Source organism: Macaca mulatta, chromosome 3 (assembly GCF_049350105.2).
Source record: "Macaca mulatta isolate MMU2019108-1 chromosome 3, T2T-MMU8v2.0, whole genome shotgun sequence".
Lineage (NCBI taxonomy): Eukaryota > Metazoa > Chordata > Mammalia > Primates > Cercopithecidae > Macaca > Macaca mulatta.
In genome coordinates this window covers 6,186,672-6,330,102 of record NC_133408.1, presented here as the reverse complement: position 1 = coordinate 6,330,102, position 143,431 = coordinate 6,186,672, and the positions used below count along the sequence as shown (strand labels likewise).

General features: G+C 46.1%; 1 protein-coding gene and 3 long non-coding RNA genes across 6 annotated transcripts; 1 reads left to right on the top strand and 3 right to left on the bottom strand.

The window, feature by feature from the left end:
* Nucleotides 1-2,285: 2,285 nt before the first annotated feature.
* On the bottom strand, nucleotides 2,286-4,987 carry LOC144339650 (uncharacterized). Its single transcript, XR_013414906.1, has 2 exons — nucleotides 4,025-4,987; nucleotides 2,286-2,628 (listed from the first exon to the last, which is right to left on the bottom strand). It is a non-coding gene; the product is annotated as an uncharacterized LOC144339650 (long non-coding RNA).
* A 9,113-nt stretch (nucleotides 4,988-14,100) lies between these two features.
* On the bottom strand, nucleotides 14,101-19,356 carry LOC114676701 (uncharacterized). Its single transcript, XR_003727762.2, has 3 exons — nucleotides 18,399-19,356; nucleotides 17,492-17,702; nucleotides 14,101-14,348 (listed from the first exon to the last, which is right to left on the bottom strand). It is a non-coding gene; the product is annotated as an uncharacterized LOC114676701 (long non-coding RNA).
* A 10,514-nt stretch (nucleotides 19,357-29,870) lies between these two features.
* BACE2 (beta-secretase 2) lies at nucleotides 29,871-141,223 on the top strand. Of its 3 annotated transcripts, XM_015132851.3 has the most exons (9): nucleotides 29,871-30,656; nucleotides 90,955-91,043; nucleotides 101,957-102,173; nucleotides 105,796-105,924; nucleotides 107,354-107,488; nucleotides 109,983-110,084; nucleotides 114,677-114,826; nucleotides 121,477-121,645; nucleotides 138,957-141,223. In XM_015132851.3, exons 1-9 carry the CDS (start codon nucleotides 30,345-30,347, stop codon nucleotides 139,208-139,210), a joined length of 1,557 nt encoding a protein of 518 aa, XP_014988337.2. In that variant the 5' UTR covers nucleotides 29,871-30,344; the 3' UTR covers nucleotides 139,211-141,223. The 3 variants fall into 3 exon arrangements, with proteins under 3 accessions (XP_014988337.2, XP_014988338.2, XP_077851859.1); XM_015132852.3 differs by lacking the exon at nucleotides 114,677-114,826 and having other exon boundaries at nucleotides 29,872-30,656; XM_077995733.1 differs by lacking the exons at nucleotides 121,477-121,645; nucleotides 138,957-141,223 and adding an exon at nucleotides 117,244-120,255 and having other exon boundaries at nucleotides 29,872-30,656.
* Nucleotides 50,688-54,469, bottom strand: LOC144339648 (uncharacterized). Its single transcript, XR_013414904.1, has 2 exons — nucleotides 54,330-54,469; nucleotides 50,688-54,137 (listed from the first exon to the last, which is right to left on the bottom strand). It is a non-coding gene; the product is annotated as an uncharacterized LOC144339648 (long non-coding RNA).
* Nucleotides 141,224-143,431: the final 2,208 nt, after the last annotated feature.

The window sequence follows — 143,431 nt, the reverse complement described above, 5'->3', positions numbered from 1 at the left end:
AACAAGGATTTTTCCCTCTCTATATTTTGAAATTGGCTCAGAAAGGAGTTTGAGAAAATCTTGTCCATCTGCTGCCCAGCCTTCACTCTGCTGGGCATAGCTCAGTCAGGGTTTCATGAAGCTGAAGAAATAATGGAAAGGCACAGAAAACCTCATCCCAACCCACACCGCTAAGCATTTTCCAAAACAGCACTCTTGCCAAATGGGCTTTTGGCTTTATCCACTCGAACAACTTTCTTGCTCACTGCTCAGAGGAGGCGTTTTGGCAGGGAAAGGAATGCATGGTGCGAGTCTGACATTCCATTCCAGTGGAGACACAGGGTAAGAGACAGGTGACGTTACCTAGTGTCCTCTGTGCAGATTGTTCCTCCTGCCACACACTCATCCTCCTGTCAGCCGGTTCCGCCAGGCAGCTGCCCCTCTGCCCCACACCGCCAGCTGCTTACTGATGGATTCATTTCACAGATGTGTGTGTTTAGGGCGTGCGGTCTGCCAGGCACTGGGGTAAGTGCTTGATGTATATGAACTCTACACAACCTACAAAGTCGGTATTACTGTTCTGCCTATTTTACAGATGAGTAAGCTGAGGTCCAAGTCAGGGACCTTGCCCAAGACCACACGGCTGGGAGATGTCAGAGCCAGGATCCCTCCCAGGGCCTTTTGGCTGCAGCTGTGGGCTTCACCCACACATGGTGCTCTTCCTCCTGTGGCCCACACCTGCCTGTATCTCGCCCTTCCGGAGCCCAGGTGGCCACAGAGCTGACCTGACCAACCCTCCTCCTGAAAAGGAGTTGGAAGACGGTCTCCAGAACCCACCCCAGCCCACCTGGGGCCTTCCAGAACCCATTCCCTTCCATTTGTCATTTCAACTGGAGGGCAAGGGCTCTCAGAGATGCTTCTGGCTACTGGAGGCCAATACACATGTGTCAAAGAGCCAGTATGTGCCAGGTTCCACCACAGCAAGTGTTCTTGGCATGCTAGAAAATCTTGGATAACTCCCTCCCTGTCCCTTGCTTCAGTCCGAGGACTGTTGAAAGACGAAGCTGGGGGTGGGAACCACCGAGGATTTTCTGAGCACACTGGAAAACCTGAAGGTCGGCCTGGGGTCTCGTGGCGGACATTCAAGAAGGTGCAGGGTCCCGTGTCCCCAGTTTTACTGCTGTTGGTCACCACTAACATTTGCTTTGTGGGCCATTTCAATATTTGTTTGGTTATAAATGCCCACATAAGTAGCTCTCGGCCCCAGGGCATCATGACCTTGGAAGCACTTGGTGCTCAGTGTTGGAAAGCAAACCAGAGAAGATGGCCAGTGACATCTTCATGTGGAGAAAAGAGAAGGGGAGGATACATCTGGGGCATTTCTGGAAAGAAAGCAGCATGGGAAAAAGAGAGCTCCACTTCCCGATTATAAGCAGGGACTTGAGACTCGGCAGCATGACCTCTGCAGGTGACCTCACCTGGGAAAGAAAGGACGTGGCTTGAATCAGTTGTTTGCAACCTTGTCTCTCCCCCATAAAACTTCTCCATCCAAAGAAATCTTACTCAGAAAACTGTCTCAGACCTGCCTATGGGAGGATTCCCTCGCTGGCCAGAAAGTATAGGACCAATGCCCGCTGGAGATTGTACCATTTGTTTCTCCCTCTCACCCATGCCCAGATACCCATAGGGTGCCCAACCTCTGCCCTATGGGGATCCTTGCAGTCCCAGCAGCCCAGAAACCCCCATCCAGGTGCCAGGGTCAGAGGTGCAGGAATGTGTCACAGACACCTGGTGACGTGGCCGAGACAATGGCCAGGTTGCCTCTGCTATGAGGCAGTGTGGGCTCTTACATCATTATGCGTTCCCCAGGACAGAAATGAGGGGCTGGGGCTGACCCCCAGATACAATTGTCGTGTTTACTTCCTGGGTCAGCCATAACAAAGTACCACAAGCTGGGGGTGCTTAAATGACAGGAAGGTACTCTCCCAGCTGGGGGTCCAGCATCTAGGTGTGGGCAGGGCTGTCCCTCCTGAGGCTTCCAGGGAGAATCAGCTCCCGGCCCTCCAAGCTTCTGGTGGTTGCTGGCGATCAAAAAGCCTCATTGGGGTCCCTCAGGGGTGGAAGGTGCTGCTCAACAGATAGCAGGACCTGCCTCCCATGGTTCCCCTACTCTCCCCAGGAGGAAGAGGGGTCATGAAAGTGGGCTCCCATGAGTGGCCCCCCAAGTGCCAAGCCTTGGGCGCCATGCTTGTGCAGGACAGTGCATTTCCTCTTGTTGATCTATGAGGGAGGGATGACATGCCCAATTTACAAACTGAGGTCCCAAGAAGCCAAGAAATTTTACTCAAAGTCCCACAGTTAGGCAGAATTGCTCTAAGCTTATTTGACTTCCAAGTCCTTGTTCTTCCTGCAGGAATGTACTCTCTCAGCTGGAGGTCCAGCATCAAGGTGTGGGCAGGGCTGGTCCCTCCTGAGGCTTGGAGGGAGCACCAGCTCCTGGCCCCCCCAGCTTCTGGTGGTTGCTGGCAATCTCTGGTGTCCGTTGTCTTGTACAGGCATCCTTCTGGCTCTGCCATCATCTTCACACGGTTTTCTCCGTATGTGTGCATGTGTGTACGTCTGTGTCTATATCCAGATTTCTTCTTTTTCCTAAGGACACCAGTCATAATTGATTAGGGGCCTACTCTACTGAGCATGATCTCATCTTAATTAACTATATCTGCAATTACCCTATCCTTAAATCAGGTCACATATGGAGATTCTAGGAATTAGGACTTTAACATGGATTTGGGGGGGACACGATTCAATCCGTAACGATTCTTTTGTGTGTGTGCGTGTGTGTGTGTGTGTGTGTGTGTGAGACAGAGTCTCACTCTAGGCTGGAGTGCAGTGGTGTGATCTCGGCTCACTGCAACCTCCGCCTCCTGGGTTCAAGCAATTCTCCTGCCTCAGCCTCCCTAGTAGCTGGGATTACCGGCATGCGCCACCACGCCCAGCTAATTTTGGTATTTTTAGTAGAGATGGGGTTTCACTATGTCGGCCAGGATGGTCTCCATCTCTAGACCTTGTAATCCACCCGCCTAAGCCTCCCAAAGTGCTGGGATTACAGGCATGAGCCACTTCGCCCAGCCCACAACAATTCTTAATCAACAGGTAAGGCACGTGTAAGTGAGGCATGAGTCCCAACTTCGTTATCTCATTCGAGGAACGAAGGAGCTGGGCTGCTGCTTCTCTTCTTTCATATGTGTTGCAAAGCAAGAAGCTTCATTTCCAACTAAAGCAGGACTCCCACCATCTCTCCTGGCTGGGAATGGAGCATCCAGACTTTTGCTGCAGCTGATCTGAGAATAAAAGTGATACTCCTGGACTATGAACTCCACCCCTTTCCCAGGAGAAAGCAAAATGGTGTGTTGAGTGGAGTGTCAGGGGCTCTTCAAGCCTTCAGGGGAATTTGGCCATGCCTTTCTCTTTAGAAGCCCAATGTTGGAAACTGGTAGAAGGGGTGTTCCCTGGGGGAAAGGAGTGAGCACCTGAGCACCGCACTGGGCCGTAGCCCTGCGCCTCCCTCACTGTGCCTTGTAAACCTCTGCAGGCTCCTGGAGCACACAAGGTGCCATTGCCTCCAAGAGCACGTGCATGCCTTGGGGAAAGCACTTCTAAGCACCCATCACATAGAATACGGCCACCTGCCCCTGGAAGCTCAAAGGGCCTCACTGGGTTCCCTCAGGGGTAGAAGGTGATGCTCAACAGATAGCAGCACCTGCCTCCCAGGGCTCCCCCACACCCCCCAGTAGGAAGAGGGGTCATGAAAGTGGGCTCCCATGGATGGCCCCCCAAGTGCCAAGCCCTGGGTGCCATGCCTATGCGGGAGAGTGTATTTCCTCTTGTTTATCTGTGAGGGAAGGATGACATGCCCAGTTTACAGAAGAGGAAACTGAGGTCCCAAGAAGCCAAGAAATTTTGCTCAAAGTCCGAAAGCCAGACAGGATTGCTCTAAGCCTTATTTGACTTCCAAGTCCTTGTTCTTCCTATAGCGCCAACCTACCATGTATCATATGATGCTGAATGCATTTCCTCCTCCAGAGGTTGATCAAAACTAAATCAGGAAATCAGTGGTGCCTACAGAAACCGGTGTTTACGATTCACATCTTTCAAGGCAAGAATGGGAAGCAAATGCTTCTGGGGGATCGTGATGACATGGAGGTGAATTCCTCCAGCAACTGTGATTGTGGAGTTACTGCATGGTGAGATAAGTAAGGGAGGGCATCTGAGTTAAAAATAAACATTAAAAAATGCTCCCGAACACAGTTTGGAGATTGAAGGCATACAGGAAACTGGGACGCTGATCAAGCCCCAGTGGGACAGACTATTCCGAAGGAAGCCCCGAGGAGAAGCATGACTCCACCTGCCCCCTTCTGCCGGAGGAGTAGAGGCACCCTGGCAGCTTCACTCGTCCAGGCTGGATGGAGACATAAATGTTTCCTGCACCAAAGCATTCAGAGCTAGGTTAGCAAAGTACAGACAAGAAGAAAGGACAGCAGTCACAAAACTGATCTTTCTAGCTCTTCCTTAGATCTCAAAGTGAGCTCAGTAGCAACTGGGGTAAAGTACGCACTCCTACTTCAGCAAGGACGAATCATAAGATGACCCCATCCCATCACCGAGTCCCCTCATTTTCCGCTTTTCTCTCACTGGCTCCCCAATCCCAAGTGTACCTCTGCTTCAACATCCACCCCTCCTCGCTTCTGCCTTTAGCTCCTACCTGAGTGGATCCTGTCGGGCCTGTGAACCCCTCAGCCACAGGTGCTGTTTCTCCAGGGCCCTTCATGGGTTCCTGGGCTTTCCAGGGCTCCTCATGCCCTAAGCCTACTGAGGACAAGCCTCCAGGAGCTAACTGCAGACAGTGCTCCAGGCACTCCGGGTAGACAAGGTATTATGGTCTCTGTCCAGTACCACAGGTCATGAGGCTGAGACAGTTTCACCAAGTTCAAGGACAGGCACTGATGATTTGCTTCGGTTACCCTATGAGATTTAAATGACAGGTTCATGTGGCTACTCTCATTTTTTCCCTTCCCCTTCCCCTTCCCCTTTCCTTTCCTTTCCTTTCCTTTCCAAGACAGGGGTTTGCTCTGTCACCCAGGCTGGAGTGCAGCAGTGCCATCTTGACTCATTGAAGCCTCAATCTCCTAGGCTCAGGTGATCCTCCCACCACAGCCTCCCAAGTAGCTGGGATTATACGTGTGTACCACCAAGCCTGGCTACTTTTTTGTATTTTTCATAGAGCCAGGGTCTCACTATGTTGTCCAGGCTGGTCTCGAACTCCTGAACTCAAGCAATCCACCCACCTCAGGCTCACAAATTGCTGAGATTACAGGCATGAGCCACAGCTGATTTTTTTGTTTTCTTTTCTTTCTTTCTTTTTTTTTTTTTTTTTTTTTTTTTTTGAGTCTCACTGTGTTGCTCAGGCTGAGTGCATTGGTGTAATCATGGCTCACTGTAGCCTTGACCTCCGGGGCTCAGGTGACCCTCCTGCCTCAGCCTTCTGAGTAGATGGGATTACAGGCATGTGCCACCATGCCTGGCTTTATTATTATTATTATTATTTATATAGATCTTGAACTCCTGGACTCAAGCAAACTACCCACCTCAGCCTCCCAAAGTGCTGGTATTACAGGTGCGAACCACCGTGCCCAGCTCCCATCCTCATTTATTCTGCAAATATGAGGAATTGTCCAGGAAGCCCTCCCTGCCTACTCATGAGGTGAGGCCAGATTCTGCCACCTGCAAGACCCACTCAGCTCTGTGCACAGCGCCACACCAGGCACACTGGAGCTGCCCAAGACTGTTGTCAGCCTATCTGCTTCCATGGAAGCAACCGGAGAGAAGAGTGAGAAATGAAAGTCAAAAAGTTGTGTGGTGAGGTGGGGTGGGGGATCCTTTCCTGCAGGACATGAGAAAACTGGATGGTGAATGGCAGCGTTTGAGGAGGACCATATGTAGGCACTTGTCTTTTTGTATCTATGTCAAAAAAAAAAACGTAATTTTAAGAAAGAAATTGAGGTGTATCATTTTAAAAGTCAGAAACTTTCATCAAACTCTACCTCTGCTATCTACGAGGTATTTGCAACTCTGAACAAATTATTTCACTTATATAAACCTTTATTTCCTCCACCCATAAACTTGAGATAATAAGTCTTGTTTCCCTCACCTCAAAAGATTGCTGGATGAGCCTATTATATTGGGAATTAAATGTAGGTTTGGTTTTTTCTGGTGAAGTATAAAGCACTATAAAAATGCAGGGTATTTATTCTTGCCCTATGGTAAAGAGAAAATTAGAGTAATTAGTGCTATTATACTCATATTCTACTCCTAGCTTTTGTGAAAGATTTAGTGTAGATTATATAAACTCTTAAAAAGCTTTATTGTATATTGATCAACAAAATGTCTGTTTAAAATATGTGATTCCTGAGAAAGTAATATGTTTATTAAAACCAAATAAATGCATCCATTTATAAATGTAAAATACATTTTTACATAAATGTATAAAAGCATCCAAAGTCTACCATTTTCAAGGGACTATTGCAAGGATCCAAGGGCATCGTGAGGCTGGAAGCCTCCTTGAACTCTGAAAAGCAATTCACGTATTAGCTGTGGCTGCTATTATGATTAGTGCAAGCTGCAGGCAGCAGCATGGCCAGCCCTGAGTCCACCAGAGGGAGATGAATCACACCACCAGAGGCTCAGGGGAGAGATAGGCTGTGAAGGGACAGCGGGACAATTGCCGTGAAAGGGAGGACGATGGCAGAGAAGGGAGCAGATGGGCATGGGGTTGGGGGAGCCACAGGGACAGACAGCATGGAGGGACCCCAGCAGAGAGTGGCAGAGTGGCACTCAGAGAGACCCTCGCTGCCCGTAGTGGATACCGTTTCCCTCCCTCAAAAGACAAGGAGCACCCGAGCAGGGAAGGCGAGCCCCCAGGAGCACCCAGCCAAGCACTAGTCAGGAACTGGAACCAGCTGCTGAGGCTCCCGCTCTAGGGGCACTGACAAGCCATGAGGCTGTACATCCTAGGTATTTACCCACCTCACTTCCTGGTCTTCAAGACTGCAGCTGCCAAAACCTTGTCATCGTGCTATGAGTGTTTTCAAGGGATTCAGCTCTACTAGTTTAATGCAAAGACAGTGTCACATTTATATCCTGGAACCCATCCAGATGCTCCGGAGGCCAGAACACCCCGCCAGGAGAGGATAATGAAGCAGGTGACACCTACGAGGGTTGCAGGCCCAGCTGACAACCCCCAACCCCCAGCCTGAGTTGGCAATTTTTGGACATATTCCTCAGCTTGGGGGCAGAAGAGGCCGCTAGGGGCCCCCTGAGGTGCTGTTGTCTTCTGAAAGCTCCCTCGTTCTGGTTGTGCTGAGCAGGGAGGTCAAAGCCTCTTACTCCAAAAAGTCAGCAGATCATTAGTCTAATTAGCATAATAAAGCTGGCATTTTCACATGGCTCTGAGCCCAGAGTTAAAGTAGCCTACAGTTGTGCAGGTTGTGGACTGCACAATCCAAGGGTTCTCATTCCCATGGACTTGCTAGACATGGTACCCCCCCACGGGCTGTTTAGTGTCCAACTTATTTAACCCCGAGCAGGGTCTGGAAGTTAGGGACCTACAGGCTCTGGTGGTGTAGGGAGGAAAATGGGCACACCTGCTGGTGAAGACTGCGGGAAGTCAGTGTTTAGGGAGGAAAGAAAATCAACAGGAACCGTTGAATACGGGTTTATTCCACTTTGTTCTCCAGGATTTTCATTCCTTGGCCACTTGCTTCCGGGAATTTATTCCCTTGTCTGAAAACACCATATCTCCGTTGTTCCTTGAAAACAAAGAACAGAAACATAAGAGAAATCCTTTCATTACCTGGTACAGGGCTACCCATGGACACAACAAGGGGCTTGTAGGAGCAAACAATGGGGGATTCATTGACCCCACTGAAAGAAATGTGCACAAGCAGGCGAACCAACCCACATCTTTCTCTGTTTGTTTGTTTGTTTTGCTTTTGCAATATTCTAGCCAGGAAAAAAGCAAGTTTGATTCACAGGAGGAAAAAGCAGTTGGAGACTTAACTTATGCAAACTGATGTGATATTTGCACCAATATTCTAAAAAGCAGCCCCGTGCATGCTGACCCCTGCCCACACAAGAAAGGAGGCCTAGAAAAAGTGACCATTCGCCATGAAACGGGCAAGGAGAGTTTCTAAGATGATACCTGGTTACAAACCAGCCCAAGCTTCACCTCAATGTTCTTTTCAACTGTTTCCACCGTTCTGAAGGTGGATGGCAGACAAAACCCTGGCCAGTCTCTGCAGCCATGTAGACAAAAACTACAGGCTCAAGCAAAAGGGCTGGTGCTCAGTGAGAACTGCCCAACTGTCCCCAGCTCTCCCAAACCCCCTTGGTCCATTAAGCAACTGGGAAGTGGAGAAAAATATTTGCAGACACAATGTGGTCTGAGGTTGATACATTCTTATCTAGGGTAGATTCATCTTGGATAAACAGACACTGTTCATTTTCCTCAGACACAAGGCATTTCATGCAGCTTCAATGACAGAGCTGCTGCTGCTCCAAGTGGGGGTACGTGGAGAGGGACATGCAGAACAGTCACGTCCCCCCTTCTGCAAGCTAACTGGTGCTGCTTCTCAGAAAGGTTACCATCCCTGGGAGACACTGCAGCGTCCCCTGTGAAAAGCGACCTCACTCTCCCAACATGACTCCAAATGCTCAAAGACCGTGTGGGCGGATCAGGGCAGCCCCTCCCTGCCGCTGCTGCAGAGCGGAACGAGCTTCTCCTTCATTCTAAGATTCAACAACTACTCATTGAGCATTTAACCAGTTTCTGCCAGTAGCCAGTTGTGCCTCAGTTTCCTCATCTGTAAGGGGTGACAGTTGTTAGATCTGCCTTGCATGATGTTGCAAAGATTCAATGAGCTGATACTGTAGCTGCTTAGAGGAAGCCCAGTCAACATGGGGCTGTCACGGAGATTCAGTGAGCTGATACTGTAGCTGCTTAGAGGAAGCCCCACTCAACATGGGGCTGTGGTGAAGATTCAATGAACTGATACTCTAACTGCTTAGAAGAAGCCAGGTAAACGTGGGGCTGTCATAGAGATTCAATGAGCTGATACTGTAGCTGCTTAGAAGAAGCCTGGTCAACATGGGGCTGTCACGGAGATTCAGTGAGCTGATACTGTAGCTGCTTAGAGGAAGCCCCACTCAACATGGGGCTGTGGTGAAGATTCAATGAACTGATACTCTAACTGCTTAGAAGAAGCCAGGTAAACGTGGGGCTGTCATAGAGATTCAATGAGCTGATACTGTAGCTGCTTAGAAGAAGCCTGGTCAACATGGGGCTGTCATGGAGATTCAATGAGCTGATACTGTAGCTGCTTAGAGGAAGTCTGGCTCAACATGGGGCGCATGCACTGTCAGCCTCTATGACCACCTGCGGCGTCCAAAGGCCCTTGTGCCACAAGGTCAGAGCATGGGATGTCATGGGACAGAATTCCAAGGATTAATCCGTGAGTCTCCATTGCCCTCCATATGCTTTCCTTCATGGCATCCCAGTGGCTCCTCTTAGGAGGAAATGAGAAGCAAAGGCTACAGGTGCTCACATCGAGTGTTCTTGGAAAAGCTGTCAGCCTGAGCGCCAGGGAGATAATTCCAGATGTGGGCACCACTGGGATTGGTTTTCTCCTCCCTCCTGGTGGAGATGGAGAGCAGAGGATGCAGGTGGGGTGGTGGGGTGAGGACCAGGAGGACAGTGAGTGTTTGAGAAAAACCTGCCAGGGTTGATGAGCCCTCCCTCAGTCAAGTAGTCTTGGGGAAACTGAGTCAGTGTCCAGGGGTTCTGCTTCTGGCTGACTTCACGGGACCACCAGCCAAAAGCAGCCAGCCATTGTCTCAGAAAATGTCCAATGGCACTGGACGGTCACCCGCCCTCTAGAGCACAGGTCGGGGCTGGGGAACTTGACGAGCAGACTGGGACAGCCGGCGACCAGTCATACACCTCAGGGGTAGCAGCGTGACACAGCACCTGTCCTGGAGGTGCTTGGGGCAGGACCAAGTGAAAGCCTTCGTGAGCACAGTGGGGCTGGTGTGAGAGCAGATGCAATGCGGTTTATGGCTAACGAGCCATCAAGAGATACTGACGTGTATGGGTGTGCTGTATATGTGTCTGTATGTGATAGTATGTGATGTGTTTGTGTGATATGTAGTGTGTATTGTGTGTGTAGCATTGCATGTGCAATGTGTATGCCATGTGTGGTGTGCAAAGTGTGTGCCATATGTGTGGTGTGTGTGATGTGTGTGTGGTGTGTGGCATGTGTGTCCTGTGTGCTGTTTGCGTGTGTGATGTGTGGTATGTAGTGTTGCGTGGTGAGGGAGTATATATGATGTGTGTGTGGTGTGCGATGTGAGTGTGTGATGTGTGGTGTGTAGTGTGGTGTGGTGGAGTGTATATGGTGTGTGTGGTGTGCGATGTGTGTGTCTGGATGTGTGATGTGTGGTGTGTAGTGTTGTGTGGTGAGGGAGTGTACATGGTGTGTGTGATGTGCAATGTGTGTGTGTGTTTCTGGGTGTGTGATGTGTGGTGTGTAGTGTTGTGTGGTGAGGGAGTATATGTGTGTGTGGTGTGCGATGTGTGCGTCTGAGTGTGTGATGTATGGTGTTTAGTGTGGTGTGGTGAGGGAGTGTATATAATGTGTGTGTAGTGTGCGATGTGTATCTGAGTGTGTGATGTGTGGTGTGTAGTGTGGTGTGGTGAGGGAGTCTATACGATATGTGTGTGGTGTGCAATGTGTGTGTCTGGGTGTGTGACGTGTGGTGTGTAGTGTGGTGTGGTGGAGTGTATATGGTGTGTGTGGTGTGTGATGTATGTGTCTGGGTGTGTGATGTGTGGTATGTAGTGTCGCATGGTGAGGGAGTATATATGATGTGTGTGTGGTGTGCAATGTGTGTGTCTGAGTGTGTGATGTGTGGTGTGTAGTGTTGTGTGGTGAGGGAGTATACATGATGTGTGTGTGGTGTGCAATGTGTGTGTGTGTTTCTGGGTGTGTGATGTGTGGTATGTAGTGGTGTGTGGTGAGGGAGTATATGTGTGTGTGGTGTGCGATGTGTGTGCCTGAGTGTGTGATGTGTGGTGTTTAGTGTGATGTGGTGAGGGAGTGTATATGATGTGTGTGGTGTGCGATGTGTGTGTCTGAGAGTGTGATGTGTGCTGTGTAATGTTGTGTGGTAAGGGAGTGTATATGATGTGTGTGTCTGAGCGTATGATGTGTGCTGTGTGGTGCGGTATGGTGAGGGAGTGTATATGATGTGTGTGTCTGGGTGTGTGATGTGTGGTGTTTAGTGTGGTGTGGTGAGGGAATGTATATGATGTGTGTGTCTGGGTGTGTGATGTGTGGTGTTTAGTGTGGTATGGTGAGGGAGTGTATATGATGTGTGTGTCTGAGTGTGTGATGTGTGATGTGTGGTGTTTAGTGTGGTATGGTGAGGGAGTGTATATGATGTGTGTGTCTGAGTGTGTGATGTGTGATGTGTGGTGTTTAGTGTGGTATGGTGAGGGAGTGTATATGATGTGTGTGTCTGAGTGTGTGATGTGTGGTGTTTAGTGTGGTGTGGTGAGGGAGTGTATATGATGTGTGTGTCTGAGTGTGTGATGTGTGATGTGTGGTGTTTAGTGTGGTATGGTGAGGGAGTGTATATGATGTGTGTGTCTGAGTGTGTGATGTGTGGTGTTTAGTGTGGTGTGGTGAGGGAGTGTATATGATGTGTGTGTCTGAGTGTGTGATGTGTGATGTGTGGTGTTTAGTGTGGTATGGTGAGGGAGTGTATATGATGTGTGTGTCTGAGTGTGTGATGTGTGGTGTTTAGTGTGGTGTGGTGAGGGAGTGTATATGATGTGTGTGTGGTGTGCGATGTGTGTGTCTGAGTGTGTGATGTGTGGTGTGGTATGGTGAGGGAGTGTATATGATGTGTGTGTGGTGTGCGATGTGTGTCTCTGAGTGTGTGATGTGTGGTGTGTGGTGTGGTATGGTGAGGAAGTGTATATGATGTGTGTGTCTGAGTGTGTGATGTGTGGTGTGTGGTGTGTGGTGTGGTATGGTGAGGAAGTGTATATGATGTGTGTGTCTGGGTGTGTGATGTGTGGTGTGCGATGTGTGTGTCTGAGAGTGTGATGTGTGGTGTGTAGTGTTGTGTGGTGAGGGAGTGTATATGATGTGTGTGTGATGTGTGCTTGTGTGTGTGGAGGTTGAGTGTGTCTGCGTGTGTGTGTGTGATGGGGGAGAATGGGGTCTCTGGGCCTGGGGTGGTCAGGGAAGCCCTCCTGTGTGCACCAGGACCTGGTGAGGCTTCTCCAGCAGGAGGAGAAATGGAACCTGATATGAGCAGCTGCTGGGAAAAAAGCCCAAGACGACTTACAATGCATCTGTGGAGCACAAGTCAGGGCCTGGAAGAATGGAGGACGCCATTGCGTGAGTAACTGAGCCTGAGAGCCCGTTTCCTCATTTGTCGGGTGGTCACAATGAAGATAGCTTTGGGCTGTTGTGGGTTAGGAGAACCTGACTGCTGTAGCTGTCACATCTGCTACCCAGAAGAGCTCCGAAGAGTTGCTGTTGAAGCCCCTGATGATACTGTTCATCCATCGTACCCTGCAATATCATTATTTTAATATTGTAAGCTATGAATGCAGTAAAATATTTTATTCAAGTATTGAAATCATCTAAGCTTCCTATTCCCTAGAGATGCACGAATAACAGAGCTCTGATGCTTAAGTTTGTATAGGATTTTACATTTTGCAAAATACTCTCAAATACAAAATCATCTCATGTCAGTTACTTTCCCCTGCCACTGCCAGTTAGTCTCTGGCTAGTGATGTAACCCTTTTGTACCCCAGATTCTTTATCTGTTAAAATGAGGTTGATAGGAGGGTTAGATGACTTAGTAAAGGTAAGGCGTTGGCATTTGTATACAGTAAGTGCTCAATAAATGTTAGTCAGCAACAATAAATGTTGCTCTCTCTGGGTAAGTTCTCTGCTTTGCCTGAGATGCTTGGTCCTGGGGTTCCAGAGTCAGTCATCCTCATTGATAGAAGACAGATGTGAAAGTGGGCCTGAGAACATGCAAAGGACATAAAAAGGAAGAAAGGGGAGAGAAAGGGAGGGAGAGAAGGAGAGAAAGAAGGGAAGAGAGAAGGGAGAGAGAGAGATTGAGATTGAAGGCTAGCGAGGCCATGTGCAGAAAAGATAGCCAAGATCACCAAACCAGGCATGGCCCCATATACATGCAATTTCCATTTTCCTTTTCTGTTTTCTTTTCTGGCAGAATGTACAAGCATATGGAAGTCAAGACCTAAGCCCAGCATCTTCCTGTGTTCTCTCTGGCTGGAGTGACGATTGAAGATCATTTAACCTGAATGTCCACATTGAGATCTGCTCATACTAACAGCACTTTCAGAATTGTATATATTAATAACCCAATTTTTTATAGATATGGTAGCACAAAATACTAAATATGAAAAGTAGGTGTATTAGTCTGTTCTCATGCTGCTGTAAGGACATATCCGAGACTGAGTAATTTATAAAGGAAGGAGGCTTAATTGACTCACAGTTATGCAGGACTAGGGAGGCCTCAGGAAACTTAGAAGGGGAAGCAAACACTTCCTTCTTCACATGGCGCAGCAAGGAGAAGAATGGGTGCTCAGAGAAGGGGAAGTCCCTGATAAAACCATCAGCTCTCGTGAGAACTCACTCATGAGAGTGAGAACAGGATGGGGGAAACTGCCCCCATGATTCAGTTTTCTCTACCTGGTCCTTCCCATGACACGTGGGGATTATGGGAACTATAATTCCAGATGAGATTTGGGAGGGGACACAGCCAGACCATATCGGTCGTGGGGATTATGGGAACTATAATTCCAGATGAGGTTTGGGTGGGGACACAGCCAGACCATATCAGTAGGCATAGGAAGAAATAAGTGGACTTAAAAGAATTATGCCTTAGAAAAACAAAATACCCTGTGAATCAACTGGGTTTACATGAACAAATAAAAGAGGAGCTACACAAAATCCTATGTATTTAGTGACAAAAAGACAATGAAAAAAATTGTATTTTCAGTCTTCTGTCCCAAATCAGAAGTTTTAGTGCCTGTTCATTTGAAAATGACTTTTTAAAACCCATGAAGTTATTTTTAATGGGAGTCTTATTTATTAAAGATTCTTCTTGCTATCTGCAGATCCCAAACAAGATTCTTCGGTGTCCTCAGCTTGTTCGTCTCCCTTTCCTTGGTAGACTTTTCTCTTGGTCTGTACTTGAAGTGCCTCCTGCCAAGTAGGAAATGAAGAGTCAGTCCATGTGCCGGGCTCAGGCCCTGGCGTTTTAGTGGCTTAATGGATGGCTTGGCACAACTAGGGAGCAATGGTATCTCCCACCCCTGAGATGGACACTGTTGCACTCAGAGTGGCCAGCAGGGTGTGGGTTGACCCTAGTAGCACATTAAGCTCAGTTCAGAGTGGCAGGAACTTCAGCCACCAGGAGAATGTGCAAGGGCCACCCAAACTGTAGGACAAGCTAGGAATCCAGTAAAGAAGAGGTCCCTGGCAGTCCCTTTGGAATCCCTGTGACTCCTTCTTTCATTCATTCCTTCATTCATTCAACAAATAGCTGTTGAGCACTTGTGACATGCCAACTTCTGTTTTGGGCATTCAAGATACATCAGTAAACAAAACAGGCAAAGATTGATTGCTGCCTTCATGGAGCTTATGTGCTGGGGAGGGAGGTATGCAGGGAGACAGGGCACAGTGAGATCGTGAACGTCCACAGCAAACACAGTGAGTCATCCATTTGTGTGGTTTGTTATAAAATGATTACAGCTGTGGAAGGAAGGAAGCAGGGAAAGAGGAAGAGAGGGAGGGAGAGAGAAATGGAGAGAAAGAAGGGATGAAGGAGGGAAGAAAGGAAAGAGAAAGAAAGAAAGGAAGGAAGGAAGGAAGAAAAGAAAGAAAGAAAGAGAGGAAGGAAGGAAGGAGAAAAGAAAAGGAAAGGAAAGAAAGAAAACAGGGAGGGGGAAAGGAAGAGAAGAAAGGGAAAGAAAGGAAAGGAAAAAAGGAAGGCAGGCAGGCAAACAGGCAGGTAGAAAGAAGGAAGGGAAAAAGGAAAGAAGAAAATCAAAACTACAGGGGACAGTAAGAGTCAGGGAGTGCCTGGGCCAAGGTAGGGGGAAGGGGCCTGGCTGTGACTGGAAACGGGAAGTGCTCTCTGGGCAAGGACTTGAGGAAGTGTGAGAGTGTTCCTCCTGGAGCTGTCTAGCGTGTAAGCTTCCAGGTAGAAGTAACTGACTGCAAGGAGGCCTTAAGGGTAGAGGCATGTGAGCATTCCCCAGAGTCACAGTGAGGCTGGAGGCCTGAGGGGCTGGAGCAGAACAGGTTGCAGTGGGAGAGCAAGGGGGCTTGTGGACCACAGAGGGCCTCAAGGACCACTGTAACATGCAGTCCCATGAGAACCATTGCAGGCTTTTAAACAAAGGAGCGACACTCTGTGCCATATTTTAACAAGATCACTGGAGCCGCTGGGCAGAGAACAGACCATGAGGACAAGGGCAGAGGCCAGAGAACTGCTGGAGGTTGCAGCAGGTGAGGGAGGATGGGAGCTGGGGCCAGGTGGCCGTGGAGAGGTGAGGAACGGTTGGTCAGTTTCTGGTAAAGGTTGAAGGTAGATCCAGCATGACTCCTGATGGCTGGATGTGTGGTGTGAGAAAAAGAGTCAAGGGTGTCTCCAAACTGTGGTCTGAACAGCAAGAGGGACAGATGGGCTATGTGGCTGAGGTGAGGAGGATGGCAGGTAGGAATGAGAGGGGATGACAGAGCAGGAATTCCATGTGGATGCTGTAGAATCTGAGATGGATGTGAGGAAGCCCAGTGGACTATCAAACAGGCAGAGGGTAAAGAGTGGTGGGCATTCAGGAGAGGTCTGAGCTGGAACTAACACAGATGAGATACTTTGAGTCATGATTGAAATGTGGGTGAGATCCCCAGAGATCCCCAGAGATCAACAATGACGGGGCGCAGGAGAGAACCAGGGACTGCACCCTGGCATCTCCAGCACTAACAGGTGGAGGAGAAGAGGAGGAACCCATGAAAGAACCTGAGAAGGAGGGATTCAGAGGAAAGAGAAAAACCAAGAGAAAGACATTGCAGAAATCAAGAGAATGGAGTTTGAGTGGTCAGCACTGCATCAAATATTGCCAAGGGTTCAGGTCAGATGGGGACTAGGGTGTGAAGATTATTCCAAGTTTTATTTAAGAACTAATATAAAATATTCCATTCTGGAGTTTGCAGCCAACTTTTTTTTTTTTTTTTTTTTTTTTTTTTTTTTTTTTTGAGACAGTCTTGCTCTGTCGCCCAGGCTGGAGTGCAGTGGTGCGATCTCGGCTCACTACAACCTCTGCCTCCTGGGTTCAAACGATTCTCCTGCCTCAGCCTCCCGAGTAGCTGGGACTAGAGGTGCGCGGCACCATGCCCAGCTAATTTTTGTGTTTATAGTAGAGACAGGGTTTCACCATGTTGGCCAGGATGGTCTCGATATCTTGACCTCGTGATGCGCCTGCCTCGGCCTCTCAAAGTGCTGGGATTATAGGTGTGAGCCACCGCGCCCATCCCAAAGTCCTTCCTTGGGTTATGGAAGCTTATTCCCATCTTGGTTTCCATCAAGTTCGATGTCCAATGTGGTGGCAGCTGAGACTTGAGGATATGACCTTATGTGTTTACCTCTGAGCTTTGCGTACAAAATACCCCAGCTGAAGGTCCCTCACAGAGTTTGGAAAATGAAAACACTATGACCATCACATTCCCAAGCAGAAGGAAAGGCAAGTTCATGAGTCAAATCACCACATTCATAAACAGAAAGCCACCAGGCTTCAAGAAGAGAGAAGGCAGGGTTGTTCCCATTTCATGGGACATTGTTACTGTTCTACTGTTCATCTCTATAAAGTACAGATACATTCAAGTATTTTTTTCAACGCAAATAAAAGTTCTTTTCTTAAATGAAAATAATCTAAAAATAGCGATAAAGCATAAAAGAAACGTGCTGCCCTCAAATTCTTCCTGATGTTATACCATGGATCTGTTTCTCCAGGGCTGGAATCCAGTGTTTCCACCCAGCAGGGGCAAATTCCTTCACTTCCCTGGGTGTCGATGGTCTCACTTGTAGGTTGGGGATAACACCCACAGTCCTTAAGAATTTTGAGATTAAGTGGTTTGTGGCTGGTAAACAGTAATGAGGATAACAGTGATTACCTGGCTTTAAACAAACTTCCGCAGGAGGGAAGTTTTTACCAAGGTTCCTTCCCTTGTCAGAAAGCTCCAAAGGCTGAATGGTGGGCGTCCCAGCTCCCAATTCCCCACCCTGATAAAACCCTGGCGTGCCCACCCCGACTCTCCCAAGTGACTCCAAAGAGAATGTTACCCACAGGAAAGCAACTGGCTCCCAGATCTGTAGAAGGAGACCTTTCGACCTTTTCTCATCATCACGCAAGGGATTGAGGCTCTTTGCAGGATATGGATGACTCAAGGGAACTAATAGGAACAGTGTCGTTGTGTGGTTCCAGTCCCATGTCTGCAGTTCAAAAATGAATGGCTGCAATCGCATTGTGTACACAGGCCTACATCCTCTTCTCTGCTCTGGGGAGAATAATAAAGGCTTGTCAAGTGCTTTCTTCTCTACCCTGGAATCAGCCTCCACCCACCTGAAAGGGAGGGAAGAGGAGGAGCCCTAACCTTCCAGAAGAAAAAGCAAACAAATTTCACCCTCCAAACCCAACCCAACCCAACCCAGCCCTGGGAAGACAGGTTCCATTTGTGTGGCTCAGCACAGAGGGACACCACCCCAGCCTCCTCCGGTTTAAGTTTATGTAAAAAGAGTTTAAAAATATGTCTGAACCTATATTACATCACCATCAGGAATAGTAATTAGTATTAATTAAAATAATACCTAGTGACTAGGGCTTAAAACGTGCCAGCTTTATGTAAGGTGATTGACATGTATTCCCACTTAATTTCACAAGTATCTGATGAACTGGGCTCTATCTCCCATTTAACAGAGGAAGAAGCCAAGGTGTGAAGAGTGGATATGGCGTGCTGGGGAGCACACAGCTGGCGAATCCTGAGTGACAATGCAATCCTTGGGGTGACCTCCCTTCCCCCTCCCTGTTAAGCCCTCTCCCACTCCCCACCCCCCACCTCTACTTCATCACACACCAGCCCCTCCCACACCCAGGACAGATTATTTTTCTGTTTTCCTTCCCCTTTCCCCCTCTCATTCTTACCCTGCTTCTCCAACTCAAAGAGTTAGTTACAGCCGGGCATGGTGGCTCTCACCTGTAATCCCAGCACTTTGGGAGGTCAAGGTAGGTGTACTGCCTGAGCTCCGGAGTTCGAGACCAGCCCGGGAAACATGGTGAAACCCCGTCTCTACTAAAATACAAAAAATTAGCCAGGCTTGGCAGCGTGCACTTGTAATTCCAGCTACTCAGGAGGCTGAGGCAGGAGAATGGCTTGAACCTGAGAAGCGGAGGTTGCAGTGAGCCAAGATTGTGCCACTGCACTCCAGCCTGAGCAACAGACCGAGACTCCATCTCCAAAGAAAAAAGAAAAAAAAAAAGGTTAGTTGAAATAATCTGAAGTATTCATTCTCAGTTGTTTTGTGGTTTTGTCATTTTAGATCACATCTTATTTCAAGATTCCTTTCTTAATAATTGCATCAAGCTTTTTCATCATATTACCAACAATAACTTAGATTCAATTTTGTGTTGCAGTCATGTGCTGCATAATGGCGTTTTGGTTAACACAATCCCCCTGCATATACCACTGTGGTTCCATAAGTTTATACTGATGCTAAAAAATTATATCACCTAGTGATATTATAGCCATCATAATGTCATAGCTCAATGTGTTACTCATGTGTCTGTGGTGATGCCAGTCATATAAAGGTATAGCACACACAGGGCCGGGCACAGTGGCTCATGCCTGTAATCCCAGCAATCTGGGAGCACTGTAGGTAGGCAGATCACCTGAGGTCAGGAGTTTGAGACCAGCCTGGAAAACACGGTGAAACCCTGTCTCTACTAAAAAAAAAAAAATTATCTATCTATCTATCTATCTATCTATCTATCTATCTATCTATCTATCTAGGCTGGGCATGGTGGCGGGCAACTGTAATTCCAGCTACTCAGGAGGCTGAGGCAGGAGAATTGCTTGAACCTGGGAGGCGGAGTTTGCAGTGAGCCGAGATCATGCCACTGCACTATAGCCTGGGCGACAAAGTGAAACTCCATCTTAAAGAAGAAAAAAATAAAATTAAATAAAAGTATAGCACATACAATTATATATAGCACGTAATACTTGGTAATAATAATAAACAACCATTTTGCTGTTTTATGGATTTGCTATACTTCTAATCATTATTTTAGAGTGAGTGTACTCCTTCCAATTATAAAAAAAGTTAACTGTAAACAGCCTCGTGCAGGTCCTCCAGGAGGTATCCGGAAGCAGGCGTTGTTATCACAGGAGACGTTATTGCCCTGAAGACCTTCCAGTGGGACAAGATGTGTAGGTGGAAGACAGTGACACTGAGAATCCTGACCCATGTAGGCTTAGGCTAATGTGTGTATGTGTCTTAGTCTTTAACAAAACCATTTACAAAGTAAATAAACAAAATAAAAAATTTTTAAAATGGAAAAAAGTTTATAGAATTAGGATGTAAAGAAAATATTTCTGTACAGCTGTATAATGTTTGTATTTTAAGTTATGATTATAAAAGTCAAAGTTAATAATAAAGTGTATAAAGTATAAGTTATAGTCAACTAAAATTAATTATTGAAGAAAATTTTTAAATATATTTAGTGTAACCTAAGTGTGTAGTGCTTATAATGTCTACAGTAGTGGATGGTAAAGTCCTAGGCCTTCACATTCATACACCACTTACTCACTCACCCGGAGCAATGTCCAGTCCTGCAAGTTCCATCCATAGTAAACAGGTGTCCCATTTTTTATGTTCTATATTGTATTTTTACTGTATCTTTTCTATGTTTAGATATGTTTAGATACAAAAGTATTTACCATTATTTTGCAATTGTCTACAGTATTCAGTACAATCACATGTTGTACAGATTTATAGCGTAGGAGCAACAGTCCATACCATATGGCCTAGGTGTGTGGTAGGCTATGCCATCTAGGTGTGTGTGAGTATATTCCATGTTGTTCACACAATGATGAAATCTCCTGATGACATATTTCTCAGAATGTATTCCATTATTAAGCAATGCCTGACTGTACTTGTTTTCTGGTCACGTTATCCACAATTGTTCAGATTCATTTGTTTCACTTATATGATTGTTTCTCAGATAGTTCACCTTCTTTTTCTTAAATTCCTCCTTCTGATTCATTTTGTCCATTGGATTGATGTATTTTGTGAGTAAAAACACAGTAATCGCACATGGAAGGTAAACCATACTGTTTCTGCTTCCTCCCACAAGACAGATAGTTGGGCTGGATACAGAATTCTGGAGTGTGTCACTTTCCCTGGGATCTGTTGCTCTACTGTTTGCTACCATTTACTCTTCTAGAGAGTCTCATGCAGCCGAACACACATTTAAACAATTTCTCTTTATCTTTTGAATTCTTAAGTGTCTTTTAAAATAACTCCCCAAGCATTTGGCAAGCATTATTGATCTGATGTCTTCAGTTCAAGGAAAACTTCTTGTTCCTTTGATCTTTGTTTTACCTGCACCATTTCTGTTCTCTTTTCTTGGACTCCTGTGCCATGGAAGGAAAAGTCTCCTGGATCTCTTTTGGTTCCTTTCATCATTTCCATCGCTTTGCTTTTTTGTTCAGAGGCTGCGACAATGCCTTAAATTACACTGAGCCAATACTTCACATCAGATTTTAGCTTAGTCCCTTCTGCCGTTTACTGCTTCCACTCAGTTTTTCTTTTATTCTCAAAAATTATACTTTTATCTCCAGTGATTATTTTTTTAGCTCCTATTGCTCTTTTTTTTTTTTTTAAGTAAAATCTCTTATTTCCTTGATAGAATAGCTTCTAAAATTTCCCTGAGAGGGGGAAACAGTAGAATGATTTGTTAGATTCTCCAGGGCCCTCTCAGCTCAGTGGCCCTCCCTCAGCTGCGGATCCCATGTGCTGGGGTCTTTTTACCATCTACACATATTGATATGTGCCAGCTAAGGTGGATGAATTTGGGCAGCTAGTGTGGGCTCTCTCTGTCCGTAGTTTAGTGGGAGTCTCTGGGAGACAGCGAAGGGAATGGAATTGTGGGCAAGGGCAGCGGGCATACTCCCTTTGGGTGTGGTGCAGAGGTAGGACGGAGGCAGGCGAGATAAAGGCTGAGCTCCAATGTGCCGGGTGGCAGCTGCCACTGTGAGCCAGCTAAGTGGCTGTGGAAGGTCAATCTGCAGGCCAAGGCTGGATAGTCACCTTCTGTGGGGGACACTCTGGCGGAATTATTGAGGTTCTCTAATTAATTCTCCCACAACTGCCCCAGGTCCACCTTTCCTGACCCCCAACTCCACTTCTGGCCTCTGCACTGGTGAGATCTTAGGGCTTTCTCTGAGAGGGCACTGGAAAGTCCAGAGAAGCACGTGCAAGACCCAGCATGACAGCATTTCATGGCTGCCTGGGGCCCCTTTCCCCCACCTTTTACATCACAGCATCAGCATCGTAACTGCAGCACTGCCCTCTTCTCTTGGGGTTCCTGCTATCTGCTAAGGGCACTGCCAGGCCAGATGCCCCGAAGCACTTGGTCTAATTAAATTGATCTAATTTAAACAGGACCAGCCAGGGGTTCCGAAACTCTGCTGAGCATAAGAATCTCCCGGGGAGCGTGTGAACATACAGACGCCCAGCTGCGCCCTGCAGTCTGACTTGCACTTTCTCTTGCCCTTTCTTCCTTACTTTCCCCCTTCCCTCCCTCCTTCACTGTTTTACTTTTTTCCTCTGATCAACTCATAAATCTGCACAAAGGCCAATCTCCAAATGGTCCCTGTGAAAACACACACTTCTGCAGGCTTGAGCTTCAATTGGTCTTCCTCCAGATTTTTACCACAGAAGGGGAGAGATGAAGACTTTTAGAAAACGACCAAATAAACACAACACATTCATGAAACACTTGTGTTGCCAAAGGAGTCAGTCTGCTGTGGCCAGCAGCCCACTTCAGATTTTGCCACTCCAGGATTCCTCGTTCCTGCTTGCATTGGCATTACTACCAATTAATCACGATGATCTGAAAGCCACTGCGAACTCCAGAAGGATGCTGCATGTTCTAAAGACAATTCCATTCTCTCACCTAGGCTTCACCACTGCACAATTCATCCATGTTACCCAAAACCACTGGTACTCCAAAAGTACGGGGGGATACTTTAATAGATATAGAAATATATATTATATATATAGAAATACATATTATATATAGAAATATATATCATGTATTATATATATATAAACACTTAAAGAACTATACACCTAAAAAGGTGAAATTTGCTTATGTAAACCATGTCTCAATAAACATAAAAGAAAGAAAAGGGGCCAGGTGCGGTGGCTCACACCTGTGATCCCAGCACTCTGGGAGGCCGAGGACGGCGGATCACGAGGTCAGGAGATCGAGACCATCCTAGCTAACACGGTGAAACACCGTCTCTACTAAAAATACAAAAAAACTAGCCTGGCGCGGTGGCGGGTGTCTGTAGTCCCAGCTACTCAGGAGGCTGAGGCAGGAGAATGGCGTGAACCTGGAAGCAGAGGTTGCAGTGAGCCGAGAACAGGCCACTGCACTCCAGCCTGGGTGACAGAGCGAGACTCCATCTCAAAAAAAAAAAAAAAAAAAAAAGAAAGGAAATGGAAAGTGTCCTTGGTATGCTGGGAAAGGTGGAATAGTGCAGTTACAGAGTGGGAAACAGAGGGCATTCAAACCAAACCCAAGACATAAGAAGGCAGGCAGGCAGTCGACATAGGCACCCCAAAAGTCACAGATACACATAGCCACGGGGGTCACAGGCTTAAAACCCTAGATGACACTGTCAGGAAAGGAAAACCAGTGTTTGCTGCGTGACTGCTATGTACCAAGTGTTGCCCAGTTTCACCAACTCTAATGATACTAAGAAACATGCCTCGACCAAAAGAACCATCCTTTCTTGTACCACTAAAAGCACGCTACCATTAAACCGTGATACTTTATTATTATTTAGGATTTTTGTCTTGTAGGTATGAAGAAGGCTGGGCCCTATTTAGACATTCTCATATAAACATTAAATATAGGTGAAATCAATTGTTAAATCATTCCTAACATTTTCCACACTCAGGTTAACTCTTCTGAATCACGTTCAGACTTGGAATCATCAATATCCATGTTTTTCCATGCAATATCATCTTCTTTGCTGTCAGGTGGTGGAGAATTTTGTAAGAGTAGTATATGAGTTTCCTATACACTGCAGTCACAAATTATCACAACCTTCGTGGCTTAAAACAAAGCAAACCTTGTCTTCTACTTCTCCAGGTCAGAGGTCTGCTACAGGCTTCACTGGGCTGTCAAGGGGTCACAAGATTGCTTTGCTTTCTGGAGTCTGCTTCCTTGCTGTTGCCAGTTTCTCAAGCGGCCTGTGTTCCCTGGCTCATGGCCCCTGCTGCTGCTACAAAGCCAGCAGTGTTGCGTCTCTCTGACCCACCATTCTTCCACAGTCATCGCACCCTCTGGGCACAGCTGGAAAGGTTCTCTTATTTTAAGGATGCACTTGATTAGCTTGGGCTAGCATCTGGATTAACCAAACGAACCTCCCCATCTCAAAGCCCTTCCTTGAATCACATCTTCAAAGTTATTTTTGCCATGTAAGGTAACTTATTTCTTGGTTCTGGGGATTAGGGCAAAGGCATCCTTGGGGGACACTGTCCTCCTCACTACAAGCAGTTTCCTGTGGTCTCCAGAACACCCCCCAGCTCCGACACCTTCCCGCAAACGTTTATGCTGGGGCTCTCTTGCCATCACCAGAAGCTGTCAACAGGAAGGTGTTAGACACCTTCTCAAATGATCCGTAGTCATTTGGTAACTAAAATGTCAGGAGAGATGGTTTCCCATCATGGCACCAGGAATTACAACAATATGTCGACCCTCCCATGCCATGGCTGTGGCATGGAGAACATAAGACGCTACAGTGGCATCTGCGTCCTGGCTTTGGAGCGGTTAAACTAGGAACAAACAGAATTGAGAGACTGTAGAATATGATTTCATCCTCACAGGAAGCCTACTACAGTGAGTCAACTAAGCCCTACAGACACACAACTTTAGGAGGGGCCATTCATGTTGAATCTATGAGAATATGCCCCGGGAGATGGCCAGTAGACATGGAAATAAGGAAACCAGAGCTCAGGGGGCAGAAAATTGTCTGGAACATGCCAATGGTCTAAGCAGAATCAGAAGTTGACACCAGCTCTTGGGGCTCAGAGCTTTTGAGCCTTCCATGGGGTATCTCTCCACGCTCATGAAAACAGCAGGGCTGACAGTAAACAGACATTTGGAAACCTCTATGATTTTAGCCACCCACCTCTCTAGGTAGAACCTTGCTGATGTAATATCATAGTAATGGGCCTTATTTACCCAACTGATATGCTCCTGAAAGCATGCACAGCTTTCTGTAAATGCAACTCTATTTTAAATACATGAGGAAAGGTTCTTTAAAGTAAGTCCGAGGGGGAATCCCTACTTCCCTCTGTTCCCAAATGTATCTAAGCAGTCATTTGAAGAAGGCAACATGGGTTAGGGAAAAAAAAATTAGGCTTCTGAAGCTGACTGGGTTCATCATTTCCTCACTGTGATTTTAGACAAGTCATCAACTCTGTGTCTCTGCGTCCTCCTGTGATGCAGGTGCATGATGTCTACCTGGGAGTGCTGGAGAATAAGAGTCCCAGGATATGGTGGGAGCTCAATGTTCCTGTCCGTCAATTTCCTTTTATAAGGAAAATTTTCATCCCTACCATCCCTGCCTCCCACTGCTTGAGGAGCAAAATGAGGCAGGATTTGTGATATTGCTCTGAAAATTGAACAGCACCAGCACCATGCAAACAGAAGAGATTATGATGCAGATGGCTGTGTGTTGAGTGCTCCCATCACATGAGAGTCCTATGATGCTTCTTCCCTGTGCTGCAAGGGCTTCATCTCCTAAGCACTAAATGCTAAACTCCCCCTCCCACGCCCATCGCCACTGTCCTCACGGATCCTTGCAGCAGCTTCCCAATCGGTCTCCCTGTCTCCAGCCTCACCACCCCCAACTCTCCTCCACCTAGAAGCTAGAGTGGTGTTCCCAAAAAGGAAACGTATTTACAGTCAGTCTGTCTCCTGCCAAATTGTAATTTCTGATGGAAGGGGCTTTCTGGGTGTTATTCGCCCATGTGAGCCCGCCTCTAGCATGGAGCTTGGCACAGGGAGGGTTCAGCATATGTCTGTTAAGTGCCTGGTTATGGATGAAGCCTGTAGGGTTCTACTGGCCTATTGCACTTTATGTGTCCTGCCTGTGCATGTGGCATTCTGGAGCCCTCTCCAGCTGGGGCAGACCATGAGCTCCAGAAAGTTCACATCAAAGGGGTGGCCCTGGCTCCATGATGAAGAGTACAGGCTCTGAAATCAGACCCAGGGCTCTGAATACCATTCCCACCTCTCACCAATCAACTATCAATTCTGTGCCTCAGTTCCTCATCTGTAAAATGAGAAGAATAATGCCTGCTAATAGAATCATTATTTGTATTAAATAGCTGTGAATACTGCCTGAAATCCTTGCCAACCCACATTATTTTGAAACAAGTCTCATTTCATCCATAAATATGGCAGCATGTGTCTCCACTAGATACGCTCTCATACATGCAATACCACTATCACACCTAAAATATTAACAATAATTCCATAATATCATCCAACCAGTGTTCAAATTTCTCTAGTTGTCTCATAAACAACTTTGTCATTTTGTTCAAATCAGGACTGAATAAGGTCCATCTATTGCAATAGACTAATAGGGGTACTGGGATTCTTTTGTTGTATAGCAGGCGTTGGCAGACTTTCACTGAAAAGGGTTAAATAGCAAGTATTTTAGGAATTGTGGGCCATTCTGTCTTTGTTGCTATGACTGAAATGAATGGGTATGGCTGTGTTTCAATAAAACTTTATTTATAAAAATGGGCAGTTGGCCAGATTTGGCCCCAAGAAGGCAGATTGCTAACCTGTGATGTACAGGCTTGTTCAGATTCAGGTTTTTGTTTTGTTTTGTTTGGTGATAACATGTTGGTATCATTGTGGATTTCCATCAGAAGGTTTAGAATGTCAGGGTGTTTCTCTCTCCCTCTCTCTCTACTATTATCAGCCAAGTATATTCGGTGTTCAGAACCATTAACTCTTTAAGGGAAGCAAAATGGCAACATTCTAATTCCATTGTCCCTTCATTTATTTGCTGCAATACTTTTACAAAAAGAAACTTGCCTTCATCTACTATTTGCTTATACTGGGGTATAGTTTGTACAGGAAAGTCAAGATAATAAATGCTTGATCCCTTTCCTTTCTTTGCCAGCTTTTAAAAATAATGAGTTGGGCTTCTTAGCATTCTTCAAAGATAATCAATGTACTTTTAAAAAGAACATTATGAGCAAATAGATTTCAACATAATTGAAGTGTTTTGAGGCATTGCAGTTACTGCCTTTAATGATGTTTAAATTGTCTGTTTTGCCCCAGCTTATGACAGGACCTCAGAAGTCTTTGATAACATCCTTGCTTTCTGGTGTGATGAGATATTCTAGGGTTATATTACTCAGTTTATAAAACCAGCCTTCTCCAAAAAGCCCTGGTTCTCTCGGGAGGAAAGTGATATTTAGTAACCCTAATTTGATACTAAGGATACTCACTGTTTCCAGAACTTTTCAGTAGTTATATCAAAGAATCATTTTTTTAAAAGGGCCTCAGAAATACAGAATTCAGAATACTGAAATTTCTGAATCAATTCAGGACCACAGCTGGGGCCTCTATGGGTAAGGTAAGTACATGGGAGGTGAGATCCCCGATGAGCAAAGCTGTTTGCGTCCCTCGGCCCAGCCCGATCAAACTTCTGGATGCCATCAAAGAGATCTGCTTAACCTAAGAATCATTGTTCTTTAAAAGAAAAACAAGTTCATTAATCAGTGGGGAGCCTTGGGACCAGGATATAAAGTTAATCAACGACAAGGGACTCCCTTCTATTAAAAGGACTATGTGCAAACAGGCATGCCTGGAGGAAGCCAAGGACCACGATCAAGGAAAACAAACGCCTTATGATTCATCTAACAGGCTTGGTCACAATTGCAGGTGTAAAAGGAACTCAGAGTTGGCAGTGAGAGACAACAAACATCAGTGGAACATGGGACAGTGACTCTTTCTGGCTGACCGCCACACCTTCCTACCAGGAATCCTCTATTAGTCATTTGGGTTGGAAGGTGAGATCCTTCCTCACCCTCCACTGTCCAGAGTCATGTTTAATGGTGATGTTTGTTCTTTTCAAGGAGAGGGGGCCCATCTCATTGCAGGGCTTTTGTTTTCCTGCGTGGACCCAGGAAGGCCGTGGCTGAAAGCGAAGGTGCTGAGAGGCTGTAAGGAGAAGGGAAGGAGGTGGAGGCTCTGGTGGAGTGAGGAAGAGCAGGGCAGTATCCCATGTCCACTGATGTTGGGGGTGAGGTCAGGAGGGTGGGTCTCACCTTCTCCTTTCTCTGCCCTGCATGGGTCACCAACCAACACAATGGGAAGGGGATTCTTGGGGTAGTGCTTTAAGGTGGATACAGGTTGATATGGTTTAAAAATCAATGCTATTCAGTGAGAGGGCTGCCATTTATCATTTCAGTTCCAACACCTGCAAAGTAAAATTATTGTCTCCCAAATCTACCCAGCACCATAGGCTTGCATACGGATCAAGTGCTCTAAGACCATTCATGAAAACAGAGACAACCAAGGAGACAGTCACCCAATGCTGTCCCTTCAGCTTGCATTATTCTCTGACAAGACAGCTCTGCCATCCATTGAAGCCCGTGTGCTCCTCTGTCCCTGGATCTTCATGCATCCTTTTCCCCCACAAACCCCAACCATCCCTCTTAAAATGAAAAGCTCAGGAATACTCACCCTAGACTGAGTCAGGAGTTTCAAGTACAAACCTTAATTAGACTTGATTTTTAAAAAATTTCCCTTGTGGCTTTTAATCATTAGCGAGAGCAAATGTCTCTAGTATTAAACTTATATGTCACATGGCCTCTTTATCAATGGCCCTAATACATTTTATGTGCTTTTCAGAAAGATTATATTCTTCCCAGAGCTGTCTGAATGTCTTTTTGAACCCCTCAAGACTGGACACCAAGGAGTATAAATAATTTTTCTTTTTTTTTTTAAATCACACTCCCTCTACAACCTTGAATCTGAAACGTGAATATATGAATAGAATGGCTCTGGAATAACTATGCAGATTTATGGAGAATATCAATTTAAGTTACATCACGGGATCCAGTTATGCTTTTCTTCCTGGAGCTGGGGATTTGTTAAAGTTGAGATACAGTTTGGGGAAGTGTGATTTATGATTAAAGTCATCTGAAAATCAATACAGTTGAAGATCTCTGACATAAGGGTCCCTTGCAGAGCTAGACGTGATTCTAAAATTGGGAACACAGGAATAAAAATCAAATCTTAAGTAGAAGTAGATGAAAATTGCAGTGATTCGGAGAAGCTTGGCTTCTAACTCCCCACTGTTTGAAGATGGGCTTGTTTGTTTTTTAAAACAGCCAACATAATTCAGCTGGAGGAGGATTTTCTATTCCTTGTTTCTGTAGAAATCGATGGACTTTAACTTTTAAAATTGTCCCCCCTGCCTTTAGTATCTAAAATAAAATAACCCTCGTTTTTTGCGTTACTGAACGCATTTCTGCGTCTTGGTGTCTATGGCTAAACAAGCATTAATCAGACAGTTCGCGAAGAGCTGGCTGGGGATAGGAGGGGAGGTGGGGGAGAAGGGCAGGAATCACAGCAGGGTGGACTCGTGGCCCTGATTTGGGATCCTGACAGCAACTTACTAGATGGCCTGAGGGCCCGGTGCCAGGGGAGAGAGCGGGTTCCAGCAGCATCTGACCTGCGTTAGGGACAGGGGCGCGGCGGAGGGGGCGGAGGGGGCGGAGGGGGCGGAGGGGGCGGAGGGGGCGGAGGGGGCGGAGGGGGCGGAGGGGGCGGGGGTTGGGGGGAGGTGGCTGGGAGGAAGCCCAGGTTCGCAGCCAGCTGCGGGCAACGGAGGGAGTAAGTGGAGGGGCAATGAGGCTGGGGCCAGCCGCCAGCAGCAGCCACGCCCCCCACCTCCCCCGATTTTTTAGGGAAAATTATCCAAAGCTCTCGCATCCTCCTCTGCCTCCTTCCACCCTCCACCCTCCCAGCCTCCACTCAGACCTCTTTAAAACCACTCGGGGGCCGCCGGGGGATGAGGCCGGGGAACTGGCAGGACTCGGGGCGGGGGTTCAGGGGCAGCGCACGGGAAACGCCTCGAAAGCAGCCAGACCAGGCGACTGAAATGAGGCGGAGGCGCTTGGCGAGGGGAGGCGCAGGCTCGGAAAGGCGCGCGAGGCTCCAGGCTCCTTCCAGATCCACAGCTCTCCTTGCTGACCCCCGAGTCACCCCCAGCACCCCCCGCAGCTGCAGGGCGAATAGATCCCCGCGGACCCTCACGCGCGCCGGGCCGGGGCGCTAGTTCAGGCCCTCGCTGCCCCTTTAAGGGTTCTCGAAACTTTCCCCCCTGGTATCAGATGAGCCTCGTCACATCCGTTGGCCGCGGCCGCTGGGGCGCTTTCCGAGGAAATTCGGGACTCGAGTTTCCCGGGGAAGAGGCGCGGCCGGAGCCCGGCGAGGGTGGGCAGGGCAGGCGCAGGTGGACCCCGGCGGCCCCGGAGCCCCGCTGTGACCTTGTCCGCGGGGGAGGGGCTGGGCCGCTGCGGGGCAGCCGCGGCCGCCAGAGGGGGCAGCGGAGAAGAACTTGCTCAACTTGGAGGCGCGGGCTGGGGCGGCTCCGCGGCTCCGCGCCTCCGCGCCCGCCTCCCCGGCCTCCGCCTTCTCCCCTCCCGCGAGCCTCCTCCCCTGGGCCCTCCTCCCGTCCTTCCCGCTGCCGCCGGTCCCGGTGCGCGCCCATCCCTGCCCACAGCCCCGCGCGTCCGCCGAGTCGCTGAGCCGCGGCTGCCGGACGGGACGGGACGGGCTGGGCTGGGCGCGCCCCCCGGGCCCCGCTGTGGGCATGGGCGCGCTGGCCCGGGCGCTGCTGCTGCCTCTGCTGGCCCAGTGGCTCCTGCGCGCCGCCCCGGAGCTGGCCCCCGCGCCCTTCACGCTGCCCCTCCGGGTGGCCGCGGCCACGAACCGCGTAGTTGCGCCCACCCCGGGACCCGGGACCCCCGCCGAGCGCCGCGCCGACGGCCTGGCGCTCGCCCTGGAGCCTGCCCTGGAGTCCGCCGCGGGCGCCGCCAACTTCTTGGCCATGGTGGACAACCTGCAGGGGGACTCTGGCCGCGGCTACTACCTGGAGATGCTGATTGGGACCCCCCCGCAGAAGGTAGGGCCCCCCGGCTGCTGCCGCGGGCTTTTCGGGCTCGTTGGGGGGAGGGGGCCGTCCAGAGACGCCTCCACGCGGCTTAGCGTCGCCCCCAAAGCAGCAGCTGTCCCCGCACAGAAGAGCGGGGAACGCAGAGGGGTTCGGGTGGGCCGGGGAGCGGGGGCGCTCGCTCTTGAGTCGTGGAGGACGGCGGCCCCCGCCCGGGGCGCACGGAGGGGTGTGCGCGAGTGTTTCAGAACTTGTGAGCTCCCCCTCCGCGGGGCTGGGCGGGAGAGGAGACCTGGAACTTGCCGCCTCCAATAACGTGATTTCCTTCTTGCGGGCGACACCTACTTCCAGCGGGAGACGGAACGGTGGGCCTTGGGCGACGGGCTATTATGGGGAAAATCACCTCCTGTTCATACTCTCCCGTCCCCCGCCCCCCACCATGCTGTCTCATTGCTAAAGAGGCTCGTGGCTGGCTTCCAAAGGCGCAGTACCCTTTAAAAAGGATTTATGCATGAGCTCAGCTAAAAGCAAGCCGGTTCAGAAGTGGCTTGCTTGCTGCTCTGAGGAAGGAGCAGCGTCTCCCCTGCGCCCGCTTTCCTTTCTCCGAGTTGGTTTGTCAGCTGTGTCCTCGCTTATCCGGCGGCCCTGCCCCTCTGCACGGAGCGATGCACGCACACGCGGGTGTGCGGAGAGTGTGAAATGTAGTCCAGCTACCGGAAAAAAATATGGGCTGAGTGAGGTCCGGGGACCAAGTGGTATCCCGATTACAACAGCTTTCTTTTTCTCTTACTCTGATGTTCATTTACTAACACTTTTTGTAGCAAGAAACAAATGTTCCCAAGCACAGTAATCAAAAAAAGAAAAAGAAAAAAAAAAGTCCCAATTGCTCTGCTCCCCTCCTACTTTCAAACTATCTAATCCAAGTGGGATTTGAAGTCCTTTGCTCAATTGAATGCACTATTTGAGGATACTTTATTTTTATTTTTAACATTGTCATTTGGGTTTTAATTCAGCTATGATTCCGCCATAAATAGAACATACTCATGACTTTTGTATAATTCTCATTAAATTATTCAAGACTTTAAGAGGAAAGACATGCCATGCTAATTCTTTTAAAAAAGGAAACTGCCGAATAACTTCTGTAGTTGTTTAATTAGTTTAGGGGGAAAAAAAAACCTTCAAAAGCGTATTCAAACTTTGATTCGAGTTGCCTTTCATCTAAGTCATGGGAAGCCACGTGAGTGATCTTTGCCATCTCCAGGAGTGGATGGTTAGAGCGAGGGAAAGGGAATCCTCATCAGCTGAGGGAGCTTAACTTGGCCCTTAAGATGTGGTCTTGGTGCAGCCAACACGTGGGAACACGTGCCTGGTGCTGAGAACCTTGTAAATATCACAAGCTATTGAGGAAGAACCTCTTCTGTGACCTACAGAGAATCTTTTGGAACAGGCCTTGAAAGACTCCCCATTTGAGATGTGTGCTTTGATGCAAGGGAATTCTCTCTACTAAAAGTAAATTTGGGTGGTCTGAGGGCTATAATAAAAGAAGGCCTGAAACCCTCCCTCCGGAGGAAAGGGGAAAGGAAGAAGCCTGAAGAACGACTAAAAAATACTTAACTTTGGCAATCAAAAAAATAAAAAAGCTTTTATAAATAATAGCTTGCCTGTTAATTAATTCAATGACCTTTACTTTAAAATGATGAGGTTTAATTAATTTAATTAACAGAAATGTATTGAGTACCTAGGCTCTTGTCTTCACTATAGCCCAGGCAGTAGTTGGTTCAAGATTACGTCTCAACCATTAGCATGTTTCCAGGGAGGGCTGCTTCTACAGAGACAGATTTAATTTTTACAAGTGATGGGGAATGAAATATCCTGTACCTCCCTCCTGGCTTGATTTAGCGATAAGCTGCTTTATAGCAAAATCTTTCCAAATGCCTACGGTAAACTCAGGCTTTACTGACTACTGCGTTAGGATTCAGTGCCAGCCTGTGTTGCCCTGAAATGTCTCTGGCCACCAGCAGGGTGTCAGCAGCCAGCTAGAGGGGGCAGCAGTGAGGTGACTTCTGAACCTGGAGTGAGCTTTCCTGCTCTATTAATGGCCAGGAGTCATGCATTTATTCTCTGCTGATTCTCTGAAGCCTAAAATAAAAATTGCTTAGGTGGAGAGAAAAATGGAATTGTAAATTCAAGCAATAAATAACCAAGAATTTTTCAAGAATTAAGTAATAGTCATAGACAATATCTGAAAGCTCGGTACGGGACAAGCCCTGCGCTATGCGCTGTAGGTGTGCTTTCCCCAGAATCCCCACCCACCACCCACCACCCACCACCCCTTGGGGTTCTTATATGCATTTGGGGATGGGAAAACTGAAGCTTGGAGAGACTGAACAACTTTCCAGGGCAACAGGACAAGAAAGAGGGAGGGCCAAAAATGGAAGCCAGGGAACTGAACTTCAGAAGCCAAGTTCTGAACCACCAGGCAGATAATGACTTCCTTCCCTTCATGCCTCCTGATCTCTTTGGTTTTGGCCTCAAACTACCCTTTCCAGCCAGAAAGCCCTGAACTTACACCCCAAGGTGTTAGGAACTTAATGTGTGACTGCAGCTGGACCCTCTGGAACTGCCTGCTGTTCCCCCATCTCCTCCTTCCTTCAGTACTGCTGAATGAGCAACAGAATGAAGGGCTGGATCCAGGTGTGCATGGGAGAGGCCTTGAGAGGAGAGGTTCAACAGGAACCAGAGCCCTCCAGCTTCCCCTCTTCTATGGGAAAGTCAACTGTTGGAAGTGTGCTTGTTCCCAGAAGGCTTTAATCAGTAACTGGAGGTCCATTGTTTGCCCAGTGACTCTGTGAGGAGTCACAGGCATGTGCCCAGAAGCCCGCGTGAGAGCTGCAAGGCAAGGCCCGGGTGCTGGCAGGAAAGGCCACGTTGGCATGGAGATGACTGCCAGGTTTGTGGCTGATCCCATTATGTGGGTTCTTCCGAACTGTAGAACTTTCGAACAGTTCTTTGAACCAGCATCTGCTTGAACCATGCAATTTGGTCTTATTAATAATAATAACACTATTCTAAAGTGATTATAATTACAGCAATTTCCATTATTAAAAAAGAGACTTTCATGCGAACACAATAACTCCAGCTGAAGACAGGAAAAGGTGTGCAGCCATATACCTTGTAGTAGCTTCAAAAAAAGCCTTTGGGATTTTTTTTTCTGAAAGATTTTCTGTCATCTCCACTAAGATGGGTAAAGCAGACAGCAAAACTATTCTCATACCTGAACACTTGAATGTAAAGGGCCACCTAATTATTTTGACGAATCTTATTTTAATCATGGTGCGCTCACTTGATTATCAGCCTCGTCGTACACAATTATTTGGAAGACTGCATTGAAAATATGGATCGAGCATATGGCAATAAGAGTTTGTGTTCTTCAGAAGAAGCCATCCAGGCTCCCCAAATGAAGCTGACTGTAGTTGAGGCTGAAAACAAGAAGGTAATCCCAGCAAGAAGAACTCTGATGGTGCCACCTGAAATGGTAAACTATTAAAGACAATGAGAAAAAACAATTACTGAGGATGAAAGAATAAGAAAGTCAAAGCCAGTTTGCCACTAGCTCCTTCGAGTGAGAAGTGGCAGCTCCTGGGCTTTAGAGAAAGAATTCATCAAAGACTGTATTACAGAGGACTGGGAAAGGTGAGCCAAGAAATCAGCTTGAAACAATAAGGAGGGACAGGAGTCCGAGAAATAGTTTATAAGATCAAGAGCTGACCTTAATTTCTTGCTGATGGAGTGTTGGGCACTCAAAGGGCATGTGAAGCCCTTTGCGTGGCTCACCTCGTTTCATCCTTGGAACATCCTGGAAAATGTGCACAATAATGTGACTTAATTTTCAGACGGGGTAACCGAGGCTTGGAGAGGCAGAGTAATTTGTCCAGGGCCACACTAGTGAAGGCAAAGAAGGGCGGAGCTGTCAATCTGGGTCTGCCTAGCTCAAAGTCTTTGCACTTCACTGCGGTTCCTCCTTAGGTGCAGTGTTTTAGTTATAGTAACATTTAAGAAGAACCATTTTCATGCTTCTGGAGATGATGTAGTTTGACAAGAAGCATCTTGGCCTGATTACAGGTCCTGAACACTGTAGGGTCACACCTGTGACCATGGGCAAGTGTGTAACCTCCCTCAGCTTCCCTTTCCTCAGCTGTGGATAATCTTCTAATTTCTGCATTAATATCCTGGTCTCAAAACTATAGAAACTTGTTCTCACAATTCTGCAGGCCAGAGTTCAAAAAGCAAGGTGTCAGCAGAAACACTGTCCCTCTGGCGGCTCTGGGGGAGGATCCTTCCTTCCCTCTTCTTAGTGTCTGATGGCTGCTGGCATTTTTAGGCCCTTGGCCGCATCACTCCAATCTCTCCCCTCCTTGTAAGTTTCTGTGTCCAGATTCCTCTCTTATAAGGAGACCGTCATTAGATTAGGGCCTGCCCTCCTCTAACCTGACCTCATCTTTACTTGATCACATCTGCATAGACCCACTTTCTGAGTAAGGTCAAGTTCACAGGTACCGGAGTTACGTCTTCAGCATATCTTTTGGGGAACATGATTTAATCCACAACAAGTTCATTCTAAGTTTTTCATTCTATGGATTTTTTTTTCTTTGATTCTGCCTCACCTTTTAATTGTTAATAATTTCAACTTGGGATTCAAGTGTAATTTTTATCACAGGAAATAAACAAATGATGACTTCCGTGCTGTATTAATATGAAGCCTGTGGCAAGAAAGTGCCCTGGGGCTTAGGGTGGGAGAAGGAAGAGGGGAGGGTGTCTGCTTCCCTTCTGTACTTCTGTATTATTTTTCCTGCTGGAGAGTAGTTGCTTAAAAATTTAAAACATCAGGCCGGGCACGGTGGCTCATGCCTGTAATCCCAGCACTTTGGAAGGCTGAGGCGGGCGGATCACCTGAGGTCAGGAGTTTGAGACCAGCCTGGTCAACATGGTGAAACCCCGTCTCTACTAAAAATATGAAAATTAGCCGAGTGTGGTGACTTATGCCTGTAGTCCCATCTACTTGGGAGGCTGAGGCAGGAGAATTGCTTGAACCCGGGAGGCAGAGGTTGCAGTGAGCTGAGATCATGTCAGTGCACACCAGCCTGGGTGTCAGAACAAGATACATCTCGAAAAAAAGAGTTTAAAATGTCCCATGTCATGTTGCACTAATTCTAGAATTGCTGAAATTAATGTATAATATGAGAGAAATCCAATGTGTGCAAGATTAGATCAATGATATTTAAATACCTATTAGTAATAAACACGTTGCTGGATGTAGAAAGCTTGAGTATTTTGTGTTTTAACGACGTTGTAAGGCAACCCCCTTATCAATCAGGATATATTTAATATGAAATAGGCGCTTCCCCCCATACTTCCCGTCATACTTATCCCTGATCTCCTTGTGTGATCTCCTTGTTGTAGGTAAGTTGGCTCCACCTCCTCTTGGCTGCCCATTTTTCCCTTTTCCTCCTGGAATGATCCCAAAAGGATAAAGCTAGCTGTTGTGATGAGCGGCTTTTTTTTGTTGTTGTTGTTGAGACCGAGTCTCGCTCTGCCGCCAGGCTGGAGTGCAGTGGCGTGATCTCAGCTCACTACAACCTCCGCCTCCTGGGTTCAAGCGATTCTCCTGCCTCAGCCTCCTAAGTAGCTGGGACTACAGGCGCACACCACCACACCCTGCTAATTTTTGTGCTTTTAGTAGAGATGGGGTTTCACCGGCCGGGCGCGGTGGCTCAAGCCTGTAATCCCAGCACTTTGGGAGGCCGAGATGGGCGGATCACAAGGTCAGGAGATCGAGACCATCCTGGCTAACATGGTGAAACCCCGTCTCTACTAAAAATACAAAAAACTAGCCGGGCGAGGTGGCGGGCGCCTGTAGTCCGAGCTACTCGGGAGGCTGAGGCAGGAGAATGGCGTAAACCCGGGAAGCGGAGCTTGCAGTGAGCTGAGATCCAGCCACTGCACTCCAGCCTGGGCGACAGAGCGAGACTCCGTCTCAAAAAAAAAAAAAAAAAAAAAAAAAAAAAAAGAGATGGGGTTTCACCATGTTGGCCAGAATGGTCTTGATCTCTTGACCTCGTGATCCGCCCACCTCGCCTCCCAAAGTTCTGGGATTACAGGCCTGAGCCACCACGCCCGGCCAAGTGGCTATTCTTTGGTGGTGGTGGTACGTAGCTGCATCGCTCCCAGGGGTGGAGGAGGAGGAGGAATTTGAAGGTGGTGTTTTTCTCCTTCTCCTGGTATCTGACAACATGCCTTGGGATTTATGTAACATTTCATTCATAGACTAGAGTAGGTCAAGCCTTTGGTCCCTGAATTCAGGGTCTGCCTATGCTGGAGCAGAGGTGGGGGGTTAGTGGGCTACTGACTCTTGCCCCACCCCCCCACTGGGTATAGCAGGAATGGGGTGGTGGTCCTGCCTGCTGGTGAGCGAGGCCCCTCTCCGGGTGACCTGAGGCTTCTATGACTGACTGTGGGCCTCTGCCTGTCCTTGGGTCCCTTGCTGTGTGTCACGGATCCCTCCTCCAGGTCACCCTGTTTGCCCGGCCTTGGTGAGACACTGGGGCTCATTGTATGTTAAGGTAACAGATACTACCTGGACAACAGGGCATACCTGTGAGGCAGGTGGGCAGCCTGGCATCCCTTCTATAACTTCCCTGGGTGTAAACATGTTTCTGATGGAACCTGAGGAAGAGAGTGTCACCTCTTCTGGGTGACTTTCCTGGCCTGGCTCCCCTTCATCCTCTCTTGGCCTAGGTGTACTATTTTGATATTTGACTATTGCTGCTCAATAAAAAAGTGGTCACTTTTTTGCTCTTAGAATTCTCAAAAGAAGAAAGAATACTCTGGGAGTGTTGACATTAACCCCATAAGGGAAGTGAAATGAGTGGGTTTGTTTTGTGCTAATGCTTGCTGTCCAGCACAGGTCCCGGGTGGGATGTTTTCAGATTTTTATTATATGGCAATTACATACCTGCACTTAGAAATACACAGCCTCAGTGCTGCCATTGCAGGAAGACAGAGAGACTGTCTAAAGAGTAATGTGGCGATGCCCGAGGCAGCTCCATCATTCCAGGGAACTATAAAGGGAAGTGGGAATGCATACTCCATCCGTTTCACACTAGGCTGAAAGTGGCAGGGGGAGAATTTACACCTGTCCTGCTAAGGGCAGCGTCATTTTCCCACTGCAGAGTCCCAGCTTCTCCAAAGCCAGTGCTTGGGAAGTGACCTCGTTGGCAGCAGGCAGGAGACTGGTGCAGTGTGCCAGCTGTGCAAACCCCCGCCAGCAGCCAAAGACAGTAACTTCTAAAGCAGCCCCTCAGGATTTCACGCCATGGGGGTGGCGAGGGGTAGTAGGAGGTGGAAAGCATTGAATCAGAAAGTTTTCCAGGTACCAGCAATGCCAGGGTTAGTATGGTCTGGCTTACTTTTCAGGTGAGCACCTGTAGCTGGCAGGAAAGCGGCTTCTTGGTGGAGGTGGGCATGGATTCCAGAAGCCCTGGAGAGGCATCCAGAGCCCTTCCCATTACATTGTGCTGCCTCCTGGGGAAATTCCTAAGCTTTTTTCGAATGAGAAAAGCCACTGGCAAGTAGACAGAATTGTGTGGTTTGTGTGGTGATTGGAGAGCTAGGTGCTTTGGGTACTAGTCCCAGATCTGCTACTTGCCAAATGTTGGGTATTGGAGAGAAGTCATTTGACCTGTCTGAGCCTGTTTCCTCATCTGTAAATCAGGGAATTGGAACAAGTGACCTGAGATTCCTTCTAGAAGCTCTAACAGTCAATGGTATCATCTATTTCATTTGAGAGAATCTCCATAGCTCTAATTTTTTGCCCCTAGACCAATCTGCTTCAGCTTTGTGTCGGTGCATCACCTGGGGTTCTGTTAAAATGCAGAATTTGATTCAGTGGCTGGGAGCAGAGCTGAGGGTGGCCCTGCCAGCTCACAGGTCACACTTGGAGTCGTTGCTTCTTTCCCCAAACCAGCTGCCTATGGTTCCTGGAAAGACCAGGAATGCCTTGCAGAAGAGCCTAGAAATACAGATTCCCATATGCAGTCCAGACTTACTGGGTGAGACTCTCTGCACTAGGACCTGAGAATCTGCATTTTATTGTATCCCTTGAGTCTCCTTTAAGCAGCCAGGCTGGCCCCAGCCATTGGACTCTATTTGGAGGCCACTGCAGAGGCCAGGTTCTCTGCTCAGCGGTTTCCTGTGCAGAAAGGCTGTGTTCTTTCATCTTCCTAAATACTGTTCCTAGGTTGTTTCCTTCTCTTTGCCCATCTAGAAAATCTCCATGTCAAACAGATTGTGTTCCAAAAGCTGCTTGTGTTGGGCAAGTGGAAAACATCAGTTTTCTCTAGGGATCTCATTCTGAGGTGGTACTGCTCAAAATCTTGGTGCTGAACGTGTGTTTTTGAGATTTCCAGTCTATCACAGGGCTGCAAGGTGCAAATATCAAGAAAAATAAATTATGAGAAAGACAAAGTGAAAAAGACATACAAAATACAAGTGTCATTCTTTTTATTCTTAGTTTGGACAGATATCCCATTCTCCTACACTGGTCCCAGTTTCTGAAGCTTCCTGTAATGATCAGTGGTTACCTTGCTGCCCACATAACTGCAAACCCTTCTGTACAAAGTGTGCTTGCTCCAAGGCAGTGCAAAGTAGAAGTTGTTACAAATGGTTCCCGTAACAAATTTGTTTGGCGGCCTTTTCCCTTGAATGAGACAGTGGTTATTTTTGCTAAAGCAGAAAGGAAATGTGATACTATTGGGCTGTGTTTTGCTCTCTGGAGTAATCCTGCTTGGGGAAAATGGAGGCTTGTTCCAGAATGCAGAAATCCCATTAAATTAGGCAGTCTTGGGCTGGAGGACATCTGCCTGCATCCCCAGTGCCTCACAGCTCACATCTGTAAAGGCCACTTAGGTGGGACACCATCAAGACATTGAAAATCGGCAGAAGGAAGGCAGGAAGGGGAGGAGAGGATCGAACCTGTCAAAATAGATATTCGGAAAATCTGTGTTCTAAAATAAGGCAGCCCTTCCCTCACAGCACACTTATTCCTAATTTCAACAGGACTCTGAGCCTTGCCCCACAGCGTCGCAGCCTACAGCAAATTAGAAACTAGGGTGTGGGGGGCGATGTTATTCCACCAGTAACACCCTTGGGACACAAGGTGTTTGCCCTCCTACCTCTCTATCGCCTTCCCAATAAAGGGTCAAGATAAAACAGTGTGCATTTATAGTGTTGAGAGAGTTAAGTGAGCTGAGATGTATTAGAACCTTAGCCTTGCACAGCGTCAGCCGCGTGGTAAGTGTTCCATAAATCTTCGTTTAGAAAAAGTGGCAAATTCCCGGCTGCTAGTAAACAAAGGAGGGAAGACAGACAAAACGGAACAGCAACAACAACAGAAACCCCGAGAACTAGATGCCTAACAATCTGAGTCTGTGTCTTGAAGGAATGTGCATCCTGTCCTCTGATTGCAAAGCCAGGCCTTCTGTGGCCCCACGACGCTGCCTCCTAGCCCTCCTAAGGGGGGTGGGAGTGGAGCTTTACCCCATGGTGGCAAACACCTGGCTCCATGGATCTCAAAGCGGGGTGATGGTGCCCCCCCCACCCGGGGGACATCTGGCATCCTCTGGAGACATTTTGAGTTCTCACAACTTAGAGGGTGCTACTGGCATCCTGTGGGTGGAGACTGGAAGTGCTGTTCAGCATTCTTTGCTGCACAGGGCAGCGCCCACAAGAAATAACAATCTGGTCCAAAATGGCAACCATGCCAAGACTGAGAAATCCTGGTTACTTGACACAGCAGGTCGACTGGCCTGGGAGTCACTGCCCAGAGAGGCAAAGGGGGAATGTCCAGTGGAAACAGCTGCCCTGAGCACACAGGGCACGCTGACACCTGCTGATTCCCCCCATCCTTAAGGTCCTGTCTTGTTTCTAACACCACGTGGATCTTCTTGCCAGATGCATTAAAGTGTGAGAAGAGTTAAAAATCACTTATAACTGGAGCGACTAGGGATTAAAGAGGATAAAAAATTTGAACCCGACTCAAAGGATGAGCATGTTTTTCTTTCTTTCTTCAGCACATTGGCTGGGTGTGGTGGCTTCATGCCTGTAATCCCAGCACTTTGGAAGGCCAAGGTGGGAGGATTGCTTGAGGACAGGGGTTCAAGATCAGCCTAGGCAACATAGCAAGTTCCCATTTATACAATTCTTTTTTTTTTTAATTAGCCAGGCTTTGTGGTGCATGCCTGTAGTCCCAGCTACTCAGGAGGCTGAGGCAGGAGGATCACTGGAGCTCAGGAGTTCAAGGCTGCAATGAATTATGATTGTGCCACTGCACTCCAGCCTGTGCAACAGAGCAAGACCTTGCCTCAAAACATATTTATTAAGCACCTACTACATGTCAGGGCCTTGGTCTAAGCCCTGGTATGCAACAGTCAGCTAGACAAAGATAGTCTTGGCTTTTACAGAACCTCTCTTCTTGTAAGGAAGATAGATTGTTAAAGAAGTAAACAGACTTTTAGAGGAGTGCTGTGAGACAGTGCAATGTGGGAAGGGGTATGGGTAAAAGAATCCTGCTTTATAAGGGGGGTTGGGGACGAACTCTCTGAGGAGGTGCAGTTTGAACTGAGATTGGCATGAGGAGAAGGATTGAGCCTTGAGAAGTTAGGGAAAGCGTGTTCCAGCCTGCAGCCAGGCAGGTGACTTGAGGGTGTCCAGGGTGAGGGAGGGTGTCAGAGGGAGTGAGGGAGTCCAGGGTGAGGGAGGGTGTCGGAGGGAGTGAGGGAGTCCAGGGTGAGGGAGGGTGTCGGAGGGAGTGAGGGAGTCCAGGGTGAGGGAGGGTGTCGGAGGGAGTGAGGGAGTCCAGGGTGAGGGAGGGTGTCGGAGGGAGTGAGGGTGTCCAGGGTGAGTGAGGGTGTCAGAGGGAGTGAGGGTGTCCAGGGTGAGTGAGGGTGTCAGGGTGAGGACTGAAGGTGTCAGGGTGAGTGATGGTGTCAGGGTGAGGAGTAAGGGTGTCCAGGGTGAGGAGTGAGGGTGTCAGGGTGAGGAGTGAGGGTGTCCAGGGTCAGGGTGTCAGGGGGAGTGAGGGTGTCAGGGTGAGGAGTGAGGGTGTCAGGGTTAGTGAAGGTGTCAGGGTGAGGAGGGAGGGTGTCAGGAGGAGTAAGGGTGTCAGGAGGAGTAAGGGTGTCAGGGTGAGGAGTGAGGATGTCCAGAGTGAGGAGTGAGGGTGTCAGGGGTGTGAGGGTGTCAGGGTGAGGGGGGAGGGTGTCGGGGGGAGTGAGGGTGTTCACAGTGAGGAGTGAGGGTGTCAGGGTGAGGAGTGAGGGTGTCAGGGTGAGTGAGGGTGTTGGGGGAGTGAAGGTGTCAGGGTGAGGAGTTAGGGTATTAGGGGGAGTGAGATTGTCAGGGGGAGTGAGGGTGTCAGGGGGAGCAGTGAGGGTGTCAGGGTGAGGAGTGAGGGTGTCAGTGGGAGCAGTGAGGGTGTAGGAGAGTGAAGGTGTCAGTGGGGTGTGAGGGTGTCGGGGAGTGAGGGTGTCTGGGGAAGTGAGGGTGTTGGGGTGAGGAGTGAGGGTGTCAGGGTGAGTGAGGGTGTTAGGGGGAGTGAAGGTGTCAGAGTGAGGTGTGAGAGTGTCAGGTGGAGTGAGGGTGTCAGGGTGACGAGTGAGGGTATTAGGGGGAATGAGATTGTCGGGGAGTGAGAGTGTCTGGGGAAGTGAGGGTGTCAGTGGGAGCAGTGAGGGTGTCGGGGAGTGAAGGTGTCAGGGTGAGGTGTGAGGGTGTCAGGGTGAGGAGGGAGGGTGTTGGGGGAGTGAGGGTGTCAGGGTGAGGAGGGAGGGTGTTGGGGGAGTGAGGGTATTGGGGGAAGTGAGAGTGTCAGGGTGAGGAGTGAGGGTGTCAGGGGGATTGAGGGTGTCAGGGTGAGGAGTGAGGGTGTCAGGGGGAGTGAGGGTGTCAGTGTGAGGAGTGAGGGTGTCAGGGGGAGTGAGGGTGTCGGGGAGTGAGTGTCAGGGTGAGGAGTGAGGGTGTCAGGGGGATTGAGAGTGTCAGGGTGAGGAGTGAGGGTGTCAGGGGGATTGAGGGTGTCAGGGTGAGGAGTGAGGGTGTCCGGGGGAGTGAGAGTGTCAGGGTGAGGAGTGAGGGTGTCAGGGTGAGGAGTGAGGGTGTCGGGGAGTGAGGGTGTCGGGGAGTGAGAGTGTCAGGGTGAGGAGTGAAGGTGTCAGGGGGAGTGAGGGTGTCAGGGTGAGGAGTGAGGGTGTCAGGGGGAGTGAGGGTGTCGGGGAGTGAGTGTCAGGGTGAGGAGTGAAGGTGTCCGGGGGAGTGAGGGTATCAGGGTGAGGAGTGAGGGTGTCGGGGGAGTGAGGGTGTCGGGGGAGTGAGGGTGTCGGGGGAGTGAGGGTGTCAGGGAGTGAGGGTGTCAGGGGGAGTGAGGGTGTCAGGGTGAGGTGTGAGGGTGTCAGGGGAGTGAGGGTATCAGGGTGAGGAGTGAGGGTGTCCGGGGGATTGAGGGTGTCAGGGGGAGTGAGGGTGTCGGGGAGTGAGGGTGTCGGGGAGTGAGGGTGTCGGGGAGTGAGAGTGTCAGGGTGAGGAGTGAAGGTGTCCGGGGGATTGAGGGTATCAGGGTGGGGAGTGAGGGTATCAGGGTGAGGAGTGAGGGTATCGGGGGAGTGAGGGTGTCCCGGGGAGTGAGGGTGTCGGGGGAGTGAGGGTGTCGGGGGAGTGAGGGTGTCAGGATGAGGATGAGGGTGTCGGGGGAGTGAGGGTGTCAGGATGAGGATGAGGGTGTCGGGGAGTGAGGGTGTCGGGGAGTGAGGGTGTCAGGGTGAGGTGTGAGGGTGTCAGGGGAGTGAGGGTATCAGGGTGAGGAGTGAGGGTGTCTGGGGGATTGAGGGTGTCGGGGGGAGTGAGGGTGTCAGGGTGAGGTGTGAGGGTGTCAGGATGAGGTGTGAGGGTGTCAGGGGAGTGAGGGTATCAGGGTGAGGATTGAGGGTGTCGGGGGGATTGAGGGTGTCGGGGGGAGTGAGGGTGTCAGGGTGAGGTGTGAGGGTGTCAGGGGAGTGAGGGTATCAGGGTGAGGAGTGAGGGTGTCCGGGGGATTGAGGGTGTCGGGGGGAGTGAGAGTGTCAGAGTGAGGAGTGAGGGTGTCGGGGAGTGAGGGTGTCGGGGAGTGAGAGTGTCGGGGGAGTGAGGGTGTCAGGGTGAGGAGCGAGGGTGTCGGGGTGAGGAGTGAAGGTGTCGGGGAGTGAGGGTGTCAGGGTGAGGAGTGAGGGTGTCACAGGGAGTGAGGGTGTCAGGATGAGGAGTGAGGGTGTCAGGGGGATTGAGGGTGTCAGGGCGAGTGCACATGTGTGGTGGGGAAGTGTTTGCAGTGCTTCAGGCGCAGCTCTTCTTTCATCTAGTTTAAAATTGTGCTCTGAGTTTAGATTTTAGTAGAACAAAGGCCTTACAAAGAATGTGAAAACATTATGCTACCTGCTTACAGGCAATTAAAAAGGAGAATCAAGCTGACAGTGCCCGGTGTGGGGTGGGGTGGAGAAGGCCCCAGAGACTATTGTGTTATTCAACAGTGTCCTGGGCTGGTTTCTCTGGAAATGGCCCTGAGGCATGGATGTAAGTGTGGCTAGCTTACTGGGAGATGATCCCAGTGATGCAAGACAGGCGAGCCCTAAGATTCAGGCATAGCCCAGGAGGGTTCTTGGCTTTGCCCAGAAAAGAACTCAAGGGCAAGCCAGTGGTGTTAGCAACTTTTATTGAAGTGGCCAGTCGCGCACAGCAGCAACAGAGGTGCTGCTCCTTGCAGAGCAGGGCTGCGCCATAGGCTGTGTGCCCAGAGTAGCAGCTCAGAGGCAGTTCTGCAGTCCTGTTTGTACCCACTTTTAATTATATGCAAATTAAGGGGCAGTTAATGCAGACATTTCCAGGGCGAGGGTGGTAACTTCTGGGTTGTCGGGTCGTTGCCATGGAAAGGGGCGGTAACTTCTGGGTGTTGCCAGAGCCATGGTGAACTGACTTGGCACAGGTGGGTGTGTCCTGTGGAAACTGGCATCTGCCCTGGACCTGTTTTAGCTAATGCTCAGTTTGGTCTGAGTGCCTGAGCCCCGCTTCCAGAGTTGAGTCCCACCTCCTACCTCATTCCCCCTTCAGAGATTAGATACTCCTCCTTAATCTTAAGGGGGCTGCCGAAGGGCGGAGATCTGTTTTCTGTAACTACTTCCTGCTGAGTTTATGGACGTAGGCCCTGCCTAGCAGTGGAGGAGTAAAAATCTCTGGATACCTGAACTAAGGGGCCCAGAGGCAGGACGATTTCATTCTCCGTGTCAGTGGACAGGATGGGCTGGAAGTCTTGTGCCAGCATTGTCTCTGGAACTGTGGTAATCTAGAATACACAAACTTTACTAAGAGGTTAAAGAAGCAAGGACCAAAAAATTGTAACAAGACAGTTGTCAAAGGTCCTAGAAGAGGTGAAAAATAGGTGAGACTTGGGAAGGCACTTTTGATGGTTGACCAGATATAGTTGGGGTCAGTGCCCTGATTATTTCTGTGTAACTAGCTAGCTTGCTTATAGAGCTTTTGAATGTTAACCTCAACCTGTCCAGAGTAAACATATGTGCAGTAGGTTTTATTAATAACTGCACAAGACTCTACCTTGTTCATCTAGTAAATTATCCAATGCTAGTCTGTTATCGACAACTACATTTGCCAGGTCTAAGGAACTCTTGAATTCTCTTTAATGCCTGACCTCCGTTGGTGGCTAAGGGTTCTAGGATTTGAGCCAAGTTCTTTAGCGTTAACTCATGGTAGGCAAAGCCACCCCAGGGTGCTGCTAGTCCTATTGGCGCCCTGATTCCTGCCAGAATTAATTGTATTGCTCACTTATTTCTGGTATTCTTGGGTCCCAGGGGTTACAGATTGTGACCCCTGGAGGGGCAAGAGTGGCTAACATTCATGCATGTCAGTTCCAAGTTTTTTAGATACAAGGGAAAGCTATTCCTTAAAGAAGAAGTGACTCCTTAGGGAGTTGGAGTGGTTATAGGGCGTGACTTCTTCCCATTCATGGTCACAAACAAAAGTGAGCCCAGCTGGGGCACCAACAGAAGCCCTGCCGAGTGTGATGTTTACGCTTCGTTGCCAGGTTGAGTCTATAGAGATATTTTCCGCCTGTTCTCGTGGTGGTGGTTGAACAATCTTTGTTTTCTAGAAGAGGGTAATACTATCACCTTCCCAGATCAGGCAGTTGTTTTTCCTTTGTGTGTTCCTACCCAGGGGAAGGTACCATATATGGTCTTTTCACTTACAAATGGCATCTCATTTACCTCCCTGTGGTCTTGGAAACTTGGCAACTGGAGTTGGATCAGAGCACCGCAGAGACGCTTCCACTTTTGTGTCATTAATGCAAGAGTGGATGCAGAAGTTAGAGTTATGAGTGCACTGGAGATATACCGAACTTCCCGGATTCAGATAATAGTGGTCAGGGCAGGGAAACAGCAGAGTTCAGGTGGGATCCACTAAGTGGGGGAGAGTTCCACTTCACAAGTAGGGGTTTGGGTATTTTGGGATTGCTATGGTTAATTAGGAAGTCTGGGGACATGGTCCTGAGATTTTCCAGGTAGGTCAGAAGATGAAACTCTCTATCCTGGGGGTGTTGATGACAAATCTAGCAACTGTAAAGATGATTCTATGATACTACAATTTTTGAAATATTTACTGTAGAATTGTGTCCACCCTCCCCCTCCACATACACACTGGCTTAAGTTAATTAGAAGAGCAAACAGAATTAACAGTGGCATCATGGTATCTGATTGGGTCTTAGAGTGGCCTCTATATCCAACAAGCCCACAGGAGATGTTTCCCAGCAGGAGGTGGCTGGTTAAAGCCATAGAAAAGAAGTACTACAGTCCGGAAGAAGTGCAAGATTAACGCTCCTATTCCCATCTACAGCATTACATTACCTCTTCTGGCTGAGTGTTGATTATTTTAAATAGGTAGCAGAGGTCTTCCAAAGCTTTACTGATATTGGTTGTGGTTGCAGTGTCCTTCCTTTGTGCCTGTGACTCATAAGAAACAGGTTTAATCCTGGATCTGTGTGCCCAAGTAGGTGTCCCCTGAAGTTTAACAGCAGTGGGGGTACTTAACAATACCTGATAAGGGCCCTTCCATTTTGGTTGTAATTGATTCTTGGGGGATCCTTGTCTTTACCTTGTCTTTAAGGTTTTAGCAAGACTAATCTCCTGGTTGAACAGGAGAGCTATCTTTTCCTTTGTGGAGAAGGACAGTATTTTATTTTTATATTGGAGGACCTTTTGAACCTGTCCTAAATTCTAAAGGGGAGGTGGAATGTTCATATAGGTAATTACTACAAGCCAAGACCACAGCAGCTCAACACATAAAATCCATAGACAAATCAGTTTTACAACCCCATTTCCTAGCTTCTAGTTCTTGGCTTCCATACTGCTCAAAAAGACTTCAAGGGCCAGTGAGTGCCCGCCCACCTCCACATTCATCCACACTGTGCAGATGACTTACACAGACCATCTACAACGTGGTTGAATTTCCTAACATGTTCTATACTACCTCTTTCTTAAATAACCCGTTATTTTACTCTAGGATAGGAATTTACAAGATTTCTCCACATATAAAATTACTCTTTCTTTATGTCCTTCCTTGCAAAACAAACAAAAAATACATTTTCTATTCATAATGTTCTTTACATCTCTCTTTTCTACTCACTGGTTCACTTGTGTTTTGAACCTCCCATTTAATAACTTCTGGATTAGACAAAAAAATTTTTCTCGATAAAGAATACATTTCTTCAGCACATTTTATTTAAACCTAGGAAGGAAGAAATTGTGAACTTCGCACTAGACATTGTCATTCTATAGATGAGAACCATTCTACCTTTTTGATTTTAAACCACACATTAAGCATATCCCATTTATGTGTATTTAATTATTTCACTTTTAACTGTTTTATGTAGATCACCGAGAAGCAAGATACCATGCAAAGCTAGTCACCATTTAAAGCCATTTTAACCATTTTGAAGCCTATGAACATCAGTGACTTACCTAGGTAAAAATCCTAAAGTTAAATTTTAGAAGATACAAGATTCTCTTCAAACTAATAAGCTTTCACTAGTCTTATTTGTTGAATGAGAGTTCTTTTATCTAGAAGCCAATTTGATAGCACGCTAAACACAACACATATCACAATACATGTACATATACCCAGAAACGTATTAAATAAAACAACCTATACAAGACAACTGGGTTCGAGTTGTTTACAGAACTGGGACCCATCTACCTGGCCAAATTTTGTTTGTCCTGATAGGTATGGAAAACAGGAAGAGGCAGGACAGGGAATCCCATAGCATCAACTGAAAAGGGGAGGGAGCAAACTGCATTGCTCAAAAGGAGATTCTGGAGTTCCCAAGCCACTGGAGCACACACCCAGCAGTGGAAATACCAAGGAAAAATGTTCAGGCAGCTGCTTATCTGCCACTGTGGAAAGCTGTCCTCTGGGACAGTAAACAGCTCACTGGGGCTAGTAGAAGAAGGTTAGCTCTAGTATTGATGGAAGCTTTTTGTTGTTATTGTTCTCCCTCACCAGAGCAGTTAGGACATTCTCATTGCCAGGGGCCCTTTTGCTTATAGTATGCACAGTGAGTCTGGCCTAGGGGTCGCCAGGTCAGGGGCTCTTGTCCAGGCATCCCAGATGCCAATTTTGTAACATTTTCTCAAGATGAGTAACCCTGAGGGGGAAGGGGGCTTAAAGTCACTGTTAACAATTGTACTTGTTGGCTATTTCTTTTTACTCCCGTTTTGCCCTGTCCGTATTGTTGTAAACTTTAAAGGCTATGTTTAAGCATTGTCTCGTAGGACTTGAAGGTCCTATTGTTGATTTTTGTAGATTCCTCCTAATGTCAGGAGAAGATTAAATGATAAAATGTGTACCCAGGAGAGCTTGCCCTTTTGGAGTGTCTGGGTCTGCATTAGTATATTTCCTGAGTGCTTCAACGAAATGACCCTGAAACTGAGCAGGATTTTCATCTTTTCCCTGAGTTATTTCTTTCACCTTGTCATAATTGACTGGCTTAACCACACACTTTTTCCTCTCCTTTTTTTTTCCCACACAGCACAGCAAGCGGATGACAATATTTGTAAGTCATGGCAATTTAAAGAACATGGTCAATGTAACAAACTCTTGTATAAGCTTTTCTGGATTATCTGAAAACTGGCCAATTCTTTCCTTTTATAACGTCCAATTAGACACAGAAAATGGCATATGTACTCTTTGAGCGTTCCCTCGTTTCCATCAGCTACTTCCCACAGCGGACACAGGCTTGACTTTAGGGGCTGATATGGGGCCGCACTCCTGGTGTACTGGTTGGGCTCATTTTCTTGGGCAGCGGACGGTATAGGCTAGGGCTAGTTGGATAAGGGGGAAAGGTGCCTGATGATATTGGGGTGCAATCTTTCATAGAATTGGTGAGAACCCCCACTCAGGAATGGGGGACTGAAGAGACTCTGGGGAGGCTTGTAAACTTTCTGTGGGGAGCAGCGAGCTGGGGCTCCCTCATGCATGGCATTCTAATGCCTGGGAGTAATGTGATCCAGTATAGAGCCATGAAAGTCTGTACATAAGGGATTTCTTCCCATTTTCCTTCTCTTTTACAAAATAAGGCTAATCTTAAAATATCATTATAATATATAGAACCATGTTTAGGCCAGATATATTCGTCATCTAACTTGTATTTAACCCAAATGGTGTTGCAATACGAAATGAGTTTCTTTTTCTTTAAGCCAAATTTGAATTTGCTCCAATAGCTTAAAAGACACCCTAGTGGCGAGTCCCTTGGGATGCTCCTTGTTGTCCCCATGCCTAGTAAGGATCTCTACAGAGGGTTTTAAGTAGCCTAAGTTTAGCAAAAGCCTAGTTACTTTTCCCTCTTAAATTCCCGTGTTCTTTAAAGGTGTAAATATAGATAGCAAGGTGTTATGAAAATGGATTATGAGCTGCAAATGGGCAGTCGAATGTTGAGCCTCAATTCCATAGAGATCCAGAGTTGGGTGGAGAGGGGGGCTAAACAAATGGAGGAAGGGAAAGGGGTAAACAGCGTTGCCCAAGGGGAGACCTGAGAGGCTCTGACTTGCTGGAGAACCTATCCAGTAGTGGAGACACTGAAAAAACTATTGGACTGGCCACTTGCCTACCACTGTAGGTGGCTGACTGCCAGGCCAGGAGCCTGGGAGCTCCCAATTCCTTTGACCAAGAGCAGCTTAAGCAAGGGAGTTATAAGACAGTACACAGGAAGGAGCCTGCAACTGGCTATTAGGAAAATAATACTCCTAACTTCAGGGTGGAAAAAGACAAGATCAGTATTGGCCTAGTGAAAGGGGTATAACCCACAATCCTAGAGGAAATGTCAGTGCTAAAAATCCCAGAGCATCTGGAGGGTGGCCTATAACACCGATGCTGAGAACCCAAAATGCCTGTGTTTCAGCCAACGAGGATGCCCTCACCAAAGCAGCAGTGCACAGCAGTGCCAAAAACCCTGGGGCACCCAGGGGGCGGCCAACCTGGTGAACCCAAGACCAGGTTACAAAACATAGAACAACGTGACTCTGGTATCCCAGAGTCAACACAACAGGGGACCTCTCACAACCAAGTTTCCTGCCTTAAATGATTGCCCAAATACAGTTAACAGAAAGTCAAAAGCAAACATAAGACTCCAAACAAGACATACATATTAGGACTGAAAATGAAAGCGAAGTGGAGCAATAAAATGGAGTCAGAGGAGAAAGAACCAGGTAAAGGGGTGGCAAGGATGTGCTTCAAGGTACCTAAACTGTGGGGAACTGACCACTTAGCCAAAGGCTTTTATTTCCTAGCTTACCTGATATTATTGGTGGAGGTTGCAAAGGGGACACCCACCCATCCAACAGAAGACAAAATGGCGCCAACCGGTCTTCCACGTGGGACCCGGGTTCAGGTCTCTCCAGGTTCCCCAGCTTGGGGGTGCTCAGCTTCTGTGTAGGGGGCTGGCACAGGGACCAGTAGCCCACCAAGCCTGCTGGTTGGAGCGGTGGGTCCCACACGAGGCAGCTGCACTATGGACACGTGGCTGTCCACTCAGTTTCACCATCTGCCAGGGAAAGATGATGGCTGTGAGAAGAGGCACTGGTTAGGGTTATAGCTCGGTAGTGTTGGCAGCTCTTTGTTGTTACTGCCTCAGTGTTACGGCTCTTACATCCTCAATCACAGACTGTTTCACCTTCTCTTGCTGTCTTGCCAACGGCTGTCTCTTGTCTCTCACCAATTGCTGCCTCTCTGTCTCCACTGTCTCGCCTCTCTGCCAATTGCCACCGTCTCTGCTGTCCTTGTCCCTTTGCTGGTTGCCAGATGATGCAGGACAGACAAGCCCCAAAATTGGGGCTCAGGCTGGGAGGGTTCTTGGATTTGCCCAAAAATTCAAGGGTGAGCTGGTGGTGTTAGGCAGCAGCTTTCCTGGAGGCAGCTGTGTACAACAGCGCCAGAGATGCTGCTCCTTGCAGATCAGGGCTGCTCCATAGGCTGTGTGCCTTGAGTAGCAGCTCAGAGGCAGTTCTGCAGTCATATTTATACCTACCTTTAACTATATGCAAATCAATGGGTGGTTTATGCAGATACTTCTAGGATGAGGGTGGTAACTTTAGGACCATTCGGTCATTGCCATGGAAAGGTCTGGGTGTTGCCATGGAAACGGTAAACTGACATGGCATGCTGGTGGGTGTGTCCTATGGAAAACTGCATCTGCCCTGACCTGTTTTAGCTAGTTCTCAGTTTGGTCCTATGTCCAAGCCCTGCCTCTGGAATCAAGTCCCACCTCTTGCCTCACCAGGAGTTGCAGGTAAGAGTGTGTCATGGAGGAGGTTATAAATGTGGGCCACTGAGGCCCACTGCCCCCTGAGGAACTCTGAGAGGTGACATCAGATAGACTCAGCTGTGCTGACTAGGGGGCAAGGCAGGTGGGCCTTATCACCCCCTCCTGCCAACCATGGGCAGAGGGCAGCTCCCAGGGGGTCTACTCTTCAGGATTTCTGGCTCAATAGCTGGCCAAAGAAATCATTTGCAGAGAGTCATAGGTGCTTGCATTTAGAGGCTATAGAGTCAAGTGCCCAGGAAGGGTGTGGCCAGCAGTTTGCTGCAGCTACTGTGTGCCTAGAACAGCCACTGTATGCTAGAACCATGACTGGCACAAGTTAGGATGATATTTGAGGAATGAAAGATTGAATATGTTCTACCACTGTATTTGAGAGCATTATTTTGCCCCTGGCATCACAAAACAGAGTTTTAAAACTGTTCTTTAAAATCCTAACCTGCTAACAGGCTCTAGAATCTTAACTCATGAAAGCGTCTGTGAGTTTGGAGTGTGTCTGTCATTGCTGTGTAGTACTTTGAACTTTTACTGGAAGGTGAAGATGTGATGTGTGTAGATACTGAGCAAGAGAAAATGGGTGGGGGGCAAAGGGTGATTGTGTCTGAGGTTATAAACAACCACAAAACCACCTTTGAGAATTGAGTGCTCTGAATGTAAGAGCTTGCAAACCCTTTAGAATGGTTGGGCTTTGTATCCTTGACTGGCAGCACAGCAAAGTTGCAAGCAAATGTTAAATTCCTGACCCACTACCACTTAGATGTAATCCATCAGAAAGTTTACCAAAGTATAGCTCCCACAGCTTTTGTATACATAAGAATTTACTATGTAATAGTTCGGTTATATTCTGTATAACATCAGTTCTTAAGTACACACACATTTTAAAAGTATGTAATATTGTTATTATCCTTCCATTAGTCAATAGATGTACATTTTGGCTTAACCCTGTAGTCCAGGGGCAACTTCTATGATCCCTTCTTCTTGCTCTTTGCACCCAAATAGGAGAGAAGGCAGTGCCATTCAGGAAGGTCGGGCTGTAGGCACCTGTGGGCCGTATTGATAGAGGGCGGAATCACTCTGTGCCCAGCAGAACCCACGTCTTCCCCTCCATGTCTGAGCTGGTGCTTCACTTGGGGCCTGCTCATCTCTGTCTCCGTGGACATATGCCTCATTGCCTGGGTTTATGAACCATGAGGCTAAGTAAAGAATTGAAAACTCTCAATATTTGTGTTCAGGCCTAGGGAAAGGCAGGGTGTTCCATGGTTGGCAGGCCTATGCAAACCACCCCAGAGTCCAAGGAAGCCGAGTGGCCGAGGAAGAGGCCAAATCCAGTTTCTCAGAGAGAAATATTTAATAGGGACTTATGAATGGGAGCCATGCCTGTGTCTCAAGTGGTGGCGAGACGAGATGGTGGATTCCCACCCATCACCCCCCAGACCCAGGGCTTACATACTGTAGGGAAGGAATGTCTAGGGCAGTCATAGGAAAAGGCAAGAATCCTATGTGAATCTGCCTAAGGGCAGGATTGTCTGAGCTAAGGGCAGGATTTACCAATAAGTAGTTTCTCTTACATAAGGAACAATAGATAACAGAAACCTTAGAAGCCTTCCAGGAACTGGGGTCAATCAGAAGTCAACACGGTGGTGGGCATCCAAGGATGGAGTTGCTTTAGCCTCTACACAGGGGCCTGTTCAACCTCAACCTCAACCTTAAGCCTCATGCTCCAAGCCGGCATCAACAGGGTTCTTCCTGGGGCCATTGGGTTTTAGCACAGCCAATGCCACACTGGTTACTTGGTTCCTTAGCCCTGTAATTGTCTCAGAGGCCTGCCCAGAGGACTGATTGGAGGCCAGCAGTCTTGCTCCTGTGGCCAAACAGCATCTTCTTGTGTCCCTTAAGAGTTTTGAAGGTATTTTTACATTATCTTCTACCTGGATGCTGTTGATAAGTCTGATGCAATTGTAATTCCTGATTCTCTGTATATGAACTGTTTTCTTTCCCTCCGGAAACATGTGAAATATTCTCTATGTGGTATTTGGAAATTTCTTGTTGATGTGTCTTAGTCTGGGTCTTTAAAAAAAAAATGCTGGGTACTTGGTGAATCTTTTCAGTCTAGAAACTCATAACGTTCACTTCTGAGAAGTTGTCTAGTAATTGCCTATTCTCTCTTATTGGACCTCCCATTGTTCAGATGCTGCACCTTCTAGTCTGGTCTCTCTGGTTCCCTTGTCAGTCTTTTTGGTTCTCCTCTCCATTTTCATTTCTGCCACCCATATTTCAGTTGTCAGGATCACTTTCTTTTTCTCTGAATGCTTCTCTTTTTGTTGTTGTTGTTGTTTGTTTTCACCTTATTCTTGTTTCAAAGTTGTACATCTTCTCATATTTCTCTGAGAAAATTATGATTTTGCTTAACATTTGCTTTCTGCTTCCTGCTTTTCATCCGTCTCCTCCAAGTTCCTTTTTTCGGTGTGTTTGTCCTGGTCTTTGTGTCTCATGCTAGAGACTTTCCTCAACTATCATGATGATTGGCTGGCTGTCTGTATTTAAAAGAGAAGCATTAAAATTTGATTGGAAGTGAAGGACTGTATGGAGAACAAGGTATAGAAAATATTTTCATTGTTTTATTAGTCAGGGTTCTCTAAAGGAACAGAACTAATAGGAGATAAAGACAGAGATAGAGATATAGACATAGATATAGATAAAGGGGAGTTTTTTAAGGATTAACTTACACAATCACAAGGTCCCACAATAGGCTGTCTGCAAACTTGAGGAGCAAGGAGAGCCAGTTTGTGTCTCAAAACTGAAGAATTTGGAGTCCAATGTTCAAGGGCAGGAAGTGTCCAGCATGGGAGAAAGACGTAGGCTGGGAGGCTAGACCAGTCTCTCCTTTTCACGTTTTTCTTCTGCTTTATATTCCCTGGCAGCTGATTAGATGGTGCCCTCCAGATTAAGGGTGGGTCTGCCTTCCCCAGCCCACTGCCTCAAATGTTAAGCTCTTTTGAGAACACCCTGACAGACACACCCAGGATCAATACTTTGTATCCTTCAATCCAGTCAAGTTGACACTCAGTATTAACCGTCACAAGTCCGCCCTTGTCAACTTGAACCCATGCACATCTCCTGAGATCATACATAATCTTCAAATAAAGACAATAATGAGGTCATAATTATGCCTAACATAATACGGCTATTCTTTGTACAACCTGAAACACACCAGTCCCCAACCCAAATACTATTACATAAGGTTAACAATACTTAAATGCTGATTTGAAGTCTATAAATCTTATGTCACATGCTAAAGGAAAAAGGAAATAAAATGAAGATATTTTCTTAGTACAAGTATAAACATGCACAAACATGTTTTTAACAAAACAAGGAAAAAATACTCATGACAATTACAGTCCTTGTTTCTGCAGCTGGTCACGTGGTTGTAGCCGGTATTGATGACTGCCTTCTTCTACTACCCATTCTGTATTCCCTTTGCCTTCAGGAAACACCTCAGCAGGTCGTGGTTTTTTTCCTGGTGGAGTGACCCAAACCTTCATTCCTGAAGGATCTGGGCCATTTGTAGTTCTGCCTGGATTGGGCTGTTGTAGTTTCCCATTGGCCTTAATCACAGGGCATGGTAATACTAAGAGATGCCCTAATGGATCTCCTGTATTCCATGCATACTCTTCCTTACCTCCATTGTGGAGCAGTAGACTGATTTCATCTTGACAGTCCATGTCAGTCACCCCAGCCAACACTGTAAGTCCCTTCTTAGCTTGTTGACTTCAAGGTAGGAGGAGCCCAAAGTGTCCGGATGGGAATCTGAACTTCCAGTTTAATGGGATCGTTGTTGTGTCTCCTGGTGGCAGTGTTCCTCCCTCTGGAACTAAGACCTCTAGGCCAGCAGAACGTAATGTTGTGGGAACAGGAAGCAAAAGTTTTGCTACTTAATCACTAGGGGTGATGGTGAGTGGTGCCACTTCCACTTCCACACCTTGATTCCTGGACCCGTGAATCCTGGCTACGGGAGAAACAGGACCATATATTGGACGCTGATTCAGAGCATACACGGCCTTCTGGAGAACTTTGTCCCAGCCATGCAAAGTATTGTCACCTAGTTGGCATTGTAATCGTTACTTCAAAAGGCCATTCCAACATTCTGTCAATCCAGCTGCTTCAGGATGATGGGGAGAACATGGTAAGACCAGTGAATTCCACAAGCATGAGCTCACTGCCACACTTCTTTAGCCATAAAATGAGTGCCTTGGTCAGAGGCAATGCTGTATGGAATACCATGATGGTGCATAAGGTATTCCATGAACCCACAGATGGTAGTCTTGGCAGAACCATTGCGTGCAGGATAGGCAAACCCATATCCGGAGTAAGTGTCTATTCCAGTGGGAACAAACCTCTGCCCTTTCCATGATAGAAGGGATCCAATATAATCAACCTGCCTCCAGGTAGCTGGCTGATCATCCCTAGAAATGGTCCCATATCAAGGACTCAGTGTTGGTCTCTGTTGCTGGCAAACTGGGCACTCAGCAGTGGCCGTAGCCAGGTCAGCCTTGGTGAGTAGAAGTCCATGTTGCTGAGCCCATGTGTAACCTCCATCCCTGCCACCATGGCCACTTTGTTCATGGACCCATTAGGCAATGACAGGGGTGGCTGGGGAAAGAGGCTGAGTGGTGTCCACAGAATGGGTCATCCTGTTCACTTGATCATTAAAATTCTTCTCTGCTGAGGTCACCCGTTGGTGAGCACTCACATGGGATACAAATATCTTCACAATTTTTGACCACTCAGAGAGGTCCTTCCACATCCCTCTTCCCCAAATTTCTTTGTCACCAATTTTCCAATCATGCTTCTTCCAAGTCCCTGATGATCCAGCCAAACCATTGGCTACGGCCCATGAATCAGTATATAATTGCACATCTGGCCATTTCTCCTTCCATGCAAAGTGCACACCAGGTGCACTGCTTGAAGTTCTGCCCACTGGGAAGATTTCCCTTCACCGCTGTCCTTCATGGATGCTCTAGAAAGGGGCTATAGTGCTGCAGCTGTCCATTTTCGGGTGGTGCCTGCATATCATGCAGAACCATCTGTGAACCAAGCCCTAGTCTTCTCTTCCTCTGTCAACAGATCATAGGGAACTCCCCGTGAGGCCATCAGTACAGGCTGAGGGAGAGAAGGCAGGGTGGCAGGAGTGGAGACCATGGGCATTTGAACCACTTCCTCATGTAATGTACTTGTGCCTTCAGGATCTGCTCGAGCCTGATCGCCTATTTACCACTTCCATTTGATGATGGAGTGCTGCTGTGCATGACCCACTTTATAGCTAGATGGGTCAGAAAGCACCCAGTTCATGATAGGCAGTTCAGGTCACATGGTGACTTGATGTCCCATAGTCAGACATTCAGTTTCCACCAAAGCCCAGTAACAGGCCAAGAGCTGTGTCTCAAAAGGAGAGTAGTTATCTGCAGAAGATGACAGGGCCTTGCTCCAATATTCTAGAGGCCTCCACTGTTATTCACCTATGGAGGCCTGCCAAAGGCTCCAGTCAGCATCCCTATCTGCCCCTGACACCTGAAGCACCATTGGATCTGCTGAGTCATATGGCCCAAGTGGCAGAGCAGCTTGCACGGCAGCCTGGACCTGTTGCAGATCCTTCTCCTGTTCTGGATCCCACTCAAAACTGGCAGTTTTTCAGGTCACTTGATAAATGGGCTGGAGCAATACACCCAAATGAGGAATGTGTTGCCTTCAAAATCCAAATAGGCCCACTAGGCATTGTACCTCTTTCTTGGTTGTAGGAGGGACCAAATGCAGCAACTTATCCTTCACCGTAGAAGGACTATCTTGACAAGCCCCCATATCACTGGATCCCTAGAAATTATGCTGAGGTAGAAGGTTTATCTCCCATCCTCTGGTACATAAATGTCTCACCAACAAGTCCAATGTGTTTGCTACTTCCTGATCACTGGATCCAATCAGCACCATGTCATCAACGTAATGGACCAGTGTGATATCTCATGGAAACGAAAAGAGAGCAAGGTCTCTCCGAATAAGATTATGACACAAAGCTGGAGAGTTGATATACCCCTGAGGTAGGACAGTAAAGATGTATTGCTGGCCTTGCCAGCAGAAGGCAAATTGCTTCTGCTGGGCCTTAAGGACAGGAATGAAGAGAAAGGCATTTGCCAGGTCAATGGCTGCCTACCAGGTACCAGGAGATGTGTTAATTTGCCCAAGCAATGAAACCATATCTAGTACAGCAGCTACAATTGGAGTCACCACTTGGTTAAGCTTACAGTAATCCACTGTCATTCTCCAAGATCCATCTGTCTTCTGCACAGGCCAAATGGGAGAGTTGAATGGGGATGTGGTGGGAATTACCACCCCTGTATCCTTCAGGTCCTTGATGGTGGCACTAATCTCTGCAGCCCCTCCAGGGATGTGACATGGTTTTTGATTTACTATTTTTCTAGGTAGAGGCAGCTCTAATGGCTTCCATTTGGCCTTTCTCACCATAATAGCCCTCACCCTACCAGTCAGGGAGCCAGTGTGGGGGTTCTGCCTGCTGCTAAGTATATCTGTGCCAGTTCTGCATTCTGGCACTGGGAAAATGACCACAGGATGAGTCTGGGGACCCACCAGACCGCTGTAAGTTGGACCTGAGCTAAAACTCCATTAATTCCTGACTTCCATAAACCCCTACTTTACTGGAGGACCACAGTGACATTTTGGGTCCCCTGGAATTAACATCAGCTCAGAGCCAGTGTCTAGTCCCTGAAATGTCTGATCATCTTCCTTTCCCCAGGGCACAGTTACTCTGATAAAAGGCCGGAGGTCTCCTTGGGGAAGGATGGGAGAAAGATTCACTGCATAAATTGTCGGTAATGTAGTGGGATCCTTCCTCAAGGGGACCCGACCTCCCCTTCATTCAAAGGGTTCTGGGTCTGTAAACTGGCTCAAGTCTGGAAATTGATTGAAGGGCCATGATTCTCTGTTTTTATAATTCAAATTAGTCTTTTGTCCATTTGACCTAGAAGTTTTCTGCTTGTATAAATTAAGTAGGAATGCAGTCGGCTTCCTATCAATTTCACTTCTAGGAACACCATGATTAATTAACCAATGCCAGAGCTCTACACGAGTCAGATTATTCTGATTGCAGCTTTGCCTCTGCTGTCCATTGTGGTAGCTATGCCCACCTGACCTTATCATATCTAGTTTTTGAAACATGGCAAGGAAAACGATTCCATGTAACCTGACCATATCAGCTGGATGACTGAATAAAACACCTTCTCAGCTCGCTTTCCTCTGGCCTGAAGCTTTTCGCTGTAGCTGCTTTTGCAACAAAGGACACAGTTGCAGACAGTGAATCCTAAATGGAAGTTTCCTGGGGGACTCTAGGGAAAGCTTATATTTTCCTGATAAAACTGTCAAGTGTGGCCAAGATAATACTTCCCCCGTTTTCTGACTTTAATGAAAATACAAGGCCCTTAACAGAGATAGCTGACTTCTGACTTTGGGAGAGAGGTCAGGGAACAGCAGTGATGCCGATGCTGATGTTTTTGAGATATTGGTCTGATATCACTAGAGGCTTCCTTTACATATTTGAGCCATCCTAAATCTGTAATTTTCTCTTTACTTGTAGCCAAAAATATATTCCAAATGTTTCACCCTCATACTTTTTGAGAAAAAAAAATAGTTTAATAATAATAAAGTAGCTTAAGGCAATTTCCCATTCTTTTCCTGTCTTTAAAGCCAGCAAAGCATGGCAGGACACATCTGAAACTCTGTTTACTGTTGTCTTTGGTGATGTTATTGGCAGGCAGGGCACTTATTTCCAACAGGGAATAAGTGGACCCAGTTAAAGGGATCTCGACTCTGGTCATCAGGAATGGGTCAAGCCCTTCACCATGAGAAGAGCACCAAAGGGAGTTAATATGGGGTTGACCAGAGGTAGGCAGAGGAAGGCCTGTGGGCCAGATCTGGCCAGCTGCCTGTTTTTATAAATAAAGTTTTATTGGAACACAACCATGCTGGTTTGTTTCATATTTCCTGAGGCTGCTTTCACACTGCAATGGCAGAGGTGAGTGGTTGACACAGATACTGTCTCATCAAAGCCTACAGTATTTACTGTCTGGCCCTATACAGAAAAAGCTTGCTGACGTCTGGGTTAGACTGTCAGGTGGTAGAGACTAAGGAGGGAGTGATAAGTCCCCGGCTGGCTACCTGAGGTTTTATCTGTATCAGGAAGCTGCAGGTGGGCTATGTCCAGGCAGTGGCTCAGAAGAACGCTTGAAGTACCCAGAAGGGGAAGGGTTGGCACGTGGACACCAGCCATGCCCAGAGTGAACCGGCTGTGCAGTCAAATACAAAACTTCCCGTCCCTTACACCTCCATTCTCTATTTCAATTTTAGTGAAGTCAGCCACTCCTAGAGTGAACCAACTGTGCAGTCAAATACAAAACTTCCTGCCCCTCACACCTCCATTCTCCATGTTTCAATCCTGGTGAAGTCAGAGGCACAGTCATGAGCAAGGTGGGGAAACAACCACACCTCTCTTCCCTGACTATAGACCGCCAAGCCTAAATCAGGCCTGTCACGTTGGATGCCAGATGGAAGCTTTGATATGAGATAGGACTGGACTCAAGATGCCTAAAATCAAATGTATGACCACAAAGCTATTTGGAAAATGTAGACTTTGTCCAATATTCCATTCAAGGGTGGAGAAGTATAACTTACATGGCTTGTTAGAAAGCAGTTGTATGGCAAGAGAGGGTTCTATTAAAATGTTATTCCATTATATAATTTCTATGGAGAGGAATTTGGAAATGGCTAGCAAAATTACATACTTTTATCCTTTGACTCAGAAATCCACTTCTGGGCTGGGCGCACTGGCTCATGCCTGTAATCCCAGTACTTTGGGTGGCCTAGGCAGGCGGATCACTTGAGGTCAGGAGTTTGAGACCAGCCTGGCCAACATGGTGAAACCCTGTCTCTACTAAAAAACAAAAACAACAAACAAAAAAATACAAAAATTAACCAGGCATGGTGGTAGACGCCGGTAGTCCCAGATGCTTGGGAGGCTGAGTCATGAGAATCACTTGAACCTGGGAGGCGGAGGTTGCAGTGAGCCCAGATTGTACCACTGCGCTCCAGCCTCCAACCTGGGTGACTGAGTGAGACTCTGTCTCAAAAAAAAAAAAAAAAAAGAAAGAAAAAATCCACTTCTGAAAGTCTATACAAACATTCCACTGGGGAAAAATATGAAAAGCAATTCACAAGGCTGTTCACCATGGCACAACTGCCATAGCACATGATTAGAAATAACCCACATGTGCTTTGAAAGGGGACTCGTTGATTAAACTATGGTAAATCTACACCATCGAACATGATATAAATGATTGAGAATATCTTTAAATACTGCAAGTGAGAAAAGCAAGGTAGAGAAAAGAGGACGGATGTCTACCACTGTTCACCTAAGAAGGTGGCATATGGCACGTGGACGTATCTCTCCCAGGAAACTGCAAAACACAAAGGTCCCCAAAGTTAGAGGATGCAGGAAGAAATTAGAATGTCTGAATTTGTTTTGCCTAAAGCAATAAATAATTTGGCTTTAGTAAGTTGTGATAAACACAGGTAACCTCGTTTGGTCCACCCTCCAAGTGTCCTGGTCTTCACTGATGGTGACACACTGTGGAGGTCTGGGGCCTAGGGATCGCTGATTCTGCAGCTCAGTGAGCACAGCTGGTGCTCCCTCATTGTTCTTTTGCTCGCACCCTGCTGGTGGCTTCAGTTTCCAGGATTTGATTGGCATCAGTCTGGTTTGTCTTTTATATTATTTTATGAGACAGAGTCTCACTCTGTCACCCAGGCTGAGTGCCATGGTACAGTCACTGCTCACTGCAGCCTCAGCCTCTCAGACCCAAGCCATCCTCCCACCTCAGCCTCCCGAGTAGCTGGGACCACAGGTGCACACCACCATGCCCAGCTCATTTTTAATTTTTTGTAGTGATGGGGTCTCACTGTGTTGCCCAAGCTGGGCTCAAACTCCAGAGCTCAAGTGATCCTTCCAGCTTTGCCTCCCAAAGTGTTGTGATTACAGGCGTGAGATACCATGCCCAGCCAGTTACGTTTTTTGTTTTTTGTTTTTTTTTTTTTTTAAAGAAAATAGAAACATGGTCTCTAAAGATTAGTTGCATGTTTTTCTCAGTAAGTCACAGTTCCAGATTTGCTGACATTTATGGTGATAGCAAGTGGCTGGCAGTGGTATGGTACTTAGTAGATATTGAAAAAAATAAACACAGAGCAGGTCCCTTTAAGATGATATTTTAATGCTAAGTGAGAAGCGTAGAATCTCCTGTTATGGAGAAGTCTGTTGAGGATGATATCTGTAAATGTTTACATCATTATTTGATTTCTACTACCAAATGGATTTAAGTTTGCTACCTATAAAAACACTTGTGGCCAGGCGCGGTGGCTCAAGCCTGTAATCCCAGCACTTTGGGAGGCCGTGGCGGGTGGATCATGAGGTCAGGAGATTGAGACCATCCTGGCTAACACAGTAAAATCCTGACACTACTACAAATACAAAAAACTAGCTGGGCGTGGTGACATGTGCCTGTAGTCCCAGCTACTTGGGAGGCTGAGGCAGGAGAATCGCTTAAACCCAGGAGGCAGAGGTTGCAGTGAGCCGAGATTACGCCACTGCACTCCAGCCTGGGTGAGACTCTGTCTCAAAAAAAAAAAAAAAAAAAATTAAAAAATAACCACTTTTGAACCCTTAACTTGAAAACAGAATTTTCTATCTATGTAAAAATCTTGCTTGTGTTAAAAAAAAAAAAAAAAAAAAAAAAGAGATAAGCAGTACTTTCCGGTTAGTTTGCTAGTGTTACTGATTGACATTAGGAAAGTTTGAAAGTTGACTATTCCTAATTTCCATTTTACAGATGAGGAAACTGAAGCACAGATCAGCTATATGGCTGAGGTAACCCCATTCATGAGGGCAGAGCCAGGATTTGAAAGCAGGTTGGCTGATCTCCCACTGTGTGCCTGAACCAGTGTACTAAGCTGCCTCTTGTGTGTTTTATAAATTTCAAAATGTATGTGATGTACAAAGGGAGGATATGCATAAGGGGTAGATATATACACACACAGAAGTTAAATACTCAGAAATATTTATTTTTATTTTTGAGACAGAGTCTCACTCTGTGGCCCAGGCTGGAGTGCAGTGGTGCAATCTCGGCTCACTGCAGCCTCTGCCTCCTGGGTTCAAGCAATTCTCATGCCTCAGCCTCCCGAGTAGCTGGGAATACAGGCATGTGCCACCACACCCAGCTGATTTTTGTATTGTTAGTAGAGGCAGGGTTTTGTCATGTTGGCCAAGATGGTCTCTAGCTCCCAGCCTGAAGTGATCCACCCACCTTGGCCTCCCAAAGTGCTGAGATTACAGGCATAAGCCACTGTGCCCAGCCCCCAAAATATATCTTTTTTGATGGGCTGGTTTATCCCCAAATTCTCAAAGTCACTTGTCACTGAGAATTCTGAAGCCTTGCAGGGAATGATGGGGCCAGTCTGATTCAAGAGAAATGGCCTGTTTCTGAGTTGAGTCACGGTGTATCTGGGTACTCAGGCTAGATCCTAGAACATCACAGATGCTCAGGAAGGAGGCATTCACCTGTCTGTTCCTGACAGGGCTTTCTGGCTGCCTGCTTCAATAAGCTCCTCTACCAAAGCAGTTCCAGATAGAATTGAACAATCTTTTTAAAGCATAAATATCAGCTTCCAACAGGGATCTCCATGCAATCTCTACTCTGCAGGTGGTGTATTTGACTCCTGTTTCCAGCTAGCTGGTGTGAACACACCCACTCGAGTTTTAGCACCGCCGCCTTTGTTTTGTTTTGTTTGTTTTTAGTTTTAATGAGTACTGCTAGCAAAAACAGATGCCTTCTGGAGGTTCAACCAAATAACCATCATCCTTCTAGGCAACTTGGGTGATTTGTTGGTGGCTCTCTGTGTGCTCTCTATCTATCTATCTATCTATCTATCTATCTATCTATCTATCTATCTATCTATGATACTTTAAGTTCTAGGGTACATGTGCACAACGTGCAGGTTTGTTACATATGTATACATGTGCCATGTTGGTGTGCTGCACCCATTAACTCGTCATTTACATTAGATATATCTCCTAATGCTATCCGTCACCCCAGCCCCCGACCCCACAACAGGCCTTGGTATGTGATGTTCCCCACCCTATGCTCAAGTGTTCTCATTGTTCAACTTCCACCTACGAGAACATGCCATGTTTGGTTTTCTGTCCTTGCGATAGTTTGCTCAGAATGATGGTTCACCACCTTCTTTTTCAACAGGAACCCTCTCAGAGGTCAAGGTGCTGCCCAGCATCTTCTCCTCTTTCCTTCTTGTGGTGCCGGGAGGAGCTGGCTGCCGGAGTCCCTTCCTCATCTTCCTCCACCTGTGCCTTCCTACCCTCCCTCCCTGCCTCCTTCTGGAGGGGGCTCCAGGGAGGAGGGGAAGGCTAGCAAGGAGGAAGAACTGAGCTCTGCTGGCAGCTACTCAGGGGTCCGCAAGGTGCTGAGGATGCCGCTGGGGGTGGCAATGGGGTTCTGCCCAGCACCTGGACTGGAAGTGTCTTGTCTGGGTGCCCCAGTGAAAGTGGCACCACCAATGTCCTCCCCCTGTGGTTGCCCAAGGAGTAGGGCATTTTCCTGGGGCAGCTTCCTTCTGTCCTGTGCCAGGGAGGCCAGCTTCCAAGAGTGGTTCAGGCTTCCTTTTCTTTTGGCTTCTAATTCAGCTCAGAAGGGCAAGAGAAAAGCCAGTACATGGATCCCACTCACCTTTCCTACTTGTTCTAGCCAGGCTTTGATTCCCTCCTCACCTCCAGCCTCTGAAAGCGGGGCCTCTCCAAGCCCTGCTCTCACTGGCAGACAAAGTGGTGTGCGCCCTACCCCCTCAGGCCAGGGGCGGGGATGGCTGCCATTGTTGCGGGTCTCTTATGCCCTGCTAACACCTCCACGAATAGCCCTTCCATCAAAACCTCTTCTGGGGAGCACTGGAGTAGAATTCTCTTTCTGGTTGGACTCTGATAAATACAGCTGGTGATCATTATTTCAGAATGAAACTTTGTTTAGTTTATGAGTCTGTCCAGATATTTTGATCATTTAAATTCAGATTTTAGTTGACCTCGGTTTGTAGAGAATGGACTGGGCTGTAGAAACTTAGAAGTCAAGCGAATGTGGACTCCGCTATCTTCATTGCTATCTTCTATTACTATGGATGTTGGATTAGGTGCACCCATGAGGTCCTGGATTGAAACCCCATGTTCTGCAGGTCTCAGGGCCTCTTCCCTGCGCTGTGCTAGCCCGGCCCCCTGTGATGGACTGAATTGTGTCCCTCAAATTTATATGTTGAAGTCCAAACCTCCACTATTTCAAAATATGACTGTTTTTGTAGCTGGGGCCTTACAAGAGGTCACGAATGAGAGTGGGCCCTGATCCTGTCTGACAAGTGTCCTCATATAGGACATGCAGAGACACACCAGGGATGTGCGCAGAGGGACCGCCATGTGAAGCAGCAGCAAGAGGAGCAAGAGGACGGTCATCTGCAAGCCAAGGGGGAGGCCACCTGCCCACACCTTGATCTGAGACTTCTGTCCTCCAGAACCATGAGAAGATACGTGTCTGTTGTTTAAGCTGCCCAGTCTGCGGTGCTTTGTTCTGGCAGCCTGCGCTGACTCACAAACCCACTTCTGTCCTAGGCCCCTACTGGGTTCAGGCATGCACAGCCAGGCCAGCTCAGCCACTGTCCGCATTCACAGCCTCCTGCAGCTTCCACTGCTCAGGTATCCTGGTCCCAGCCTTCTTAGTTGGGCATTGCTCACCAGACCATTTTATGTGGGCAGGAATGAGGAGACAAGGAGGGCGTTCAGGGACACAGTTGCCTCTCTGCTGTCATACCCTACCTGCCTTATCCTCTGGACCATGCACAATGTTTATCATAGGAAGTGTTTTGTTCTTTGGGAAATGCATATTAATATAACAGATACATACTTAGTATCCACAGTGTCCCAGCAGCCCTACAGCTCTGATCATAGTAGAGGTGGTTTTAAGAGAAATGCATTAAATAGAGTTGAGTTTGTTTTTCACAAATCAAGACACATCCACTTGGGGCCAAGTTGTGACATTCAGGTGAACCTGAAAGTTATGGCTTCTTTTATAGCCAGTTATCCAAGGGCTGAGACCATCGAACTGCCTGCCTTCTGAGCACTCGAAGCAAAAAGGATTGGAATGTTTGATACAAAACCCAGCACTTAAAACCTATGAGGCTTTCAGCTGTGACTCTTACTGTCTCGCCTCCGTCTGGGAAGTTCATTGATCTTCAAAACCTGGCAGGCTCCTCGGGGGAGAGAAGATTTAAGATGGAGCAGTCAACTCAAATCCCTCTTAGGTCCAAGAGCCGAGAGGTGCAATGTGCAGCTAGTTAGGAACATACGAACGTCCTCCCAAGGAGCTGCAAGACCCTTTTGTGTGTAAATCTAAATTCAGGAAATTATGTGGTGAAATGGGTTTTTTCAAAGTTTGCACTTAGGCCCTTTTCCAAAGAAAATCTGTGTTGACAGTGGAGGGAGAAAATGTTTGACGTTAATTGATGAGGGTTTTAAGCAGTAATCAGTATTTCCCAAACTAGCAAACCCAGCATGTTTTAGGGTCATTGTCAATGATAAAAATTAAAATTTGGTTGTTGCAAAACTTTGGTTGAATGCTAGCCACTGGAGGCCTGGTGTTAGATGAACAGAGCATATTGGGATGCTAAAAAATATTAAGTGCATATCCCATCTTTGATATTGGTTTTTATATAATTTCTGCTTTAGGACATTGTGAAATCATGTAAGACAGTTTTCAGTATAAATTATTTTCAAAAGTCTTTGTGCTAAATGATCAGGCATGACCGTAGTGAGTTGTTTGTTATTTGTTATGGTTAATGCTTAGTTGCCATGTGCAGAAATTGATGGTTAGATGTTTGATTAGGGGATTGTTGAAGGTGGTGTGAGGGCTGGATATTGACTCTAGATGAGTTTTTGAGATGCTACCATGATGAGGAAGGAGCAGGAAATCATATCACATGACCAATGCTTGGAGGATTTCAAGGGGGTGTACAGCCCACCCACCTCCACCCCAGAAGAGGGATGCCATGGGTCCTAGGCAGGAAACACTCTACACTCAGCAAGCTGCCAGCCAGGTAGAAGAGGGCGTTATTGCAGAGGACAGGCTGGGGTCTGCTGGCAAGCAGTAGGGGATGGGAAATAGCCAACTGGAAGTTTCCTGGGGACAGGCACCAAGTCCCTTTCACTAGCTGTTTATTTCAGGATAGGCCATCGCTCCTGGCCCTGGTCAGGTCCTCAACAAATACTGTGCAATTAAACTGAGAAAGGGAGAATGTGGTGAAAAATATGCCCTAAAACTCTAACAAGCGGCCAGGTGCGATGGCTCACGCCTAGTAATCCCAGCACTCTGGGAGGCCGAGGCAGGTGGATCACAAAGTCAGGAGATTGAGACCATCTTGGCTAACACAGTGAAACCCTGTCTCTATAAAAATACAAAAAATTAGCCGGGCGTGGTGGCGGGCACCTGTAGTCCCAGCTACTTGGGAAGCTGAGGCAGGAGAATGGCGTGAACCCAGGAGGCAGAGCTTGCAGTAAGCCAAAATCATGCCACCGCACTCCAGCCTGGGCGACAGAGCGAGACTCCGACTCAAAAAAAAAAAATTGTAACAAGCTAGGTCCTAAGGTAATGCACTTCCCATCACTGAGAAACCCAGCAGAAACTCAGTCACCTCTGTGTGCTGATAGACAGCAGTGCAGTCACTGGGAGATGGGACCAATTGGTGCTCCCCAGACCTGGCTGGTCAGCAGTTACCTGGGGACCTGGTTAAACATATAGATTCCAGGCAGCATTCTCTGGGCTGGAGATGTATATATATTTTTAAGTGTCTGAGGTGATTCCAGTGATCAGCCAGGACAAAATGATGACCCTGAAGATTTTCATGTTTCTTAATAAAATCTAGTGCAGTGACTGAGTTTGTTTATTGTTTTGGTGGAGAAGTTACTGTAATCCGCATATGACTGCAAGCATTTGACAAATCGGTATTTCATGGACACGTGATACTTGCCTGGTCCTGTTCTAGGCACCAAGCATCCAGTAGGTGCAACAGTCACCAAAAATCCTGCCTTCTTGGAGCTTACTCTTTCATGAAAGGGACAGGCAGGACAACATGTTGTAGGCAGGGTGATAGAGACTATGAAAGGAGGGGGATAGATGCTATGAAGAACATTACCACACTGGCAAAGGAGTGTCAGCGGTAGGGAAGTGTCACAAATTCATAATTATCATGGCCAGGGAAGGCATCTCCAATGAGGGAGCTCTGGAGCAGAGACCTGAAAAAAGAGGGGTGGGAGAGCAAGGTGCATGGAGAAGGGTGTCCAGGCAGAAGGAAGAGCCAGCACGACGGCCCTGAGGAGGAGCTGTGCTCCTGTGCTGGAGGAACCCAAGGCAGCCTGTGGGGTGGAGCATGGAAGGTGAGCTGTGGGGAGGAAGGCTGGAGGAAGGAAGGGGAGTGCTGTTGATGAGAGTTGCCTGGCTGCGAGGGTGAATGAGGAGTGTGGTTTTGGAAACGCCAAATGGAGATGCCGTTCCTAACACCCATGGGCAGAGCACCTGCAGCAGCTGATCGTGCCGCTGGGCCCAGAGACACCTGGATTTGAGAGTGTGCTACGCAGAGGTGGCATTCATAGCCCTGATGGTACACATGCTCCCATGGACTGAGCCTAGGGAGAGGAGGTGAGGTCTCAGCACAGGCTCCGGGACACCCCAAAACTTAGAGGTGGGGGAGGTGAGGAAGAGTCAGTAAAGGGCCCCAAGGAGGAGGAGTCTGGTGAGGCAGGATACCGGGAGACCGACACGGGGCAGGGAAGAAAAGAGTTTTGTATTTTTATAGAGACAGGGTTTCACCGTGTTAGTCAAGATGGTCTCAATCTCCTGACCCTGTGATCCGCCCACCTCAGCAGGTCAGCTGTGGCTGGAGAGGACATTGCTACAGAGAGAAGAGCTGTTTTTTTTGCGGGGGGCGGGGGGTGGTGGCCCCAAGGGAGAAAGGGAGGAGAGGATCTGGAGCCTGTGAGCTCATTCAGCTCTTTCAAGGGGATTTCCTGTGGAGGAGAACAGAGAGAGAGGGCTGTGGTTGGAGGACAATGTGGGGTGAAGAGTTTGCATTTTCTTTTTCTTTTTTTGAAATGGAGTCTCGCTCTGTCGCCCAGGCTGGAGTACAGTTGCATGATCTTGGACTGCAGCCTCTGCCTCCCGGGTTTGAGCAATTCTCTTGCCTCAGCCTCCCGAGTAGCTGGAATTATAGGCGCCTGCCACTGTGCCTGGCTAACTTTTGAATTTTTTTTTTTTTTTTGTAGAGAGGGGCTTTCAATATGTTGGCCAGGCTGGCCTTGAACTCCTGACCTCAGGTGATCTGGCCACCTCGGTCTCCCAAGATGCAGGGATTACAGGCATGAGCTACTGCGCCCGGCCAAGAGTTTGCATTTTCTTTCTCAAGATGGGAGATATAATGTCCCATGTGTAATAAGGGGGAGTGATCCTGGGAGATGGGGGAAAAACAGATGATGCAGAAGAGAGGGGCATGCTGTCCTGAGTGGGCACTGAGTGGGGTGGTCCTGTGCCCATGGAGAGGGGCTGGAGCTAGGACCGTGGATAGTACCTGTCTCCACTGCTGCTCCAGCAAACATATTTCACACTCACATTCAAGGGCTCTCACACGTATGTTGAAGACTTTGCCAAGGTTAATATGTTGCAGTTTTTTCTCCAAGTCTTCTTCATTTTTCCTGTCTCTAGAATGTTCTGAAAGATTTCTTTATGACTTTTCTGTACCATAATTAAAGAAAACATCTGTATTTTGCTGGCAATAGAAGCCAAGGAGGGATGCATATGTCATTTCTCTTCTGGGTTAGCATTCTTTCAAAATATCTGGTCACCATAAAAATGTAGAGGTCAGTCAATAGAGATTTAATGCTTTCTTGTGAGAAATTCCCTTGGAAGGCTTTAAGAAAGTCTTTTTAGAAGAGAATGATATCTTTGATCACCATATGCCTATTAAAATACTTTTTTTTTTCTTGTGGGTTTAACATGGAAAAAAACATCAAAGCCTTATATGAGCCACATACAAATAGCCTGTTTCTTAAATGGCTGGCCTGAAATTAGCAAAGGGTAGCAAATTGAACACAATAGATTTTCTATGTTGCACATTCCAAGTTTGGGCTGATCAGATCCCATGCAAAAAGATTAATGTAAAACAAAGATGAAATTTTAGATTCTAAGAAGATTTCATTGTAAAGCTAGGGCATAGCATTCCACGTTCAGGTGAGTACTAGGATTTGTAGATTATCAGTCATTGTCATTAGCATACTCACATATAATTGTCATTGTTTCTAAGAAGTGTTTGCACCTTTTCAACACTTAGAAATTAAATCACATTTTCTGCTTTCAAAGCCCTTTAATCAATATTTTATAATGTATTTTCATAGATGAGATAAATTTGAGTTACCCCAATTATAAGATGGTTACTCCTTGCAATTATTCTAGATATGAAGATTCATTTTTCTAAAATGTGGTAGAATTGCAAGGCCATTCAGCAGGTCAGTTTTAAATACAATATGGTTATTATTCCATTATCTTTGCGTGTGATTGAAAATAACAGATTTTGCGATTGACAAAATTCATTTCCCCATTAGAAAATTTACCTTCCTACTTCTGTTGTGTCTTATATAGTATACTTATGCTGTTGCCTTGAAAAATATTATAATAAATAGAAGGGCTAATTTTTAAGCGTGTTGAGTGGCTGAGGAGAAATGAAATTTTGTGGGAATGAAATTCATGTGGGAAATCTCACATGAATTGTCTGTAGTTGCTTGTACTTCATCCCTCACCAGTCCAAAAGCCAATTCCACAGGAATTGAAAACTGTTATGAAAGAGAAGGCTGGTCTTCCGTCTTAACATCGGGTCATGAATTCAATGGGGAATGCTGTATATTCTTCATCTCTATGACCCAGGCACATAGTAGCAGCTCACTTAATATTTATTCGAAATAAATATTTATTGAAAAAATGAATCTCCCCCAAAGAACTGAAAGCAGGGTCTTGAAGAGATATTCGCACACCTGTGTTCATAGCGGCATCATTCACAATAGCAAAAGGTGGAAACAACACAAGTGTCTGTAGACAGATGAACGGATAAACAAAATTCTGGTCTATACATATGTTTTAGTTTGGGCTGCCCTAACAAAGTACCCTAGACTGAGTGGCTTATAAATAATGTAAATGTATTTCTCTTAGTTCTGGAGACTGGAAACCCAAGATCCATGTGCCAGCATGGTCAGGGTCCAACGAGGGCCGCCTTCTGGGCTGCAGGCTGCCTGCTTTTCATTGCATCTTCAGATGGCAGAAAGAGGGTGAGAGAGCTCCTCCATCCTTTTTATAAGGGCACTAATCCCATCCATGAGGTTCCATCCTCATGACCTTATCACCTCCCAAAGGCCCCACTTCCTAATAGCACCACCTTGGGGATTAGGATTGCAATAAAAGGCAGGGGACACAAACAACCAGTTCCTAACAACATACAATGAAATATTATTCAGCCTTAAAAAGGAAGACAGTTCTGGCACATGCTATAACATGGATGAACCTTGAAGACCTTATGCTATGCGATACAAGACTGTTACAAAAGGACAAGCACTGGATGATTCCATTTATGTGAGGTCCCTGGAGAAGGCTGATTTATGGAGACAGAAACATTAAGGGTGGTGTCTGCAGGAATGGGGAGTGAGGAGTCGTTTAATGGGTAACGGTTTCAGTTTTGTAAAATGAAGTGAGTTCCTCACGTGGGTGATGATGATGGTTACACAACAATGTGAATGTACTTAATGCCATTGAACTTCACCTTTAAAAAGGGCTGAGATGGTCAATTTTAAGTTATGTGTATTTACCACATGTTAGAAAAAAATGAATGTTAACATCTAGAATAATTGCAAGGAGTAACCATCTTATAATTGCAGTAACTTGAAAGTCTTGCCTGATGCTGCAGCAGGTGTATATGCCTTATCTCTTTCTTTTTTTACATTTATTTGAAATTGTGACAAAATTTGAATGTTGGCAACCAGGGTAAAGTTAATGATGTTCCTTTTCTGTAAGTTCAGGTTTGAAGTGGCTCTTCAATTGCTGAAACATTGAAGAGACATTTAGTGAAAAGAGAACATTTAGTGAAACTCCAGAAACATCTTGAGAACTAAGACATTACACCTTTGATAAGAATTTGATTACACTCCTTTAGAAAATGTGCAGAAAGAGCTAATTTTTAGGTAAAATGACATGTCCTAAAATTTTCGGAAATGCGTAATGGGTTCTTGGGGGTTCTTTGGGGGTGGCTTTAGTTGTCACTTGGGAACGGAAAAAGCTAACTAACCCTGTTAATAGAAATGTTATTCTACTTATCCCCCTCCCCAGCTATCATCAAAGTATGAAGGTCAAAGCTCTTTGTCCTTTTTAATAGTTTGTTTTCTTAAAAGTGGTTGAGTGTGAATTTTCTCTTGCATGGGGAAAGGATCATTGTTTTTATTGGCATCAGTGAATGCGCTCACACATGACTGTTTAAATATGTCTTCATTCCTTAGTCAGTGGGATTGCATCCTGCTGGAAGACAGATTGTGTAACCTCAGAGGCTTCCAGGGAAACTCCAGTCCCAGGGAGAGAGTGGGACAGTGGCATCCTCTATAGAGAAAGCACCCCTTGTTCTCTCTCTGCCTCCTCAACCCCGCCCCACTGATCTCCCTCCTGGTGCACACTGTATTCAGAAGGGCCGTTGGAGCAGAAGAAAACATCCAGCTCACCTGTCACTGAATATCCCCTGTTGCAAAGGAACACAGGCTCTCTGGCCTCCAGCCCACATCTGCGGAAGCTTGGTTGGAGTGAGGCTGCTTACGGCTGCTCCCCTTTCAGTCCACGTTTGGTTTCTGCATCAAGAGGCAGAGCGAGAATCGGACCCTGGACAGTGGTGATCCCTGAAGGCAACCGAGTCATATGCAGTCTCTTGGCAAGCAGCCAGTGCTCTCAGCTGGGACACCCTGTCTTCAGGCATGCTGCTCTGTGGCCCCGATTACAGTGGTGACATTGCCTGATTCTGGCCTTGGTTCTGCCTATCACTGGCCAGGCAGCCAAGGACCAAGCTCATACCACTAGAGCCTTAGGAAGGGAGAGGGATGCAGGTAAAAGTCATTTCCCATCCACAGCCACCTAAGGAGGAACAGAGCCTTAGGACATTAAGTGGAACAAACCAAGTCACCACCCACATGTAACAATGTGACCAAGAGTGAGAAAACCTGCAGACACACCTCTAAGGGTGGCGGCCAACAGGATTAACTTCTCTTTCTCTTCCAAGTGACTGCTCTCCGCACACCTTGGCCTCCACCAGAAGGGGATGTGGGCAGTGCACGCGGGACCTCACGGTGTCTTCTGCAGGGGCGAAAACGGTATTTAAAGCCCCTGTGACTGGGGGTGCCTGTGCCTTCTGGGGGTGGGAGAGGGCGTGAAATCCTATCAGCAGGGAAGTCCATCCTCATTGCTCCCCTCCACTCACCCGAGCCGGGCTGGGAAGAGAGGAGAGAGGACTTCAGAGGTGCCCAGGCTATTCCCAGGGTGAGGTCTATATGGTCCCCGTTTGTTCGGAGATGATAAGGCGTTCACCCGAGGGAGGAGCTGCCACTACCTCTGCGGGTTTCAGTGCCTCTCCCGTGTCCAGAAGGCTTCTGATTCTGATGCAGTGGGAGATGGGGGCAGGACGGCAGGAGTACAGGGTGAGGGTTTGCGGGCTCAGGGGCTGCTAAGGATGGGGGTGTTTTGTTTTAATTCCTGCCACTCCGCTCTGCCCTCTGCTCTCCATCTCTGCCTGGGTCACCCATCACTGAAAGATGTGAGTTGTACACCAAGGTGGCAACCAGAGGGAGAAAAACAACCCCTAGGGGTAGGGAAGGCAGGAGCTCAGTGGAGGCAGCACCTGGATCAGGAGAGCTGGGCAGCCAGGGGCAAAGCAACCACCTGCCAGGGCGGGATTAAAAAGCAGGCATCCTCACGACAGCCTAGGAGGCCCTTGGATTGGAGCATTCTCAACTGGAACCTTGCCTCTTGCAGCCACGTACAGGTGGTGCTGACACTCAGGCTGCTCCCAAACATTCTATCGTGCGGTTACGTCCACCCTGGGTCGCAGCCCATGTGCACCATGGAAGGACTGCTTAACACACCGCTGGGTCCCGGAGATTGTGCAGGCCACTGCTGGTCTGTGTCCAGACTAGCAGCAATGCAGAGATAAGGAATGCCAGTGTGGCAGATAATTTGATGCCTGCCTTGTTCTGCAGAGTGATGTATTTGAGAAACAGCCCTGTAACGAGAGAAAGCCGCACTACCCCTCTTTAAGTTCAAACACCACTGTGCCAGGCACTTTTCTAGAGGCAGGACAAGGTGCGAGGCTCAGAGCAACACTCTTTATTAGCCCAGTGTACAGACAAGGGGACTGAGGCTCAGAGAGGGTGGCAAACCTCAGATTCTGCCGCCAACAAGAGGTTAAGCTGGGGTTAGAATCAGTCCAGCACACCCGGAAGTCACTATTCTTTCCTGTGTGGAGAAGACGAAGGTGTATCCTGGGACCATGGCTAGGAAATGAACGTGAAACTCGCATCCTGTGAATGTTATGAAAGGACGTAGTTCCCAATATCTTTAAGGGCGTTGACTGTGGGTTTGGGATGAAACCTCTCCCCTCTGTAGAAATATGTCCTTTACACTCTTCATAAGGGATGTGTGCTATTTGGAAAATTTCAAAAGTCAGGGAGGTCCCCCTCCCGGCTAACCATCACCCCAGGAACGATGTTTCAGCTGCAGAGGTAGTGACAGCTCCCAGGTCCAGAAGAATTAGGAATTGGGGACCTGGATTTGAGTGATCTCTTAGGTTCTTTTTTGTTGTTGATTTTTTTAGACAGAGTCTTGCTCTGTCGCCCAGGCTGGAGTGCAGTGGTGCCATATCGGCTCACTGCAAGCTCCGCCTCCCAGGTTCACGCCACTCTCCTGCCTCAGCCTCTGGAGTATCTGGGACTACAGGCGCCGCCACCACGCCTGGCTAATGTTTTGTGTTTTTAGTGGAGACGGGGTTTCACCGTGTTAGCCAGGATGGTCTCGATCTCCTGACCTCGTGATCCGCCCACCTCGGCCTCCCAAAGTTTTGGGATTACAGGCATGAGCCACGGCTCGCGGCCTTCTCTTAGGTTCTTAAAACGGGCCTCCTACACCCTAAATACTGCTCCCTCAACTTCAACCTCCACAGTTGGTATCAACCTGCTGTCAACTAAAAGTAAACTCCTAAGCCCCCCACCAACTGAACAGACCTTCTTTTTGCCAAGGAGACCCCCCGCAAAAAACCCTTACAAACTTAGTTTTCAGCCATGATGGGACAGGAGATCAGATACACCGTGTTACACTTTCTCCCTTTTATGGTTTAGGCACAACAACTGACCAGTACTAATGTTAAAATAGAGAATAGAACAGACTGTTTGTGGCAACAAGATACCAACTTATAAGCAGCACCTCAGGCCACGCCAGGCAAGGGTTGAGCTGCGTACTCTACACTTGGAGAACGGATTCTGTTCTCATGCCACAGCGTCTTCTCTTTCTCCAGCAGCTAAACACACACCAGCCCCGAGATAAGCAAGATTCAAATGACTGCAGCTCATCCACCCACAGAGGCTGACTGACCCCGTTCCACAGCCATGGCCACAGCTCTGATTGGGCAGGAGACTGACTTCAGGAACCTCCTCCAGATAAGAGACCCCTGACTGTGGACTGGCTCTTGCTGGTTTGCAGAGGCTGCTCACTTCAGTGCCTTCCAGTCCCGAAAAGACATTTTTGACACTTAGGGCCTCATTGTGATACATTTAAATGTTAAGACTCCACCCCAGAATGAACACAGGAGGCATGTAACATGGATGTTCAATATGCATGCATCAGGACCACCTTCATGAATATTCATAGTTCCTCCTGTAACCTGCTGCATATGTATATTTAGCCAACCTATTCAGCATAGAGCTCCTTCCCCAACCCCTCCTCCTTCAAAGTGTCTATCTCTGGTCTTGCACAAAGGCACGCTTCCCAGACTGGAGGATGGCTGCCTTGCACCTTTATAAGAAGGTATTCTTTTCACCTTCCCAAATGTATAAATATTGTGTTGAGATTTTTTTTAAGTGAACACTGCTAAATGCTAAGCATTTGGTGGAAAACCACCACATTCCAGAATCAGGCAGCCAAGCCCATCCCCCCCACTCCCCTCCTCCCCGCCTGCCACCATCCACTTGGCAGTTGTGGTTTTCTCAAGAGTATCCACGTGTCTCTCAACATGTGTCTTTCTAGTAGGAGCCTGTGCAGCAATAGTGAAATGGCTCACACTCTCACACGTGCACACACAGCCGGAATAAATTGTATAATCAAGCTCCTCTTAGCTAAGTTCTGTAACATCTGTTTGTGTTAAGTGGTGCTCTTTGAAAATGATTTCCCCCTCCCTCCTTCATAAAAACAACCTTAATTTTAGATTGTGGAGAAATGGCGCATGGCAATTATTTTTGCTTTCTTCAACAAGATGTGTTTAAGTAAATGAGATTCATTTCTAGAACTGAAGCACTGAAAGAGCCTGATTAACAGAATCAGTGCCTACAATCATATGTAATAACTGTAGGCAAACAGCCCCGCGTGGCTGGGCTGCAGAGGCCACTGCTGCTGTGGGTTCGGCTTGCCGGCAGACTTCAGCAGATGGGCTGCTAATATAATTAGGAATCGTTGTGTTAAATGAGCCATTATTCAAATTATCTGCTAATTTTCCTATCTGTTAACCTGCTGAAAAAGAGAGAGTAATATCTGAGAAATCTCAGGCTGCTAATCACTAACTAGATGAATCACCCAGTTTTTCCCTTTAATGCAACATTTTACCTTATTGCAACAATTAGCAAATGGCTTTCTGTAGGGTTATTGCCCGATGCATCAACCGGAGATTAAGAAGGGACAGTGGGAGACGTCCACAGTCTGTTTAGGTTTCATCCAGGCGGCAGATTGGTGACTAGACCATGGCTTCTAGCCCAGGAGGCTCTTTGGCTTTCTCGACCACTGTTTTCTTGTTTATTTCATAGTCTCTGAGTTGAAGGATATTTGGCCTTTAGAAAGCTTCTCCTAGTCCATTTGGACTGCTATAACAAAATAACTTAGACTTGGTGGCTTATTGATGGCAGATATTTATTTCTTACAGTTTTGGAAGCTGGAAGTCCAAGACCCAGACACTGGCAGATTCAGGTCTAGTGAGGGCTTCGTGCTTCATAGAAACAGTGCCTTCTCTCTGTCTCCTTACATGGCAAAAGGGATGAGAGTGCACTCTCAGGTACTTCTGTAAGGGCACTAATCCTCTCTCTTAGGGCCCCACCCTCATGATCTAATTGCCTCCCAAAGGCCTTGCCTCCTAATATCAGTACATTGGGAATAAGGGTTCATCATACAAAGTTAGGGGTCAGGGCACAGACATTCAGACCACAGCAGAGCATAAGGTGAGGACTGTGTGAGTAAACTTCTCTCACTCTCCCTACCCTGAGACACTGGTAGGGGGCAGGGAAGTGAGGTAGGAAGGGAGAAGGAGGTCAGTACAGGGTGCACTCAGAGTGGGCTATTGCAGTGCACATCTGGGGCTCAACCCCACCAAGGGCTTCTGGGGGATGGCACAGAGACTACTCCAAATTGTTTGCCTGGGGAGTAGGGGAGCAAGGGTTTGAACCCACCAGCTGTTTATTTTTGGTCGAGGACTGCTCCCAGGGGCATTCACTCTCTGGCACATCAGACCTAACTTGGACACTAGATAATCTCACTCCTGAGGTCACAAAAGCTGAAGTTAGTGCCCAAGGAATACGGGTAGGCCACCAGCAATCTCTGCTGTCTTCTTGCTTCTAGCTTTGCTTATACTTGGACATTTAAGAGACAAGTTTGTGGTTATTTATATAGCAGCTGGGAAGTTGACTAAGTTTAGCCTGCCCTAGCCACGTCTAGAAAATCTAAATTAATTCTTTGCACACATGATTTAGGAGTTTGGCCTGTTGAACTTTCTCCAGCTACTTCCAACTTCTTGGCAGATTTGTTGACCTAATTGGCTTTCTCTCTGCTCCCAGGTAGGGCTCATGGACGTGCATCCGCATCTTGAGGAACAAGTGATTAGTGAACTCCTATTAGTTGTAGGCACTGTGGGGACCCTCGAAAAGAGACTAAGAAGAAGACCTTTGTTCTTAAGGAATTTACAAGCTCATTGAGAGGAAAGATAGGCAACTGGGAAGAAATTAGAGAACAATAAAAGTCACGAGACAACCCTGGACACCAAAAATCAGGGCATGAGCTGTCTGAGAGGAGTAAATCAGAGCTGCAGCTGGGAGGCCTTCTGGGGAATGCAGGACTTAGCCTGGATCTCAAAGGTAACCGCCTGTGTACGGTTTATCATTTACTCTCAGCCAACGGGCAGAAAGGGTGACAGGTGGCTTCTACTTGCATCAAAACAAAATAAGGAATATAAAACCTCACAAATCATGCCATTTTAAAAAATGAGTAAGCTGGCCGGGCGCAATGGTTCACACCTGTAATCGCAGCATTTTGGGAGGCTGAGGTGGGCAGATCATGAGGTCAGGAGTTAGAGAGCAGCCTGACCAACATGGTGAAACCCCGTCTCTACTAAAATACAAAAAAACTAGCCAGGCATAGTGGTGGGTGCCTGTAGTCCCAACTACTCGGGAGGCTGAGGCAGGAGAATGGCATGAACCTGGGAGGTGGAGGTTGCAGTGAGCTGAGATCGCGCTACTGCACTCCAGCCTGTAGACAGAGTGAGACTCCGTCTCGAAAAAAGAAAAGTAAGCTTTGTCCGGGCAGGGCCTGGCATGGGGAGAAAGTTTTGACTGTTTCCAAGAACAGTTCTAAAGGATTCTTCAGGAAGAATCCTTTAGAATCAAATTGCTCCAGAATCAGCCATTTTCCTTGTCCAGAGGTTTTAGTGCCACAGGATGCTGTGGACTGTGTGTCCCTGGTCACTAGGAGCTAAACTCAGTTTACTCAGTTTTCCCACCTTGCTGGCTAAAACTGCACGTGGAACTGGCGCTAGTGTTTATTTGCTCACTCGCCGTGAGCCAGCACTGTGAGAAGCATGTGTCACAGCATTTACTTCTCACAAGCACCCCACGAGAATGGTCATCGCCCCCTTTCCTAGAGGAGGGTGCAGAGAGGCCTGGGGAGAGGAACCCACCCAGGCACCGGCACATGAGTGGTGGAGGGAGATTGGACTCCAAGCCCTGCGTGCATTCAGTCGTTCTGCTCAGTGAAGTGTGGACAGAATTTGTTTGACGGGAGGGTAGAATTGTTCTCAAAGGGCTTGTGACATAGCAGGAAGATGTTTGTTCACATTCAGGACATGTCTAGTTCCCACCCCCTGTGACGTGTGCGTAATGGTCATCCCTGTTTTATCATTATTTTGTAAAATCTGATTATGCAGTTTTGGGTGGGGTTGCTGGAACTGGGGCATATTGTCAAGGAAGTCTATGCCAAAGACGAACAGTTTCCATTGTGGGGGCATAGAATTTTCACACATCTTCTGGAATAGATCATCTAAACTCTTTTACTCTCAGATTTTCTGTATAATTGGTAGGTGCTCAAGAGATTTGTTTTAGAAATGAACAAGCCACCTTCCTTTTGCCTGGAATGTGTGTTTCTCCCACTTGCTCTTCACTGCATGAATGTCTCTCTAACCTTGACTTTCATTTATTCATTCAACAACTGTTTAGTGAGCACCTACTATGCTCCCAGGCACTGTCTGAGGTACTGGTGACAAAGAGATGAGCCATTTAAGGGCAGGTCCTGGTGGACAGGCCATTCTCCTTACTGAACTCTGCACTCCGCAGGGGCCAGGACACAGGCACCATCATCTTTGCTACTCTCACCCCCTGCCCCGGGTTCAGTACATCAAGAACCCGCATTTGCCCTGCAAAGGCCCTTGAGGCCGCTGATGTTGGTGGCAGGGTTGGGGTAGTTAAAAGCCTACTGTCAGCTCTCATGGAGGGCACACTGTGCTGGGGGCTTTATCTGGAGAAGACAGACTCCTGTGTGACAGTGATGTGCCCAGCACAGGGGCACAGAAGCCTTGGGAACACCATGTAAAGTTAGAGGAAGAGGAATGGGGAGGGCAGAGATCAGAAGGAAGGACTGAGGGGGCAAACCAGGAGGGCACATTTCCAAAGCTTCACTGAGGGACTGGTCACTTGCGGCCAGCACTGCCTGCAGGCTGGACAGGTCAGGGGAGAGCTCGGAGGTGACCGTGGGCCTGGAGCATGGAGGTCATTGGTGAGCTTGGCCGGCCATGGAGAGCTGAGGCAGAAGCTCCATCTCTGCAGGTGGAGGAGAGAAAGGGAGAGAGGAATTGAGATGGGAAGTGGCCCACTGCTGGATGCTTGACTGTGAAGGGAGAAGGAACAGTAGCTGGACGGAGTGTGTTTTGGGTTTTGCCATTTTTAAGAAGGCGAGAAGAAATTAGCTACTCAGTTCCTGCAGTTCCACCTCCTTAGGTCTCTGGCGGCTTGGAACACAGACGGTTTTTAAGGGCAGGTCCTGGTGGACAGGCCGTTCTCCCTACTGGACTCTGTACTCCGCAGGAGCCAGGACACAGGCACCATCATCTTTGCTGCTCTCACCCCCCGCCCCAGGCTCAGCACAGCAAGGACCTGCATCTGCCCTGCAAAGGCCCTCGAGGCCGCTGATGTTGGCGGCAGGGTGGGAGTAGTTAAAAGCCAATAATTATCAGGGTAGAAGACTCCAGCTTCTGCTGGAAAACAGGTTTTTCTTAGTTGTGATTGTGTTCTGGAAAGACGGAATGTGAGTTCTATGGGAGGCTCCCTCGTATCAGGAAGGAAGCAGGGAACGGGGCGGGGACGTCAGGATCTCCCTGGGCCATTTCACATCTCCAAGGCATTCCTGTTTTCCTCGGTGGTAAAGCGGGGATCTGTCTATCGTATGAGCTTTTGAGTCTTTTTAAGTGATGCTTTGTTTGGAAGTTCAGAACATTCCCTGAATTTGAGAATATATATTTTCAATGACCTTTTATGTAGCTGGAGGGACACGGCCCAGCGCTAGGCTGGTGTGTGTGTGTGAACACATGCATACGTGCACGTGAGGTTGAACCCGAAGAGGCAGGAAATAATTTTGGAAATTCCTAGAATAAAGGAAGGGGCAGATTAAATTGCTGGCATGTGGCGTGAGGTGAGGAACCTGGAAGGAACCCACAGCCTGAGTGTTTGAATTTTCCATTGTTTCAGAGTGCCTCGTGTGAAATTTATAGAGCAGGTGGCATTACTGTTTTTTATCTCTGTGGTTGAGGCTACTTGCAAAAGTGGGTAATGGTCTTGGCTAGAATTCAACACGAGAAAGATCCATTTCCAGTGTCACCACGTAGAAAATGGTGTTGGCTTCTGTGGGCCGCTCAGACACATGATGTGATACACAGTCCAGAGCGTTTACTGTCCCCTGGAGACTCATCGCTTGCCTGACTTTGTGGCTGCCTTGTTTATTTGGGGTCATTTCTATCAGATCATATACTCTAGGAACTACCATAGTGGTGACCAGCTTTGCCGAGCCATGACTGAGTTGAACCTTCTTGAAAACCAGCTTTTGCTGGAACTGCCACGAAAGATATGGTTGTGCTGAATGCCTGGGCAATGAGAAGAAATCACCTGTGTGAAAGAATGCAGTCTGCACGTTGGTCTGACTTTCTCTGCATTTGTGTTCCCTGCCTCTGCAGAGGGGAGTGACATCCCTGAGAGGCAGGACCAGGTCTGGGCATGTGAGAAAGAGCTCCGGTCACGAGACGATGCAGAGGTTGCGGAGGAACTTCAGGTGGAGGGAAGCAGGGTGAAATGTCTCCCCCTGTCACTAGGGCTGCTGTGTGGAGGGCACGTCTTGTTCCTGTCTTGGCTCTGTCTAGTTATGCGGTCGCAGTCAGCATGGATGTGCATTGCCAGCCTGGCTGGCCGGGTGTTGGGTCTCCTGGGTTGCTGAGTGCAGAGTTACCAGCAAGACCCAGAAACAGTTATGAAACGGCTTCCACGATGGACAGTGGGCACAGGGAGGAAGGCTGATCTTGTTCAGAAATCTGTAGCTGTTCTTTTTTTTTTTTTCTTTGAGATGGAGTCTCGCTCTGTCGCCCAGGCTGCAGTGCAGTGGCATGATCTCAGCTCACTGCAAGCTCTGCCTCTCGGGTTCAAGCAATTCTCCTGCCTCAGCCTCCTGAGTAGCTGGGATTACAGGCGCGTGCCACCACACCAGGCTAATTTTTGTATTTTTAGTAGAGACGGGGTTTCACCATGTTGGTCAGGCTGGTCTCAAACTCTGATCTCGTGATCTGCCTGCCTTGACCTCCCAAAGTGCTGGGATTACAGGTGTGAGCCACTGCGCCCGGCCCAATCTATAGCTGTTCTTATCTGTGACTTTTAATGGCCAAGAAAACGTATTTCCTACTGTTGTACAATTAGTTATTTTTTTAGGGCGATTGATGTTTCTTGCCTAACATCCACACTGTCCTCTTCTCAAGGCCTAATATTCTCTGCTTTGCCTTGTAAAGGAATTATTTTTTGTGTTTTTTTCTGTCTCTCCTTTACCTCTTTACCCCTCTCCTTTCCCTGTTTACCCCCTTTTAGCCAAGCAACTTCAAAGTTCATCTCACCTCCAGCAAACATTTAAATCCCCAACACGGAGACAGTGGTGAAGACTCAGGGCCATGTGCCTTCCCTATGGCAGCTTTGGCGAGGTATCTGCTGGTTGAGCCTTGGTGCTTTCCAGCCTGGGTGCTGGACACGTCGTACTTTGGAGCCCCCTCCCAGTGATAGTTTAGGTCCCGGGCCTTGCTCTTTTCACATCAGCCATAGAAGTGGCTTTTGCTCTTGTGATAATCCTAAGCTAGCTGCAAAGAAAATGTCACAGAGCCAGCTCTGCAGGCAGCGAGGAGGCCTGGAGGCTGGCATGCCTTGAAGATGGACAGAGCAAGTAGAGACCCGGCCAGCAGCAAGTGAGCAGGAAGCCTGGGGACATGCCTCCGTGACACAGCCTGAGGGCTGCCAGCCCCTACCAGAAACTGGGAGAGACAAGAAGGGTCCTCCCCTGGAGCTTCTGTGGGAAGTGCAGCCCTGCCCACACCTGGATTTTGGACTTCTGGCCTCCACAACTGCAAGAAAATAAATGTATATTATCTCATGCCAACCAGTTCGTGGCTGTTTGTTAAGGCAGCCGTAGGAAATTAATGTAAAAGTGAGTCCCATTTTGCAGGAAACTTGAATCAGACCAACCAACGTTAAGATGTGTCAGTAAAACTATAGAATGATGGTTCTAATATAAACAATAAAACTATAGAACTTTGTGACTATGGAAAGAATTCTTCAGTATCCAAGGAGAAAAAGTCACGTGAATGAGGAAAAATAAGACATGCTTTAGTTTTCTCCACAAATACTCACTTTTGAAAGACACTAGAGAAAAAATATATATGTGTGTGTGTGTGTGTGTGTGTGTATAAAGTGTTAAGGAAAAAAAAATGTGACCCAAATGCATAAAACCCAGGCAGATCATTCTTCAAGTATAAAGGCCATGGAGAGGTGCTCACATGCATGAAAGCCCTTGGGGAAGATGGTGTCCAACTTTGGGGCCCATGGGAGGCTGAACAAAACCTAGCCATTGGAGAGCTGGGTGAAGTCAGGGACAGGAGGACTGGTAGGAAGGAGAGAACCTCTTGCCTTATAGAATGACTAAGCAACTGTGGGAAATATGGGTATCAAAAACAAATCTTGAAAATATATAAACAACAGTGTAACCTATGGAGAGGTTGGTGGGACTGAGATTCCTGGTGACACAGGTACATTCACCAACTCATCTTCCTTCATGGAAGGAAATTCTGACAGACAATAGATAAAAAATATTGGCAGGTAGGTAAAAAAGAAAGATGGTCGTGCATTATGTAAAATTACAGAAAAGCATATCATGAAAGTAAAAATAATGTTATAATCCAGCACTTCTTCCCATTGCTTCCTCTCCTAGAGCACCCCGTGTCCTTTCCAAACCTCTTGATTTTTTTTGAGATGGAGTCTTGCTCTCTTGCTAGGCTCGAGTACAGTGGTGCCATCTCGGCTCACTGCAACCTCCACCTCCCAGCTTCAAGCGACTCTCCTGCCTCAGCCTCCCAAGTAGCTGGGATTACAGATGCGCACTACCACGCCTGGCTAATTTTTGTATTTTCAGTAGAGATGAGGTTTCACTGTGTTAGCCAGGTTGGTCTCTATCTCCTGACCTCATGATCTGCCCGCCTCGGCCTCCGAAAGTGCTGGGATTATAGTCCTGAGCCACCGCGCCTGGTCACATCTTGATTTTTTTAGAAGTGTACGGAGTGGGGATCCCACAAATACCATTCTAAGTTGCTAAATCAAGAGAAGAGGTTAAGAGATATCACATAAAGTTATAAAGAAAATGACTGAAATAATTTAAAAATAGACGTAAAGCTTGCAGATCACCAGAACAATTACTAAATACCAGAAATCTGTATAGTAAAGATGAAAAGAATAAAAGAAGAAACATTATAGCAGACAGTGTCACATAGGAAGAGAGAGGATGAGGAAAAAGGTATATAACTGGATGCAAAATGATAAATTCATCTCTTAAAATAATTCAGTTTGGGGGAATGTTTAAAAGATGGTGCAGGGATTCTGACATGCCTGCCCCCTTTGAGAGTCAGGTTGTGGTGAGTTACTGATAGCTTTGTGTTTAGTATTTAAGAGCAGAAAGAGAGAGAACCCCACCCTTCAGGAATATCCGGTTCAACCAGACTGACCTAGAGACGGATCTCCTTCACTTACTTTGACCTGTTACCGACAATTTGATACATACAAGAATTACTCAGCCTCCAACAATTTATCTCCTGTAAAATCCATGTAAATGCAGATTTGTTTGGCGTCCTCTAAGTGGAAAAATCGCACACTTCCCTCTGCTCTGACACCGCAGTGATCAACACAGAAGACTTCCGGGACCAAGTGTGTGGGGATTTCTCCACACACAAACAATCGATCAGTTCTGCAACAGACACCAGCTGCGTGTCCTCTAATTTAGCTCAGTTCCTACACTGTCTGCCTGGGGATGGCGTCGGACCCCAGAGTGAGGGCCCAGTCCCCCAAGACTGCCCCCAACTTCCATGCTAGTCGCGAGCTCCGGGTCATTGTCTGTGCTTCTGATCGATCGGCTACAAATGGAAGATTTCCAGGACCCTATCCTTGGTTTGATTAATTTGCTAGATTTGCTCACAGAACTCAGGAAAACACGTACACCGGTTTATTTTAAAGGGCATTACAGAAGAGAGAGATGAAGAGATGTGTAGGGTGAGGTGTAGGGGGACGGTTTCAGAACTTCCGTGCCATCCCTGTACATGCCACCCTCCAGGAACCTCAGCTGTCTGGAAATTTAATGAACTGTGTTCTTTTGGGGTTTTGTGGAAGCTTCATTATGTAGACATGATTGATTAAGCCATTGGCCATTGGTGATCAGCTTAACCTTCAGCTCCTTCCCACTCCTGAAGGTTGGGGGCGGGGCTGAAAGTCCCAGTCCTCTAATCCTGCCTTGCTCTTTCCGGTGACCAGCCCCCATCCCGAAGCTACCTAGGGGCTGCCAGCCATCAGTCAACTCACAGCATACAAAAACACATCACTTTGGAGATCCCAGAGATTTTAGGAGTTGTATGCCAGGAAATGGGGATGGAATCAAATACGTATTTCACAATCTTTCATGCCCTTTTGTATGTTTATGAGAAATTAGGATTAAATCTAATCCAAATTGTGGCTTTGAAACTTGGGGGTGTTGAGCATCTAATATTTGGATGGAGAACCAGATAATAAATTATATAGAATAATATATATGTAAATATATTTTTGTATATGTGAGATTACATTCTATCTGAAATCTACCAAAACACCTCTGTAAAGGAGCAAGATCTTACATGTTTTCTAGGATCTGTGTATTTGTAAATAGAAATTGAGAATAGAGCATTCGTTTACTAAAACTAAGATGTTTAAAGTGACGTTTATAATCTCATTAGTTAGAGTGCCTTTGCTGGCTGGGTGTGGTGGCTCACGCCTGTAATCCCAGCATTTTGGGAGGCCAAGGTGGGTGGATCACTTGAGGTCAGGAGTTCAAGACCAGCCTGGGCAACATAGTGAGACTCCCTCTCAAAAAAAAAAGTATATTAAAAAAAAAAAAAAGCAGAGTGCCTTTGCCATTGTTTTAGATTCACTTCAAACCTTCATCCCCCAAATCTTTTTCTCTACCATTCCTACAAAGTTTTTGTGAACATGATCTTCATTGTTCGGGAGGGAATTCTCTAAAGTCACAAAGTAGATTTTCATTTGAGAAAACAGGGACGTCACCACAAGTTATAGCACTGCCCCTGGCAGATGCCCAGGATCGTCGTTCATTTCTCTCCACTATTTCCACGGCCTCCTGCAGGGGAAGGGGCATGGTACTTAGTAGATTAGGGAAGTAGGAGCCTGACTTTGTTTTTGCCAACAGCTCGAAAACCGTGTGTGCGGAACCTACACACGGCTGGTGTGTGTGCACAGACTGCATTATCCTTGCTTGTTTATTTTTTTGGAATCTGTTATCTTTGTACCAAGGGCAAAATGAGTGTCTTTGATTTCACCTTTGAGAATAATTTCGTTGTTGATTCCACAAATGTGTGAGTGTCTTCTGTGTGCCTGGCCCTGTTGGAGGCATGCATGGCAGACAGAGCAGCAAACAGCAAAAATCCCTGCCAGAGGGAGGCAGCAGGAGCTGCCGGGACCCTGTGAATGGTATGATTGCTCGTGGGGCCCAGGCGGTGGCTGAGTTGGTTACAAGCATGCGCTCGGAGTCTGACTCTGGGTTCCAGCCTCAGCTCTGCCACTTGCCCTTGTAGAGTTGGGGAGGTCAGCCTCTCTGCACCTCAGTGTTTCCATCTGTGACATGGAGTGATGACCGTGCTGCCCTTGGAGTGCTGTTATGAGGTTGAAAGAAACTAATGGATATAGGAAGTGCTGACAGCATTACCCAGCCCACTGCAGGCCGTGTTCAGTGTCTGCCATCACTGTTATGTGAGAGGCGTGGTGTTATGCCGGGGAAAGGGAATGGGAATGCACAGATCGGCAGGAGACTAGGAACAGCAGTTCTCCCAAAGGGCCGGCCAGGGTCAACTTCGCGGAGAAGGTGGTGTTGAAGGAAGCCTGGAAGGGAGCAATGGGCTGTGCCACGTGAACCTGGCTATCCTGGGGAGCAGCCCCCACCCCAGCAGGGTGGCCAGGGGGAAGGCCCTCCCTTTGGGGCACGTCTGGGGCATTCATGGAGTGGCCTGGTGGTCAGCGTGTCTTGGAGGAATGAGGTCAGGGTGTGGCGAGTGACTCGGCAGACCATGTGAGGACTTTGCCTGTTGCTCTGGGTGACATGAGAGCCGAGGGAGGTGGAGGGCTGGCTCCCTCTGACGTAACTGTAATAGGACTGTGGTGGCTGCTGGTTGGAAGTAGGCCTAGGAAGGAAGCAGGGACACCAACGAGGACAAGGAGGGGATGACAGTGGTGTGGACCCCCAGTCTCCTTGGAGGAGGTGAGGGGTGGGCAGGTGTGGGCCAGAACCTGAAGGCAGAGTCCTCTGGAACTCCTGGTGGCTGGATGTGGGGCGTGAGGGGAAGGAAGCCCTAGGGATCACCTCTGGCGTGGCCTGGCCAGACCTGATGGAGCTGCCGTCGACCAGGATGGCCAAGTCCATCAGAAGAGCAGGGGTAGGGGCAGCCGGAGCTCAGTTCGGTCTATGCCAGGCCTGAGATGATGTCCCATCTCAAGATGTTTCCTGGACCTGCTGTAACTAAGGACACAAACTGAGAGCTTAAAACAACACAAATGGGCCAGGTGCAGTGGCTCATGCCTGTAATCCCAGCGCTTTGGGAGGCCACGACGAGAGGATCACTTGAGCCCAGGAGTTCAAGACTAGCCTGGGCAACATAGTGAGACCCCTTCTACAAAAAATAAAAATAAATTAGCCAGGCGTGGTGGTACACGCCTGTGGTCCCAGCTACTTTGGAGGCTGAGGTGAGAGGATCCCTTGAACCCAGGAGTTTGAGGCTGTAGTGAGTCATGGTTGTGCCACTGTACTCCAGCCTGGGCGACAGAGTGAGACACTGTCTGAAAAAAAAAAAAAAAAAAAAAAGACCCAGGATTGTATTATTTCACAGTTCTAGAGGCAAGAAATCTGAAATCAAGGTGTTGGTGGGGCCATGCATCCTCTGAAACTCCAGGTGGAGCCATCCGTTCCTCTTCCAGCCCCTGGCCATGGTCCTCAGTCCTTGGTGTTCTTGTGTCACTCCCATCCCTATCTCTGCTGTCACTTGGCACCCCCCTGTGTGTCTGCTTTCCGTGCATTTTCCTCTGCCCAGAAGGACGCCTGTGATACTGGATTAGAGCTCACCCCCGTGGTCCTCACCTTCACTTGATTACCTCTGTGAAGACCTTTTTTCCAAATAAAGGCACATTCACAGGTGCAGGGATTAGGACTTCAGCATCTCTTTTTGGAAAACACATCTCAACCCATAAAAGATGACTATTAGCCAGCCGGGGGAGGTGTTGAATAGGTAGAACCCAGAGCGCATGCGCAGGCCTGGGCTGAGATGTAAGCCTGGGGATCGTCGACACGCGGATGGCATTTGAAGCCTCGAGACTCAGTGGGAACACCAAGGGTGTGAGTGGATGGATCCCAGAAGTGATTCCTGAGCTGAGCCCTGGGAAAGTTCAGCAGGTCGGGGAGATGAGAAGCACCCAACAGTGAAACTAATGTGAGGAGTCAGGGAAGGAGGAAGTCAGAAAAGTGTGGGGCCCAGGATCCAGAGTGAAGAATGTTTCCGGGAAGAGGGAGCGAGACTGAATCAGATCCTGCCGACAGGTCATCTCAGAGGCAAACGCTGGACCCAGCTAAACTGAGGTCCTTGGCAAAATTATTCTATAATTGTTGCTAAGATAATCCTAGGCAAAAACTTGCCTATTTTGCCTTTTCTTTTCTTTTCTTTCTTTTTTTTTTTTTTTTTTTTGAGATAGAGTATCATTCTGCCACCCAGGCTGGAATGAGGTGGTGCGATCTAGGCTCACTGCAAGCTCCGCCTCCTGGGTTCAAGCAATTCTCCTGCCTCAGCCTCCCGAGTAGCTGGGACTACAGGCATGTGCCACCACGTTTGGCTAATTTTTTGTATTTTGAATAGAGATGGGGTTTCACTATTTAGCCAGGATGGTCTCGGTCTCCTGACCTCGTGATCCGCCTGCCTCGGCCTCCCATAGTGCTGAGATTACAGGCGAGCCACCGCACCTGGCCTATTTTGATTTCTTTAGTCCATAGCTTTTTAAACTTGTTTTTCAACCTTTTGGGCTATATCTATGTGGCCTGTGTTTATTTCTAAAAGGTGTGTTCATTCTGTAACAATTGGGCATGTATCTGGACTTGGGATAGATGCTGGGCATAAAATGATGAGTAACATACACACCTGCCCTGAGACATGGTTCACTGGGGAAGATGAGTGAGGCAACGGGATACAGGGCAACAGCCCAATAGCATTGGTCCCTAGGGGACTGCAGATTAAAACCACGGTGAGGTACCATTCCACACCCATTAGTATGGTTCACACTGAAAAGACCAACACCACCAAATTTGGGGGCGGATACAGAGTAAATACACCAAATGGCCCATGGATCCATCGCTCATGGGAATATTACCTGGTAGACCCACATTGCAGACCTGTTCAGCAGTTTTCTTTAAAACGTTAAAAATGTGTCTAGTCAGCCGGGCGCGGTGGCTCATGCCTGTAATCCCTGCACTTTGGGAGGTCGAGGCAGGCAGATCATGAGGTCAGGAGATCGAGACCATCTTGGCTAACACGGTGAAACTCCGTCTCTACTAAAAATACAAAAAACTAGCCGGGCGTGGTGGCGGGCGCCTGTAGTCCCAGCTACTCAGGAGACTGAGGCAGGAGAATGGCGTGAACCTGGGAGGCGGAGCTTGCAGTGAGCTGAGATGGTGCTACTGTACTCCAGCCTGGGCGACAGAGTGAGACTCTGTCTCAAAAAAAAAAAAAAAAAAAAAAGTGTCTAGTCTATGATCCAAAAAGTTTCACTCCTAGGTATTTACCCAAGAGAAATGAAAATATATGTCTGCAAAAAGACCTATACAGTGTGTCCATAGCTGTCTTATTCATAGTAGCCTCAAACTGGACACAACTCAAGGGCGCATCAAAAGCAGAGGCAAATTATCGTGTGTCCCTGCACAGTGAAGAGAAACAAAGGGCTGATGCAACATGAGGATGTCTCAGAGACAAGCTGCACTTAAGAAACCATGCTAAAAAACAAACACACAGAAACCCGCATCATGACATTTATAGAATGTTCAAGAACTGATGAAACCAGTCCACGGTCACAAAAGCCAGAAAGTGGTTGCTTCTGGGGACCAGAAGGGAAAGGGGCATAAAGGGACCTTTTGAGGTGAATAGAAATTTCTGCATCTTGGTTTGGGACACATGCCAGAACTCACCAGGCGAACATTTAAGATCTTGCATTTTTATTATACACAAACTATATCTCAAATAACCTAAAAAACGATGCTTGTGACAGGTGTTCCCAGGTTCCATGCAGGGAGGTGAGGGGCCACCACCTGCCATGAGGAGGCTGGGAGGCATCCTGGGGAGGGGAGGCCATGTTGGATCGGGGTTTCCAGGCGAGATTTGGAATAGCAAGGGGAGGGTGAGCCCAGTGGAGGGCTAAACCTGGCCAAAAGCCTGGAGATAAGAAAGAGCTCAGCCTTGGTTTCAAGCACCAACGGCCTAAAAAGGAAACCCAGTTATTTAACAGAATCCATTCTCTTTGAAGGCTCAGTGTGTATCTGAGACAAGACCATTTTCCCCTCTCCAGTGCAAGCTTCTTCATGGACTTTGTTCAGATTTCAATTTTATAATAGCTTTTTGTATTCCCCTCATCAGTATACTTTTTTTTGTTCCAACTGATGAATTATTCTTGGTACTTAGTTTTAAAAAAATTATTCAAGAGTATTGCCTTATTAAAATAACTTGATGCTTTCTTTTTTTCTTTCTCTCCTTGAAACATAAAAGCTACAGATTCTCGTTGACACTGGAAGCAGTAACTTTGCCGTGGCGGGAGCCCCGCACTCCTACATAGACACGTACTTTGACACAGAGAGGTAAGCGCTGGCCCCTTGGCTGGTGTGCTGGGCTGGGGTACTGCATGATCCACATGCTTCAAAATGCAGCAGAGCATAACAGCCAGAAAGCTGTTTCATTTTAAGGGGGATACTGATACAGATGTGTATGTACATGTGCGTGTACATACATGTGGACATGTGTATGCATATGTGCATGTTCATTCCATCCTCAAATTCACAGCAGGGGTCTCCTGATAGCCTTCACGCATCTACGTGAGATTCGTTTTCTAAAAATCCAAGTCAAACACAACTCCTGTAGTTATCCAAGTCACAGGGAGCTTGTGGCCCTTTGGTGGTTATTGCAGCAGCTTTAGTTCTGCAGTGGAGGTGGGCTGGAGCAGGGGACAGGTCTTGGGGGTCTGTGAGGCCACTCTGGCCAAGGGTGTGGGGTCGCTTCCTCGGCTGAAGGGATACACGGAAACCCCCCTTCACATAGTTCAGTAGGGGTTAAGGTGTGGTTCCTGGAAGCCGTTTCTGTGGGTTGGTTTGCAACACTCATTTGGAAGAGTGAGTTTTGTGAGCACAAAGTATTAAGGGCCAAGACTGAGGCTGCACATGAACAATTATGGGGTGGAGTTGAGAAAAAAAAGTGGAGCCAGATGGAGGTCTCTGGAATAGAACAAGTTCTGTCCATGCAGGCTTCAGAGCAGCCCTGGGTGGGGTTTGGGGAGGCCCCCAGTGGCCTGTGGCAGCCTTCAGCTCTGCAGGAGCCCATGGGGTCTAGAGTCACCGCCCTCTGAACTGGAAGCTGCTCAAATGCTGTGCATGTTTTGATGTCACAACTATTTTTACGATCCTGAAATTTAAACTCAACAGACAGAACAGGTAAGCTGACGTGCTGGTTCGTTTTTTAGGGTCATGAATCATCGAGGGTCTCGGTAACTGTCATATTGGGTTTCCCTACTGTAAATTCTTTTCCTGACTTCCCTTTCTCACTTTCCTTATCCTTAGTGCTTTGTTCCAGGGAATAAAGGCCAGCTCTAGTGGGGGACAAAAGGAGGGGGAAGAATAGCTGAAGTCTTCTGAAAATGCCAGGCAATTTAATAAAGCGAGATGATTTGCCGTGTATGAAAGAAAGCATAGAGGAAACCCTGTATATCTATTCTACCTACGCCACATCCTGGGCTCCACTTTGGTGCCATAAATGACGGGGCCTCCTACCCGTATGGCTACAGCTGCATGCTGGGGAGAGGGCTATGGTGGCCAGTGCTCTGTGAGGCTTCAGAAAAATGTGGCTGGCCCCTCCCTCAAGGAACTGATAGCTTGGTTTATGGTTTCATGTGTTGGTAAGCTTCCTTCATTGATATTCCCGGATATAACACCTGCCTGTGATCAGTATGTGCCCAGCTGTTGCTATAACCACAAACGTGTGTAGAAGTAGTGGTGGTGTTTCTCTCCGTGTGTGCAGCAGAGGCTTGGTTTACGATGGCTTGTGCTGCCCCTTCCCACTCAGATCTGTGATTCATCCAAGTCCTCAGTCCCCAAACAGCCCTCACCTCCAACTGTTCATTCTGGACTACTTCATCATGGAACAGGACTTGGAGTTGGTCCAAACCTCTCATTTTGATTTCTGCAGCACAGGAGGTCGGGGAGACAGGGGACTTGCCCAAATTCAATCATTGAAACCAGCAGTCCCCAAACCTTCAGCCAACACCCGCTTTTTATAACAAGTGCTTTGTCATTCCCTGAAGTGACTGCAAAAGTCATATGACTTATCTACATACACCGCTCAAAGTGCCCTGACGTAATGTGGGGGGAATACAAGGGAAGTAATGTATAACCAGGTAATCAGAACCTCAATGCATGAACACCCTGGCTCCGTGGTGCTAGGAGATCATGCAATAGGTGGATGCTGGAGGTGAGTTAACATCACTGTGGACATGTACACCCAGTGTAGACTGATCAAGGCAGGCTGACTTAGACTCACCCACCCCAAGCTGCTCAGTTTGCTGTCTTAGTCTGTTGCGCTACTATAAAAGAATACCCAAGGCTGGGTAATTTACAAAGAACAAAGGTTTATTTGCCTCATGGTTCTGCAGGCTGTACAGGAAGCATGGCGTCAGGATCTCATGCTGCTTCTAGTCATGGTGGAAAGCGAAGCAGAGCCAGTGTGCAGAGATCACATGGGAGAGAGGAAGCAAGGGTAGGGGAAGGACGTGCCAGGCTTTTTTTTTAAACAATCAATCAGCCCTCCCTGGAGCTAACAGAGTGAGACCTCAGTCATTATTATGGGCAAGGCACAAAGCCATTCTTGAGAGATCTGACCTCAGCACCTAAACACTTTCCACCAGGCCCCACTTCCTATACTGGGGATCAAATTTCAACATGAGAATTGGAGGGGACAGATATCCAAACTCTATCAGTTGCTGATATGATTTTCCAAAATGGAAAATAATCTTAGGAAAGTTCCAAGTAAAACGAACAGAAAGAGAATCAGCTTCCCTGGATTTCCATAGTAGCGAATATGCAATATATACTAAACCTATGTAGAAAAGGTTTTGTGCACATATGAATGGGAGGTGCATTCTGTGCTCAGATGATCCAGCAGATTTCACCCATGCAGATGCCCAGAGCAACTTTGGAAAGTGGTGTGGGATGGGAACAATGCTTCATTTTGCATGACCATCCTTCACATTCCAGGATAACCAGCATGCTTATCAAATACACCCCTAGAGTTTCCAAAACTTACCCTAGGGGACAGGACCTTCCTCTCTGAGAACCACTTATCTGAATGGTCCCTGATGGTCCCAGCCCTGTATTGTTTCCACTGCAGGGCTCTAGTCTGTGTGGCACGTTTTCCACATTTCCCCCTGACTGGGGCTCAGCACATAGGGGCAGAACCAACACACGTGGAGCTTGCATTTTCTCATTTAGCAGTTCTTTTCCCCTTAGGATAGGTTTTTCTCTCATCATCTGTAGATGCAAGATACAGTAGAAAACAGTAAAGCACAGTAAAGTCAAGGTTAGGGTGATATGGATAATTACTTTCCAGATTTAAAGGGAACCATGCAAGTCAAGCCCTATGGATGGCTACTTTTTTCATGGCAGGTAAATAGCAGTTCTGTGGCAGCTGCTCATAGCCAGAGTCCATCAAGGTCAAAGTATGCTTCTCAATCCACACATCCTTTCGCTATGCAGATGCAATTGTTGAAACCTTCAAGGGTAAATAATACTCCACATCATGAAGACTATGTGCAATATTTCATCAACCGTAGACAGCCCAGCATCTTTCTCGGCTCCCTTCAACTGTGTTCAGTGTTTGGTTGAGCTGTGGTTCTCTTTCAGGCTACCATGGGACACATCTGTCTTACTTACCTGCTAGCCCTGTTTGGTGTATTCAGGTGGATTTTGTACCCATCACCAGGTTTGCATTCAAATGGCAGATGGTTCCTGTTTTTCATCCTTTGGGCATCTGTAGTCCGTATGCATTTGATGAATATGAAAACTCCTGGGATCATCCAGAACTCCTTTGATGACTAAGCCTTCCCTCCTGCTAATCTCACAAGATAATTCAGGATTCCTTGCCACCATTCTGACCACTCAAGGTCCTGATCTGTTTCTCCTTTTGTGGGTAAATAAAAAGAGAAATAACAGAACATACCAGTGTCTAGGGAAAGCCCCTCAATGGTCGGTTTCACCCCATTGCCACTTCCACCATTCAAATTCAGCGTACCTTCCTTATTCGCGAGTACTGCAGAGACTGACTTATTACGTATAACACATTGCTCACCTTTTGGGTCTCTACCCTGGTACCGCCTTTCTTTTCGAGAGACCATTCTTCAGCAGAACTGTAAGGTTTCTTCTTGGCTGAATCAGAGATGATGCATCTCACTTCTGAGTTTGAGGTGAGTTCTGTTCCTTCAACTACATCCCTGCTACCATGCTTGCTTCGCAAGTTAAATACTTTCTTAGATTGATATTAACCTTGTTTCCTTTTATCTGCTTTTTACATGTTTTATTATGGTTGATATGCTTTATGATTGAAAGACATGAATATTTTCTTTCAATGTCAGTTATGTATAATTAATTTGTCTAATGTTTTCATCTAACTTTAGAGTTGGCCTAAGTTATACTTTCAACCATTGTATTTGATGGGAGCCAAGAGACCATCCTTTTGCCTTCTCAATTTTTGACAAAGGTTTCTTTTCTGAGCTGCAGCTCTCTGCCCTGTGATGTGTCTGTATTTGCTTGTGCTTCTGATCTCTCTTAGTTATAATAAGGTTCTGGTTGGGTTTGTCCGCCTCTGATTCACGTCCTGTCTTTGGATATTCAGGTCTAATGCTTCCTGAAACATGTTACAGTAATTGGAGTTTTGGCGTGGGGTTCTTTGACAAGATCTCTTTGATTTATGGAATGAGATGTCAGGCTACCATTAGTCATTTGTGAGCTCGTCTTTATCAGAATCCATCTTTTCATGGTGGTGAATGTTCCAGTGAGTTACTATAGAGCAAAAAAGAAGAAAAGAAAAGATCATGCATTTTTTAAATGTACATCTTTTTTAGCCAATAAAATCTCACCTCCAGCTAGCTGGCTTGAAAAGTGATCCAGTATACTCATCCCTTGACCCTCCATGAATCTATTCAGGAAATTAAGTATATTTCCATTAAAATGTCTCCTTACTTCTGTACTATATCCGGGGTGAAGCTCACAGAGCAAGAGACCAATGTATTTTCCTCAACTAATGCTTGTAAGTGGAATTAGGGACTTCTTTTAGAAGGCTAAACTGGATACAGATCAAATGGCTTTCCGTTGAATGAGGACAGATATTTTTACCTGATTATTGAGATCATTTCTCAAGCGTGTCCATCATTTGCCTGATAGAAGGGCACTTGCCATTTTGGAGCCTGTGAGCATTTAACATTATTGAGGATGTTGATGAAACACCAGGCTGAGCAGGCTGAGCTGACCCTGAACCTCAGGGTCTCATGCATTCAGGTCTGGTGACTTCCAGAATCACAGAAGATTAAGAGGGGCATCTGGTAACCTGGGCCAGGACAGTAAGCCCACTGGTAGATTTCTGACCCTGAGAGCCCCAGGGAGGTCCTGAGCAGAGTTCTTTAGGAGACTCAGCATTTCCTGGGTCAAGTGGCTTAGGAGAACCAGAACTGACCCAAGGATTGAACTCTAGAATTCTCCACATCCACCTTCTCTTTTCGTGTTCTCTGCAAACAACAGCAGGTTTCTTTTGAAATAGTAAAATGTTCTGCAGCTCTTTTCCCCTCAGTTCAGTTGATTTCACTTTTTAATCCTGCATTCCCTGAGCACTCTTATCAGAGGTAGAACATCTTCTGAGTTTGGTTCAAAGTGTTTATTTTACTGTGAGCGGGCTTTTTCCTGGCCTCCCACATCCCTGATTGATTGCTGTTTCTGAGCACCCGGAATGGACATTGCCAAGGAGAAGCCCATCCAGGTTTCTTGCTCCATGCATTTAATTATTGTGCAGAGCAATTGAGAGCCAAAGTATTTTAGTCCCAAGAGGTGGGGTGCTAGAAAATGAAGATGAAGACGTATTTTTTATTTAAAGTGCTGGAAACTCTATGCTACTAATAACCCCTAGAGTCACTTGTGATTCTTCTGTGGGGTTTTACTCAGAGGTTTAGTTCAAGGAACCCAGAGAATATGAATATGAACCGAGAATTACCTTTTTTTTTTTTTTTTAACATTATCTTGGACTGTGCTTTCTTCAAGGCTAGGCACAAGTCACATGTGGCTATTTTAATGAATGTTAAATAAAATAGAAGTTAAGTCTTTCAGTTGCACTATAATCACATTTCAAGTGTTCATTAGTCACAAGCTGGCCAGCTTATTGGGCAGCGTAGACAGAATATTTCTGTCATCACAGGAGGTTCTGTTGGACAGAGCTAGTGCAGGGCAGAGAGGAACTCTTGCCTTTTAGACACCGGTTGCACAAGAGCTTGAAGCGTCACCACCTCTCCTTGACCTCCTTAGCCAAGTCACCCCACACACATTGGCTCCTTTCCATGGGGTGTTTGGACTTTAGAATGAGGCAGCATTAGATTCAGTAAGAGTAGCTCTATAGGAGCTTTTTCCAGAAACAAACAAACAGAAAATCCTGATGATTTGCTTTGGGTGCAAATCTCACGTTGAAATATGATTCTCAGTGTTGGACCTGGGGCCTCAGGGGAGGCGTTTGGGTCAAGGGGGCAGATGCCTCATGAATGACTTGTTGCCCTCATCAAGGCAATGAGTGAGTTCTCGCTCCTTTAGTTCACATGAGAGCTGGTTGTTTAAAGGAGCCGCGCACCTCCTCCTCTCTCTCTTGCCCCAGCTCTCACCATGTGATGTACTGTGTCTGCCTTTGCCCTCTACCTTGAGTGGAAGCTTCCTGAGGCCTCACCAGAAGCAGATGCCAGCACCATGCTTTGTGCACAGCCTGCAGAACCATAAGCTAAAATCATACCTCTTTTCTTTATGAATTATTCAGCCTTAAGTGTTCCTTTATAGCAGTGCAAACATGGCCTAACAGACTTGAATTTTCTAATAATAACTCATAGACTGAAGAAAGGTAGCAAATGATTAGATAATTATAATAATAGCAGCTATTTTGTGGCATATCTCCTGTGTTCCAAGCTTTTGTTCTACATGCTTTACAGTATTAACTCTTTTAATCTGTGTAATTAACTTCATGAGGGATGGTATTATATTATCGCCATTTTTTAGTTGAGGAAACTGAGGCATAAAGAGAGTAAATAACTTGGCCCTGGGTCACACAGCTAATAAAGTATTGAACTCATATTTGAACCCAGGCAGTATAACTCCAGCTGCCTCTTGTCTCTCTGGAAATGACACCAAAATATCCAGAGTACTCCCTCTAAGGGGACCAGCAGCCTGGGCAGGAAACCAGAGAAGATACACTAAATAGATATGCCGGCTGGTTCAGGTTCTTACTAACACTACAAATTCTATGGAGTTTTCTATAGCCTGGACAGAGTAAAACTAAATTTTTCAAAAGGAAGTCATAGCACTTTAAACTGTTTAGGAAAGATACAATTACTCTACCAGGGCCAGGCAAGGTGCCTCACACCTGTAATCCCAGCACTGTGGGAGGCTGAAGCAGGTGGATCACCTGAGTTCAGGAGTTTGAGACCAGCCTGACCAACATGGTGAAACCTTATATCTACTAAAAATACAAAAATTAGTTGGGCATAGTGGCATGTGCCTGTAATCCCAGCTATTAGGGAGGCTGGGGCAGGAGAATTGCTTGAATCCAGGGGGCGGAGGTTGCAGTGAGCCAAGATGGCACCATTGCACTCCAGCCTGGGTGACATAGTGAGACTCCATCTCAACAACAACAACAACAACAACAACAAACAGTTAGTTATTCTACCATGCCGGGAGGTATGGTTTGGCTGTGACCCCACTCAAATCTCATCTTGAATTGTAGCTCCCATAATTATCATGTATTGTGGGAAGGACCCCGTGGGAGATAATTGAATCAAGGGGGTGGTCTTTGCCCGTACGCTGTCTCATGGTAGTGAATAAGTCTCACAAGATCTGATGGTTTGATAAGGGGAAACCCCTTTCAGTTGGCTTTCATTTCTCTCTTCCCTTCGCCATGTAAGACGTGCCTTTCACCTTCTACCATGATTGTGAGGACTCCCCAGCCACATAGAATTGTGAGCCCATTTAACTTCTTTTCCTTTATAAATTACCCACCCAGTCTTGGGTATGCGTTTATCAGCAGTGTAAAAACGGACTAATACACCAGGGGTTGGCAAAGGCTAGCCCATGAGCCAAATATGACCTGCTGCCTGTTTTAGGAAATAAAGTTTTATCAGAACACAGCCATGCAAGTTTACTTACACATTGTGGCCGCTTCCACATTACGTTTGAGAGCTGGGTAGTTATCACAGAGATCCTATGGCCTACAAACCTAAAACATCTATTATTTGTTTCTTTATGGAAAAAAATTGCCAACCTCTGTACTAGATCGTATTCTCCAAGCATTTCAAGATAGTCTTAGTGTATTTCTGAACTTGAGGAATGAACCCAAATTGTCAAAATGGACTGAATAATTTAGTATTTTTATTGCTATTCAACATAAACGTGTGCATCCCCTCATGTGGCAGGCACATCTGAATTTATATTGGCACTAAAGCTTGGCATTCCACCAATCTTCAGATACCCTTTTTCAAAGACCTGACTGCACGTTACCTGGGTAATTTCTGATGGATCCCTTAGTGCTCTAAGGTCCCTTTGTGGTCACTTTTCTGTTTCTGTGCCTGCCCATTGTTGGGAGATTTGCGCACAGAAAACATTCACTGAATGCCTCTTATACTTTATGATCATGGTGGAGTGAACCAAGACAGTAGGCAAATGTTAAAATCAAACCATCTTTAGATTCTGTACCCCATTTTGAAGTTACAATCAGCTGTTTCCCCAAAATCTGTTTGCTAGACCTTCGTAAAATCACATTTTTCCTGATTATAAAACTTATATATGCAAAAAATGTGGAGGTACCTAACCACAAGAATAGGAGTCCCCCCACCCCCAATCCTGCCACCTCAGCTAGCCACTGTTAATATTTGAGTGTAATAAATAGTTTTGAAGGAGATTCTGTCTCTTTGACGTATTTTTCTTTTAACTTTTTCTCTACATCATTTAAAATTTCTTAGAAAAAGAAACATTTTTTTCTTTGGCACATAATAGTGCATCATATGGATATGCTGTAATTTACTGAACTGTTTCCTTGTTACTGAGCATTTGGATGGTTTCCAGCTGTTTGCTGTTATGCATAAAACATCATGACCATCTTGGCACATGAACCTCTGTCTGCTTCCTGGGTGTCTCCTTAGGGTCAGAGTCTCAGAAGTGCAGTTACTGAATTAAAGATAGTTAATATTTTTAACACTTATTAGATATACCAAGAATGAATTAATGAATTAAAGGCCAGATATGGTGGCTCATGCCTGGAATCCCAGCACTTTGGGAGGCTAAGGCAGGAGGATTGCTTGAGCCCAGGAGTTTGAGACCAACTTGGGCAACATAATGAGACCTCGTCTCTGCAAAAAAAAGAAAGAAAAATATTAGCCGGGCTTGTTGGTGTGCACCTCTAGTGCCAGTTACTCAGTAGGCAGAGGCGGGAGGATCTCCTGAGTCCAAGAGTTCAAGGCTGCAGTGAGCCATGATTGTGCTATGGCACTCCAGCCTGGATGACAGAGCAAGACCTTATCTTTAAAAGAAATAATAAATGAATGAATGAATGAATGAATGAATGAATGAATGAATGAATGATCATGTCATCTCCGAACTTCTTTACTGACCTTAAGCAAGACTGCGCTAGTTCATGTAATCCCACGACAAAGACTTATTAACATGTGTTAATGTTCGCAGACTGATTATTAAAACAGAGTGAAATCAAGCCTGCAGGTGAGCAGGATCGCTTCAGGGTGATTTGATATTTAGCTTAGGATGGTGATCATTTTCTTAGGAGGAGCGTGGTTTGAGTTCACAGACATTTGCCTAGAGATGTTTCTCAGGTTCCGTCCTATATTCCAGCAGTTTTCAAACTCAAATGGGCGTAGGAATGACCTTGCAGGGTGGGACACCCCAGGGCCTCGACACCTGCTGTCCTATCTCCACAATGCGCTGCCCCCAGAGAGCCCCAGGTCTCACTGTCTTCATTCAGGTCTCATGCAAACATGGCCGAATCCAAGAGTTCTCTCCGACTGCTGGGTCACTTGAGGTCCCCTTGCCTGCTTTGTTCCCCGGGTGGCTCTCATTCCCCGTAACCACCATTCCCGCATGCATTGTCTCCCCTCACTGCAGCCTAAACTGAGCAGGCAGGACTTTTCTCTGATCTTGTGAGTGTTGTTCTGCGTCAGTAGCTCTCACCCCCAGGGCCACGTGAGTGTCAGGCTCAGGGTCATGTCACAGTGATTCATGTTCTGGCATGCCATTAGCGTCACTGCCCATATTTTGGTGTGAGTATAATCAGCTTTGGGACATTGGGGGAGAACCTTGAGAAGGGCCTGTGACATGAAGGACGTGGGTTTCAGCAGGTAGGACTTGGTCATTATTTGTCACATGAGTTGTATGTGTGAACATGAACCCCAGCCGCTGCTGGCGCAGGCTGGTGGAGCCTCCCTCCAGGGTGCCAGCACCTACCCATGTCACAGAGCAGCAGTGCAGCAGCCCTGCAAAGCCGGAGGGCCAGGCAGGTGCCCAGATTGGGTTGTGTCCTTCAAAGGCTACAGTGGCCAAGCAAAGCACCTGACTTATAGGGTTTAACTTGGGTATAGGGAAAAATTAAACTCAAAAGCCACATGTTTACACCAGTGCGCCCCTTCCACATAACATGGACAACACTGCTACCAAATATTAGCGATTATGTTTTTGGGGGAAGCTGTCGCTTTGTGAACGTTGATGCTGTTCATGATGAAGAATGGCTTACAGGCTTACAGTAGACTTTCTGTGTTTAGGATAGCTGTCTTGGACATGGCAACCTTATCTTTGTGGCTCGGGAACATGGATACGTAAGAGAATACAATGGGCTTAGCCAGGCGTAGTGGCTCACGCCTGTAATCTAGCACTTATGGGAGGCCAAGGCAGGCAGATCACAAGGTCAAGAGATCGAGACCATCCTGGCCAACAGGGTGAAACCCCGTCTCTACTAAAATTACAAAAATTAGCTGGGCATGGTGATATGTGCCTGTATTCCCAGCTACTCAGGAGGCTGAGGCAGGAGAATCGCTTGAACCCGGGAGGCGGAGGTTGCAGTGAGCAGAGATCGCACCACTGCACTTCAGCCTGGAGGACACAGCAAGACTCCATCTCATAAATAAATAAATAAATAAATAAATAAATAAATAAATAAATAAAATAATAATAAAATAAAATGAATACAATAGGCTTTTCTTTTCTTTCTCCAGGTCTAGCACATACCGCTCCAAGGGCTTTGACGTCACTGTGAAGTACACACAAGGAAGCTGGACGGGCTTCGTTGGGGAAGACCTCGTCACCATCCCCAAAGGCTTCAATAGTTCTTTTCTTGTCAACATTGCCACTATTTTTGAATCAGAGAATTTCTTTTTGCCTGGGATTAAATGGAATGGAATACTTGGCCTAGCTTATGCCACACTTGCCAAGGTAAGGCTAATCCATGGATTTAAGGAAATCAAATAATAGGATGAGATTCTGAAAATCATTAAAGGGCTGACACACGAGTCTTGAGCTATCCTTGGAGACAGTGAGAACCATGTGGTGGAAACAGACCAGTATTCACACTATTATATTTCCAAGCATTTTTTAAATTGAAGGTAAACAGCATGATTCTTGGAACCTTCCTGTAAGACAGACTAATAGCATTAACTTTTTGTTTTATTTTCGTTTTATAGTTTAAAATGTTAACAGAATTTGAATCATGTAGATCGTGATGTGTGTTTAGGAGGTTTTACTAAGGTAGGATTAAAAGAAAACACATTTATTAAATTCATACGTTTGCGTGAAGCAGGAGCCTGCGGGCAGCCCTGGAACGCAGGCAGGGGATGGTGCCCTCAGCCAGACTGGGATGTGGCCTGTTTTCCTGGCTCTGCAGGGGACACCTCCAAGGAGACACCCAACACCCAGCAGGGAATATGGGCAGCCTGAAGGCATGCCCTAGGGATAGCCAGCCCTTCCCAGTGGTGGGGAGCCCCGGAGGAATTGTGGAGCCCTGCTCTCACCATCACCAGAGCCTCCCCAAATGGGGAAAGACAGAATTGGATGTTCCCCAAATATTTGTACTTGGGGCCTACCCAAAGGAAATAATGTCTGTATGCAGGAGGAGGGAGGCAGGCCGGGGAATTTCCACCTGGAGGCATTGCCGAAGGCAGGCGGGAGTAGACACCGGGGGTGTGTGCTGGGCTCCTGGAGTCCACACGGGTTTGCATGCATCGAGAACCGCAGAAGGAGACCAGCTCTCCTGGCCCCGTAACTGGGCACCACGGCCTGGCCTCACCTTGCTTAGCATTAGGCTTGGAACCAGAGCTACATGTGGAAGGAAACAGAAGTGACTGCTAGAGCAACACGCCCCCACTGTCCCGGGAGGATAATCTTCCCATAGTTCCAGCTCAAGTTTATGAGCAGATGGGGATGGGGTGGTGAGAGCAAGAGGAATTTTATAACCCTTGGCCCCCACAAGGAGACAGAATCACAATTACTGAGAGCCTATTAGGCCCTAGGCTGAGAAGATCCAAGATAAGATGTGGGTCACTCAGTGCTCATGACTCCCCTGTGAGGCATACTTTGTAAGGTCATATTCTCCCGTTTTATTTTTTTCTTTTTCTTTTTACTTTTTTTATTTTTTTGAGAGAGAGTCTCACTCTATTTCCCAGGCTGGAGTGCAGCAGTGTAATCTCAGCTCACTGCAACCTCTGGCTCCCGGGTTCAAGTGATTCTTGCACCTCAGCCTCCCAAGTAGCTGGGACCGCAGGCACACGCCACCATGCCTGGCTAACGCCTTTTGTATTTTTGGTAGAGACGAGGTTTCACTATGTTGGCCAGGCTGGTCTCAAACTCCTGGGCTCAAGTGATCCATTCACGTCAGCCTCTCAAGGTGTTGGGATTATGGCATGAGCCACCGCGCCTGGCCTTATTCTCCTCATTTTCAAGATGTGGGGATTGAGGGTCAGTGAGCTGTTGCCCCTTTGAAGTCAGAACATGGAGCTTCTCACTGTCTGCAGAGCCAGGGCTGGCTCATGAACCCTTTTGTCCTCTGTATCATAGGGAATTGTGGATGGATGGAAACTTGCATTCCTAAACACATTTTCAAAATGTTTTATCTGTATGTGACTGTTTGGAAATGAAAGATGTGTATGACTGGTTTTATGTGAATTGTTCCGAAGATGATAGAGGAAACCTAAATTGCCTGGAATTAATAATATGTAAAGCTTCAGTGAGAACAGACCCCTTCGGGGTTTGCTCAGACCTCCCGACTCACTGTGAGACATTTTATCTTTTCATTTGTGAAATTCCAAGATTACTGACAATTGGCTTCCCATTTCCAGGGTTTGAGGAGAAACAACAGGACTCATAGGAAGCAGAGTGTGGCTGGGAACAGGGCCTGCAGGGTGGGCTGGGCGGACTGCCCCAGGCGTCTCTGAGGCAGGTGCGCTGAGCACTCTGCAGTGCTCAGGTTGTGAGGTGGCCCCTGGTCCATTCCAGGGGCTTCCTGTCAAGGCTGTATCAGGAACACCTACGGGACTTCTAAAACTGCAGCTTCCTGGGCCCCACTGAATCAGGTTCTCTCAGGGTTAGTTGTGGGCACCTGGATGCTTTTAAGTTCCTAGGGGAATCCCAAGGCACAGCCCTAGTGAAGGACTTGACACAATGATTGCAGCTCCTTCACTGTGTGCCAGGTGCAGTTCTCAGTGCTTTATAAGTATTGGCCCATTTAAGCCCCAGAGCGGCTCCAGGTAGCTGCCCTTATCCCCGTTTCACAGGGAAGGAAGCAAAGGAACAAGTCACTTGGCTGGCAAGTGGCAGAGCCGGTCTCCCCTTCGTGTTTGCTTTGCTTTACTGCCTCTCGAGAAGGTAGGTAGAACACCAGCTGGGGGCACCCCCAGGCCCACCCTGTTATCCCAAGAGGTGATTTTGTCTCACTGGTTGACCCAAACACCCACAAGTGTTCTGACAGAGATTGCATGTGGAAATTGTGCTGGATTCTGCCTCGGAATTCTGCAGAAGCTGAGATGAAACAAGTAGGAGGTCAAACACAAATGGATTAAACCAATGGGAAGATCTGTGTCTGTTCCATGGTGGAGTCCCCCTCTCACTCCCTCTGGAATCACAGTTTTAATTTTCACAGATAGTAAATAATCATTCCTGTGAATGACCATAGGCACCCAGGGGATGCCTATAGCATCTGCGCTACTATAGTTAATTACGTTTTCATCAAAAACTAACAACTCAGGGTCACCAACTCCAGTGTCTCCCAGTTGTCAAAGCCAAAATCTAAACTCGGGTCTATCACTGACTTCCTCCATGACCGCCAGCAGCCCTGGCACACCCACACCTCACAGCTGTTTGCAGACCTCCCCACTTCCCTTTGAGTCTCTCTGGAGAAATGAGGGCATCCTCTGTATGTCTTGCTGGATGTGAGGGAGACACAGAGCACATGAGGGCTTCTGAAATCTGGCCTCAGGGAATAAGAAGCCTTTTATGCTTCTGGAGTATAGATTTATGCCTTTCCTGCTTCTTTCCCGCCAGAGTTCATCTGGCAGAGCTAAGCCTCTCCCCAGGCTCTGGGGTCCGGGAGATACTGTGCTCCCTGGTCAACCACCTCTCATTTGCATGGTGGACAGCTGCGGCTGACAGGCGAACAAAAATGTCTGCAGCCATGGCAGCTCCTAGAGAAACTCTTCTCTCCTTACTCTCAAATGCCTAAGATTAGGATCCACCACCTGCCACGGTAACCCAGTTCCACGGCTTCTCACACCCCCTCACAAGGCAGTCATGATGATAGATGTGCCTGCGTCGAATGGCTTCCAGAAATACGATCTTATTTGTACAACAGAGCCGTACCCAAAGGAAAAATACCAACCAGTGGGAAGCTCTGTTGGGGCTTTCTGAATTCCTAGACCCGATCACAAGCTGGTGTATTGTTGAACCATGAAAAACACCAGGAATAAACACCAGGAATGTTGTCTGTGGTGCGTGGCATCTACATTGGGTGACCCATGTCTACACTGTGAGTCCTAAGCAGGTGTCCCTCTCTGTCGCCCTCCCGCAGCCATCAAGTTCCCTGGAGACCTTCTTTGACTCCCTGGTGACACAAGCAAACATCCCCAACGTTTTCTCCATGCAGATGTGTGGAGCCGGGTTGCCCGTTGCTGGATCTGGGACCAACGGAGGTAGTCTTGTGGGTATCTTTCAGTCTTAAAGGGGCGAAAAATCACAGATGGATGGGCTCTTTTTTCTGTTTTATTAAACACCTGAGCAGAAATATTAGGCATGTAGGTGTGCGTCGGTACTGTAAAACTTTCATCATCCTTGTTGTCGATCTTTTTAAAAATGGCTAAAATTAGACAATCCTTTATGTCATCCTGCCATCTGGAAGGATGATTCTCATTGCTTCTCCAGATTCCTTTAAAACTTTTCTTTACCATCCTTGGAAGGGCACTGCTTTCTGTGGGTGGGGGAGGGGCAAGTGAGGAGCGGTGGGGGTGTGGTGAGTGGACCTGACTTTGGGTAGGAGGGCAAAGGAGAGTTCATAAATTTGGCAGGGAAACAGGGACCCTCGTAGATCCTTTCTCTCTCTCTCAACACATACACAGGCACACGCGTACCACAGCACAAGTGTTTGCTACTGAAACAGAACCAAGGCCGTCAGCACTACGGAGGTGCTGGAGCCTGAGCTTTCCTCCAGCGCCCTGCACCCAGACGTCAAAAGTAGTAGGAGACAGGAAGAATGCACTAGAAGGGGGTGCTGCCAGTCCCATTGCTGTCTGACTATGAGGGGCAGGCTCTGCGTCCCTGGTCCTCAGCTACTTTCATTTGCTACCATTTCCAGGCAGAGGATAGCATAGGATTTATGAGGAAATGTTTTATGATTTTGCAAAATGAAGCTTTGATCAGGGAAGCGCTTGTTCTTCTGTTGTCTGACCTGCAAGAAACTAAATAATTGTCAGTCAGTGTGGTTAACTGTCTTATTGCATTTCTTTGAAGGAGAAATCTCAATATTGTAAAGCTAAACTTGTATATACTTTCTTTGGATAAAAGAAACCCCCAAAGCATCTTGATTAGACGAGGGCCTAATACCATCTGACTTTTGCAGACATGGACCCATAACATTCCATGTTTATTTTATTTTATTTATTTATTTATTTTATTATTATTACTGTTTTTGAGATGGAGTCTTGCTGTAGTGCCTAGGCTGGAGTGCAGTGGCGCGATCTCAGCTCACTGCAAGCTCCGCCTCCTGGTTCAAGCGATTCTCCTGCCTCAGCCTCCTGAGTAGCTGGGACTACAGGTGCCTGCTACCACGCCCAGCTAATTTTTGTAATTTTAGTAGAGACGGGGTTTCACCATGCCAGCCAGGCTGTTCTCGAACTCCTGACTTCATGATCTGCCCGCCTCAGCCTCCCAAAGTGCTGGGATTACAGGCATGAGCCACTGCGTCCAGCTCCTTGTTTATTTTTTAAGCATTGATACTTGTTTCATGACATCATCACAAAGTAGAAGCCCTCATTGCAGTCAAGTTTCTCTTTACAAGTGCATGCTTCTCTGTGTAACCTGTTGATATGTCTGTGTATTTTTTCTCTTATACCTGTAAATATTTTCTGTCCCAGGTCCTGGGTGGAATTGAACCAAGTTTGTATAAAGGAGACATCTGGTATACCCCTATTAAGGAGGAGTGGTACTACCAGATAGAAATTCTGAAACTGGAAATTGGAGGCCAAAGCCTTAATCTGGACTGCAGAGAGGTATTCATGCTATGGTCTCTGTTGTGTCTTTCTGTGTGTGCCTGGGTCACTTAAATATGCCAGCTGGAACCCGTAGATGCCAATAGAAGGTACATTACCTTGTAAGATAAAGGCTAATTACATGAAAAGATGCAGGGCCTTGCTGTACAGTAAGTTGAAATCAATTAATTGTCCTCCCTCCCCACCACAAATATTGCATCCTCCCAATCACTTAGCTTCATAGGACAAAATTAGCATTAAATGGTGAGTGAAGAAGACTATCTGAGCTACACCTTCCACCATACATTCATCTTGGACTGATGGTCCCTAAGCTCAGTTTAAGAGGTTGAAATAAGTAGATTTTTCATCAGTGTAGGACAGGGAAGGACGAAAAATAAGCAAAATGAAACAAAAAATGATCATCAGCTTTTTATCCTCCATTCACAGCTAGCCTGGCCCCCGGAGTACCCAATTCTCCCTAAAAAACAGTCATGCTGTAAAGATGTGTGTGGCTCGGTAGTGCTAAAGTGGCCACATGCAGAGCTCTGACACCAAACCTCTTAGGATCCATGTTCATGCCCTCTCACTGCGTTTTGGCTTGTTCGTAACACATTATGACATTATGATTATGACTTACGAGAGCCTCAGTCTTCTATAGCACTTTTAGAATGCTTTATAAAAACCATGGGCATTTCATTACATTCTAACCTGTTAGCACTTCTGTTCATATTACCCGTCACATGCCAACATCGATTCTCATATATGCAGGTACCTCTTGTCACGCACGTCCGTGTGAAGAGACCACCAAACAGGCTTTGTGTGAGCAACAAGGCTTTTATTTCACCTGGGTGCAGGCGGGCTGAGTCCGAAAAGAGAGTCAGTGAAGGGAGATAGGGGTGGGGCCATTTTATAAGATTTGGGTAGGTAGTGGAAAATTACTATCAAAGGGGGTTTTTCTCTGGCTGGCCTGGGTGGTGGTCACAAGGTGCTCAGTGGGGGAGCTGTTGAGCCAGGATGTGCCAGGAGAAGGAATTTCACGAGGTAACGTCATCAGTTAAGGCAGGAACAGGCCATTTTCAGTTCTTTTGTGGTGGAATGTCATCAGTTAAGGCAGGAACTGCCATTTTTACTTCTTTTGTGATTCTTCACTTGCTTCGGGCCATCTGGACATATACGTGCAGGTCACAGGGGATACGATGGCAATGGCGTAGCTTGGGCTCAGAGGCCTGACACCTCTGAGAAACTAAAGATTATAAAAATGATTGTCCCTTCCATTGCAAATCTGTGTTTATTGACAAGAGGCATTTATTTGTCAGCTAAGAACCTAGTGGTAGAATCAAATGTCCGAATGTAAAACAAAAGACAAAACCTGTGTGTGTGTGTGTGTGTGTCTGTGTGTGTGTATGTGTGTGTGTGTGTCTGTGTGTGTGTGTGTGTATGTGTATTAGAGAGGAAAAGCCTATATTTGGAGATGCGATTCTTAGATTCTAGGTTCTTTCCTGCCCACCCCATATGCACCCACCCCCCTAAAGAACAAACAACAAAACCCAGGACATCTTAGTGCAACATTTCAGTTTGCTACAGGACTTTTAAATATTCACTTTACTTACCTATTAAAAACATGAAAATGTTATGAATAAGCTAAGCTATATTTTAAATTGTTTGTTTTTACACTGAAAATAATTTAATATTTGTGAAGAATACTAATACATTGTTATATTTCATTTTCTTAAAATTCTGAACCCCTCCTCCCTTATTTCCTTTTGACCCGAGTGGTGTATTGGTTGTGTGACTCATGGATTTGCCTTAAGGCAGGAAGATCAAGTTGCCCAGGACTCATTCCATCCCTGGGTAGACTTGCCCACGCAGCTGTGCCTGTAGAGGTTGGGGTGGCTCATCTGGTGTTGGCCACTGGCCTCCATTCTCTTCCCTCTGCCACATGAAGAATGTTGCAGGTGGGGACAGGGCTGGCAGTGCCTATGTGTGTCTCAGTCTATGATACAGTGTGGCTCTGGGCTCTGGTTGTTACCGATGCAAATATGGGATGTCTGTTGAAAAATTGTCCCCCCTTCTTCTCTTCATTAGTGAGGTCATAGAGAGTTGATTTGTGTACTGTTTATACAAGTGGCTTTTAATATATTTCAGCCTCAAAAGACAAATAGGTCTTCCCTCTGCCCTGGGGCAGGAGTGGGGGTCCTCAGTGAAGGAAGTTGGGCAGCTCTGAGTAAGGAAAGAGCTCCCCAAAAGCCATCCCAAGGAGGGCTATTGATTTGCTAATTTGGGCCACATCCCCTCCCTTTCCTGGGCCCATTTCCTTGTCTCCGAAGTGAGCATGTTGGGCTGGAAGACACCTGGTTCCCCAGTTCTGAGAATATGAATGAACTACAGTCCTTGACGAGTGGCGTGGCTGCCTGGATTTGTGTGTAACAGACAGACGGTGATGGTGGCTGGAGCCACGCGGGGCGGGGAGCGCCACCGTCACTCATGCACCTTCCCCTTTCTCTCCTGGTTCAAGTATAACGCGGACAAGGCCATCGTGGACAGTGGTACCACGCTGCTGCGCCTGCCCCAGAAGGTGTTCGATGCAGTGGTGGAAGCTGTGGCCCGCGCATCTCTGGTGAGTCCTCGGGACACTCACGGGTCCCCGAGTCGCTGAGTTACAATCACCTGCTGAGCAGCACTGCGTGTTCTGAGTGTCTCTGAACTATTGCACCATGCGTTTCAAATTTTCATATTGTGTATTTGCATATTTTATATGTAATCATATAGGTGTAATATGTAAATATATTTTATATGTGTTTAAAATCTTTATATTTTGAAGGGTTTTGTTTCAACTATTACTTGTTAATTTCACAATCCGCTTCTTTGATGTTAGCAAATAATACCTTCGTGAACCTCAGAGGACTTGGATCTGAATGTGCAGTGCCCTCTAGTATTTCAAATAATAGTTCTGTTGGTATAGTATTTTTTTAATCTGTGAAAACAATACTTGGTAATATAACTGTTACATTTATAGCCTTTAAAACAAAACATATAAACCAAAAATTTTACTCCTTTTTGGCCTTCATCCCCGCACTGGTTATCTTAACTTCTGTTTGTGTAGAAGAATATCGTTTTTTCATGGAAGACAAAGATCAATCAGCCAATCTAATCATTAGTTTATGGCCATGCTCTGAAATACAATTAAAATTACTATTGTGGACAACATGCCTTTTTGGGACCTGGCTGATGGTATTCCTGGTGTGACCCCAACTTTCCAGTCAGTTCAGGGCAATAAACATTGGATACAGCACAGCTTTGGGGATGAAATAGAATTAAATTTAGTCTAGTTTTTGCCACTTCTAGCTGGATGTCTGGGGAGGGGTTTTGTGCCCTCTGAGAGCCTCCGTATTCTCAACTGAGGGGTGGTTGTGAGGTTTGGGTCAAATGCTTGGTGTTGAGTAGACACTTGGAGCTTCCATTTAACATGCAACCACAGCTCTGCTGCTATTTGTTTAGATGAGAGATGAATGGGACCTTTGGCTTCCTGAGTGTTCTCATAGCATCTGTCCACTCAGGGCCTTCCTTGTGAGATAGTCAGAAAGTGTTTCCTGCACAAACACTGTGGCCCTGGCGTGGGGCTGATTGTCCTGCTACTCTGCTGTGATGACTGAGTTCAGAGAGTGGCCGATAGGAGCATGTATGGTGGTTGCCTTGTTACAGCTCATAGCAGAAACATGACAAGCAGGAGAGGGCTTTGGGTTGTCCTGAACCCAGACTTCAAACACCTGTGACTGCTTCGGGAAGAGCGGCTCGCTGATGAAACGACACAGGGGGAATAAGCAGGAAAGGACATGGGCCCTTTTTGAAGCAGCAGGTCTCAGGGCGACCAGCCGCCTGGCACAGCTGCAGCTGAAGCCACGGCAGAGTCTCCATCTTTCCCACTATCTGCTGAATCAGCGAAAGTGGCAGGTAACATTTTTAGTGCCTTAACTTTAGAACGCTTGCTGAAAATCAGACCCTACTTAAAATAAGGAGTGATACCCTCATTTCTTAAATAGTAAAAATGCCCTCAGCAGGATTAACGTGAGTACCTTCCAACTTCATATCCTGAATGGAAAAGTCTGACCACCATCCCAAGGACGTGTTTGAAGTGCAGTGTGAAAATCCAGCAAGCCTATGCCGTGAGAGGCGGGGTGGCGGGGCTGCGGGGCGCTCACACTCCCAAGCTCATTGTGGCATGTGCTGAGCCGAAAACCACGAGGTGGAAGGAAGGAGACAACATTTGTTTGCCTTGTCTAAAATTATCCTCTGATTTCATTCGGTCCCTGCGTCAGGAGGGAGAAACATGGGAAGGTTGTTTGTCTTGGGCAGGGAAAGCATAACAAGGGTGCATTGTGTGTCTGTCTTACTGTCTCTGGACCAAAGTTGTGTTTATTTTTCTTATCTACCAGGTCCGGGTAAGCCAACCCTCTTGGCTTGAGTTTCCTTCTGGTTAAGGGGAGGGCTGGCTTCAGAGAGTGAAAGACAATAGAAGTGTGGAGCTCTGTCTCCTGGCATGGATTGTTCAGATGGGATTCTAGAAATTAAGGGTTTGGAGTTCTGTATTTAGAAATGAACCTGAAGCGGGGAGTATTGTGCAAGGTGCAGCCCATGCAGAGGCATGGAGACCTGGGCTTGTTCGGACCCTGCTGCAGTGCCCACGTGGCTCAGGCCCAGTGCTTCTCCAAGGAGGAAATCCAGACGCAAAATAATACCCACTTTAAGATGACTTCTGACTTTAAAACTGTGTGATCTGAGGGTCGAAACTGGCCCCCAAGGACACGTGGCTTCACCCCCGGGGAGGCTGCCAGACTTTTGGTTAAGGACAATGGCTCTGGGGACAGTAAGTCCCACATCCAAATCTGAGGTGAGCTACCCAGGCCAGTTACTGGGCCCCTTGGAGCCTCATTGTCCACCTGCTGTTGGAGCTGGCCATGGCACTGTCATCTGAGCTCTGTGCCCCATGCCCTGCTGCAGACCTGGCCACCGAAGCTCTTCGCCGAATCCAGCAAAATGACCATCCCACCTCTCATGAGCGTGTCTGAGAAGGGGCTCTCCCTGTGACGTGCATCTTTAGTAGACTCCGCTTTTTTACAAAGCAAAGATACATTAATGCCAGCATTAGAAATTACACAGATCCACTTTGGGAGGCCGAGGCGGGCGGATCACAAGGTCAGGAGATCGAGACCACAGTGAAACCCTGTCTCTACTAAAAATACAAAAAATTAGCCGGGCGCGGTGGCGGGCGCCTGTAGTCCTAGCTACTCAGGAGGCTGAGGCAGGAGAATGGCGTGAACCCAGGAGGCGGAGCTTGCAGTGAGCCGAGATCGCGCCACTGCACTCCAGCCTGGGCAACAGCGTGAGACTCCGTCTCAAAAAAAAAAAAAAAAAAAGAAATTACACAGATCATTCACAAATGGTCTGAGTGGAGAACGTGGGATGGAGGAGCCAACCACAGGGAGCTTTCTCCCCACCTGCATGCCCTGGTGAGGAGGGCAGGTGTCTGCAGTGCGCATGGTTACGTAGCACGTGCCACCCCCGATATTCAGTGTGTGGGCATCAGCAGATGCATCCAGGGGCACCCGTGTGTTTTTTCAGTTCTGGTCTTGGCGATGTTCTGTCCCATTTTCCCATCTTCTGTTCTAACTATCCCTTTGGCTTCTAGAAGACCCTTCTCCCTCCTCCTTGGACTCGCCCTGTCCCTGTGCCCCTCCTCGTGGAGCCTCTTTTTCTGGCCTGAGACCCCTGTTCTTGCTGTACATCCTCCTATGTGATCCCATCCTTAGCCTCATCAATACCTCCTGCTCACCTGTCAGTGCCTCTGGAAGGTGTGTCTAGCCCAGGCCCATCCCCTGGAGCTCAGGGAACTCAGGACTCATGAGCCTCACATGTACGCTTGGACACATGAACCACATCAATGTGCCACAGAGCTCAGCCCTCTGCAGATGAAATGCGCTCATGGTATTCCTTCACAGTGGCGCCCCTGGTTCTCTCCCCTCCTCACCTTCCATTCCTGTCTGTCTGCAGCAGCAGCCGTGTCCAGCAGGCGGGTTCCACGGCAGCATCTTCTGCAGCACCCCTACCTCACACCTCCCAGCGCCTGCTTGGCCCTCCAGTCCAGCTCTCGCCTTTCTTCCTTCCAGCCATGGCCTCCTCCTGCTCTGCCCCACACGGGACCCTGCCCTGGATGTGCTACAATAGGCACGTCAGACACAGTCCTTCCTCAGCAGCCGGCAGGCCCAGGGCGGACTGCTCAGGATCCTGCCTGTGAAGTCACGCAGGTGTCGTTAACTTGCCAACTCAGCAACTAGTGGATATGGGCAGATGCTACCTTCCTTCCAGTTCCCTGGTGAGAGGCGCAGGTGGATGTCCTGTGTTGCCGGCCACCTTTTTGTCCCTGGGTGCCATTTATTTTTTTTCCCCCAAATATTTCCCAGGTCTCTTCTGTGTGCAAGGTGTTAGGGCTGCAGCAGGGGCGGGCCGCAGATCTCTGTCCTGAGAAGACTTGGATTCTAGTGCAGGAGACCGAAGTGTATCACGCCAATCAGTGTAAATTGTTAACTGCCACAAGGAGAAAGGCCAGGAAGGAGAGGGGCATGGTGGTGTTCTCGTGTTACAAGAGGAAGCCAGGGAAGGCTTCCTGGATGAAGCGGTATCTGACCTGAGATCTGGAGGAGGAGAAAAATGTCCCAAAAGAGCAGAGAGCCCACACTAGGCTCTGCACCAGGAGGCAACTTGCTGGGCTTATGGAATTCAGAGGGCAAGTGATAAGCAGAAAGGCCTTGGGGGCCACAATTAGGATTTCTGTCTTCTAAAGGGCCTCTGCCCTTTGCTATGTGACCTTGGGCAAGTTACTTCACCTCTAGTGCTTTGGTTGCCTCATCTGTAAAGTTTCGAGGATAATGCTATCACACTGGTTGAGAATTGAAGTAATTATTACTGCAAAGGGCTTATAAGGGTGCCTAATACTAGCACTAGTAGGTACTTTGTGTGTCTTGACAATTTTAATCATTATTATTTTGTCATCACCGTCACTCTTCCAGGAGACTAATGTCCCTGCTGTTCTGTCCAAATTAAACATTGTTTATCCCTGTGGGCATCTGGCGAGGTGGCTAGGAGAGCCTGGAGCTGTTTCCTGTTGACGTGCCAGACTAGTCATGGTTTCTCATGTGATCTTGTTTTGTCTAGATTCCAGAATTCTCTGATGGCTTCTGGACTGGGTCCCAGCTGGCATGCTGGACGAATTCGGAAACACCTTGGTCTTACTTCCCTAAAATCTCCATCTACCTGAGAGACGAGAACTCCAGCAGGTCATTCCGTATCACAATCCTGCCTCAGGTACAAACTTGGATTTGTGCTTCGCTCTTTTTATTACGCAAAAGTGAAAGCACTCCATGCATGACACGTGTATTAGATGTCACACCTGTATTAGATCTCTGTCACCACAATGATGCTACAAAAGACAGCCACACATTACTGTCCCTGAGTCCAGGCAGGGTGGTGTCCCTTGGCTGGGCTCACTCACGTGTCTCTGCTCAGCTGGTGGTTGGCTGGGCCCCGATTGGCCTCTGCCCAGGCTGGTGTAGGATGGTCTCACTCACATATCTGGTGGTGAGGTGGATGGAGGAACGGAGTCATGCGTTTCTCTCCATCTAGCGCCTGAGTCACATGTGGTAACAGGGACCTGGGAGACAGAAAAGAACCACACAGGGGCTCCTGAAGTATCAGCCAAGACTGACCATCGTCTCTTCCATGGTGCTACCCAAACAAGCCCAAGGCCAGCCCAGATTCCGAGGATGGGGGAAGAGACACCCCTCGCACTGGGAGGAGCCACGGAGCCACATTGCCAAGGGTGTGGCTACAAGGAAAAGGGAAGACCTGGAGACATTTTCATCACACCTACCACATCACCCTTATATATTTTTCCTGTTTACGTATAAAGAATAAAACTAGGCTGGGTATGGTGGCTCATGCCTGTAATCCCAGCACTTTGGGAGGCCGAGGCAGGCAAATCACCTGAGGTCAGGAGTTTGAGACCAGCCTGGCCAACACGGCAAAACTCCGTCTCTACTAAAAATACAAAAATTAGCCGGGCATGATGGTGCATGCCTGTAATCCCAGCTACTCGGGAGGCTGAGGCAGGAGAATCGCTTGAACCTGGGAGGCGGAGGTTTCAGTGAGCCAAGATCACACCACTGCACTCCAGCCTGGTGACAGAGTGAGACTCCATCTTAAAAACAACAACAAACAAAAACTTTACATTTAAAAATAAAATTGTTATAGAACTGTTTCCAGTGTAGCCAAGAGAATCCAAATATCATGGTAATTTGATACCCAAACCTTTAGTTTAAAAAACATGTGAGCTCTAAATCTTTTATGCTCTTTCTTTTGATCATCAATTTCATATTTTCATTCTTTCTGGAAGAGTGACAGTGATGACAAAATAATAATGATTAAAAAAAAAAAAAGGGCCGGGCGCAGTGGCTCAAGCCTGTAATCCCAGCACTTTGGGAGGCTGAGACGGGCAGATCACGAGGTCAGGAAATTGAGACCATCCTGGCTAACACAGTGAAACCCCATCTCTACTAAAAAGTACAAAAAACTAGCAGGGCGAGGTGGCGGGCGCCTGTAGTCCCAGCTACTCAGGAGGCTGAGGCAGGAGAATGGCGTAAACCCAGGAGGCGGAGCTTGCAGTGAGCTGAGATCACACCACTGCACTCCAGCCTGGGCGACAGAGCGAGACTCCATCTCAAAAAAAAAAAAGAAAAAAAAACTGGAATGTCCAAGATGAAGACGTCATTTTTTTCCTACACTCCCAGTACCCACTGACTCCCTGTTTATCCTACACGTCTAATGAAATGGACCACGTCTGTCTTCCTCAGTTCCATTTCTAACCTCTTCCTTCTCCCCTCCGTTACTGAGCCCTCACGCGTGTGGCTCTCACCAGCACCTCTGTAACCTACAGAGTACTGCTGTGCTCCCAAGCCCCGACCCTCTCTTCTTTTTGAAACTGTCATCAGATTAATCTTCCTAGACCACCACTTTCACCCGAGTCTCCCCTGCTGTGAGTAAGCAGTGCGTCCCCACAATTTAAATGCTCAGGGCTCGCTCCTGGCATCGCTGTCCATGGCCTCCCACCAGACCCCTCCTAGTTCCCCAGTGTTTTTGCTGTACCCCGACCCCTCTGCCGGGTGGCCACTGACCCTCAAGGCCTCTCTCCTAAGCTCTGTTCCACCAACCCCCCTGCCTGAAATGCCCTCCCTTCCGTACTCCACCCGTATATCCAGATTCTTCCCATCCTTTAAGACTCAACTCAAACAACCCAGCTTTTGTTGAAACTATGCCGAGCAGAATAACCCATTTGTGAGGTTGCACCTCCCACTCAGCACGCATATTTTCTGGTCTGCTCATCTGGCGTGGAATCTTATCTTTAGGGTACGTTTTATGCCGTTGCCTTTTTCATTTGACTTCTCTTTTCTTAACTTCTATTTCGTTTTCAATTAATTATAAATTCCTTGAAGATGAGAACTGTGGGGTGTAAAAGATCGTCCTTCCTTCCCCAACTCCACCAGGCAGTGGAGGGAAAGTGCATCAGAACTGTTTGTGGAATGGACACATCCATGTGTCTTTGTTGCAATTTGATGACTTTGAGATAAAGGGAGTTGGACTGCAGGGACAAGGAAGGAGGCGTAATTTCAGGAGAAGAAAAGTAAATGATACTACTGCCTTTTCCCATTTTCATCTTTACATTGTAGGGATGTGCTTTCCAGAAAAGGAGAGATCTTGGGGAAAGGATTGAAAGCTTCAGGAGAAATTCAGGCCAACAGGAGACACCACGCTCTCAGGAGAGGTTTGAGTTACACGCTCAGCACTGCCCTTCCCTCACGCCGTAACTTTGAGCAAAGCATTTAGCCCTGCCTGTGTCTCTTTAACTATAAAGGAGAAACAATAATACCTACCAAAGACATTTTCAGAAGAATGCAGTATCCTTGGGTGAATGGCACTGCACTAAGTGATGCTACAATGCTATGTTTTCAGCATCTTTAATATCATGTGCTCTTGGCCCGGCGCCATGGCTCACGCCTGTAATCCCAGCACGTTGGGAGGCCGAGGAGGGTGAATCACAAGGTCAGGAGTTTGAGACTAGCCTGGGAAACACGGTGAAACCCCATCTCTACTAAAAATACAAAAAATTAATTGGGCTTGGTGATGTGGACTCAGCTACCTGGGAGGCTGAGGCAGGAGAATCGCTTGAACCTGGGAGGCAGAGGTTGCAGTGAGCTGAGATCGTGCCACTGCACTCCAGCCTGGATGACAGCATGAGACTCCATCTCAAAAAAAAAAAAAAAAATCATGTTTCTTGATGATTACATTTTGGCTGGTACAGCGACAAAATGTGGACATTATTTCATCAGTGTGGTGTGTAATGTCAAAACCCAGCTTGAGGACCCAGGTGTGTGCTGCTAAATAAATATCAGGCACCAAGTACTCATAAGAAGCAGGAGGAGAAGGCAGGCATTTGGGGGAAACCTCTCAGTCCAGGCGGGTCACAGCTGGGAAGGGTTGCTTGACTTCCTCAATAGCTTTTAGGACCCAGCACTGGGCAAGCTCAGGAGCAGAATGAGAGAGGTTTGGGAGCATTTCATCTCATTTGCACATCTCTGCCTAAGAATTCATTATTGCTTTCACTTATAATGGTAGATATTTTTTGGTTGACTTCGACATGTTCCCATTTTTTATTTTTAAAAATCCACTTTGCCTGCTGTTTTCCTGATTTTCTTACTCAGCATCATGTTCCACTTGCTTTCCATTCGCTTTCTGGGAGGGGACTCCCATAGGAAGCTGGGAAAGATCAACTGGTGAGACCCCACACGCTCCACGTTTCCCAGCAGAAAGGCTCTGCCCAGCAGCCTTTCTAACACCAAGGGAAACCGACAGCGTTCTTGTCCTCAGAGGTTTAGGATGGGGCCTTACCTGGGACCTCTCAAACACGAGCCCTGATAAGTGGGCAAACGATTGCCCCTGCAGAAAAGAGTCAAGTCCAAAGCAATTACTTTAAACTTTGTCCATACTCAACACTATTTTCCAACAGCCCATGGGCTGAATCCTATGTGGCCTGTTAAAAAACAGCAGCCGCCAGCCCACAGGGGAGCTCTGAGGTTTCTTCATAGCTTGTGCTTTGTCCCTACTTGACCTGCTCTTCAGAGTGGTCACATGGCAGCCCCTCCCTGCTGGTCTCTTCTCAGTCTTTTCTGCTCCCTCCAAAATCACCCCTCGCAGTCCCTCAAACCCTCTACAGCCAGAAGGCCCAGGACTCTTGTGTATTAGTGTGTCTGCCTTTTTCCTCCAAGTCTTTCTTCCTACCTCTGCCCTTTAAGGCTAATCATTACTCACAGGAAGGTTCATTTGCTTACTCATTTTGCACTCTTGCTTTTCTCCAAACAAGTGGCATTTTGTCATACTCAGCTGCTATACTCTCTAATTGCCTGCATTTGAATTATTTGCTATTCAAAAGCCAAGAAATTGTTACTGCTGATAGGATACTGATTTGCTCACTGATTGTGTTAAGGTTTGACCCATTTCCCCGTATACTCTTGGCTCCAGGGATATCAGTGGCCGACTCGACTACATTTAACACTGCACAGCACCTGTGGGAACTGGCCCTCCTGAACGGCAGAACTTGTGACCCACAGATGCTGTCTTCTCTCTGGTGTTGATTACTCCTTCCTCTTTTCACTGAGGAAGTCATCCTGCCTCCGTCAGGCTGCCTACTTTTAAAACTCTCTGCCCGAGGGGTGCACGATGGGCTCTGGGCCAGCTAGGAGAGATTGCAGTGGATCCCGAAGGACGAGGACAGTGAGGACTTGGCCTGAGTCGGGCGAGGGAGTGATTAGATTCCGCTTCAGTTTCACGGGAAGGCTCACAGGAGTCTAGTTACAGTCTCCAGGTAGGGTAAGAGAGAAAAGGACTGGCCCAGCACTTTAGGGCCTGAGTAACTGGATGAATCATGAATTTACTGAGACAGAGAACTGTGGGAGAGGTCTGATTTGGGGGGAACAGCCAGTGTTCAGGTTACACAGGAGATGCTGATTGAGAGGTGGACAGGCAGGCAGACACAAGCGTGTGGCAATGGTGGCCCAGGTCTGGGCTGGAGAGGAGTAGTTGGGAGTCTCAGGCTAGATCACAGGGTGACCTAGGGCCATGGGGTAGGGCCAGATGGGTCACCCAAAGAGGGAAGATTGAGAGGAGGCCAGAACCTGAGAGTGCTCTGATGCTTGCAGGGGAGGAAGGTGAGGGAAATCCAATACAGGTGCCTGAGAAGGAGCAGCCAGGGAGTTAGGGAGAAGAAGAATGTGGCCCCTTAGAGTATAAGTGAAGAAAGTTTCCACATAGAGGAAGTGATTAGCGGTCAGCAGTACCCATAGAGGGGTCTATGGCGGCACTTCCGACACTGTGGTTAGTGCCTGGTGGGACTGTGTGTCCTTCACCACCATAGTGCTGGTGCAGAGGGCAGCATCTGAGCCATGTGAAGTCCTCAGCGGATAACCTCTGGGCAGATAGCCAGATGGCCAGATGGACATGAGGACTAAACTCTGACTTTTTTTTTAATTCTCTTGCCCAAATTCCTACCTAAGGGGCCTGGGGAGTTCACCCTACAAACCATAAAGTCTTGCCAGAGGGGTTTTATTTAACCTTGTATAACATGGCCTGCTTTCTAGCCTGGCTCTGGCATGACATCACATAACGAATAAGGAAAGAAATAAAAATATTTTAACCCCAAATAGATTTCCATTTCATATTTTGAAATTGCCCTGCAGAGTTGTCTCTTGTGAGAAAAATCTACGTTCTACAGAGACTCCCCTTTTCCCTTTTTTTATTCTTTCCAGATCCAGAAGATAATCAACTAAGAGTCAGGCAACCTTTATTTTTTTTAATACATAAATACTTTAAGTTCTGGGGTACATATGCAGAATGTGCACGTTTGTTACATAGGTATACATGTGGCATGGTGGTTTGTTGTACCCATCAACCCGCCACCTACATTAGGTATTTCTCCTAATGTTATCCCTCCCCTAGTCCCCCACACCCTAACAGGCCCCAGTGTGTGATGTTCCCCACCATATGTCCATGTGTTCTCATTGTTCAACTCCCACTTGTGAGTGAGAACATGTGGTGTTTGGTTTTCTGTTCCTGTGTTAGTTTGCTGAGAACGATGGTTTTCAGCTTCATCCATGTCCCTGCAAAGGACATGAACTCATCCTTTTTTATGGCTGCATAGTATTTCATGGGGTATATGAAGGCACCCTTTTAAATTCTGTAAGACACATTGCACAACCTCTTCTCTTCACAGCCTATTAGCTGAAAGCTTCCTCTGCACAATAAAACTTTGGTCTCCACAATCCTTTCTCTTAGTCCAAACATTTCCTTTCTATTGATCCTAGGTTAGATAAACTTAACCAATTATCAACCAGAAAATTTTTAAATTTACGTCTAACCTGGAAGCTCCACTTTGACTTGTCCTGCCTTTCTGAACCAAACCAATGTACATCTTAAAAGTGTTTGATGTCTCATGTGTCTCAAAATTGTATAAAACCAACCACCTTGGGCACATGTTTTCAGGACCTGCTGAGGCTGTCTCATGGGGGGCCATGGTCATCCACACTTGGCTCAGAATAAATCCCTTCAAAATATTTTACAGAGTTTGACTATTTTTGTCAGCAGACAGACAGACGTCTTCTGGGCGTGTGCACCTGTGTGGAACTCCAGGGGATGCATACGGGTCACCTGCTTTGTCACTGATCAATAATATTGATCACCATGCTTTTGATCTTCTCTCCTCCTGGATGGCAGGAATGAGATCATCTTTCTTTCCCCGTGACTTCCCCCAGCACCTGGGAGGGTCCTGAGCATGAGTGTGACCTCAGCAGTTTTGTGATGTTGCCTGATTTGTGCTTTTTCTTGTTTGCTCTCTCCTCTCCGACAAACAGCTTTACATTCAGCCCATGATGGGGGCCGGCCTGAATTATGAATGTTACCGATTCGGCATTTCCCCTTCCACAAATGCGCTGGTGATCGGTGCCACGGTGATGGAGGGCTTCTACGTCATCTTCGACAGAGCCCGGAAGAGGGTGGGCTTCGCAGCGAGCCCCTGTGCAGGTGAGCGATTCTAGCAGTGAACAGGGATCCCCAACAAGATCCTTTATGTAAATGTCCTGACTTGGAAGCAGTTCTTGATGGCAAATCAATTACCATTGAATTGTTTCACTCATTCCTATCACCAGTGATCAAAATCTTCTCAATAAAATGGATCATGGGATTGCTGAGAGAATTAGGTGACATCATCCATGTGAAACTTCAGTGCTTGGCACATGGGAAATGCTTACTGAGTGTGAGTCCTGATAGTCACTAGGAGTAAAAATACGCCATGGAGCTTTGGAGTTGAATTGCAATTTTTCGACAGTTAAAGCAAAATGAGTAAGGACGAAATTTCACATGTAAGCTGTGTACATTAATTTGTCCTTAAAGCTGTCCTTATTTTGAAATAGGAAATGAACACCTATCACTGCGATTTCTTGAAATCCTAACATAATGAGACCAAGGAGCCCCTGTTTGTCGTGGGATTCCTTTGAAAGATGTGTGAGGGCGGCCCGCAGCATGACTCTGCAGTCTAGCTGGAGGGTTGGCAGGTCTTCAGAGAAACCAGGAGAGCACGAGAAAGTCAAGAGGATAGATAAACCCCATAAGCTTGAAAATGTCTTCAGATTTCACAGTTTGCTTGAAACGGAGTGCTCACACCGCACACAGCTTAATGGGAGGATTAGGTATTTCTGACTGACGGTCCAAGCCTGCGAGGCAGAGGCAAATCACAGAAGTGGGCATGAGATTGAATTGCTGGAGACAAGTGGAGGAAGAGCCTGAATCAGAAAAGTGGCCAGGAGAATTGCAGCCTTTCAAAATAAGATGTCAAGGGACTGGAAATAAATAAATAAATAAATTGGTACATTGGATTTGAAGTCAGGAGCAGAATGGAATTCCAAAGTTGTGCTGGTGATATGTGAAAGGAGAGAAAAATTAAGTGTGAGGTCAAACAAGAATCAATGACAAGGAGGTAGAATAGAAGAAAACTTGGGAATCGATACAGAAATACAAGATTACCATGTGGTTGAGGGAAAAGGGGTTTTGTAGGAATTTGATGGATATGAGATACTGTTGGAGGACAGGTGAGAGTGCTGGGCCATCCTGGGAGCCTCAACTCAGACCTTCACTCTGATCTCAATCCAGGTGTAGAGCTGCCGGGATGAGGTGCACAGGCCAAATGCCAAGTGATCACAGCTGAATTATTCTGGTCAGGAGAGATTTCAGTTACTATTTTTTAATACCTAAAACATGGTCTTAAAACAGGACTCCTGGTAAATAAAGCAGATAAGGGATGCTTCATTAACTGGCTTTAGCAGAGTGGCGTTTCAGAAAAGTAAAGTAACAATTGAGAGAATAGAAATATTAAAAGGAAAGATTGCACATGGACTATTAGGCCAATTCATATTCTGTATAAATAAAATCATCCCAACCAGTGTATGTATATGACACATCGTGACATGTCTTCATAAATATCCACGCCGATGTATCTCACTTTGCATTTGTGAGCAGACTTGGAACCCTTCCCATTGTCATGTTTTTTATCTTTGCTATGAGTAAATGTTTACGTTTTGCGTGTGCAGTAACTCTTTCAGCCTGTTCAGTTATCATTGAGTGAGACCTTTCTCTGTGGCAGCAAGCGGGACTGAAATATCACTGAATTTCCTAACTGTGACTATTCTACTTCTTTTTAACCAAGGGAATCTAAGAACTTAAGCAATTTTGCCCACAATTTCTGTTCTCTCGTTAAATATCATTAAAGTAAAGGCTACTATGGCAACAGCTGTTAGAGTGTCCACTTAATACTGCAGAGTCTAATAACCATTTGTTTACTAAGTGAATTACTGTTGGAAAGGGTGTAATATTAGGAGTCTCTAGGCAGGGCAACTTTTTTCCCTGAATTTCACTGTGAGTTATTTGCTAGATGCTCTCATATACACTTTTTCTTCCTTTTAAAAAAATGTATTTGACGTTTTGGTACTTAAATGTTAGATTCTACCAGCCGTGGGAAAATACGCTTATATATGTCTCCTCTTCCATGTGGATTGTTTAGCCATTAAAGTAATTACTTTCCTCAGGGCTGCAATTAAAGGCCCCGGACCGTGCTCGACAGAACCCTAATAAATGGAATAGCTATACTGCCTTTCTTTTTTTAAGTGTTTATTTTTCATTATGGAATGTCTAAGTAACAAAAAAACCTTAAGTTACAGAAAATCATATACTATGTGCATTTATGGAATATCTAGATTTAATATTTTGTCATATTTTCTTTAAAATTTGTCTTAGACATAAAAAACCAAGTATAGCTAAAGTCTCAGCCCACCCCCTTCCCCAGCATTACTCATTATCCTGAGATTAGTGTATATTCTTATCTGAATTACTATATACTTATAATTTTACTAGATGGGCATGAACACCTTGTATTAATTAGCTGTTGCTATGTAACAACTTAGCCCCAATGTCACAACTCTCTATCACATTCTGCAGTTTCTTTTCTTTTCTTTTCTTTTTTTTTTTTTTTTTTTGAGACAGGGTCTTGCTCTGTCACTCAGGCTAGAGTATAGTGCAATGGCATGATCAGGGCTCACTTTAGCCTCAACCTCCCTGGTTCAGGTGATCCTCTGACCTTAACCTCCTGAGTAGCTGGGACTACAGGTGTGCACCACTGCCCCAGATAATTTTTTGTGTTTTCTGTAGAGGGGGTTTTGTCATGTTGACCAGGCTGGTCTCCCACTCCCAGGCTCAAGTGATCGACTGCCCTGCCATGGCCTCCCAAAGTGCTAGGTTTACAAGCATGTGCCACCACACCCAGCCTGGCTTTGTTTTTTGTTTTGTTTTTAAAAGACAGGGTCTCACTCTGTTACCAGGCTGGAGTGCAGTGGCATGATCTTGGCTCAGTGCAACCTTCTCCCAGGCTCAAGCAATCCTCCCACCTCAGCCTCCCAAGTACCTGGGACTACAGGCATGTGTAGTCCAGGCACCATGCCCAGAACATTTTTGGTATTTTCTGTAGAGACGGGGTTTCGGCATGTTCCCCAGGCTGGTCTTGAACCCTTGGGCTCAAGCGATCCTCCCACCTTGGCGTCTCAAAGTACTGGGATTACAGGCGTCAGCCACCATGCCTGGCCATCTTGTGGAGTTTCTGAGGGCCAGGAATTGATGAGGGGCTTAGCTAGGTGTCTCTGGCCCACCACTGCTTATGAGGCTGCAGCTGTCTGAAGTCCATTGTAGGAGCTATTTCCAAGCTTGCTGTTGTGGTGGCAGGAGCCACGCTTCCCTCACCATTTGTACCTCACCCCAGGACTGCCTGATGTCCTCTGGTCAACCCTGAGCAAGTGATCCAAGAGAGCATGACAGAGCACCCAGGATAGAAACCCCAGGTTTTCATCACCTAATCTTGGAAGCAGCATGTTCTCACTTCTACCCTACTCTGTTGGTCACACAGAATGACCCTGATATGATGTGGGAGGGGACGACGCAGGTAAATGCAAGGAGGCAGGGGTCATTCGCAGTCATCTTGGAAACGTCCTATCATATACTTATCACAAAGCCTAGGTTGGTTGATTTGTTTGTTTGGTTTGGTTTAATTTATAGGAATGCTGTGGTAGTGTGTATTCTTTGTCAACTTGACTTTTGTTTGACATTATATTTTATAGATTTTCCATATTGATATGACTTCTAGGTTATTTGTTTTGACTGCGTAGTATCTCAGTTTATGGATGTACCCAGATTACCCATTTTTATCTTAATTAACATTTGGATTATTTATGTATTGGCAATTATAAACAGTACTGCAGTGAACATCTTTGTGTAGGTGAATGAGATCATCTAGATACGGAATGTCTAAATGATTTAATATGTAATTCTTCAGTGTTATTGGCTGCGGTCAAATTTTTCTTTAAAGTAGCTGGAACATCAGCATTATATGAGAATTTCCATTCCTTAAAAGCATTACTGTATTTGTTTTGTCTTTGTGTTTTGCTAATCCATGTATGTGCAATAGTGTCACATTTTAGTTGATTATTTTCAAGATCACACAACTTTGGATATGTTTTGGGATGTTTGAGCTTCTTTGAGGGTGAATTTTTCTAATAGAGTGCACACGTTTTTCTGCCCATATTTTTTACTGATAGACATGAGTTCCTTATATTTCTGAGATATTAATTTTTCTGAGTTATACTAACTAGTCTCCCTGACTTTTCTTTTTACTTTGTTTTGGTGCCTTTTATTTATATGTGTCTTTAATTTAGTGAAATCAAATTTACCAGTATTTCTCTCATGAATTATGCCATGTGCCTTATTTAAGAAATACTTCCTTAATCCAACAAAATAGGGATTTTTTTCTTCTAAATATATTGCATACTTTTTTCTTATTTTCTTCCAAAATGTGAATTAGGAAATTAATTTTTATAAGGACATTCCATTTTCTCAGCATCCTTATTAAATATATAATGTTTTCCCCTCTGATTTTTCCAATTTTTTATGAAAAAAATTATATACAGAAAAGACTAAAAACAATATCATGCTGTTCTGCATACCAACCATCTAGATTTAGTAACTTTTAACATTTTGCCATATATCAGTATGTGTGTATAGGTGAGTATGTAGCTTTTGCTGAACCATTTGCAAATAAGTTGTAGATATCATGACTTTCATCCCTAAATATTTCATTATGCATCTTAAAAATAAAGACATCCTCCTATATAACCACAATATCATAATCACACCTAAAAAATTAATAGTATTTGCTAAATATCATGACTGTGTTGGCCACATGCAGATTTCCCCAGGCATCCCCAAAATGTTTTCATTAGCTGTTTTGCTTTTTATTTTGTTTCGGAAGGCCAGTTCTCTTATGGAATGTATCATATTCAGTTTTATCTGTTTCCTAATGATACACTGCATTGATTTTACTTCATATTTCCTTGAACTTAAGTCTAGAGTCTTAATTAGACTTCAGTTAAATGTTTTTTGCAAGGTATCTAATGAATTTTAATAGCATCTTCGTCATGTACCAAGTCCCCATTTATGCCTGAGCCTACTTCTGAGCATTCTGTTCCATTCCACTGGTCAAGTTGTCTATCCCTGGGCTAAGCTATATAGTTTTATTATTATTTTTTTAGTTATAGGACAATATCTGGCAGGGACTTGACCCTTCTTATTCTTCTTTGGAGTTCTCTTGGCTACTTTTGCCGTTTTATTCAGCTTGTCGAGACCCCTGAAAAACGCTGTTGGGATTTCTATTAGAACTGCATTGAACTTATAGAATTAACTTGAGAGGAAACAAATCTTTACCATATCAAGTTTCCCCTATGAATGTACCCTATCTTTTCATTTGTTTAGGTCTTCTTTTATGTCCTACTGCAGTGTTTTGTAATTTTGTCCAGAAAGATTCACACATAGGCTTATTCCTATGTACCTCTTAGTTCTTACCACAAGTGAGATTATTTTACATTGCATTTTCTTGTGGGCTGTTGGGAATATGGGTATGCAGTTTTTATGTATTAATCTTATATCCAGCCACATTGCTAAGTTCTCCTTTTTAGAAATGGTTTTTAGAGTCATTAGGATTTTCTATTAAAACAGCCACATGATCTGCAAATAATATATTTTAAATCACTTGTAATCTTCATATCTTTTATTTATATTCTTTGTGATGCCCTCTGAGACAATATTGAATTCAAATGGTGATAATGGACATTTTTGTCTTTTTTCTTAATTTAAAGGAAATATTTCTCATTTTGTACCATGGAGCATTATGCATAGGATAGGTTTGTGGAATTTCCTTCTCAATCCTAAATTTAGGGATTCCCAGTTTCTGAAAAGTATTCAGTATGAATAGAAAAGCTTTTTGACCATTTCCACATTAAACATATGCCTACTGTATAATCAACATTCAACATTAAGCATATGCCTACTCTATAATCCAGCAGTTGTCACTCTTAGGTGTACGCAAAGGAGAAATGAATGTGTAAGTGTACTGAGACGTAACTAGACAGTTCACAACAGCTTTACACATAAAATAACTAAAGTAATGCAAACTTTAGTAGTTACATAAATACATAAAACCATCACTTTTATCAAAATAGAAACATCCCAAAAGTCAACCAAAGGAAAACAGGTAAACAATTGTTGACTTGCCATTCAGTGGAACACCGCACAGCAATTTTCTTTCTGCTGAAGAATGTGCTTTTGGACGTCTTTTATTAAAAACTATGAAAGGTAAATTTTATTTTGCCTCAATTCTGCATCACAATTTAGCTACACATGGAATTCTAGATTGCCCATGTTCCCTTAGTGTTTTGAAGATTCAGTTTCATTGTCCTCTGGCCATGATGATTGCTGAAGAAAAGACCCTAGTTGGTCTTAATTGTTGTACCTTTAAGGGTAATCTGTTGCTTCTCCTTAGTTACTGGTAAGACTGCTTTTGTTTTAAATTTCTAGTGTTCTGAATAGTGTTCTGAAGTTTCACCATGATGTGTCTAGGTATAGCATGTTTTCCCATCGTGCTATACCCTTTACCTTCTCTGAATCTGACAACTCATGTCTTTTGTCATCAATCTTAGAGAATTCGCAGCTGTTACCTCTTCCACTATTGCTTCATGCACATTCTTTCTAGTCTCTTCTTCTGGATCTATCATATCAAGTAATGAGATTTCTCATTATTTATTTCAGGTCACTTGACCCTTCATGTATGTTTTCCTTTCTATCTTTGCTGCATTCTGTGTAATTTCTTCAGATACATTTTATATTGGCCTAATTCTCTGTTCAGCTATGTTCAATCTACTATTTAACCTATTCAGTGAGATTTTTTAATACTTTTTATTATTTTTATTATTTTTGGATTCTTTAATTATCTTTGGTTTTGGGGGTCTTTTTTTTCTTTTCAGTTTTTCATTTCAATGACTATATTTTTCATTTCTAGAAATTACATCTCATACTTTTCCAAATATACCATAGCGCTCATACCTGTAATCCCAGAACTTTAGGAGGCCGAGGCAGGAGGATCACTTGAGTCCGGAAGTTCAAGACCAGCCTGGGCAACTGTGTTAGTTCATTCCCACGCTGCTATAAAGACATACCTGGGACTGGGTAATTGATTAAGAAAAGAGGTTTAACCAGCTCATGGTTCTGCAGGCTGTGCAGACTTCTGCTTCTTGGGAGGCCTCAAGAAACTTACAATTGTGGCAGAAGAAGAAAGGGAAGCAGGCACAGTCTTCACATGGCCAGAGCAGGGGGTGGAGAGAGAGAGAGAGAGAGAGAGAAGGGGATGGTACACAACCATATCTTGAGAGAACTCTATCATGAGACAATACTGGGGGGTGGTGTTAAACCATTAGAAACCACCCCCATGATCCAGTCACCTCCCACCAGGCCCTACCTCCAACACCTGGGATCCCAATTCAACATGAGATTTGGATGGGGACACAGAGCCAAACCATATCAACAACAAAGTAAGACCCTGTGTACAAAAAATCAAAAGGTTAGCCAAGCATGGTGGAGCATACCTATGGTTCCAGCTACACAAGAGGCTGAGGCAGGAAGATCACTTGAGCTCAGGAGGTCAAGGCTGCAGAGAGCCATGATCACGCCACTGCACTCCAGCCTGGGAGACAGGCTGACTCTAAATAAACAAATAAACAAATAAATATGCCAGTTAACTTTTCTATAGTGTTTTGTAACAGTTTTATTGTGGCTTGGATTTCCTTTATCTTCGTTTTAGTTTTTATTTAATTTAAAAGGCTAGGTAATATTCAGAAGGTACAATATAGTACATAGTCCCTCTCCCTCAGAGGTAATCATACCTCATAGTCTATTATATGGGTGTGCCTAATTTATTTAACCAGTTCATTATTGATAGGCATTTAGGTTAAGTCCTTTGTTGTTACAAATAATACTGCAGTGAACACCATTTATACATATCATTCGCATATATGGAAGTATACATCTAGGTTAAATTAGAATTGCAGAGTTAAAGGCTATAAATATTTATAATTTTAATGAATATCACTTTGTTACCTTCCGTAGAGCTTCTACTCGTTGGTACCTGGCCATACCTTCTCTTGTAATGTAGATGATGACCTGTTTCTCCAGTCAGCCCACCAACCTGGTGTTACCAAACTTGGAAATTTTGGTCATCTGACAGATGAAAAATGATCTCAGTGTAGTTTTAATTTGTGTCACTTTCTATGAGTGAGATTGAGTTTCTTTTCAATGACTAAGGTCATTATTTGTCCTTTTCTATGAACTACCCACTCATATCTTTGCCTATTGTTTTCTGTTGGATTCTTTTTTTGTATTAATTTGTAGGAACTCTTTATGTAATGGAGTAATTAACGATATGCTTGGAGGAAAAAGAACCTATAATTTCTGTCTCAACTGTAAATTTTTAAAACTTTGCTTATGACATGTTTTAGTGTAAAAAATGTTTACTTTGTATATTTAAATAGTTTGCTATTTTGCTTTAAGGGTCTTGGGACTACTGTTCCCTTTTAAATGGTTTTCTTCACTAAAAGTGCTCTGTGACTTATTCAAGTGCTTTTATGTTTGATTTAACTTGGCATAGAATGTGTGGATTAAACTTCTTTCCTCTAGGATGACTACTCCATTGTTAAAACATTTATCAAATAATTTATCTCTTTTTTTTTTTTTTACTTTAAATCCTAAAATTACTGCATACCAAATTCTAGTAAATATTTGGGAGATGTATATCTATTTCTGGATTTTCTGTACTCTTCCATTGATATATCTTACAGTATTAGTTCCTTTTCATTATTCTTTTTCAGAACTTTCCAACTCTCCTTTCTTAATTTTTCTTTTCTTTTATGAACTTTTGAACCATCCTGTTTAGTAAAAAAAAAAAAAAAAATTGTATTTTAATGGGTTTTTAGTCACTTTAAACATAGCTATGGTATAATCTTGTGCACATTGTTCTATTTTTCCATCACTGATGGGGAGTTCATCTTGTTTTTGTGTCTGCTGGCTGCTCTCTCATAGGGGCTTTTTTCTCATTTGCTTTGTAATTTTAAGCTTCTATTTAGAGGGAGCACACTTTTTCTTCCAAGAGAGTTCAGTGTGCCTTGGGCTGTGAAGTGTTGCTGTAAAGCAATTTTGCATTTGTTTCTGTTGAGTTTCCTCAGACCATGAGAACCTTAGGATTTGTATACCAGGTTTGCGAATTTAGATGCCAGCCATGTTTGAGGTGGAGGTTTAGGGGCTCCATTTCTCATGGGAGAGTTTCTTGCCCTCCTCCCCCAACCTCTTAGCCCGTGAGCTGAGCCAGGTTTCCTTGTTGGTAGAATTTCCCAGCTCCTTTACCAATGGGCAAGGCTTGCACAGGCATCTTGACCCCAGTGCCCACCTCCTTGGTGCCCAGGGTCAAGTCTCTCGCCCCTCCTATTCATGGGAACCCCAGCCCTAGGGCCCATTTCTGGTTGAGGAATGTCTCTTACTTTTGGGCTCAGCTATAGAGTTAAAAAGTTATATTTTATCCTCATTTCTCTGTATTGCAACCGGAAGAGGTTCTACCTTCACACCAGCCACTGTTTGAGGACCCCAAATCTTTGGGAGCTGCCCTTCTCTCGCAGTGGTTTTTTTTTTGTTTTTTTTTTTTTAAATCTTGGTTTTCATGGTCATTTGTGGTTGTCAGATGACACTTAACCTAAGGGTTGGGATTGGGGGAGCAGTGAGTGGGAGCTGCTTGATTAGAATCTCTTGAGGAGCTTTTTCAAAATACATCTGGTCGACATCCTCAGGCCTTTTCCAGCCAGGGCATAGCAGGTTGGTGGTGGGTGGGAAGGTGATAGGTAGTTTGGAAAAAGTTCCCCAGATGCTTCTCTTATGCTGCCCCTGCCTCTCCTCAGCCCACTCCCACCCCTGCTGAGAATCATTACTGCAGTCAGATTGGCTGGAGGTCAGGGTGTGTTATGGCTCTGGCCATCATCTCATATCTGACACAGATACTAGGGACTGGAGCACTTTCAACCGCCTCTGTGTTGCTGGGCCAAGTGTCCTACGGCTACGAAAATAATAGAGTGTTAAAATTGACAACTCTCTGTTATTTTAATGTATCCAAAGCTTATGAAATACCACCCATCTCTTTTTATAGATTGAGACATTTAGCACCCAAGAGCTGTATAGATCTCAGCTTGTACAACTTCAGGCACATGATGGATTATGGCAGCCATTTCACTGTGAATTTTTCTTGCTGCAGGTTGAAAGTGGATCATCTGGTACATGCTCATTTTAAAAATAGGAAAGCTAGCTGTTAAGAGCAGAGTTTCAGAGACACTCCTCTGCCATCTACTTAGACTACAATCAACAGATACCAAAGCCAGGGGTCCTCAAAGGTATAGATCAGGCAGCTGTGTTTCCTCATTTTATAGAAGAGAACACTGAGGGCCCCAGATATAGCTTTCACGTGGTTGCAGGAAAAAAAAAAATCTGGCTCTGAGTCCAGAACCTCTGTCCTGAAACTCCAGAATGTTCTTCTAAGTAAACCATGCCACTCAGAAAGCATCTCAGTACCAGATAATCAGTGTGGCGGGACAGTTCTCATTATTTTGTATGCTATAGGGAAAAAGACCTGACCATTTTAATTTTTATCCTTGGTAAAATTATAGATCTTCCACTGGCACTCATTATCACCAGATCCTGACCTTTGAGAGAAAATACACAATTAAAATTGTAACCCGAGACATTGATGAAAAAATTAAAAATAACAATTTTAGTAACAGCGGACATTTATGTAGCACTGATCTTAGCCCAGGACTGTACTAAGTGCTTAACATCTATTAACTTGATTGTTCTTACAAGACTGACTTGTAGGGGCTGTTATTACCTTCATTTTATAGATGACAAAACGGGGGCAAATAAGTTGAGTAACTTGTCCCAGATCACACAGCTTGTATGTGGGAGCTAGGACTGGAACCCCAGAGCCTGGCCGCAGGGTCATGCTCTCACCCAGTGCATGCAGTGGCCTCTCATAAATCAATCCAGTGTAAAACGTTAGAATCTGCTTTAAAACCATAGAATTATATAAGGAATCAATGTACAGACCATGCAGTGAATGGCATTCCTGGAAAAAGCCCCCAGAAGGAATTTTAATTCAGCTTTCCTTTAATTCTGAGCAGCTAGCTAGCAAATATGCGAATACAGTTGTTCCCAGATAATGCCTTATGTCTGACCATCTTAAACGGGTGCTGTTTTTCAAAAACTTAAAAACAAAATCCATGACTTCTAATTATAAAAGTGATACATGTCTACTTGGGAGGCTGAGGTGGTGGGAGGATGGCTTGAGCTCAGGAGTTTGAGGCTGCAGTGTGCTACTATCATGCCTATAAATAGCCACTGCATTCCAGCCTGGGCAACACAGCCAGGCCCTATCTCAAAAAAATAAAGAGTAATACACGTGCATTGAAGAAAATTAATTTTATTGGGGGTTTTTGAATTTTTATTATACACACCACACACAGCACATATGAAAAAATGGGTATGAACTCAGGCATTCGACTGGAAGAACAGTACTAAAGTAATCAATGTCCATGTAGTCAGCGTGACTGAGGTTGGTTTGGTTTTTCTCCTCTTCTCTTCTCCTTTTTTTTTGAGACGGAGCTTTGCTCTTGTTGCTCAGGCTGAATTGCAATGGCGCAATCTCAGTTTACCGCAATCTCTGCCTCCCAGGTTCAAGCGATTCTCCTGCCTCAGCCTCCTGAGTAGCTAGGATTACAGGCATATGTCACCACGCCTGGCTAATTTTGTATTTTTAGTAGAGATGGGGTTTCTCCATAGGCTGATCTTGAACTCCTGACCTCAGGTGAATCTACCTGCCTCGGCCTCCCAAAGTGCTGGGATTACAGGCATGAGCCACCGTGCCTGGCCTTGGTATTTTTTTTTCTAATCTCAATGAGATTATATCAGATATGTTATTCTTTGACATGCTTTGATTATCTTATTCTTTTGACTTTTTAAAACAGCTTTGTTGGGATATAATTGGTGTAAAATAAACAGTTATGTTGAAAGGATACAGTTTGATAAGTGTGACATATGTGCTTACCTTTGAAACCATCACCACAAACAAGGTAGTGATCATACGCATTGAGCTGTTTTCCCTGCCTCCCAGGTCCTACGGACCCCGTGCCATTCCCAAGAAACCACTGACCTGCCTTCTGTCACTGTAGACTAGTTCGCATTTGTTAGATTTTATATAAATGAAGTCATACAGTATGTATTCCATTTTGTCTGACTGCTTTCACACAATAAAATTATTTTTAGGTTCATCTAGAATGTTTCATGTTCAATAGTTCATTTTTATTGCAGGTCAATTAGGCATTACAATTTCTTTATCCCCATACACCTGTTGATAAACTTTTGGATTGTTGCCAAGTTTTGGGTTTTTTTGGCAGTCATAAAGCTGCTATCAACAGTAGCATGCAAGTCCTTGGACATATATATTGCTTATTTCTCCTGGATAAACACCTAGGAATGGAATGGTTGAGTTATATAACACGTGTGTTTCACTTCTTAAAAAGCTGCCAAACTCTTTTTCAAAGTTGGCTGTATTATGTCACATCTCTGCCAGCAGCGTATGAAAGTTCCTGTTGTTAAACATCCTCACCAACATTTGGTATGGCCAGTATTTTCATTTTAATAGGTATTAATACTTAGTGGTCTCATTGTGGTTTTAATTTGCATTTCCCTAATGACTAATGATCCTGAACATCTTTTTTGCCATTCATGCATCTTTTTAAATGAAGTGTCTTTTCAAATGTTCTTGCCCATTTTTGTATAGGGTTGTTTGTTTTCTCATTGAGTCCTCAGAGTTATTTATATATTAAGAATACAAGTCTGGGCCAGATGCGGTGGTTCACGCCTGTAATCTCAGCACTTTGGGAGGCTGAGGCAGGCGGATCACAAGGTCGAGATCAAGACCACGGTGAAACCCCATCTCTACTAAAAATACAAAAAATTAGCCGGGTGTGGTGGCAGGCGCCTGTAGTCCCAGCTACTTGGGAGGCTGAGGCAGGACAATGGCGTGAACCCAGGAGGCAGAGCTTACGGTGAGCCGAGATCGCGCCACTGCACTCCAGCCTGGGCAACAGAGCGAGACTCCGTCTCAAAAAAAAAAAAATACAAATCCTTTATCAGAAATTTGGCTTGCAAATATTTTGCCAAGTCTTTTTAGTCTGTTAATATTTTCTATTAAAGAGAAGTTCTTACTTAATTTTGATAAAATCCATTTTTTTCCTTTTACAAATTGTGCTTTTGGGTATTATAGCTAAGAAATTTTTCACCTAACCCCAGGACACAAAGATTGCCTCCTGTGTTTCTTTCTAGAAGTTTTGTACTTTTAGAAATGTTATTAAATATATATATATGTGTGTGTGTGTGTGTGTGTGTGTATATATATATATATATATATGTATATATATATATAAAATAGAGATGGGGTCTCGCTCTGTCACCAGACTGGAGTACAGAAGTGGGAGCACAGTTCACTGCAGCCCCCATCTCCTGGCCTCAAGTGATCCTCCTACCACAGTCGCCTAAAGTGCTGGGATTACAGGCATGAGCCACCACCACACAGGGCCACAAAAGTGTTATTTAGTTCCAAATAATTAGGGATTTTTCCAGAAGCTTTCTGTTACTGACTTCTAATTTAACCTCAGTGCAGGCAGGGAATCGAGTTTTTATGAATTGAATCTTTTGAAATTTATTGAAACTTGTTTCATCATCCAGAATATAGTCTGTCACAGTAAATATTTCTTGTGCTCTTGAAAACAATGTATATTCTTCTACTATTATGGGTGGATTATTTTGTAAGAGTTAGATCAAGTTAGTTGATAGTGTTGTTTAGGTATTCTATATCGTTACTTATTTTCTGTCTACTTGCTGTATTATTGAGAAAGGGATTGTGGAATCTCTGACTGTATTTGTGGATTTGTCTATTTCTCTCTTCCTTTTCATCAATCTTGTTTTATGTATTTTGAAACACTGTTATTAGGTACAAAAACATTAGGATTTGTATGTCCTATTTATGAAGGGAACAGTTTATCATTATGAAACTACTATATTTATCTCTGGTAATTTTTTTATCTGTATCTATTCTGTCTAATAATATAGCCACTCTGGATTTCTTTTGATAAGCATTAATATGATAGTTTTTTTTCCATCTGTTTAGTTTTAACATTTTGGATCTTTCCATTAAAAGCGAGTTTCCTGTACGGAGAATATACTTGAATCTTGCTTTTTATCTAATTTAGCAGTCTCTGTTTTTTAGTTGTGGTGTTTAAGCCAGAGATCAACAAACAACTGTCTATAGGCTGAATCCAGCATGTAGCTTGTTTCTGTATGACTTGTGAGGTAAGAATAGTTTTTAAATTTTTAAAGGGTTGAAAAAAATCAAAAAGAAGCTAACCTAAAAAGCTTAACATATTTACTGTCTGACCCTTTATGGAAAAAGTTTGCCAAATGCTGATTTAGACTATTTATATTTAATGTATGATTGATATGTCTGTGTTTAACCAGTAACACAAGAAAGAAAACTATTTTTCTTTTTGTCTCATTTGTTCCATTTTTTCTCTTTTTTCCTTTTTTGCTGCCTTCTTTTGGATTATTTTCTATTTCTTTATATCTCCTTGGCTAGTTTATTGGCTATAACTCTATATTGTGAAATTTTAGTGGTTGCTTTAGGATATGTAGTGTAAATTTTTTAACTGACCACAGTCTACCACTTCATATAGTCTAAGAGCCTTACAACAATAGACTTCCATTTCTGCCCTTCGGTCCTTTGTGCTATTGTCATACATTTTACCTATGCCTATATGATAAGCCACCCAGCACATTGTTATAATTTTTGCTTTAATTAGTTAATTATCTTTTTAAATATTTGAAATTAAAGGTAAAGATTTTGTAACTACTATATAGTTCCCATTTCTGATGTTCATCATTCTTTTGTGTAGATTCAAGTTTCCTTCTGATGTCCTTTTTCTTCTGCTTGAAGAACTTTCTTCAGTGAAAATCTGTGATGAGTTCTCTCAGCTTGTATATGACTGAAAACATTTTTATTTCTTCTTCATTTTTCAGATAGTTTTGCTGGATATGGAGTTCTAGGTTGGCAGGGCTTTTCCTACCCCCAGTATTTTAAAGATGTTACTCTGTTGTCTTCTAGTTTGCATTGCTTCCAACATGAAATCATCTATAATCCTTATTTTTATTCATTTGTACATCATATTTCTTTTTTCTCTCTCCTTGCTTTTAAGAAATTTTCTCTTTGTCACTGGTTTTCAGCAGTTCACTATTATAATCTATGTCATGTTTCTTGTGTTTGGGGTCCTTTGGGCTTCTTGGATCTGTGGGTTTATAGTTTCATCAAATTTCAAAAATTTTTGGTTTGTTTTTTCAAATTTTTTTGCCTCACAATCCCTTCTTCCTTTTGAGTACTCTGATTATATGAGTTAGCAGCTTGATGTTGTCCACAGTTTACTGATGTGCTCTCTCTTTTTTTTAAGTTTTTTTTCCTCTGTGCTACATTTTGGATGGTTTCTATTGTTATGGTTTTTTATTTAATTCATTAGTCTGTTTTTCTGCAGTGTATAATCTGCTCTTACAACCATCCAGTATAGTTTTCATCTCACATATTACAATTTTTGTCTCTAAAAACTTGATTTAGATCTTTAATATCTTCTTTGTCTCTATTTAACATGTTTAACATTTTCTCTGGCATCCTGAGTAGAATACAGTTATAACAAATATCTTGATATCCTGCCTGTTCATTCTATCATCTATGCCATTTCTTACTAAGTTCCAATTGATTGATTTTGCTCCCTATTATGAACTGTGTTTTCCTGCTTCTTTGCATAATTAGTGCTATAGAATAAATGTTTATGTCCTGCCAAAATTCTTATGTTGAAACCTAATCTCCAAGGTGATGATATTTGGCGTTGGGGCCTTTGGAAGGTGATTAGGTCATGAAGGCAGAGCTTTGCTTTGTAAATGGAATTACTGCCCCTTATTAAAGACAGTCCAAGAGAGCTCCCTTGTCTCTTCCACCATGGAAAGACACAGCAAGAAGATCATTATCTACGAACCAGGAAATGGGAGTGTAGATTGACTGCAGGGTGCATCCCTCTGTTCTCAGGTGTTGGCAGGCTCTTGTTCATTGCTTTTCTTTTTCAGTGCACTTAGAAAAGCCACATTATGACAGAATCCACATTAGCAAGAAAATGCCGTCACTTTGCAAAGTAGTCAAGCCTGTTTTTTCTCTGATTTTAAAACCATTCTTTTCAGGTCATTATCCCATTGTTATTTTGACTTTTTCTTTCCTCAATCAAAAAGGGTATTATTTGGCAGCTCTGAAGATCTTGAGGCTTTAGTTATAGAAAAATTAAATGCTTAGCAGTGTTATTTTCTGGTGCCAAAATATTCATTTCTGTGATTAAATGTAGGTAAAATGGGTAAAGAGGCGTATTTCTTTTCCATATTGCAAGTAAAGCTTAAGATCCCATATTCCTGAAAGGGGCAGAGAAGCCTAGTGTAGGGAAAGGAAGTCTACTGATAATCCACAAACCGACTTTAAGAAATCATCTCAACTTTCTTCTTGGTTTGAAGTTATTCAAGAGTCTCTGGCAGAAGTCACTGGGTGAATTTTAACTGTTTCTCTTTGTCACCACTGATGTTATGAATTAGGTGTTGCGTTCTCTTGCTGCTCCTCGCTGGCGATGAGACCCAGGATAAGAGTGGGGCAGGGAGGGTTTCTCGAGCCAGCCTGACCCAGGGAAGTCTCACAGCCCACTAAGGCTATGAGTCAGGCTGATATGAAGTCCCTATCTGTTGTAGAATCCATGGTAGAGAGTGAACTCAGGTTGACTCCACCAGGGAAAATTCCCCATGACACAGGCAGGTCCAACTGAGCTTTCTGCGGTGGACTCTCCTACTCTTTCTCCTCTCTTTTCATCTGCACTGAGGAAGCACAACCCAAGCTGCTGCCACGACCAGGCGCTGACCTGCACTCTCACCTGCATAGCACGGCAGCCTCACCGGCCTTCCATGAAGCACAGGGTGCTCCCATATGTGCCCTGCTGCAGTTCCCCTCTACACCTAGGCTCAGTACCCACACACCTGGAAACATGCCGTCGTTCCAGTGTGCAAGGACTGGACCCCCGAAGGCGCGCTGAGCCGTGACCCCCTCAGTGCTTCCTGAGCTGTCTAAGCCTCTGGGACCTCAGTGCAATTTTGACTCTGGTTTAATCAAACAGGGGGTTCTGTGTGAGTCCAGTGTGAGAGGTGGACTGCTCGTTTCACAGCTGTGGATTTTCCCTTTCTGTCTCCCCAGAAATTGCAGGTGCTGCAGTGTCTGAAGTTTCCGGGCCTTTCTCAACAGAGGACATAGCCAGTAACTGTGTCCCCGCTCAGTCTTTGAGCGAACCCATTTTGTGGATCGTGTCCTATGCGCTCATGAGCGTCTGTGGAGCCATCCTCCTTGTCTTAATTGTCCTGCTGCTGCTGCCGTTCCGGTGTCAGCGTCGCCCCCGTGACCCTGAGGTCGTCAATGATGAGTCCTCTCTGGTCAGACATCGCTGGAAATGAAGAGCCAGGCCTGACCTCAAGCAACCATGAACTCAGCGATTAAGAAAATCACATTTCAAGGGCAGCAGTCTGGATCGACAGCGGCACTTCCTCCCGTGCCCGCCCGTCTTCAATCTCTGTTCTGCTCCCAGATGCCTTTCAGATTCACTGTCTTTTGATTCTTGATTTTCAAGCTTTCAAATCTTCCCTACATCCAAGAAAAATAATTAAAAAAAAAAAAAAAAACAACATTCTAAACCAAAACAGAGTGGATTGGGCTGCAGGCTCTATGGGGTTGGTTATACCAAACTGTCTACATGTGCCACCAACACAAAACCAAGCCTTGGCTAGTTGTCTTCTCTCTTCAATCTCTGGAAAAATAAGTGCATATAGTTGATAACCCCTCTTAGCTTACAGGAAGCTTTTTGTATTAATCACCTTTGAGGGTATTTTGCGCCAGACCTCAACCTGGGTCAAAGTGGTACAAGAAGGTTTGCAGTATGATGGCAGGAGAAGCAGCCTGGGGCCTGGGGATATAACCATGCTGTACCCTTCAGATCTGGAAACACAGCCACAGGCCCCTCTTCTGGGTTTGTGTTCTGAATGGGAGCCAGAATTCACTAGGAGGTCATCAACCAATGGTCCTCACCAGCCTCTTCTGAAGATGGAAGGCCTTTTGCCCATTGAGGTAGAGGGGAAGGAAATCTCCTCTTTTGTACCCAATACCTGTGTTGTATTGTTGGTGCGAAAGTGAAAACACTACCTCTTTTGAGACTTTGCCCAGGGTCCTGTGCCTGGGTGGGGATGCAGGCAGCCTTGACCACGGCTGTTTCCCTCACCCAAAAGAATTATCATCCCAACAGCCAAGACCCGACAGGTGCTGAACTGTGCATCGATCAGGAAGAGTTCTGTCACCAAGCTGGCCACTATCACATATGCTTACTCTTGCTTAAAATTAATAAATCATGTTTTGATGAGAAAAAACTATTCTATTTCACTAGCTTAGTTGTCTCTTTTTCCAAATCTTCTCTGGAAGTAGGTTGGCTATTACCCTGTTGGGAAACAGGGAAATGGCCTGATGCCCATATTTCTGACCAGCTGTCGGGGAAGGAAGATGCAAGATGTGCAGAAGACACGAGGGAACGTCTACTTATCCCCGTGCTTCGAAGCCGTGTGTTTCCCTTTGCAGAACTGGGTAGGCTCAAGCATACCCATCCAATCAGCTTAAATCATTTAGCAGTTGACCTCTGTGCTTCTTCCTTTGGGGGTGTTGAATCTTTGGTAACAGGTGTGCAGTGGTACCTTATTTGGGGGCAGTCCCTACTTTCCGTCACTTATTGAGGCCTTTGCCAAAGAAAAGTGGAAGCTGTTTCCTCGACCTAGCCTTATATGACCTGATGTCATTAGGAGAAGAGTTAAAAGACAGTATCCCCTCTCTCCTGATTGTGTGCCAAGTTCAGTGTTCCCTTTGCATTTCTTTTGGGGTGGGTTGGCTGTATTACAGAATTCCACCAAAAGTGCTAAGTATCCCCTCCTGCAGAAGTGTCGGTTGTATTCACAGTAGGCTACGTGTGGATGTTTCAGCCATCTGCTCTGCTCCCTGGGTCCCCGGGTCACCACCATACTGAGAAATATATGACTCTGCCAAAGAGACGTGGAGACCACGTCGGCTTGTCATGGTGTCCTGGAAGACTCTCCAGCAGCCAGAAGAAACTTCTGTGCTGTTCTCACTAGAGAAGATTTGAGTTGCAGCTTGGAAGGAATATGACGGCATGGAATGGGAGGAGGGGGCTCTTGTACCAGGGCCCGTTGTCACGTCTGCTCTCAGCTTGTTGAGAACTCATAATCTCAGAATGCATTTCACAGGGAGAGATGTCTGGAAGTCCAATTCTCATCCCATTGGCTTTTTCTGTGGTTGCTGTTTTGTGGGCCACTTTGCACAGGAGTGAAGCCAACACCCCGAGATTGTGCCTTCCCTTTGCTGTGAAAAATTCAAACCCTTGAAATAAAAGGAGGGAATCGCAGGTATGCCCTGATTAGTTTTCCTGCTTATTTCTTCATACAGACATCTTCTGTTTTGTTGTACTGTGTTAGGTTTCAGAGGCGGGGAGCTTCCTACTGCAGCAGATGAACAGGCATAGTTCTCAGAATACAGGAAAGCAACAAGTCAGGTTTCCAGGTGGAGGAGGTGAATGAAGTGTGCCGTCATGCTGTGCATTTCAGGTCAAATTTCTTTATCTTTTCATATCGCATGTCATTGGATGTGACATTTTGATGAAAATACTGAAATTACAAAAGCATAACTTTAGCAACAAGAATGAGATAGACAATTGAATGTGGGACATTTTTCTGGCATGCCTTGCTGCTGAGAATCGGACTTCCAGTCAAAACCCTGTTAGTGACACCCACCTCCTCCGGTTATGCAAATTGATGCTTAGCTTGGCAAGCCTTCAAGGAGGTTTGCTTGGAACAGGAAAGGAATTAGCAACCCTTTGAGGGTGTCATTTTTACCTTGTAATACACTGTGGAAAATTCTGGAAGACAGTCCTTGCCTGAAAAGGTGCAATTTAGCATTAGGTTGTTATCAGAAACCTTGTCAAGTCTGATGGGAAATGGATACTTCTATATAGACAATATTATTTTAAGATGCTGCTTTATTTTCTTGATAACTTCTTTGGAAGTCTGAAATGAAATCCTGCCTTCAGTAACTGAAACCATTTATTAAAAATAGCAAGAAACGAGATGGGAACCAATTCTATTTTTATTCTTGGGAATTTAAAAGAGCCACAAGTGATTGGTGTCAGCTCTCCCAGCATATACTGTACACTACTTTGTATTTCTCCTGAACCAAAACCAAGTACCTAGCACTCAGGAAACAGATGCCCTGTGTGTGACCGTGGGGAATGTTTTTCTACAACAGGTTCCACTTCTGAACACTTGGAAGGACCTTACCCGATTCATGGTGAAATACAGGTTTAGGTTGGAGATAAATTTGGGGTCAGTTACTGTTCAAAATTGTGAAAGTAGTCCCCAGGAAGACAGGATTAATGACTCCACAGTGCTTTGGATAATAGATTTTGAAAAGCAATTGTGAATTGGGGATTCCATCATTTTATTTAAGATGTGAAGAGGGATTTAATTATTTAATATGCCGGGTGCAAACTTGTTAAATTCCTCTTTCCCTGTCCCTGCTTGGTGGAGCTGCCACGTGTGGTTCAGTTCTAAGTTCTGGCCTAATGCCACTCGATATCATTGGGAATAAATCGCTGTCCAACAGTCTGTTCCACAAACAACAGTAATTGAGTTTTACAGACTTTATTCTGATTAGTGGAAATCAAATAATTGAATGGAATCCCCACGTGTTTTCTCTTGTACAAACTTATTAGACTTGATTAGAAAACTGTTTGGAGGAAAAGCTTGCCACTAAGTTTTTGTTGTTGTTGTTGTTTTGAAAAACAACCCAACACCATAAAGTGTAAAATTAGGGGTTTTTGCCAAGAAAGCTATTAGATTTTCTGAAAGCCAAGAAAACTCCACGCCATAGAAGTTATTGTGTATATCTCTAGGGAGTTTTAAGAATTTCACATTTGAACTTTACAGCAGTTTACCAATTAAACAGCAAGCTGGAAAAATACATTTTGAGAGGGGTAGAAAGAATAAGAATATAATTAAAAGTATGCTAACAAAATAAGCAGAACATACTTTTTTAGAAAATGCAGTTTAGGCCGAGCACAGTAGCTCACGCCTAATAATCCCAGCACTTTGGGAGGCCTAGGCAGGTGGATCACCTGAGGTCAGGAGTTTGAGACCAGCCTGGACAACATGGTGAAACCCTATGTCTACTAAAAATACAAAAAATTAGCCAACTGTGGTGGTGCATGTCTGTAATCCCAGCTACTCAGGAGGCTGAGGCAGGAGAATTGCTTGAACCAGGGGGGCGGAGGTTGTAGTGAGCCAAGATTGTGCTACTGCACTTCAGCCTGGGCAACAGAGCGCAACTCCGTCTCAAAAGAAAGAAAATGCAGTTTCATTCCAGCCATCCTCAGATTTCCCTTCCCATTAAAGTGGCTGAATTCACTGGAGATGTGATTTATTTTGCAGATCCACCAATTCCAAACCTCAGGAATATTCAAGCGGGAGTCATGTGTCAGTGACAGCTTTGACAGAGGGAGAGACTGGCTGGGTGACCCGGGTGTTGCCCACATGGAGCAAGGACTGGTTCATTCAACAGTTGGAGAGTAC

Coding starts and splice junctions, on each gene's coding strand:
- BACE2 (XM_015132851.3), top strand. CDS start 30,345: ATGGGCGCGCTGGCCCGGGCGCTGCTGCTGCCTCTGCTGGCCCAGTGG. Junction 30,657..90,954: donor TTGGGACCCCCCCGCAGAAG/GTAGGGCCCCCC, acceptor GAAACATAAAAG/CTACAGATTCTCGTTGACAC. Junction 107,489..109,982: donor TTAATCTGGACTGCAGAGAG/GTATTCATGCTA, acceptor TCCTGGTTCAAG/TATAACGCGGACAAGGCCAT.